This window comes from Euprymna scolopes, chromosome 30 (assembly GCF_053919585.1).
Source record: "Euprymna scolopes isolate OS-2025 chromosome 30, ASM5391958v1, whole genome shotgun sequence".
Taxonomy (NCBI): domain Eukaryota; kingdom Metazoa; phylum Mollusca; class Cephalopoda; order Sepiida; family Sepiolidae; genus Euprymna; species Euprymna scolopes.
In genome coordinates, this window is record NC_136511.1 from 101,691,747 (window position 1) to 101,835,925 (window position 144,179).

Genomic DNA, 144,179 nt, shown 5'->3' on the forward strand with positions numbered 1-144,179 from the left:
TCATGACCAAACCTGGCATGATGATGGTCTCCAACCTAGGGATGCTGCACACCATTTTTCAAGGTCGACGTTTAAGGTTATATTTGGTGCGGCCCTTCATAAACTCCCCCACCTAGGGATGGTGCACACCAAGTTGTGGTTTGCCGCCATCCTGGGGGCTGCGACCATGGGGCCGGCTAACTTCTTTGTGAATTGAATTAGATCATTCTTTTCCACCTCCTCAACCAATCTTGGTCAAATTTGGCATGATAGTGGTCCTTCACATAGGCCAAAAATTATTGCAGTATATCTCTTAACTTTGATTTTCCAAAATAACACTGCCAAAAACAATGTAACGGATCATTAAGATACATTTTTCTTGAGATGCGTATAATTTTTTTGAAAAATTTAAGATAATACTTTCCCCTTTCAGATACGCACTAAAATGCCATCTAAATGAAATAGAAACGAAACTGAGGAAGGAAGATTGGCAAGATTAGAAGCTAATAGACTAAGAGTTGCTGCAATTCGCTCCAACGATAAAAATGTGTTTGCGATACAAAACAAATGCCAACCATTGTGATTCTTTGTAATTATTTCGATTTGTATGTGTGTCAACTTTGATATAACATATTTGCTTTAACGTTTATAGTTGAATTTCAGTCGTTCCAAGAGGTAGTTAAATTTTTTAAACATCTTGAGAAATAGGTGCATTTACAACATCGACTCACTGCAAGGATACCCGCAAAGCAGGTACCCGAGCGTACAGCATAGTCCCACGCGAAGCGCAGGTATCTTCGCTAGTATTAAATAATTTTGGTTACCAAAATAGGATGTTTGTTTTTTGCTGTTGTTGTTTTTTTATTATTATTATTATTATTTTTTTTGTAATGTTTTTAACTTGGAAATGTTGTAAGAATGAAGAATGGAAGTCCTCGACTACAGCTTCTTCCATAACGTAATATCGTTAAGTGTTCTCGCATTTACGTTTTTATATGTTAACTAGCGAGGGGTACCCGGCGCTGCCCGGGTGTTTAGAGGTGTGGGGGGGGGGGAAAGTTAGTATGAGGATCGGACCCGAACCCTTGAGGCAAAGTTGTGAAAAAAAAAAGTGCGACGTTAACCATTGCCCCACCGCGAGAGGCTTACGGAAACACGTTTTAATTTATTTAATTACTTGGATTTAGCAGGTGCTCGTTTTAATGAGTTAATGAGGTCAAGTTTGACTGTGGGATTTCATTTACTGCTGAACGCTCCCCCCCCCCCAAGATGTTTTAGGAAAAAGACTAACCCACATGTGGCGAGCGAGAAATCTTGAATATTTATCTTCCCGAAATCGAGCAAATTAAATAGACAGGCGAGCTTCGTTGTTAACTGTGAGATATTACGATTTATATGTGATATAAAAGTTTTAAAAGGTTGTGAAGTGAGCGACCGCTTCTCTGAAAGAAGCCTTTTGTAGACACACAGAAAAAGCGAACACACATACATACATACATTTTCGCTTTTATATTTATAGATAAGTTTGCGTAAAATTCTGGACCACCGATGACGACGATGACAGTGATGACGACGGTGACGATGTCGATGGTGATGACGACGATGACAATGATGATAAGAAAAACGATGAAATTTTTTTTTGGAATTGTCAGTTTTAATATTCGATTCCTTTATCGGGGCAGAAGTAAGTATTCTAAGGTGGATATTATTGTGTATCGATCATTAAAATTGAAGTTATCATTTTTGTTAACGCCATGTTGTTTAGTTTTCGATAAGCTTTTTTTAACTGTCCAAAATTCCATTAATTTAATATTTTCTTTAATCCGATAAACATATGTGAACAGCCAATCAAATCGACTGGAATTTAATAATGAATTGTGAATGGAGGGGTTTACATAGGTGCTATGTGGCGATAGGTAACCAACCCGTAACATTCTATATAAGGAACCGAGTCATCGGTTTTCACCGGACCCTGGGAAAACAGAGACTTCTCCCTGAACATTAACACGCTGTATTTGTCTCTATATAAATACGTAAATAAACTTCCCTTTCAGTATTCAAACCACAGTGTATATTTATTTATTCCTTTCACGAAATACTTTATCTTTGATTTCCGAATAATAGGCCACCTTAAGACATATCAAATTGGCGACGGATACGAGATGCGAACTCAGTAAAAAAAAAAAAAAAAAAAAAAAAGTGAGCACGTGGTGAGCGCGAAAAAAAAAATCTTAAAGAGTTTATATCCGATTAAGGAAATACTTCTTAGAAGGCGAGAGACAAGTATTCACGCAAGTACAAGGAATTTTTATATTCTTATTGCCGTTTTTCTTTGAACTTTCTGAAAAGTTGACGCCATATCGTCTCGTGTTGAAAAGCAATTTAGAGGTGTTTTGTTTTGGTTAATATGATAAAACGAATTGTACTGTGGAAATTGTTTTTTCTCTCATAAAGAAATTCTTAAAAGAAGTTTACATGTAATTGAAAAAGACGAAAAGGATCTCTGAAAATTTGTAAACTATTGATATTTTGTATGGTGAATTTTTTTTCTCTTCGAACATTTCTCAAGTGCTGACAATTTTCTTTATTTTTTTTCGTGACGAGATCTTGAGGGGAACATCTTATTTTTTGGAACAAAATTTTATATTCGTTGACTTTGTATTTGTGCGTTTAAAAATATGTCTTCGGAACAAATAACAGAGTTAACGAAAATGTTAACTGAACGCTTGCGCTTGATCGCTCAGCAAAAAGCTCAAATTGAATTTCAAAAACGGATGTTGATTCAGCAAGAACGTTTTGAATCACTCGTCATTCAGCAAACTACAGAGAATCGTCTATTATGTGAAACTGTGTTGTCATAAAAATCTGAAGATGGCGCATCTAGATTTTTTTCGGCAGAAGGTGTCGCCAACTCTCCAGCGGAGTTCAAATACGACCCAAAACGAGGTGATACGTTGCCTGTCTATTATCGTAGGTTCGAGACGATTTTTACAAAAAGATCTGAGAAATGGTCGGATGAGGAAAGAATCACACTCCTACTTCAGAAATTGGGTACGGAGGAAAACACAAAATTTACGAATTTGATTTTACCAAAGAAACCGGAAGATATTTCTTTTTCGGAAACTGTTTGAATTTTGTATTCGATATTTGGTGAAAGAGACAGCCTTTTTCATACAAGGTATAAGTGCTTGAACATGCAAAAATAAAAAAAACCTGATGATATTGTCACATATGTGGGTAAAGTCAACGCCCAGTGTGAACTATTTAAATTAAAAGATTTGTCAGTTGATATGTTTAAGTGTTATATATTTGTTCAGAGACTGACAGTACCAAAGGACAAGGATTTAAGGTCAAGGATATTATCAATTATGGAGCAAGATCCAGAAATTAACTTGCAAAAAGTGACAGAAGAATGTCAGAAATTGATAAATGTGAAAAAGGGTACCACTAGGATAGAGAGAAAAACTACATTCCACGTCCAAATGGTAAAACAAAAAACATTTCCCAAGAACAAAGAAAAAAGTTTTGAATGTTGGAACTGTGCGGATTGGCACATAAAAATAATTGCCCTTTTAAAGACCAACCTTGTGCCAAATGTTGTTTAGTCGGACACTGAACCTCCTAGTGCCGAACTAAACAAAATAAACAAAGACAAAAATTTAAGTCCAAAGTAAATGTTGTGTTGTCAAAAGAAGAAGTAAGACAAGGAAGTAAAAGAAAATTTGTCAATAGCAAAATAAATGGTCACTTTTGGATACAGGTAGCGATATTTAATTATCGACGAAGTGACCTGGAAGAGAATTGGGCGTCCAAAACTAGAAAAAACGTTTAAAATTGCCAAAGGAGTATCCGGCAAGAGATTAAAATTCATGGGAGAATTTAATTGCAGTGTATCCCTTGAATCAAAAACTTTTTCTACAAAAGTGTCAGTTGTTCCAGGTATAAATTCTTGCCTTTTCGGAATTGATTGGGTCGTTTTGTTTGATTTATAGGAGCTACCCATAAATTCATTTTGTAACAGTGTGAGTGTAGCTGAAAAGAAAAATTCCAAACAAAATGGGGATTTTCTTACGATGGATTCCCCAGACCGAAGTGAATTTTGAAGTAAAGCAAAATGTGAAACCTGTTTTTAAGCCAAAAAGAAACGTGCCTTTTTCTTCAAAAGAAGATATTGAAATTGAACTGCAGAGACTGCAGGAAAATGGTGTAGTCGAAAAAGTTGACTATTCTGCGTCGGCAAGCCCCACTTTATATGTTAAAAGGGAAAATAAGAGGGTCCGGGTATGTGGCGATTTTTCTACAGGCCTCAATGACTGTCTTATGGGTCATAGTTATCCACTCCCATCCCCTGAAAACATTTTTACAAAGCTGTATTTGTCTCTATGTAAATACGTAAATAAACTTTTCTTTCAGTATTCAAACAACAGTGTATATTCATTTATTTCTTTCACGGAATACTTTATCTTTGATTGTCCAAATAATAGGCCACCTTAGAACATATCAATAGGGTAGCTGAAAGAACGAATGTTAAATATATGGAATAAGAAAGTAAATATGGACAGCACAATTGTGAAAAACTATGGCAAATGTATAAAAATTACTGGTCTGTCGAGGAGAGTGAGAGGAGAAAATAATGAGTAAGTATTCTGCTACCACACCTGTCTAAATGTTATAGATATATATAAATTTTGTCTAAATATAGAGAATATATAGAACTGACCCAAATGAGATAAATTAATAAATACCCAGAAAGTGATATTGTGCTACATAGTTCATAATATTGTGCTACATAGTTCGATGCAAGTAATAATATCACATTGTAAGAGACAATTTTCTCATTCAGTCGGGCATCTCCCCCCTGTTTCTTTCGAATGTTCCCATTTAACATAACATTTCGCAACTTCTTTGTTCAGTGAAAAACTGCTACACATCGAAATTACTATGAGTTTCTTTTTTACACCATTATAATAATAATCATGTGCTATTATTATTATTATTATTAATAATAATAATAATTTTTTTTATTATTATTATATTTGAAAACAAGGCTGCATTGAAGGAAAGTCACTCACATATTCTTGTCCAAGGTTGCGAGATTGTCTTTTTGTAGCCAAATTTCGCGAATTTGGCCCTTTTTTTTTTTTTTTTTTTTTTTTTTTTTGAAGCAGTTTGACATTCAAAAATTGTTTTGGCCTTTTTCAAGGCATAATGTACGGATTAACTAGGAGAAGAATATTATACAGGGTAATAATGTGCATGAAGAATGAAAAAGTAGACTGTGGTTTAGGGACAGTTTTTCGCTTATGAAACTTACATAATCGAAAACTGCCTCAAATCTACACCTCAAATTCTTCTTTCAATTTGGTATCGTGCTTTTACCAGTTTCCGATATATTTATGTTGTCTTTTTAAGAACATGATATTCAATTATGTTTTTTTTTTTTTTTTTTTTTACAAAGGATTCACTACTTATCAATGCCCGGAAGTCACTCAAAGATAAGGGTTAATGAATGTACAGTTAGGTGTATCAGAATCGGCGATTAAAAATGCCGTATATGAACTTGAATAAATCAACTTACTATCTTTCGAATCTTATAGCTACTTGAAAAATGTAATTCAAACCCTAATTTTTTTTTCAATTAAAGGAGCAAAGACCACATTTAAAAGAAATAACAATTTTAATAGCAAATTATGCAATATTTGTTTTTTTAAATCGGTTTTCTTTAAAAAAAAAAGATGTAAAGAAAATCAACGAAATTTTACTTAGTTCGATTATAAAAAATATATATAAATTCCAAAAAATCCTTAAATCCCAAAAAATCACTTACCTATAAAAAGTTTATTTAATGTGTACTTCCATTGTTCATTGTTAAGAATTTATCAATATTTATACTTATATTCCATGTCCTTTTTAAATAAAATACTTTTTTAAACAAGTATTCAAAAAAAAAAAAAAATTGCTAACTCAGATTTATTGACTGTTCAAATAAAGGGAGAGAAATCTCTGATTCTTTTTCGCGATTATCTTACGGTGACTTATAAACGCTAGAATTGATGTATTATTATTGCGTGCTGTTAACCAAAATTAGTATTTTTTGGCCTCCGTAGCGGAAAAAAAGCACACATTTACTTATAAGTTTTTTCCGTTAAGCAAAATATCCAGTCGACCGATTTTTTTTTAATTCTCTTAATGAAATACACAAGCTTTTGATTATTATATCTTATTTCTACTTTATCGAGTGAATTTTTTTTTAATATCTAAAAAAAGAAAATATTCAATGAAATAGAAAAAATTGCCATCAGCGTCCAGTATTTACTTTATGATATAAGCATAACATGAGCTTTCATTAAAAAAAAAAAATCAACGTGGTTTTAAAAAAAAGGTTTTACACTTTGGACTTTACGGGTAAATTTCCAAAAAAAAAAAAACACTTCTTTTTTTTGTTTTGTTTTAAATTAAAATATTTTATTCATTGATCTTTTATCTTCAATTTGTGATATATAAAACTTTGGTACGTAAATTAATTATTTTCATTTTAATAGATATTTCAAAATGGGTGTAGGTGGGTGAATCAAAAAAAAAACTTTTGTCTAAAATATTATATTCGGTTTATTGGAAAGAGCATAAAATTTCACATTGACCCTGAAAATATCGTAAAAATCGGACCAATAGAAAAATTTGGATAGATTTTTAAAATTTAAAAATTGAAAAAATTTCACTCGTAAAATTCAATTAATTTCATACGTAAAAAAAAAAAAAAATGGCTGGTTGAACGCGCACCGGCACTTTGTAAACACTGTTTTTTAAAAAATAATAGAAATATTATTTTTTAAATAACTTTAATAGTTTATTTTGGAAGTATATTCCATACAGAAAATAAACAACCCACTTTAAAAAGAGAAATTACGAGGTTTTTTAATATTTTATTCGCAGTTTTCTGTTAGGGGTGTCAAAAATTCACCCAAAATTCTGATACACCTAGTGTACAATAGTCAAAGGAAACATGTAGTAATCGTTAGTAGTGAAAAGTTGGTAATTTACTTAAGAATTTGTTCACATTGGACTTGAAGACAACCATATTGTAGTTGGTTGAAAAGCAGGAGAACGGAACAGAATTCCACAGACGTGCACGTGCAGTTCTAAGAAAGAAGCGTTGTTTATGGAATCTACGTTTAGGGTTAGGCACAGATAAATAGTGGAGGAAATTATTGATAGTGGTTTCAACTAGACGAGTGCTATAGCATTATGCGTTATAATCAAGATTGTCTGCTATTTTGCTGCCCATTTGGACTGATAATTGATCAAGTGGACATGAACGCCATTCTTAACATGGAAAAAGGGGGGGGGTCCTTCACGTTATTTGAGATGGAGTTTAATCATTAATCAGAAGGGATCATATCTTGCTTGTCAGTGTCGTCCCGTTTGCAGAGCAGAAAACGGAAGTAAAAAAGCAGACAATCTTGACTATTAATGCATTATTATCTCATAGTGTTTAAAATGCCTGAACGCAAAGCTGTTTCAAGGTTCAAGCTTATGCGTAACAACGTATCTGAAAAAATGAACGCGATTAAACTATTGAGTTGACACCGACGTTCAGGGCATTTTACGGGTACACCAACTAGTTTAATGTAATAAAGAATATTTAAAAAATGAAAATAAATAAATAAAAACAATGAGCAGCTGAGGAATGACAACAAAATTAACTCAACTTTGACCCCTTCCTGGCTGTTATTTGTTTATTTGATATTATGTCGGCAAACATGGTAATGGTCACCTCTCGGGTTACACCCCGGCCTCGTTTGAAAAGAACACCGGTTAAAGAGAAATAAACAAACAAAAGTGGTGAGAAAAGTGTTGGTGAGGGAAGGGGTTGCGGTGTTAGGAGGGATGGCGGTGGTGATATGATTGACATGGCGACAAGCTGGGCAAAGATCGATTCGCAGAGTCAGCGGCCATGTTGATTGGCTGACCCAAACATTCCAGGGGTTCGAACCTAAAGTTTTTGTTTTTTCTCTCGGCGCCTGATTGGCTGGCTAATCAGAACGTTGCAAATGTCTGCGACGGGCAAAAAAAAGAGGTGGGGGAAATTACTGAGACCTGTGGAATTAGCCAAGACCAAATTTTTTGAAAAAAAAAAAATGGAAGTTTTTTTCCGCTATTAAAGAATGTTCCGCATAAATAGAAAAGCAAGCATTCCAAAAAAAGCGATCAGTTCATTTTTGGAGTCGACAATCGCACTCACCACCGGAACTGACTCCACCATACTATCACATTTTATAGAACTTTCATCTCAACAATATATAACAAACCAAAATGGATTTCGCCGTCACCATAGAATATGAACCACTGTTTGATAGGTATGTATATCAAACCATCCACCCCTCCTTTGGTTTTTGTTTGCCCGTTTGCAGTTTCATTTGCAGTTTAACGATTCTTGTGAAAAGTCATCATTATTTTCATTTGGGAACACCTTTTAAATAACCGATTCTTTTATACGACAGATGCGAGTACGAAAATGCTTTCTTGCCGTCAGTTTTAATAGCACAACTGAGTTATCATACTGTACTTTTACCGTTCTATAACTTGGGGGGGGGGTCCATTAGCTAAGCAAACGAAAAAGTGTTAAAAAAAAATAAATATGTAACAAACAGATGTTACCAAAGGCAAAATAAGTTACTCTTCTATTTATCTAGATAAGGTTTTTATGTTTTAACTTATTTTAAAGTGTGTCTTTATTTTGAAACACAAGTAGTGGAGTGCCAAGTGTACAGTTAGAACAACAAAAAAAAAATGGCTGACATCAGACGGGCATCTGAGAAGTCTCGATAATTGCTCAAAAATCGAAAATTAAACAATATACTGGTAGAAACCTAATCAGTAAGTGTCGATAATCGTGCGTGCAAAAATGTAATGTTCTATAAATGCTTTGTTTAATTTTTGATCTTTGGGCGATTATCGAGACTCCCCTGATGACCGTCTAACGTTAGCAATTTTTATCCTATTCTAACTTCACACTCGAAAATGCTTGCGTTTAAAAGTAAATAATCGCTTTCAAATAAGATTTTTAAAAAATACCTATGTAGGTAGTAGAGCAATTTATCTTGCCTTTGGTAACTTTGGTATATGTTGTTTGTTTGTTTTTTTACCACTTCTTTATTTTAAATTGTCTACACTGGAAAATGCCCGGCTTTTTTTTTTTTAACTTCGAAAACAAGCAGCAAAAGTTCCCTTCTTTTCTCCAGTTTTTAAAGCTTCGCTTTCAAATTTCGAAAGGCAACGATTGCACGATCGATCGTTTTAATCAGCTTTTTTAATTTATGACGAAACTGCTTAGACCGTCGATTTCAACGTCTGCCCATTCTAAAAAGAACAAAAATAAGTACTCAATATTAACAAACGAAATCAAGCCGATCATATTGATCAATACACATTTATGACGCTTGTGCAGTTTAAAATCCCACAGCAAATTGTTTTCATTTTAGGAGAGTTCCGTCCGTCACAAGAGAAAATTCCATATGTTAAAAATAACTTTCTAAATTTGCAAGTGGGAGTTAAACTGTTCACGTGCTAATTTACTTGACGATATATAGTCTATATAAACTAAACTCAACAGAAAAAAATGATGAAAGCAAATAGTAAACAAATAACTGTTACCAAAGGCAATGAAAGTTACTTTTTTGCCTCCTTAGATTGTTTTAGTGTGTATTTTAAATTATTTTAAAGCGTTTTATTGAAATTTAATATTTCGTTCAAATTGATCGCGTTAAAGTTACATTTTCATAATGACTGGGCTTGAATTAAAGATTAAATACAAAAGTCAAGTATTATAGCTCATTTGTGTTGTGAAATCAAAAGGAAACGCCATTTTTCCCCGCACGTCCCTGGCGTATCAAAGAACCATAATTGCAATAATACTTTGATTTTTCAAATTTTCTTCATACAGTCATCCTTTTTGTTTTATAGGTCTATCCTTATTATTTGTTTTGTTTGTTTATTTTTTATTTTATTTATTTATTTATTTTTGTGTGTTTTGTTTTCGTTTGTCTTTTTGCAAATTAGACAAAAGATGGCGAAATCGAGACATGACTTCTCCATAAAAATATAAAATGTGTAATGTCCATTTGGGGATTTTAAATATTTATTTATATTTATATCTCATACTTATAAACTCGTTATAAAACGAAGTTTTAATTTTACAGTTTCCTGGCACAGGTATTCATACCAGTCGAGGATACGTCCCCGGCAATCAGTACGGTGGAATTTGGGCCATCTCTAGATAATGAATGGTCTTTTTGCATCTGTTGGAATGCCAACGGAGCTGTCCTGCGGCGGGAAGGAATTAAATTGAATACCTACAGAAACTGTAATAATTAAATGTCGGTTGGTTTACTATTCAATTTATGGGTACTATTGGGCATTCTTGACTGGGGTAAATTTGTTTCAGTTATCCGTCTCGTGTTGTCTTATCAACGTTAATTCAATTTTGCACCCGATATTAACTTTTTAAGAATATTCACTCATAGAATATTCACCTATCTTTTAAAATTTTTATAGGTAATATCATTGGTAAATGTATAGTTTTTAGCTGAAAATGGCGACTGGCTGTGACGTTAATTAACCGTCTGCTATTTTTAAGCATTAAAAACAACAACAAAAAACTGACTTTATTTTCACGATAAAATTTTTTAAAAATTCTAATAGCAAGTTGTTTTTTTTTAATTATTATTCCTATACTAGTGAGAGGCATCCGATCTTGCCCGGTCGTTGTGCAGATTTCGTATTTATTATTAACTAGCAGGACTCGTTAACCGTCGTTGCCCAGTGGAAGCATCTCCTCGTAAAAATAAAAATAAACTACGGTTGTTGTTGGTAGCCAATCCCCAACGTCCTAATGTTAAGAACGGGTTTCGGAATAGACACCCCTAACCTCCTCATGTTAAGAACGTCGTATGAAATAAACACGAGCAACCTCGTCATGGTAAGAACGACTTTCGGAATACATACCCCATTTTATGAGGTGGGGGTCTGTCAAAGTATTTGCCCCAAGTTCAACCTTGATACATGTTGTCAGCATACCCACCTGCAAAGACAAAAAAAAAAAAAAAAGTGGGGGTGGGTGACAGTGTCGTGCGGAGAGAAGTACACTTTATTATCGCGCGTGTGTAGAACAATGGATTACAGTGCATAATGAATGTCATTATATCTCGAAAACTACTTGTCTCCACCAAAGTAAAAATAGATTGTCTTATTCAGCAGAGTCTAAAACCTATAGAAGTCGTCAGTTTAAAGGAAATGGTGTAGTTGGTGCTAAAAAAAGTATCCCCCCCCCCCAAAAAAAAGTTAATGTCTGAGCAGTGTGGAAAATGATTCTTGAAAAGAGAACTAAATAAAAACAACTATATTTAAAAAAATAATTTATAACAAATAAGTATATTCATAGGCAATGTAATAAAGGAAAATTTGTACTTTAGTGGCGTAAATTATTTGACATACAAAGAAAGTAAAAAAAAAAAAAAAAAAAAAAAAAAAAAAAAAAAAACTGGCATTAATGTAGTCAAATACAAACCGAATAAAAAGTAATGAAAATGATAATTTATCTGGACGTAATTCAGATTTAGAGTGTAAAAATGTGTTTTATATAAAAAGAAATAGTTTTTATGATTTCGAAAGGGAAAAATAATTTTTTTGTTTGTTGCCTAATAACCTCAATGTAGGCTCGTTGCCACTTAGACGTATGGGGTTACTACAACTCTTTTTTTTTTATTAAGAGAATCGGCGAACGTTTATGAAATTGCACCCCCTCTAAATTCCACAATTTAATTTTTTCTTTTTTCACGTTCATCTCATCGAGTACAAAGTTCAGTTTCAGACTAAAAAAAAAAAAAAAAAAAAAATGATTTATCGTCGGGAATCATTTTTCAATTATAATGTGGACCAAAAATATTGTCGCAATATTTTTCTTGGTGATGGTCACAAAGTACGTGCTCAATGTAGTAGAACGGTATAATTGAAAACTAATCCCCGATGATAAAAGTCATAAGAATTTTTTTTAATCTGAAAGCTAAGTTTGTAATCGATGAGATTAACGTGAATAAAGTGTAAACTGTGGAATTTAGAGGGGGATCAATTTCCTAAACGTCCGCCAGAGATTCGTTCATATTTTTATCTCATAAGTTTCGATCGAAAGATATTTTTTATTAAATCAAATCATTAAAGGAAGAAAGCTGGGACGATTTTTTGTTTTATTTTTTAATGTATAAGACAAATGTTATAGAAACGTTTATATAACATGTAATGTTTTATAAAGAAAAAAATTAAATAGTTGCCACGCATTCGCCGCGTTTTGGGTAAATATTTTCATGTAATGTAAGTATTGGTGGTTCGTTGTTTTTCTGTTAATACTCGGTTACAGAGAATAGTTTCTAATCGTTTACTAAGTGATCAGTTCATTTGATGATAAAAAGAAAGTTGCGACGTAATTTTTTTAGTGTAACAATATGTAAATAACGTTGATCCAAATAATGCGAATTGGCATAATTTACGACGCCACGGTATGTGCAGTAGATGTAAACATCACCTAAATTAGCTGCGCTAACTTGTTTATACGAAAGTTACGAATATTTTTTTTTCTTTTTTTGTGTATGTTAAATGTTATGGTTATTTTTTGTAAATAGTAGTTTTTAAAGTAGAGGAAAAGCGACGATAGCAAAAGTATAAATGATTTAGAACAATATGTGGCGATTGAGCGGCCATATTGATTAAGGGTTGACGTGTTTGTTTGTTTTTTTTGTATGATTGTGTATAATCTAGAATAATAGAATGTCATAGGCGTAGCCAATGAGAATAGGTGGAATATTACTGGGAGAAATCATTATTTTCGTATAGTGGAATGTAATGGGAGTTGTATGAGTATGAATGTTTAATCCAGTTAATAAGGGTGTCAGGTCAATATAGTTATAATGGTTATATATTTACCCGATCTTGATTAGGAGAGTGGGACAAATTTTCAGGTAGAAGGGAAAATACGAATTACTTCGTCTATAGATCTTGGCAATCATGATAATGTTGCTCGTAAGAAATAAGATAGGATTTTATTATAACGAATAAATGTGTCTCTAACGGCGTTTAAAAGTTACATAAAATGGTGGGTAAAAGCTTAGATATAATAAATTTGTATGTGGCATCTGTTATTGCGAACCTCCCAGAATTTGGTCCAGAGGTGAATTTCTCAATCAAAATATTATATACGGGAAAAGCCAGTTCTGAGTTCTCTATTGAATATTATATTATACCTAATATATAGTACTGATTTCAAATGTTGAAAAAAATGACTTGGGTGCTATCAGCTAGAATCAAAACCAAAGATATTTAGCGTTCCAGCCACATTCCCAACCGTTTAAGTTATCGACAGATAGATAAGATAGATTTAAAATTAACCCACTTAAAGCTATGATTGAATCTGCGCACACATAAAATTGGTAGAAATATGCCGGCAAGTTGAAATGAACAGTTTATATTTCAACCAGCCGTTTTGTGACCAATAGTTTACGAGTTTATCGGTTAAATATTTTCACACAGACACACACATACATACATCTACTGTTTTATTTATATAGATTTAGATAGATTATATCATTTTCAGATTGAATGACCGGGTGAGATACAAAGCCGGTGCCATCAAATTTCTGCAAGAAAGTATTTTTCACAAGTAATTATTTTTCAAAACATTCGTTATGGCCTTCTAACGCAATCATAAAATTAACCCTAGCTAGATTTAGGGTTAGTGATACAATAAATAAATAAATAAATATCCTAAAACGTTAGAATGACCTGGAAATGGGGGTGGGGTCATTTTACTTTAAATTTATATATGAAACTCAGCTCTAAATTCTAAAATAATAAAATAATCGTTGTTTTTTTTTTGTTTTTGTTTTTTGCTGTTGTTTTTTTTTTTCTTGTAAAAAGTTTTAATGTACAAAGTACTTCCCATCACACACAAACACAAGCACACTAAAAACACCTTTTTCGTTTTCTTTTTTCTTCTTTTTTTTACGTTAAAGTACTATGATAATAGACTATACAAAAATACAAATTAACCGAAACTTACTTGATCCAGTCAAAAAAAGTTCAAAAGTACCCAATTTAACTCGTTCTTCAGTTAATGTTAAATTTCAATTGTATTTTATTTTAAAAAAATAAAATAAAATAAAAATATTGGTAAATTTGTAGATGAGAACCCACAGCTAAATCCTCACCCCCTTCATAGAAAAAAAATAATAAGATTCTACTTTTCTGCGATTACTGAAACACTTGGGAGGGGGGGGGGCTACAGTTATTTTAGAATTTAGAGTGGGGCATTTTGTTGTATATTTCCCACCCCTCCTCAAAAAAGGAGAGTCCTATTAGGGGGTGGGAGGTCCTCATCTACAAGATTGCCAAAGAATGTTTTTAAATATATTTTATTTTATGATAATTAATTTTTAATTATTATTTTTTCTATTTTTTTCTATCTTTTTACCATTCTAAATTTGACATGTAAGTATTTTTCTTCTTTATTTTCTAATTTTCTTTAATTGGCATTTTTTTTTTGTCTAAATCCAAAAATGAAAAAAAAAAATCGAAAAAGAAAAAGAAAAAAAAAAATGACGAATCAATTGTACTATAGAGACCGATGGAATATCTCGCCACTCCGCTTGATGTTCGCTCAAATGGTGGACAAAATCGATTCTTTGTTTTAAATTGACTTTCTTGCCGTGAAATAAAAATCTCATTTACTTGTTATAGGTATGTGCAAATATGGTCGAAAACACAACTGTGGTTCTTTAAATAATTATTTTAAAATTTTGATTGCGCTTAGAAGATAAAAAACTAACGTTAATCTCTAACAGGAAAAAATGTGTACTTGTTTAAAAAATTGCAGTGAAAAATGTTACGACAATAAAAAAAAAATCGGTAAATGTGATTATCGGAATACCCTAGCCAAATCACTATTAGCCAATCGGGGTTTGTATTACTGTACACATAGATTCGAAAAAGTTGTCAAAAAACAAATATATAACAAATAAATGTTATCAAAGGCAAGATAAGTTACTTTTCTGCCAAACTGGATATATTTTTTGTGTTTTTATTCAATGTAACATATTTATTCAGCTCGAAAAACATACAGAGTTTACCGATGTATTCGAAAATTCAAGATGGCGTCTCACACCCTCTTTAACACCGTAAGTATGGAAAAAGGTGTTATAAATAAAAAACTATACAAAATACTATTAAAAACCCGCCGAATATATGTCAACCTATGTCACGGTAACATATATTGAGCGAGTTTTTAACAGTATTTTATCCGGTTTTTTATTTATAACATCTTTTCCCACACTTACCGTGTTAAAGAGAGAATAAGACGCCATCTTGTATGTTCCAATACATCGGTAAACACTGTATGGTTTTCGAGCTGAATAAACATGTTACATTGAATAAAAACACGAAAAATATATCCAGTTTGGTAGAAAAGTAACTTATCTTGCCTTTGATAACATTTATTTGTTATATATTTGTTTTTTGACAACTTTTTCGAATCTATGTGTACAGTAATACAAAGCCAAAAATCGTCCGCGTCCATCAAACTTAAACATCGAACTGGAACTCGAAAATGAAATGAAACGAAATTTAATTTTATCATTACTAGAAAAGATATATTTCCCCTGTTATTAATTAGTAAGAACGGATTACTATTTCCGAAAAAAATTATTTTCGATAAAATAAATAAGGGTGGACTCGTACAATGCACAACCCTCTTACGTGTATTTTCTTTTCATTTTTATTTAATTTTTTCTACCAGATTACCCAAGAAGAAAATTAATATTTAGAGATTTGAGAAGGGATGCTCATGCTCAGTTTCTACATTTTCGTCCATAGTGATCACAAGAGAATGAATAATATTTTATTTTGCGTATTAGTTACTATATTTCATAATCAGGCCAAGTTCATATTGAATCTCATACATTTTTTTTGTAATTGTATCTTGTGTAGTTTCTGACTTTTAGCCAAGATATGCGCTTACACACTTCTGTTAAGATTTTGTTTTATATAAATAGATTATTTACATAGCATTTTTTTTTAATGTATTTTGCCTTTTCTCATGAAATGTTTTTTATTCTGTATTTATTTTTCATAAAATTCAAATTAACAAAAGTAGTGTCAAGTCTGTTAAGTTAGAACGAAAAGAAAATCGGTCGAAAATGTAATGTCCTACTAGTATTGCCAAATTCCACCTCAGCAAGCAATACTTGTCACGCATTTTAAAATGTTGGTAACTTCTACAGAATTTGAACCGAAGTAATTTTTTATGGGTATTTGAGTTTGGCCTATTATGAAAAAGATATTTACTTCCGTTTTAATCCATTTTAGTAAGATAGATAACGAAATAGTAATTCGTTCTTACTAAAATAGGCACAGGGTAAAGTAGGTACGCGTGGAAAAAATAAAAGAATTAACAATTTTATTTTATTTTATTTTATTTTATTTTAGCAAGAAAGATAAAGAAACATTTTAGTAAAATAGTAATTAATTCTTACTAAAATAATAACAGGGGAAATGCATCTTTTCTGGTAATAAAAATAAATTTCGTTTTCGAGTTCCAGTTCGGTGTTTAAGTTTAATGGACACCGACGATTTTTTTTAGCGGTGATTTGGCCAAGGTATTCCGATAGTCATATTTACCAAAAAAATAATTAAACTTTTATGTTTAAATAAATCAATTTAAAATCTCTGGGGAAAAATTATCAGTTTTCTGGAACTATTTCAACAATGATTAGTGAATAAAAGTCTCTAGATACCGAATAAAAAAAATTACTACTTTAGTTTATTACCGAAAATGGAGACGCCATTTTTTCGGGCATCTGTCGTCAGAATCTGAGGGAGAAATCGGTATTTTAAACTATGACCGAAGCACTTCGGCGAAGCAGGAAATAAAAAAATTAAACTAAATAATGATTGCTTCCGAAAAGAAGAAATTACTACGTGCCTCAGCGTAATATAAACACCCCCAACCTCCCCATGTTAAGAACGGCTTTTGGAATCAACACCCCTAACCTTGAAATGTAAATAAATACAAAATGTCCTTTAATTTTCACAAAAATACGAAGTACATTTACTGTAATAACCTCGTTTAATTAATTTTATTTTGTTGTAATATACCAATTAAAAACTATTTATTTTTATACATTTTTATAATAAATTAATAATAAATTATAATAAATTTTTTATAATTATTTATTTTATTATAAATTTTTGTTTGTCCAATAATTTACGCCGCTAATGTACACATTTACCAAAAAATAAATGCTTATTTAATTAGAAAATTTTTGAACCTACACAATTAATTTATTTTTATCTAAAAATGTTTCATATTTTACTTGGTATAAGTTTTTTTTATTCAATAATATCTAAAATTATTGATGACATCTATTTATCAATGTTTTTATTTTTTTTTTTTTGCTGAGAATTTGAAATAACGTTGCGTGAACGGAACTTTCCTAAAATGAAAACAATTAATTTGCTTGTAGGTTGGAATTTTATTAAAAAATAATACTTCACACGAGGAATCAATGTTTTTAATCTAACATTTTGAACGGATTCATTGTTTCTAACTTCTTTGTATAAATAAATAAATAAATAAATAAAATGCTTTTTAATACAAAAAGGTTATTTAAAGTTTATTTTATTTATAATACAATTTTAAAGCGATAAAAAAATGGGGAACTTTTGTTAACCAATCAAGACGTTAACTTTATTTTAATCACCCAAAGCATAGAATTGTACAATTCAAAAAAAAAATAAATAAATAAAAAAAAAAAGTACTGGGAAGGGGGATACATCTGACTAAAGTTCATGTATCTCCTGATATATTTATTATTAGTCTAATTAATTGTTATATTCAATCGCTTAACAATGTTTTTTTGGGGGGTGGGTGGAAAACCAGATGAAGTCCAGATTAATTTGAATTAGATCCCAGCTAGACTCGTTATCCATCTCAGTCACATCAATCACCATAATATATCTACTACCATAATACCACATTCACTTTAAGAGCTGAACTACTTAAAATATCCATAAATAATTGTTTATAATGTTAGGTAGATATTTTGTGAAAAAGTTCTTAAAAAAGCTATTTTGTTATGTGGAGTTGAAAAAGGTATGATTAGTAGTTCCAAGGCATATTTACTACAATGTTCTATATATAATGATATATATATATATATATATATATATATATATATATATATATATATATATATATATATATATATATATATAAAGTGTGTATCTTCTGTAGTTGTATATATGTATGTATATTTTACATTTGTATTTATGTATATTGTATATATGTATATTATATATTTGTCTATTATATGTACTTTTTATATATGTATATTATATGCATATTAACATGAATATTATATATATATTATATGTGTATATTAATATATATATATATATATAATATATATATATTATATATGTATATTATATATGCATATTATATCTATGTTATATATATATATGTATATTTATGTATATTATATCATATATCTGTATATTATATATATATGTGTATATTATGTGTATTATATGTATATTTTATGTATATTATATATGTACATTATATATGTATACTATATCTATATAATATATATGTATATGCATATATCATATACATGTATATTTATGTATGTTATTTTATATATGTATATTTATGTGCATTATATTACTTATGTGTATTATATATGTGTATATTTTGTTTATGTATATATATATATGTATTTATATTTATGTGTATATGAATATTTGTATGCATTATCTATATATATATGTGTGTGTATGTGTGTGTGTTAATATATGCATATATTTTATGTGTGTGTGTGTGAATATATGCATGTATGTGTGTATGTATGAATATATGCATATATTTTATATGTGTGTAAATGTATATGTTTATGTCTGAATATAGGCATATATTTAACAAGTGTGTATAAATATTTGCATATATTTTAATAATGTGAAAAATATGTCTATTATGTGTGTGCAAATATCTATATTTCATACATCTTAAAATTTACGTGTATATTATGCATAAAGTTTTGTAAATATATTTATGTGTATATTTTATAAGTATAATATATAGGTGTATAGTATGTAAATATATTCATATTATATATGTGTGTGTGTAAATATTGGAGTTTATTACATATATGTGTAAAACTATGGGTATGTGTACAAAATATGAGTACATTATTATATGTCGATATGTTAATATATTATATGTGTAATGTGTTTATATTATTTGTGTGTGAACATGTGTGCACATTTTATATGTGTTTAAATATATGTGTGTATACACACACACACACACACACACACACACACACAGGGGTAATCTGTGTTTACTGGAAGCCTTCTACATAGTGAATTCTAAAGAAGAAATATTGAATAAAAGGCTAGATGCTATACAGAGATGTCTTCACAGGAATAGATTTTTGCTATCATGTCTTAAATGTAGCTGAGAGAAAAAACATTCTGGGAAAAATAAAGTAAGTTAGATGTGATGAATGATTCAAATCTAGCAAGCAAATCTGGAATCTAATATTCTACACTAGAAACACATTTTTAGAAATAAAGACGATGGATTATTAGATAAGAAATTTACATCCATAAAAAGGATTAACAAAGATTAGCAATATTGTTTCAAAACTGTAAACACAATTTTAGTCATATTGATGGTGAAATAGTTGATACCGTTTCTAGATCAATAAAATAGCTTAACAAAAATTAGCAATATGAATTCAGAAAAAAAATATTATTGCCACCTCCATTAGTAGCAGGTCGCTTCCTGCTGAGTTTTAGGTCTTTGGGTTTTGGGCCTTAGGAGTTGCCCCTTGGTCCTCCATCGGTTCTATATTACATAGAGAGTGCTACCGCCTCTCTGATAAAACAGTTAGAGTATTATAAAGTTCTAAAATGTTCATACCTTCACTATTAAATTTTTCTTGGTTCATTCTTTGGCGTTTTGGCAAAGATTTGGCAGTTTTTGATATTTATATTTATAATAGTTTGTGCATGAGGCAGCTTTTTTCCCCTTGGGATCCCTGTTATACCGTGCTTTTGAGTCAGCACGTGAGGCAGCCTTCTTTTTTTCTGGTTCTTTGTTATAAAGAGCACGTGAGGCAGCTTTTTTCTCCTCCGAATCCCTGTTATACCGTGCTTTTGAGTCAGCACGTGAGGCAGCCTTCTTTTTTTCTGGTTCTTTGTTATAAAGAGCACGTGAGGCAGCTTTTTTCCCCTCGGAATCCCTGTTATACCGTGCTTTTGAGTCAGCACGTGAGGCAGCCTTCTTTTTTTCTGGTTCTTTGTTATAAAGAGCACGTGAGGCAGCTTTTTTCCCCTCGGAATCCCTGTTATACCGTGCTTTTGAGTCAGCACGTGAGGCAGCCTTCTTTTTTTCTGGTTCTTTGTTATAAAGAGCACGTGAGGCAGCTTTTTTCCCCTCGGAATCCCTGTTATACCGTGCTTTTGAGTCAGCACGTGAGGCAGCCTTCTTTTTTTCTGGTTCTTTGTTATAAAGAGCACGTGAGGCAGCTTTTTTCCCCTCGGAATCCCTGTTATACCGTGCTTTTGAGTCAGCACGTGAGGCAGCCTTCTTTGCCTTAGGATTTGCATGATACTTAATTTTTATTATTTCAGCATTTTTCTGATAGTATTCTTTTTGCTCAGATAATACCTTGACTTTGTTTTTTTCATAGTCTATATTTCTCTGAGCTTTTTTACTATGTGCTGACTTTGGCATTTTTTATTAAATGTAAACATATAACACTTATGTGTATCTTACTATAATATCACTTATCTTATAGCAAGACAACTCTCGTAGAATTGAGATACTGCCCCGTCACCAATAGTTAAAGTGTGGAACGGTATATACACCAATAGTGTAGTTGTTATCTTTATATGAAGTCCTAATCAGTGACAGTGTGAGGTTACTTGGTTAATTTATTGTAGTTTATTTTAGAAAACTTACTTGTTTTTATTAGTAGATTGTGTATAGTAGCCACAATATCTAGTTATTTTTGTGGCTAGGGCTTGGATTTTGATTCTTTTTGGTCAGCTTCCAGTGAGTTCTTAGAAGATGACTTTCTTGCAGTTTCTTTTACGGTTAATTTAACTTATTTCATTTGGCGTTTGGTGAGTTCTTAGAAGAACTGGTCTGATCTACTTTTCTTAGCGAGCGAAGAGATTCAGCTGCATTTAACAATGGTTGCTATAGTGTATTTTTGCACATGCGTGAGAATTTCAAGTTTCCTCCTTATTTTTCAATAGTTTGACAGTAGTCATGTGTCTTTCTGCCAAGAGCGACAGACGTCAGTGTTAGCCGTGATCGTCTAGAGGTTAGGACCCCACGTTGTGGCCGTGCTAACCTAGGTTCGAATCCTGGTCACAGCATTGACATTTTGTACATATTTTACAGTCCAAAATCTGAAGAATTATTTGTTTTTATAACATTGTTTTTTTGACGTCGTACTTGCTGATAGGTTACTCTTATAACAATTTTGATCAACTGAGATAAAGATTTCGTGGTTTCATTAATGCTGGTGGGTTACTGTTTAAAGAAAAAACCTCAACGTTCACCTCAAATATTTAGCGTCCAAGAAATATAGGCCACTGGCAAACTGGAACGTCTGTGAGCATCCGGTGTATTATTTGGAACTGTCCCTTTTGAGAGAAGTTCCGTGTTCAAAGTGGTCCGTCTACATTGGGTATATAGTGTTTAAAACTTGTTATTACACGTAATCTTATTTAATTATGGAGTTAGCTAAAAAGCGATGGGTCACTGCACTTCTCCGTGTAAAGAGCAGTCGATAGATGCTTGAACTGTTGCCAGAGACCGTTCGTACACCGAGATATATTGTCTCAAAAGAAAGAAGAAAGCAGAAGAAGAAGAAAGAAGAAAGAAGAACAATTGGCCATTTTTGTACCCTTTTTTTTTTTTTTGCTCTCTTTTGACATTTTAACCGACGTTCTGACACTCGCTGGATTCGTAAGACGCTTCTCTGTAAGAATATGTGCTTTTTGAAACTTATAAGTTGATTTTAGTTGAGATTTGGATAGTTTTGTTTTGTAGATGTATATAGGCGTGTACGGGCCATCCCTATATAGAGAGTGCTACCGCCTCTCTGATTTTGAATAGGTTAGCCTAGTTTTAATTGGATCTGTTTAATAAATAAATAAATAAATCATAAATGCATATTAGAAATTTACAAACTTATATTTTGAATAGATTAGCCTAGTTTTAATTGAATTTATTTAATTAATAAATAAATCATAAATGCATATTAAGAATTTTGCAAACCTAGAAACATCGAAGGATTGAGTTACTTCCTTTTCATCGTTATGAATACATATTAGGATTTTGGTAACTTATAATTTCAATTAAACCTGTAAATTTCGAACGTACAGAGTTATCTCCCTTTCTACATCTAAAATATCCAATAATCGTCAATCTTAATAGGAAAGAACGAAAGAAAAAAAATTAAAATTAAAAAATAGATTGGGATTTTTATTTTAAAATGAAGAATGAGAATGAACTAAGTATAAAGTAATGTTAAACTTTCTTTCCTTATTGAATAAGTTTTAAACAAAAACCTTTCTTAAATCATATAATAAGATCAGCCGATATATTTGTAAATAAATAAAGCAAATTCCAGATATCAAACTAACATAGTTTTCGACTTATAGATGAGTAATAATTTAAACAAAGTTCAGCCCATAGACAAGTAATAATTTCAGTAGTCTTTCTCTTATAGAAGAGTAATAATTTCAATAATGTCCAGTTTACTGACGATTTGAAATTCTAGCAAAGTTTAACATATAGAGGAGTCATAATTTCAGTATTTTTTACTTGTATATGCATAATAATTTTAGCAGTATTCGGCTTATAGACGCGTAATAATTTCAGTAGTTTTTTACTTGTATATGCATAATAATTTTAGCAATATTCGGCTTGTAGACTAGTAATAATGTCAGTAGTTTTTTTCTTGTATATGCATAATAATTTTAGCAGTATTCAGTTTATAGATGAGTAATAATGTCGGTAGTTTGTTACTTGTATATGCATAATAATTTTAGCAGTATTCGACTTATAGACGAGTAATAATTTCAGTAGTTTTTTACTTGTATATGCCTAATAATTTTAGCAATATTCGGCTTGTAGACGAGTAATAATTTCAGTAGTTTTTTACTTGTATAGACATGATAATTTTATTAGTATTCGGCTTGTAGGCGAGTAATAATTTCAGTAGTTTTTTACTTGTATATGCATAATAATTTTAGCAGTATCAACTTATAGACGAGTAATAATTTCAGTAGTTTTTTACTTGTATATGCATAATAATTTTAGCAGTATCGACTTATAGACGAGTAATAATGTCAGTAGTTTTTTACTTGTATATGCCTAATAATTTTAGCAATATTCGGCTTGTAGACGAGTAATAATTTCAGTAGTTTTTTACTTGTATAGGCATGATAATTTTATTAGTATTCGGCTTGTAGGCGAGTAATAATTTCAGTAGTTTTTTTACTTGTATATGCATAATAATTTTAGCAGTATTCGACTTATAGACGAGTAATAATGTCAGTAGTTTTTTACTTGTATATGCCTAATAATTTTAGCAGTATTCGGCTTATAGATGAGTAATAATTTCAGTAGTTTTTTACTTGTATATGCATAATAATTTTAGCAGTATTCGGCTTATAGACGAGTAATAATTTCAGTAGTTTTTTACTTATATATGCAGATTAATTTTAGAAGTATTCGGTTTATAGACGAGTAATAATTTCAGTAGTTTTTTACTTGTATATGCATAATAATTTTAGCAGTATCGACTTATAGACGAGTAATAATGTCAGTAGTTTTTAACTTGTATATGCCTAATAATTTTAGCAATATTCGGCTTGTAGACGAGTAATAATTTAAGTAGTTTTTTACTTGTATAGGCATGATAATTTTATTAGTATTCGGCTTGTAGGCGAGTAATAATTTCAGTAGTTTTTTACTTGTATATGAATAATAATTTTAGCAGTATCGACTTATAGACGAGTAATAATGTCAGTAGTTTTTTACTTGTATATGCATAATAATTTCAGCAGTATTCGGCTTATAGATGAGTAATAATGTCAGTAGTTTTTTACTTGTATATGCATAATAATTTTAGAAGTATTCGGCTTATAGATGAGTAATAATTTCAGTAGTTTTTTACTTGTATATGCATAATAATTTTAGCAGTATTCGGCTTATAGACGAGTAATAATTTCAGTAGTTTTTTACTTATATATGCATAATAATTTTAGAAGTATTCGGCTTATAGACGAGTAATAATTTCAGTAGTTTTTTACTTGTATATGCATAATAATTTTAGCAGTATTCGGCTTATAGACGAGTAATAATTTCATTAGTTTTTTACTTATATATGCATAATAATTTTAGCAGTATTCGGCTTGTAGAGGAGTAATAATTTCAGTAGTTTTTTACTTGTATATGCATAATAATCTTAGCAGTATTCGGCTTATAGACGAGTAATAATGTCAGTAGTTTTTTACTTGTATATGCATATAATTTTAGCAGTATCGACTTATAGACGAGTAATAATGTCAGTAGTTTTTTACTTGTATATGCATAATTTTAGCAGTATTCGGCTTGTAGACGAGTAATAATTTCAGTAGTTTTTTACTTGTATATGCATAATAATTTTAGCAGTATTCAGTTTATAGATGAGTAATAATGTCGGTAGTTTTTTACTTGTATATGCATAATAATTTTAGCAGTATTCGACTTATAGACGAGTAATAATTTCAGTAGTTTTTTACTTGTATATGCCTAATAATTTTAGCAATATTCGGCTTGTAGACGAGTAATAATTTCAGTAGTTTTTTACTTGTATAGGCATGATAATTTTATTAGTAGTCGGCTTGTAGGCGAGTAATAATTTCAGTAGTTTTTTACTTGTATATGCATAATAATTTTAGCAGTATCGACTTATAGACGAGTAATAATGTCAGTAGTTTTTTACTTGTATATGCATAATAATTTTAGCAGTATTCGGCTTATAGATGAGTAATAACTCAGTAGTTTTTTACTTGTATATGCATAATAATTTTAGAAGTATTCGGCTTATAGATGAGTAATAATTTCAGTAGTTTTTTACTTGTATATGCATAATAATTTTAGAAGTATTCGGCTTATAGACGAGTAATAATTTCAGTAGTTTTTTTACTTGTATATGCATAATAATTTTAGCAGTATTCGGCTTATAGACGAGTAATAATTTCAGTAGTTTTTTACTTATATATGCATAATAATTTTAGAAGTATTCGGTTTATAGACGAGTAATAATTTCAGTAGTTTTTTACTTGTATATGCATAATAATTTTAGCAGTATTCGGCTTATAGACGAGTAATAATTTCAGTAGTTTTTTACTTATATATGCATAATAATTTTAGCAGTATTCGGCTTGTAGAGGAGTAATAATTTCAGTAGTTTTTTACTTGTATATGCATAATAATCTTAGCAGTATTCGGCTTATAGACGAGTAATAATGTCAGTAGTTTTTTACTTGTATATGCATAATAATTTTAGCAGTATCGACTTATAGACGAGTAATAATGTCAGTAGTTTTTTACTTGTATATGCATAATTTTAGCAGTATTCGGCTTGTAGACGAGTAATAATTTCAGTAGTTTTTTACTTGTATATGCATAATAATTTTAGCAGTATTCAGTTTATAGATGAGTAATAATGTCGGTAGTTTTTTACTTGTATATGCATAATAATTTTAGCAGTATTCGACTTATAGACGAGTAATAATTTCAGTAGTTTTTTACTTGTATATGCCTAATAATTTTAGCAATATTCGGCTTGTAGACGAGTAATAATTTCAGTAGTTTTTTACTTGTATAGGCATGATAATTTTATTAGTAGTCGGCTTGTAGGCGAGTAATAATTTCAGTAGTTTTTTACTTGTATATGCATAATAATTTTAGCAGTATCGACTTATAGACGAGTAATAATGTCAGTAGTTTTTTACTTGTATATGCATAATAATTTTAGCAGTATTCGGCTTATAGATGAGTAATAACTCAGTAGTTTTTTACTTGTATATGCATAATAATTTTAGAAGTATTCGGCTTATAGATGAGTAATAATTTCAGTAGTTTTTTACTTGTATATGCATAATAATTTTAGAAGTATTCGGCTTATAGACGAGTAATAATTTCAGTAGTTTTTTTACTTGTATATGCATAATAATTTTAGCAGTATTCGGCTTATAGACGAGTAATAATTTCAGTAGTTTTTTACTTATATATGCATAATAATTTTAGAAGTATTCGGTTTATAGACGAGTAATAATTTCAGTAGTTTTTTACTTGTATATGCATAATAATTTTAGCAGTATTCGGCTTATAGACGAGTAATAATTTCAGTAGTTTTTTACTTATATATGCATAATAATTTTAGCAGTATTCTGCTTGTAGAGGAGTAATAATTTCAGTAGTTTTTTTACTTGTATATGCATAATAATTTTAGCAGTATTCGGCTTATAGACGAGTAATAATTTCAGTAGTTTTTTACTTGTATATGCATAATAATTTTAGCAGTATTCGACTTATAGACGAGGAATAATTTCAGTAGTTTTTGTCTTGTATATGCCTAATAATTTTAGCAATATTCGGCTTGTAGACGAGTAATAATTTCAGTAGTTTTTTACTTGTATATTCATATTAATTTTAGCAGTATTCGGCTTATAGACGAGTAATTATTTCCGTGGTTTTTTACTTGTATATGCATAATAATTTTAGCAGTATTTGGCTTATAGATGAGTAATAATTTCAGTAGTTTTTTACTTGTATATGCATAATAATTTTAGCAGTATTCGGCTTATAGACGAGTAATAATTTCAGTAGTTTTTTACTTGTATATGCATAATAATTTTAGCAGTATTCGGCTTGTAGGCGAGTAATAATTTCAGTAGTTTTTTACTTGTATATGCATAATAATTTTATCAGTATTCGGCTTATGGACGAGTAATAATTTCAGTAGTTTTTTACTTGTATATGCATAATAATTTTAGCAGAATTCGACTTATAGACGAGTAATCATTTCAGTATTTTTTTACTTGTATATGCATAATAATTTTAGCAGTATTCGGCTTATAGACGAGTAATAATTTCAGTAGTTTTTTACTTGTATATGCATAATAATTTTAGCAATAATCGGCTTATAGACAAGTAATAATTTCAGTAGTTTTTTACTTGTATATGCATAATAATTTTAGCAGTATTCGGCTTGTAGACGAGTAATAATTTCAGTAGTTTTTTACTTGTATATGCATAATAATTTTATCAGTATTCGGCTGATAGATGCGTAATAATTTCAGTAATTTTTTACTTATATATGAATAATAATATTCAGCTTGATGGCAGCAGAGTTCTATTGCTACATTAGTGCAAATTTTGATTTAGCACTGCTTTTATCCTAGTGATAATTTCGGTGAGTATCAACTCATACAGGAGTAATAATTTCGATACTGTTCAGCTTATGAGCAAGTTATAATTTTAAAAGGGTTCGGTTTATTCACAAATAATAATTTTGATACTAGTACTCGTGCTCTAGGTCAGAAAAGAGAAAATTAGAAGTACCCTCCGTAGATGGCTGTGTCATCTGCATACATGTCAACAATCGATTTAGAATGTGATTTGAGAGTCATTGATGATAATCAGGAAAAGTGTTAGGCCCAGAATGGATTCTTGAAACCTACCATTGTTAATGTATACTAAAATAAAATCGGTGTGATATAATTAGTAGGATGTATGCAGTTGGTTTGTGGTGAGGTCACTGGCTTTGGTAGGGCCACTTTGTATGATGTGTATTGTTAAGAACCACACCAACAATTAATATGAATTTAGTATAAAAATTATGTTTTAGTGTAGGATATATGAATACGTGAAATAGGAATCTATGGACTATTAAGAGAACAGAAGTTTCACCCAAAAGAAAATTTTAACTAAAACATAAATAGGGTTTTGTAATAGATGAAAGAATGGAAGGGTCACCAGATAGTAAGTGCAAACTTAAACAGAGTTTTGTAAATGCAAAAATGAAGAAAAACGAAATTTTATAAGAAAACACTTTTATACAAGAGATAAAAAAATATAAAAGTTATTTTCAGTCATTTATGCAAATGCATGTTTGGTGAAAAAAAAAGATTTGATAGTTGCAAGGTTTAGAATTTTGTTAGTATGTAAATAGTGAGCATAATATGCATGTGTAAGTAATATACGTATTTGAGTGTGGCAGTGTGACATTGTGTATGCGTGTGCGTTGGTTTACCTTGTTCTTGTTAATGCGTGTATAGATATGCAGAAGTTAATGAATGCTAATTTGTGAGTCATATTCTTTTGCGATTTGTTTTCTCCCTCCCTGACCCAAAGGAATTGTGGCGCGGGGGGGGGGGGGTGAATGATATCTGGCGCTGTTTGTTTTATAGGAGTTTCTAATTTTGCTTGGCTTATTATTTTGATATAGACTTGTTACTTTTGGAGCTTGAAACGATTTTCATTAGTTGAAAATACTTTGAATTCACACGTTTCTGTCAAATTTATTAACGTGACAAAGAAAGTGTAAAGGTTTATTTCACCTGATCAATGATAATGACGTTTAGAACAGACTTACGCCAACCATTTCAAAAGGTAAAAAAGTTAAATTTTACTGCCAAATTTTATTCCGTCTAATCTTTTAAGAGAAACAGTTAAATACTTAGTTAATCTTGCAATCCATAGAAATGCTGGTTAACATGAGTAGGCTGTTCTGATGTTTGTGTAAGTTTATTTATATAGCTCTACTTGAAAAACTATTAGTTTTAAGTTCATTTTATCAATATATTTTAACTGTATTAATTCGTGTGTGTGTGTGTGTGTGTGTGTGTGTGTGTGTGTGTGAGGGAGACCCAACGTTGTCCAGGATTGAATGAGGATCAATGAATGTTCCACATTCCAATACTTTTATTGTCATCAAAATCGGTAAAATCATCCATTTTCAACCAAATCAATTGATTAATTGATCTAGTTAGGGACACCCCTCCACTGCAGTGTACCGGGAAGAAGCTTCACATGCCTCCCCACAGTGACTTAGTTCACAGAAACATTCATTTCAAACACGCTCCTATCTTATAAAAGAATATACAGATTATTTTATAGGCTAGGACTTTCTACTTGTGCAGTGATAAACATTCCTAAATGCACTTGTGATGTTAGGTTGTATAAAAGTGTTAACTTTGGTCAAAATCGGGCTTTCTTTAATCTGATTTTTTTCAATCATCAATTTTCAATACTTATCAGATACATTCCGATACAAAATCTACATAAGAACACTCTCAGACACATCAAGTACATTCATGTGAAATGTCAGGAAAATCGATTTTGTAGTCGTTTGCAGAGTTCCCAGTGTACTGCTTTCCCCAACATGGTCATGTCTGTTCTTGTAGTCTTTCTGTGCCAGTTTGCTACATTCATTTATGTGGCTTGCCATTTTCTCTCTTTGTCTGCAGAGTCTACATTTACTTTTACTATGTTTTATCTGTTTTAACTTTAATGTGGTTAGTTAAAATTGTGTTGTTCTGTGCAGCTATCAGTAAAGATTGTTTTTTTTTGTTTTTATTTTTGTTTTTTACCAAGGAATGATCACTTATCAAGTCCCAGAGAATTAAAGAGTGTAATCAATGGGACAATATCGTAGTAATCGTTAGTAGTGGAAATTTGATAAATTGGATTACTTAAGGGGACGGTTCATCAAGAACTTGTTTACATTCAACTTGAAGACGACCATATTGTAGTCAGTTGGGAAGCAGGAAAACGGAACAGAGTTCGACATGCATGCAATTCTAAGAAAAAAGCTTTGTTCATGGAATCTACATTTAGGTTTAGACACAGAGAACGAGTGGAGGGAATTATTGATAGTGGTTTCAACTAGACGAGTGTCTTTTTGTGAAGGTCAAGCAAGCGCGGACCATAGATTGAAGCTCAGACGAGCACTTGCCATGAAAATAATGAAAAAGCAGAGACAGGCTCGCAACGTCTTTTCTGTGGGAAAGAGGTTGCAGGGAAGAGAAAAGGACATCCCCCACTAGACTACAAAGTCTATTTTGAACTCTATCAAGGTAGGATAAGTTACTTCTAGCAACTCCTGCCCAGATGTGGCAGCAGTACTCCATACTATGCTCTTATACAGCTAGAGAAATGCATCAGCAGTGAGATATCTACTGGAGTGGTAGAACGATCCCATCATTTTTCCAGCAGCCTTGGCAATGGATTTGATGTATGTGTTTCGTCTCTTTAGAAGTAAAGGTCAAACCCAGAAGCTTGTCAAAACATGAAGCCTCCCCAAGGCGAGAGCCACTCATTTCAATTGATGCCAGATGGGGATCAGAGCGTTGATGATGTAAAGATAGATCAGAGGAAAGAGAATCAGAGAGAACATGCTCATTTACAGCCTTTGAAATGTTGCCATAGATCCTAATGTTGTCAGCATAAATGTCTACGAATGATCTTAGGATGTGATTTGGGAGATCATTGATGCAGATCAGGAAGAGAGTGTAGCCCAGGATGAACTCCTGAGGAACTCGCTGTGAGCCTCTGATTTCTGCCCATCAACCACTACTCTTATGAACTTATCAGAGAGAAATGATTTAATAATTGAAAAGACATTTCCAGCTGTATCGGACCTGAAGATTTTGTGGAGTAGACCTTTATGCCATACCCTATCAAAGGCCTTTGATATGTCAAGAACAATTGCCCTAGAAATGAGGCTCACATCAAGAGATTTACTAATTCTGTGAGATATTACTGTTAGCAGATCTGCTGTAGATCTAGCAGAATGGAAACCATATTGTGTGTCACTGGAGGCTATTTTTGCTGAGGTGATTGACTACTTCTCTATTTAACACAGATTTTAGCAACTTACTCATGATGCACAGTAAACTGATTGGTTTGTATTGAGAGGGAGATAACCGATCACCTGAATTTTAAATATGAAACATATTGATGAGGTTTTCTAGGGTGTTGGTAAGCAGTTCTTTTTAAGACAATGCTTAAACAACTTTGTAAGTATGGGAGCTAATTCTGGTTTAAGTTTCAGCGCTGTAATAGGAATGCCGTTAGGACCAGTTGCTTTATTGGAATAGAGGTTTTTATTAGTTGGCAACATTACACATAGATATTTGTATGTTGCATAGCGTGTTTTCAGACACAGGAGAAAATATGTTTTTACAGTGTTTTATCTTTCATGTGGTTAGTTATCTGTGTAGCTATCAGTAAAGATTTTGTTTCTTTGTTGTTCTTCTTATTTTTATATTAACTGTTGTTCTGTACTAATTTCTAACTTAATTTTAACTGCAAATGATTTGATTTCCTAGAAAATAATTTTATGATGTGGAAAGTAATCATTACCTTTTTTATCAGTAGTTTTTTTCTAGCAAAAAAAATCAAAGATGACCATTTTATAAGTTTTCCTCTCTTTTTTTCATTTCAGTCAATATGCACATCTGTGTATACCAATAAATATCTGCAAAATAACAGCACTAGGCAAATGTTGTTTATCTTTTTTTCCTGTGAATTCAAACATCCAAATGACACGGAGAAAGCATATTTATTAGGTTGTTCACACAATAAGAGTCAATTTGAGAAACAAACCTTTCCTAGATGTCAAGATCGATAACTCATGTTCATAATTTCGATTTAAGAACAGAAAAACATTTTTTAAACGTATTCTTGTATATATTAAAATTTAATAGGGATAAATTATTTCCTTGTTGTCATGAAATTAATTTTCAGCATGTTTTTTTTTTTTTATTAATAATGCCGTAATTCTTACTTTATTATAATTTAATCATGAACATTACTACCCGAAAGATACGGCAACTATTACTAATAATATTATTAGTTTAGAAAATATAACTATATTTACATATTAATAATATTTAATATTATTAATAATGTCTCAATAAAATTGATTAGGATAGGTAACGATATTAACATACATGTAGTTGTTAATGTTTCTAAAATCTATATAGGCATGTGTGTGTGTGTGTGCGTGTGTGTGTGTGTGTGTGAAATTATATATATATATGTATTCACCTAGCTGTTAATAATTCTAAATTATATATATATATATATATATATATATATATATATATATGTCATCCACATGCAGTACTGTTTCGTTGTATCACAACTCATAAGTGCGACTAGACCTACACCTTTTCCCAGTGGTGGATCGAACCTACAAACGTCGAGTTTATATATATATATATATATATATATATATATATATATATATATATATGATATTATATGAAAGATGAAGAATAAAAGATATATGTAACTTTATTATATTATCAGAACAATAAGGAAAAGTTAAGGGGAAATTTAAGAAAAACATCTCTTTTGGGCACAGTGTTTTGAAGCTAAATGCTTCTTATCAGAAAAGGAGAAAGGCGTGTGTGTGTGTGTGTGTGTGTGTGCATATATATATATATATATACATACTAGCAAAAGTACCCGTCGGAATTATGCAAAATGCAAACATAGAAAAAAAACTGGCAAAAAAAATTACATTAAAAAATGAAATGAGATCTAAGGAATATGGTAAATAGTAATTAAAAGTAGGTACACCATATAAGTGTGAATCGGAAGAGTAGTATATATATTACCTACATATATACTACCCTTTTTGCAAAACTTGAAAACCAAAAAAACAAGTTTGATGTTCTAGCTCTGATGATTTCTGCCAAGTGCATTGTAAAACCACCCACTCTGCAAGAGTTAATCGCAACATTTACTGACAGAAAATTGCCGAAAACATGGAACACACCTTATCAGTAAGTAATACAAGAAAGCTGTACACTATTCTCTGATTGAACGTGAAACCATTTAGAGGCAGCAACAAAGTAATCTTCAATCAACAAGGTGAGCCTATCACGAATTTTGATGAGCGCCTCCAATGTTGAAGTGAGCATTCTGCCTTGCTAATTAATCATTCCAGTCAAATTCCATCAGATTCCAAATGTTCTTTCTCTGGTATATGACTGTCACTTTCCCCCCACTACTGATGAAATCCTGGATGCCATCAAAAAACTGAAAAACAATAAAGTGACTGGAGATGATGGTCTTCCATCTGAAATCTTCAAACATTCTTCAGACATATTGGCGCCAACACTCCACCAAATCTTCACTAATATCTGGGAAACTGAAAAACTCCCCTAGGACTGGAGCAATGCCGTCCTGCTTCCATTTCACAAAAAAGTCTTTGCTAATCAAGCCAGAGATGGGTCGTGTTGCCAGGTTCAAATCTGTGTATGAACAAAATTTCTTTCCAAGAAGTGCCTACTAAAGGACTCTGTACCGTGGGTTTGCTTTCCAACTGACTACAAAATTGGGATTTTCAAGTTCAATGTAAGCAAGTTCTTATTGAGTCGTCCCCTTAAATAATCAAATTCTACCCCATTTCCACCACTACTGATCATTGCGTTGTTGTCTCATAACCACCTTATACACAGTAATCCTTATCCTCGAGTGATCTCCAAGCCTTAATATGTGGTGACTTACTTGTTAAAAAAAAAAAAAGAAAGAAAAATTCATCCTGAATTCTAGGCCGTCGTTGAGACTTATCACACTTTTTGGTACTTGTGCAGAATTTGAACCAGGCGTAACTAATTAGCTGCTCAGCTTTGTTCAGAACATGACGTCAATTACCGGGTTTCACCAAGCGTTGTTGATTATCAAAGCGTAACAACACTAATCAAGGAAAATACTGAAGAAAACATAAATCGGCACTTGTACAGTTTAGTCAAGACATTCAAAAATGAAAATATGAAAAAAAAAGGTTATATTGTACGTATCCGTTTTGGACTGAAGATCTCCGAAAAAAAATTTCATTTAATTTGATCGAGTAGTTTTCTTTTTACAGCGGAAAAACATGTTCTTATGAGAGCGCGTTGAAGTATCCCATTGTGAAATTTGTTGAAGCTGAACAACATGCCACGGGGAGATAACTCAATGTAAAGTGCCGACACTCCCTCCCCCTCTTTATTACTAGCTCTTCTTCCTAAAAATCGAACCATTTGCTCGGTATCATACCAAATTGTTTTTTCACTGTAAAAAAAAAAACTAGATGAAATTAAGTGAAATTTTTTTTCGGAGAACTTCGTTTCATAACGGATACGGGAAATATAACCTTTTTTTTTCGATATTTTCATTTTTTAATGTCTTGACTATACTGTACAAGTACCCATAAATCGTATTTCCACGTTTAATTAAAGTTTTATATGTTTTTTTTTATTTAATTATAAGGTTAAGTACAGAATAGGTACAGAACACCCTCCCCATGTTAAGAATGACTTTTTAAATAATAACGTTATTATTTCAGCATGTATCACTCTCTGCATGAGTACCATTTTTTTTTTTGATTTAAAAAAAAAATTGTTTTTTTAAATAGTTGAAAATAAAACACTTGGGTACTTGTACAGTTTAGTCAAGACATTATAAAATGAAAATACCGAAAAAAGTTTAAAATATATGTATCCGTTATAGAATGAAGTTCTCCGAAAAAAAATTTCACTTAATTTCATCAAATAGTTGGGGTTTTTTACAGCGGAAAACACGTTTTTATAAGAACGCGTTGAAGGCACTCATCTTGGATTTAAAAAAGAATTTTGTTTGAATTTTAGAAATGCCAAATGGAGATAACTCCAGTTAAAGCGCTGACACCCCTTCCCATATTTGATATTAGCTTTTCTTCCTAAAAATCGAACATTTTGCTCAGTATCATAACAAATTGTTTTTTCGCTGTGAAAAAAAAAACTACTTCGTTCCATAATGGATATGTAGAGGACTAGGATATATAAATCCTAATCCCGTTACAAAAGAAAAATAATGAAACGAAATTGAATGAAGGAAACAAAAACTCAATTGCTGGAATAGATAAACGTGTCGTTTATTTACTGTTGAAAGAATGAATGTTTTAGATATAACACGTGTTCATGTCCGCGCGGGTGTAACCATCGTTTGTTGCGGGATTGGTAGTATAGAAGGAAAAAGGAAATGTGTGTTCATCTCACATTCGGGTCACTATCGTTTGTTCGCGCGTGGGAAGAGAAGTGAGTGATGTAGTGGAAAATGGGAATGATAGTCCAGCGTGTAGACAAAGAAAAAGATAGAGGGTTGACATCAGTTAGCAGTCAGTTACGCGAAGGTATTCTCAGGGACAAGTTGTATATATAGAGAGAGAAAGAGTGAGAATGTCAATCCAGTTCATGGAGAGAGAAAGCGTATAAAGTGTACATACTGTCTGTTAGCTCTTTGTCCCACATAGTAGCAAGTGGCGTGAGGTACGCGCGTGCGCGTGCCTGCTGAAACGGCGGTGGCTGGTGCGCCAACCACTCACCTCGGAAGGCGAGATGGAAACGGAAGATGCTGCTTATTGCTCTTGCTTTTATACTTGTTTTCGGTGGTCTTTTGCGCATGTGTGGATTTCCTTTGAAAGGGGAAGTGACGTCGTCCATCTGTTTGTGTGTACATGTGCGTACGTTAGCGTGTGTGTATACACGTGAATGTGAGTGTATGTGCGCGAACGTGAATATATGTACGTGTGTGGACGTGGGCGCGTATGTATATGACAAGTAATATAGCTTGAAATGTGAATGCATGTTTTTGTGTGAGACTAGAAAAGGCTCGCGCAGATACATACAATTCAAACTTTTTTCTATATGTTCATTCTTTAATGTCTTGACTAAACTGTACAAGTACCAACACTTGTTTATTTTTTATAAACAGGTTGCATTTTATTTTCAACTATTTTTTTTTTTTTGTCAAACAAAATTGAACAAAATTAATAAGATAACCAATTTTTTGTGTTTTTTTAGATTTTTTTAACCAAAGTTTAAAAAACAACACTTTTTTGTGATTTTCATGTAATTTTCTTTTTTCTTTTTTTTTTTTTGTGCATGTTTTTATTCATTTTTGTAACTAATAAGTAAACTTTTTTTTTTGTTTTGTTTTTCAACCATGTTTTGGTCAAAAGAAATTGCACAAAATTAAAACCAATTTTTTTGTGTTTTTCAATCGACGTTCATTGCCGGCATTAGCTCCAGCTACATTCATTTTTGATGGATCCTTTTAATGATATGCGCATTTTTTATTTTATTTTTTTTTTTTTTTTGCAGTGATTAATTGTTTTGTTTAACAATATGAAATAACATCTTCCGGCGTCTGCAACTGTTGATTCAAGGTGGAGATATTAATCTTGGATAAAGTTGTTAGGAACGGCCGTTTGAGGATGTTTTTTTTTTACTTAATTTATTCATTTGTTTGTTTTTTTTTTCTTTCAATATTTTCCCCAAAGGTTGTTTGCTCCTTTGCCGCACATTGATTGACTGATCGGCGTCTTACGCCAAATCTGAGTGCATGATGTCATGTTCCAAGCAAAGCTGAATAGCCAGTTAGTTACATCTGGTTCAAATTATGCACAAGTACCTACTTTTTTTTTAATTTTTTTTTTTTTTAACTTTTTATACACACAAGTGTTTGAATTACTTACAATCCTTCATTCTTCAGTCTCTCTACACAAAGGTTTGTCAGAATGATATATCTTTCTTTAGATAATCATAACACAGAACATTCACTTAGGGTTAATGCAAAGGTTTATTTACAAGGGGAAACAAGGCGAGAGTCTCTCTCTCTCTTGGTGTCTTAGAACTCTTTGATTCCCGGAGGAGTATATCTTTTTTTTTTTTTTTTTTTACATAGGCGTCACCATTTATCAAGGCCGAGAGGCCACTCAAGGATAAGGGTTAAAGAGTGTACAGTAGTCAAAAGGACAATATAGTAATAATAGTATATCTAAATTGTCTGTATATTATTGTACAGAGGGGTGTTAGGTCATTCCATTATAATACTGGACAACCTGACAAGGATATTTCCACCTACAAATAAACCATAACCAAATATGCAAAATAACATGTCATTAAAAGCTTAAATAAGATCCCTTCCACACAGCTATACCACTGGCTCATACGAGAAATGCGTCACCTTCTCTTAGTGATGTTACCTCAAGTAACATCACTTAGCTAGATATTCTACCAGACTAGATAAATTAATGTCTTTAAATCTGGTAAAACCAAAAGACTACAAGAAAAATTTAAAAAAAAAAGCTGGGAAAGATGAAGCGTAGATATTAATAGTTTTTCCAGAAAAAATTTAAACTTAATCCTTCAAAGGACTATAGATTTATGTGATCCGAATATTCCACGAATAGTCCAGCAAAGGATTTATGGATTTTGCCAATTTTCAACCAACTTCACTGGTTGAATATTGTTACTAAATGCATCTTCATATTTGTGCATCAATTTGAATATCCTTTTTTTCATCTGTATATCTCTATCTCTACTATTATATAATAGGAGCATTGTCTGTGTGTCTGGGAGTTCGTTCCTTATGGACTCGAAAATGGCTGGGTCGATTTTTATGAAATTTCACATAAAGGTACTTTGTATCTGGCAGTGTTCTTAGATAGGTTTTGTGTTAGAATGTCTTCAATAAGAATCGATAATCGAAATAATTCAATGAAAGAAAGAACAGGCGATTTTGAACAAAGTTAACACCTTACACAGCATAACATCAGAAGTGCATTTAAGAAGTTTTATTACCACATAATACAAAAAGGCCCGACATATAAAATCAACAGTAGGTTCTTTGATATAACAGGGGCGTGTTCTGAAATTAATGGTTCTGTTTAAAACACAATTTCACAATGATACTTGACTTTTTCATTTTAAACTTAAATTCAAGCCATTATCACTGCACAACTAGTAATGCCAGGCATATAAAATCAACAGTAGGTTCTTTGAAATGACAAGGGCACCGCAATGGGTTCCCAACTAGAGCAGACAATCAATCGACTCGATTGAAAAATAAAGCAATTTCATCGATTGTGATGACAATAAAAATACAGAAGTGTAAAACATTCTGTTTATCATCATTCAACGCCGGGCAACATCGAGTGCTGTTTTTTAGCATTTACAAATTGTGCAAATTTATTTTATTTACATTTGATGAATTTCACAAAATTAACTTTTCAATTAGTCACCTCGTTCATACAATTTAACCGCATCAGATTATTTTCTTTGGGCTATGTAAATCCTATGTTTATGCTGATAAACCAGACATAATTCACCACTTTGAAGACAACATTCAACACATTATCGCTATATGTTATTTGCTATAATTTTGCTGGTTAGCACAAAAATTGAAAGCTTTAAAGTTTGAAAGAAAGTAATGTTTGAAAGATTATATAGAGATACTAGCAGGGTGACTCAACGTTGCCCAGGATTGAATGATGATCAACGAATGTTTCACACTCCTATATTTTTATTGTCATCGAAATCGATGAAATCGCCCATTTTTCAATCAAATTGATTGATTGCCTTCTTTAGTTAGGGATCCATCGTGGTGCACTGGGAGGAAACTTTACATGCCTCTCCGCAGTCACTTAGTCCACAATACATTGTAGTCTACATTGCACTGTAGAGAGCCTACTGTTTATTTTATAAAATTATTTTTTATATATAATGGCTTGAATTAAAGTTTAAAATGCAAAAGTCAAGTATCATGATTCAATTGTGCTCTAAATGAAACATTCATTTCAAATGCATCCTTGTCATATCAAGAACCTACTGTTGATTTTATATGTCTGGCCTTACTGCTTATGTGATAATAATGGCTTGAAGATAAGTTGAAAATGAAAAAGTCAAGTATCATTATGCAATTGTGCTGTAAATAGAAACATTCATTTTGAACACTCCCCTGTCATATCAAAAAACCTACTGTTGATTTTATATGTGGGGCCTTTTGGATTATGTAGTAATAAAACTTCTCAAATTCACTTGTGATGTTAGGCTGTGTAAGGTGTTAACTTTGATCCAAATCACCTGTTCCTTCTTTCATTGCAATTATTTCGATTATCAATACTTATTGAAGACATTCTGATACAAAACCTGTCTAAGAACACTGTCAGGCATATAAAGTACCTTTATGTCAAATTTCATAAAATTCTACCCAGCCGTTTTTGAGTCCATATATATATATATATATATATACAAGTTAGAAAAGCATTTCATCCACGGCATGAAAATTGTTAAACAAAATGTTTTTATTATAGGCTTTGAAAATAAAGGTACAAGATTCAATTTGAAATGTATTTATCTTAAGTGCACTTTTATAAATTTTACAAAGTAAGGTATAAAAATTTAATTTAAATTGAATCAAAAAATTACCTCATATTTATTTTATGTAATGTACAATCTGTTGCACTTTAAAAAAATCATTGAAAATTTTACATCTATATCATTAATTGCTAGATGAAAGATAATGTTTTTAAAGTGCAGCAAAATGTACATTACATAAAATAAATCCAAGGTAATTTTTTGATTCAATTTAAATTAAATTTTTATACCTAACTTTGTAAAATTTATAAAAATGCACTTTGAAGATAAATAAATATCAAATTGAATCTTGTACCTTTATTTTTAAAGCCTATAGTAAAAACATTTTGTTTAACAATTTTCATGCCTTGGATGAAATGATTTTCTAACTTGTATCTTATCTTTTTAAGATTATATTTTAAAACTCTCCTGCTCTCTATTTCAGTTTGTATTTCTCCTCACACAACAACTCATTTTTGCAACACCCTCTTTGTATTATTACAGGTCTGAATATTCTCTCTGTTTCAGTTTGTATTTCTCCTCACACCACAACTCATTTTTTGCAACCCCCTCTTTGTAATACAGGTCTGAATAATGAGAAAATCTGAATTTTTTTTAACAAAAAAAATATTCAGTACGTAACGAGAAAAATAGAAATGAAAATTTCAAAAGGAGTGTATAACTGGTTACGGTCAATAGTAGTCCTCGCCAGAGAAAGTCTTTGTTATTGTTATTCTATTATTATTTAAAACATTTTGTGTCCTGCTCTTTTGTGCGAGGACTAATATATATATATAAGCGTTTTTTTTATTGATTTAATGATCAAATAAAGTTTATTTAACGTTTTACTGTCATCAATTATTTCTTAGTTTATTTATATATAAAAGGTACTTTATCTCTGAGTTCGTTCCCAATGGACACTGAAACGGCTGTGTCGATTTTTTGGAAATTTTACACAAATGTACTTTATGTGTTTAGAAGTCTTCTTAGATAGGTTTTTTATTGGAATGCCCCCGATAGATATCAAAAAGCAGTAATCGAAAAAAAAAATCAGGTTGATTTTGATTAAAGCCTAACATTATCACTGCATTTGAGAAATTTTATCATTGCACAAACAGAAGGGCCGGCATATAAAATCAACAGTAGGTTCTTTGATAAAACAGGAGCACGTCCCCCCCCCCAAAAAAAGACACTCTGGATTTGGAACAAAAAATAAAACTGCCTCAGTCTAGAAGGATTTCTGATTCAATGTCTGAGAACAGAAAAGTGTAAATATAGCCCAGAGCAGATGCTACATTTTACCCTAGCCAGAAGAGTTGGACAGCAATGAAATAATTTAAATTGAATTAAATTAAATGTCCTCATTGAAAACGTTATAATAATTATTTCACTTAAAAAAAAAAATTTTTTTTAAATAAAAAATAAATTGTCCATACTATATTTTAGGCAAAATATTCAAGTTATATTGAAATTTTTATGATATTTTTCATTTATTGAATTGTTAGGTGAAAGTTTAGAATAATTAAAAGAAAAAAAGGCCATGTTAAGAATGGATTTCTAAATAATTATTTCAGTAATGTCTGTATTCTGCATAAGTATGCTTTTTATTCTTGCATACAATAAGGTATTATTAATACCATATGGTTTGATCGTTGGATATTCATCTGTGTGTAAAATGTTTAATTGGTATCCCGCTGCCCGGAATATTTGTAAATCGGGGAAATTCACGTTTTTATTCCCTCTTAAAATCTCCAAAGAGACGACTGCATTTGGAGAGGGAATTCCTTTTAGAGTTATCTGCCGATTTTCTTATTGCTGTCTTGGTGGAGGAAGCACCGTGTGTCACGTGAGGCGGACGACGCAATCAGAGCGAGATGAGATTAGGAGCGGGAGGGAGGGTTAAGTGCATTGAGAAAGAGAGAGAGGGAATCATAGGACGCTAGAAGGGGAGGTGAACTAACGACAGAGAAAGTGAGAGAGAAGGGGAGAAGCGAGCAAGACAGGGGTATATGAAAAATAATCTATCTAAAGAGAGAAAGAGAGGGTAAAGCGACCACTTGTCCATTATATCATCTTTCTCTCTCTATCTCTCTTCCCAAGTTTTCCATTACTTCTCGACTTTGTGAGTCTTATACCAAATGTGTCCGGCGAGACACGACATTTACTGGTGGTGTCGGTACTCGCCACCCCTGACGACAGCCACGACACAAATAATAACACGAAAAATCCACAATACCAACAACAATCTTATTTTTATTCCTCTCAACTATCACATTGCTATCATAACAATAATAATAATAATTCAACCAGGACTTCTCCATCGTGTCATCGAGTCCAACTTTACAACTAACCAGGTCCAAAAAAAGCCGGGCCTTCTGGACGATACCCGGACTTCTTCCTCCTCGACTTCAACCAGCCCGAAATAACCCGACATGGACTTTAATATAAATAATACAATAAGGTATATATATATGTGTGTTTGTGAAAAGGGCAAACATATTTTCTTTCAACATCTCAATATTTTTTTCTCAAAATGAAAATCTGTGTGCGTTAGGTTCTTTCTGTCGATTAAATTAATTACATATAAGTGCTTATATGGATCAACCCCCATGGCTACTAACATTGACTCGATTAAATCAGGTAACAAGTTACAACAGCCGAAAGACAATCACACAAAATTAATTCTGGTTCTTGAAACGGATAAATGACAGACGGAAAACACTGATTTATTTACGTTTTATTTAATTTTGTAAATACTAAATACATTGTCGCATTGTATTTTTTAAATTGTTGCTTTCAATGCTTTTCATTCATTTTTTTTTCGTAACTAATGTTTATTTAATGCGGCAATTGATAAAAACAAATGAACTACCCATAATTGATAAATAAATGGTGCTAATGTACTTACTGAGTGATCCGCGCTATTTTTTAAATCGTATTTCCAAGTTTAATTAAAGTTTTATGATGTTTTTTTAAAAATTCAATTGTAAGTTTAAAGTACAGAAAAAGTACAAAACACTCTCCCCTCCCCATGTTAAGAATGGCTTTTTAAAATAATAACGTTATTTCAGCATGGATCAATAAGTGCATGATGAGTACCAAATAAATAAAGATAAATTTACAAAAAAAAAAAAAAAAATGTAAATATATCAGTATTTTTCGGTTTCAGTTTCATGAACCCGATTTTCATTTTGTATTGTCTCCTTTCAGCTGTTACCGAATTTTCCTGAGCAATATGGACAGCCATAGGCGCTCTGATCTATATAAACACCTTTTTTAAAGGTAACAAACTAAACGAATACATTGTTTAAATAAACATTAGTTTTAGTTAAATGAATTGATTTAATTAAGCAATAATCACAGAAAAATTTTAGAAATATAAATTAAAATCGAAACGTACATGTTATTCTGAATGAGATAAAATATTGATTAAATATATCCACTTTAAAAAAAAATCCTTTAGTTTGAATTAAATTAATTTTAATGAGTAATTTAAACAAACATTACTTTGATACTTTTTAAGTTAACTTTTTTCTTATATTATTATTTTGAAGTTTTAAAAGAAATCGAAAAAAGAAATACACTAAATTATAGAAATAAGTTAAAACTAAAATCAATATTTTCAATATTTATTGCTCTGGCGGGTTTTGTGTGTGTGTGTGTGTGTGTGTGTGTGTGTGTGTGTGTGTGTGTGTGTGTTTTCAAAGTTTTTCCGAGAAAAATGTTTTGTAGTTTAATTTTTTAAAACATCTTTGTAGTTTGGAATCATCATTTTATGGTATAATATATTTTGTAGTTTTAATTTCTCTGGTTTGTATTACTGTACACATAAATTCGAAAAAGTTGTCAAAAAAAAAAACAAATGTATAACAAATAAGTCCTATCAAAGGCAATGTAAGTTACTTTTCTACCTAACTGGATATGTTTTTAGTGTTTTTATTTAATGTAACATGTTTATTCAGCTCGAAAAACACAGTGTTTACCGATGTATTAGAAAATTAAAAATGTCACCCGACTCTCTCTTTGACACGGTAAGTTTGGAAAAATAAGTTAAAAATAAAAAAATATACAAAATGCTGTTAAAACCCCACTCAATATATGTCAGTCTATGCCAAGGTAACATATATTGAGCGAGTTTCTAATAGTATTTTGTCTAGTTTTTTATTTATAACTCCTTTTCCCAAACTTACCGTGGCAAAGAGAGAATCGGGCGGGCGCTATTTTTAATTTTCCAATACATCGGTAAACACTGCATTTAAAAAAAAATTTTTTTTAGCTGAATAAACATGTTACATTAAATAAAAACATTAGACAATTATTCAGTTAGGTAGAAAAGTAACTTATCTTGCCTTTGATGACATTTATTTGTTATATATTTGTTTTTTGACAACTTTTTCGAATCTGTGAACAGTAATGCAAATCAAATTTCTCATCAACTTAAAATATTTTTTCATAAAGTTTTTATTTATTCATATATTTACTAATCTTTGTGCGTGTACACAATTTGAATCAAACCAACTTTTGCTGAACTAAACTTAAAATTTAGGTTAGGTTATAGTTCGGTTCAAATTCTGTAGAAGAACCTAAATCTTAAATATATTATGCTTCTTTGGGAGGGACCCATAAACAGGAAAACGCAATATAAAAATCTAACACGTAAAAGTTGACGTAACTCTTTGTAAATTGTGTGCAAAAATCTTCCAGATGTTTTGATCTTAATTCTTTTTGAAAATGCTATAACAAAATTCCTAAGCTTAGATTTAAATAGATTTAAAAAAAAAAAAAAAAAAAATGAGCTAGAAATTGAAAAGGTCATTTCGGTACTTCTATAGAAGGGGGAACCCAAACACGACCATCGTGACCCATATTGACCCGAATTGAAATTTACGCAACAGACCACAAATAGTCGAGCCGTCACCGAACAGTAAAGTAGTACAAACTTTTCATTCAATTACTAATTGACCTTAACCATAAAGGCAGCAAAAAAAATGAAAAGTTTGTACTACTTTACTGTTCGGTGACGGCTCGACTATTTGCGGTCTGTTGTGTAAATCTCAATTCGGGTCGATATGGGTCACGACGGTCGTGTTTGGGTTCCCCCTTCTATAGAAGTACCGAAATGACCTTTTCAATTTCTAGCTCATTTTTTTTTTTTTTTTTTTTTTTTAATTTAAATCTAAGCTTAGGAATTTTGTTAGCATTTTCAAAAAGAATTAAAAAAGATCAAAACATCTGGAAGATTTTTGCACACAATTTTCAAAGAGTTACGTCAACTTTTACGTGTTAGATTTTTATATTGCGTTTTCCTGTTTGTGATTCATTTCATTTTTGTCTTATTTTACTTCAGTCGAGGTTCTCAGAAATCAAGGGGCCCACAAGTCACAACCTGGGGCTAACACTTGAAGTCTATATGAGATACATAGATATTCGAATGCTCCATTTAAGTACTTTATCTCTCAAACACCGAGTTAGTAAAGAAATTGAGAACATAATTTTCCTCTCCCAAGTTAACCATTTTCATATGTTGTAGTATATCTTTCATTTTGGTCTCTTGGTCTTACTGGATTCCAGGACAAGAATTTATCTAGTCTCATAAAAGCTAATGTGGGTTAGCCATAGTGAGGAGATCTTATTTGGGCAGCGAATACTATGTGATTTTGAATATTTGGTCAGGGTTTACTTCTAGAAAAAAAGTATCCTCATGCCAGGTTCTGACAAACCCCTGTACAGAGAGACCTTAGACACTCGAGGACAGTGTCTAGTAGCATTCAAGTTTCTCTCCTTTTTTTTTTTTTTTTTTTTTTTTTTTTTTTTAGTTTGAAGAGATCAAGGGGCTCCTTCCTGGGGCTAACACTTGATTCTATTATAGTTTAAATTTATATCCGAGAGCTCTTTTAAGAATAGACACTGTTCCCTTTATGGCTGCTATCTGTATTTCCTTATAGCTTAGTTATCCAGGGATTGCTTCTAAGTATTTATGAAGGTTCTTTTTTATTAGGCCAGTCGCTTCTGTCACAACTGGTATAATGTTTATTTCAGAGACCATGTTGTTTTTAGATGATTTTTTAGGTCCTGATATTTTGTTATCTTTTCCTGTTCTGCTCTATTAAGGCCAAAGTCATTTGGAACTGTGACGTCGATAATGAGTGCAGTTTTTTCGGGCTTGTTCCATATTACTATATCTGGCTTGATGGCCTTGTCTTTTATGTACCTGCCTGCCTGTATGTCTTTGTCATAGAACACTGTCACTTTTCCATTTGATGTTATCGGTGGTGGTTCATGTTCCCAGATGTTCGACGACCTATCTAGTTGCATCTCTCCACAGATCTTCCAATGTAAGTATCTACATACTTTATTGTGGCGGGCAGTGTAATGACCATCGGCTAGAAGGATCTTGCATCCAGACATTAGGTGGCTTGGGCTTTCAACAGCTGAGTGACAGAATCTGCATTGGTCTATTTTTTTGTAGACCAGCCATTTTTTAAAATCCATTTGTGAGTAAGCCTTGGTCTTGTCCAGCTATAATTAATCGTTCTTCATCAAATGGAAATTTGTCACTTTTAAGCCATTGCAGTGAAGCCTCCTTGTCAATGTAGTTTTGGTTCAGTTCTTCCATGAACCTGTCTGCTCTCTTATGTTGTTGCCATCCTTCTAGTCTTGTTTTCAGTTCCCTTTTTGTATACTCCTTTCTCTTCTTTTGGGCGATATAAATAAAAATTTAACTCATAAGATCTGTCTTTATTGAGTTGAATTCTCGTCTCTTACTACTTTTATTAATTGCTCCACTTAACCATGTAGAGCTTGATAGGTTTGTCTGCTAAAAGAGTATTTATATTTTTATCAATTTTATTATTACTATATATATATATATATATATATATATATATATATTATAAATATTAAAGAAGTAATATTTATAATATATTTTAATTTTACCATCTTAGATCATTTTGGTAAATGTAATTGTAATTTTTATTTTATATATATATATATATATATATATATACACACACACACATACTAGCAAGTCGCCCGACATTACCTGGTCGTAAAATAGTAAATACGCTTAAATATGATATTTTGAGTAATGCAGATTTCGTATTTTTTATTATATTGGATCCAATATATTGTAATGATTTAAAAAAAAAAAAATGACTTGTGCGCCACCACCGAGAATCGAAACCAAAACGTTTAGCTTACAATTTAATTTTTCCTTTCACTTTTCACCGCTAATGCCTATTGCCTGAGCTATGAAGACATGTTCGTAAAATTTTACTTTAAGGCCCGTCTCACGTTTGTATAGAAAAATTTTTTTTGTGGATTTCGGTGTGCTAAAAACGAATCTGCTTACCATTTCCGTCGCAGAGAAATAGTTTTCGTGATATGAAGACTTTTTCAAAAAGCGGGTGACATTTTGTAGCCACCTAGTGAGGGAGGGGGCATTTTTTTGTTCGTTTATTGGTAAAAAGGTTTTTGGTGGGTTTTTTTAAATTTTTTTTTTATCCTGCTTTCATCTTTCAATAAATACACGAGGAAATTAAAAAAAACAAAAATAAAGAAAAATCTGTATTCAGATACATGTAATTCCTCATGTTATCAGTGGTAACCATTTCTATACTTGTAAGCGCATGCATATTTTGCAGATATTAAGTAATGCATTTCTATATTTTATCAGTAGTGGCCATTTCTGTACGGAGAGAATTACATTGCTTAATATCTGAAAAACTACTTGTTTTTCATCTACTTTTAAATTGTTTGCCAAAGATTACTGCACTATATGAGAAGGCAGTTTGGTAAGCAAATGTGCGCGCGAATGCACATTTAGCAGTCTTCATTTACATTACTGTGCGCTCACGCATAGCATAAGCAAAGGCTATCAAATGGCGGAAAATAGTCCCAGGGTTCAGTTTGCGATGGAAACTGTTATCATATTCTTTTAAAGCATGCTAAAATCTACAAAAAAATATATTTAACTATACAAACGTGAGATAGGCTTTAAAATAAAATAATACCAATATGTTTGCTGCAAGGCTAAAAATTAAAACATAAACCAATAGCTATTATGTTACGCATGCATATTCGTAATGCCGTTGTTCGATCTTCACCTGGCAAATTCCATTTTTTCTTAATCTTCACTTTTGCACAGATTTTCCCTGGCTAAAACCCAAATATAAAATTTCGCATGGGTTTGAATACTCTATATATTAAGTTTCATGTCTATAGACCAAAAACTGACAGGAGTTTGGTAGACAAAATTTAAAAAAATATAGATAGATAAATATATAGAGAGTTTTGTGTTTACGATAACCTTTTTATGCAAATATTACACAAGTATAAATCATATAGAATATTTGCATGAATATAATTTTTTTTACAAGGCAGTCACCACTTATCAAGGCCTGGAAGCCACTCGGAGATAAGCGTTATTGCGTGCACAGAACATTAGTATTGGAGATTTGATAAAGTGTCTTACTTAAGGAGGTGGTTCATCAGGAATTTGTTTATGTTGGACTTGAAGACATCCAGGTTGTAGTCAGGTGGGAAACAGGCAAATGGAACAGAGTTCCACAGGCGTGCACTTCTAAGAAAGAAGTTTTGTTCATGGAAGCTACGTTTTGGTTTAGGCACAGATAAAGAGTGGGGAAAATTTTTGACAGTGGTTTCAGCTAGACTGGTGTTTATCGTGAAAGATTGACGAGGGGGGACCAGAGATTGGAGCTCAGACGAGCACTTGCCATAGAAGTAACGATAAAACAAAGACAGGCTCGCAACGTCTCTCCTGTGGGAGAGAGGTTGCAGAGAAGAGAAAAGGGCATCCCCCACTAAGCCACGAATCCTATTTTGTACCCTGTCAAGGCAGGATAGGCTGTTTTTAGCAACTCCTGCCCAGATGTGACAGCAGTACTCCATCCTTGGACGTACTTGGCTTTTATATAGATAGAGAATTGCATCAGTAGTGAGATATCTTGTAGAGCAGTAGAAGGATCCTACCATTTTTCCAGCGACCTTGGCAACTGACTTGATGTACGTGTTCCATTTCAGGTCAGGAGTAAAGGTCAAGCCCAGAAGCTTATCAAAACATGGAGCTTCCCCTAGACGAGAGCCATCCATTTCAATTGATGCCAGATGGGGATCAGAGCATTGATGATGTAAAGATAAAAGCTTGGTTTTAGATGCATTAAAAGTAACAAGCCACCTCTTCCCCCACTGTACCACACACTCAAGATCAGAGGAGAGAGAATCAGAAAGAACTTTGTAATTTACAACCTTTGATGTGTTGCCATAGATGGTCGTGTCATCAGCATAGATGTCAACGAATGATTTAAGTATGTGTTTTGGGAGATCATTGATGTAGATCAGGAAGAGAGTTGGACCCAGGATGGACCCCTGAGGGACTCCAGCATTAATACTGAGGACCTCTGATTTCTGCCCATCAACCACTACTCTTATGAGCCTATTAGAGAGAAAAGATTTAATGATTGAGAAAACATTTCTAGTTGTACTGTAGGTGGAAATCTTGTGAAATAGACCCTTATTCCATACCTTATCGGAGGCCTTTGATATGTCGAGCAATAGCTCTAGTAAGGAAACCTTTGTCAAGAGATTCACTAATCCTATGAGATATATCCGTTAGCACATCTGCTGTAGATCTGGCAGAACGGAAACCATATTGCATGTCACCAAGAAGGTTATTTCTGCTGAGGTATTTAGTATGGATTCTAGCAACTTACTCATGACACACAGGAGACTTATTGAGAGGGAGACGACTTATCACCTGAATTCTTAAATGCAGGGCATACTGATGAGGTTTTCCAGGGTGTTGAGAAGCACTTCTCCTTAAGGCAATGCTTAAACAGTTTTGTAAGTATGGGGGCAAGTTCTGGTTGAAGCTTTTTCAACACTATAACTGGAATGCCATCAAGGTTCTTGATTAGCTTGGTGACCTCACGCACAGATATTTGTATGTTGCATAGCGTGTTGTCTGTTATAGGAGGAAATATGGGGAGTTGATGGCCTTCATCGCATAGGGTAGAATTAGCTGCAAAGTTCTTGGCAAATAGTTTGGCTTTGTCTGATACTGACGAGATGACCTCAAGTCCATTGATGATGGTTGAGATAGAATGCACGCTTCTGTTCAGGATCCTGTTTGCTATTTGTCAAAACTGGTGGTAACCAAACCGCTGCTCAGCTACTTTGGATTTAACGGACTGAGCATTTAGCTCTCTTGCATTTTTTATTACTCTTTTACAGTGGTTGCTGGCAGTCCTGAAAGCAGCTTTAGTCTCAGTGCCTCTATTACGTTGGTAGCTATGGAAAAAGTGATTTCTGTGCGCGATGGCAACAGCACATTCTGGGGAGAACCATGGCTGGCTGTTAGGTTTTTGTTGGAATTTTTGGATGGTATGAATCGGTCTATGCCTACAATTAACTATTCGGTCAGGTCTGATACTATAGAGGACACATCCTTTTTAAACATGGAATGCAGAGGTAGATCAGATATAAATATAAATGTACGAAAGCTAAATTACACATAATAGTTAACTAAAGATGATAATCCTGTAAGAAAACAAAAAAAAAACTAAGGAATTAAAATGAATGTTTATAAGAATATGCAAATTTGCAGATTAATGTAATTCCACTACCCATATGTTACAAAGTTATATTTTCTTTTTAAATAAATATAAAAAAGGGGTTTTGATATAAATATCAATACACACACAAAAAAAAGTTATAGAATTATAGATATATTAGATTATATTGTGATAAAGATTTTCAAAGTTTTTAAATTATGCAAACTAGAAATTTTTATTTTATTTTACTGGTTATTTTCTGGCGAGAAGAGCTTACTTCATGAATTGAGGAAAAAAGTTAAGGTTTTTTTTTTTTTGCTATATTCCTTGTTTGAACATGGTTCCAAAAGTTTACTAATTGAATAATTCTGTAAACTCAAAAGAAATATAAATATTAGTATTAATATTTATAGGATACACCTAACCAGATTAAAGAGCTTGATCTTGTATAATATAAGTTAAAACTCTGTAAATTAAGATTTACAAAAATTATATTTACATATTTCTAAATGTGCATTGTCTGTTCCTTGTGGAATAATACATTTTTGGTTAGATGTATCCTATAAATATTAGTACTAATATCTATATTCCTTTTGAGTTTAATTTAAATATTTATATCTATGCTAGCAGGCTGCCCGGTCGTTCAACTCTTGCCCTCGAGTGACTTCTAGTAAATAATGATTATAATTTTCAGGTTATCGAAAGCAAATTGAGTATTGGAAATCTAGGGAGATTTGTTATAATCCAGACTCCAAAGAACACTGATTGTTGTCAGTGATTAATCTCTGTGAGAGAACTCCTAGTGAGTAAAATAATAATAATCTGACCTGATAGTGATCTCTACTAAAATTGTTATGAGTTAGTTTAGCCATAACATTTATATTAATGGTTTGGTCCTGGAGCGTTTATTGCGACAAAATCTTGGCGTGAGTCAAATCACATGTTTTGAATCAAGGTTATATCATTCTGTATTTGTTTGTGTATTTGCAACTATACGCACGTACACGTATATACTAGACACAATCTTGAAATGTCTTTGGTCTCTGTGTACATTACAATGGTATGTATATACAACCTGACATGAGGATACTTCACCCTACAAGTAAACCATGGTGAAATATTCAAAATAAGTCCAAATAAGATCCGACACGGCTATAAACTGACTCCTATGAGAAATGGTGCACCTTCTTTTAGTGATGTTACCTCAAGTAACAGCTCTTAGCTGCACACTGTGCCAGACTAGATGAATTCTTGTCCTGGAATCCAGCAAATTCAGAAAAGACCACTTTCTTTTTTCTTTTTATTTATTTAGCCATGGTCATAAAAACCGTTAGCAATAGACAGCTACCTAGCTGATTAGGAAATGTATAAAACTTAGCAACATCACGATAGTTAGACAATGCAGAACTCTGAAAATGTGACAGTGACACATGTTCACTCATACAGTTTTGAGGCAACGTGTTCAGGATTGCAGAACACAGTGCAAAAGATCACTGGTACATCTTTGAGCAAATACCGATGTGAATATGTAGTGGGTCTAAAATGAATGTATATCGTCGCAGGTTTGGTCTATTCAGCTGCAGCACAGGATGATACTTAAGTATTGCGGTGGGGCAAGAATCCTGAAATAATCTGTGGGCAACAGATGCAACTGTCACGTTCTGGCAAGTAGACAGCAGATCTAATCCAAACAGATCATATACTCTAGATGGAGCCGGGTTGCAAAAGGGAATATCTAGTATATATCTTATAGCTGTAGACCAATGGTTCTCAACCTTTTTTAATCATGACTTTTCTTTTTAATGTATTTTAGTCAACCCTTATAGCTTATTTTATTTTTCAGTAATGTAAAGAAAACCAAAGAACATATATCAACAGTTTATCTTGAAGGAAGACTGAACCGATATTAGTGTTACATGTACCATGGGGGTCCACATGGACCCCGGTTGAGAACCATTGCTGTAGACAGTCAAGAGAATCAAAGAACACCCTGCCAACTCTGAACACTAGGGACCCGTATTCCAAGTGTGGACGAATCATTGTCTTGTAACTAGTCAGCAAATGCTATTCATAAGGAATCATAATATATATATATAAATAACCAAAATTTTCTGATGGCAATGCACACTAAGACAAAACTATTATAAAAGCAATTTAATTTGTTTGCTTGAAAATGATTAACAATATTTCTATTATGTCATTATTGAACAATGATTTTGTTTGTCCAATTAAAAAAAGTTATTTTTAATTAGTTAAATAATTGTGATCACATGATGTCTTGGGGTTTTCTAAGCACTTAAAACTAAAGTGCCATTTTCCGTTAAATTTGAAGTACTGCTTGTACATTTGAAAAGTGTGTGTGTGTGTATGTATATATATATATATATATATATATATATATATATATATATATATAAGAATTACAGTTAAGTTTACCAAAATAATCCAAGATAGCAAAACTGAAGTATATTATAAATATTGAAGAGTTAATATTTATAAAGTAATCTCAACCAGATATAGAAGCTATATTTATATATATATATATATATATATATATATATATATATATATATATATATATATATATATAAGATGTCCAAAAAAGATTTTTTGCCCTCCCCCTCCCCACAAAGGAGAGATTCACTCCCATTCATCCCTTTGCAATTTTCTTGATAACTATGACTTGCTTTTTTAAAAAATCTTACACAAACATTAGTGATGGTGAAGGTAAATTTTTTCCAGAACAGATTTTCTGGGATAATTCTGGTTGCCCCCCCCCCCTATCATACATCCGTTCATTTGTTTGCACTTTTCTCAATAACCATGCCTTGGATTTTTTTTTAATTTTGCACAAACATTAATCATGGTGAAAGTAAATTTTTCACTCATGGAGGAGGACCTTGCATGCTTGGCTTGTTTCCTTTTTAATTGGTTCCCAAACATATTTGTCTTTTAATCCTAACTAAAGAGCACAAACAACCCATAGTACTTAACTTTGTTTTAAAACTTAAGAACTACCTTGATATGTCAGTTGCTCACTTAGCTTCTACCACTGTATGAGTTGTATGAAGAACAAGATTTGTGAAATTTTGGGGTAAGAAACAAATGTTACTTGTATTTGCAAAAGAGAGTAACTATGATGACTATTGTTTTTATTGACAAAAAAAATGTTAGAAATTAGTTTTTCTTTTCTTTTAATATCTGTAAATTCTCATTAATTGCTTAAAAATGATTTTTAAGCAAAACTAATTTGTTCTTGTTCAGAATTCCCCTATATTAAAACAAAAACTTTTAAAAAATCTGTATGATGTACGTACCCGTGACAATACGAAAATATATCTCATAAATTGATAAAGTAGCTTTATTTTTAAATAAGAAAATCAAATTTTAGAATAACTGAAGAATGACTCTCTTGTTGCTATTTGGAAAATAATTGTGAAATAAAGGGAGATAACTCAATGCAACCTATTAGATTTTTATAATACCTGTAAATTCTCATTAATTGCTTAAAAATGATTTTCTTTATAAAAATAAAACTAGTTGATCAATTTACATGATTTTTAATATATGATATTTTCATTTTATCACATGTACGTACATCAGATTTTTCTTTATTTTTGTTTTATTTATATATGGAGAATTCAAGACAAGCACCAAACAATTTGCTTGAAACTAATACCAAATATTTTTTTCTTTTCTTTTTGCTTATATTATTAAAAAAAAAAAAAATAGGTCACTTCAAAGAATATATTTATGTAACTTTTGAATCATGTCGTGGTGGCCATTTTGGATTTTTCACAGTGTAATCATCACAAATGATAATGTCCATCAGAATAATATTTCTCATGATGATAAAGCCTTACCTCCCATTTTTTAAAGGTTTTTTTATGATGCTTCTACTTAAAGTCGTTAAAATGAAACTTAATTATGTTAATTAGTTTAATATATTTGAAAACATTATTCTGATGTGTACAAAATTTCCTTTAATTTGATATGCTACAAGCCATATTTTGTTAATAATTTCTTTGAATCGTGTCATTGTGGCCATCTTGGATTTCCTGGTCGCCATCTTAGATTTTTCATGATGTGATACTGACAAATGATAATGTCCATCAGAATAATACTTCCTATCATGATAAAGCTTTACTTACTATTTTTCTTAACTGTTTTTATGATGTTTCTACTTAAAACTGTTAAAATGAAACTGAAATATGCTAATTAGTCCGTAAGTGACCAAGTGAGATGGTCATAAATAACGTCAACTGAACCTTCATGGTATTATATGTTCAAAATTTCATCATAATATCTTAAAAAATCTGAAGATACAACTTTTTAAAGATGGGTTAGTCTGTAAATTGTGCAAATTTCCTACCATTTTCAGTCACAAGCTTGTTATGCATTTGAATAGGATTGATTTAAGGTAAAAATGTCCAGTGAACCACACATTTTTCGATACTTTCAATGGTTATAACTCCAGTTCTAATGAGCCGATTTAAAAAACTAAAAGATATTATTTCTTTGTTTTTTATGCTCTTTTCAATAATGCTGGATTTGAGTTTATTCGATCTAAGAAAAAATGGTGTGGTACATCTACAGAGAGCATGACAAATGGCTTGATGACCAGGCAGTGTTTCTCTTTGCAAACAAATTACTTATATGGAATGTGATTTGTTGACACATTTGTCCTTGTCACAACAGAAATCATGATAAATTAAAAAAAAAAATAGAAAATGGACCTTGTGTTTACTTTTGGCAGCCGGGTAACTTTTGTTTCCCTTATTTTTTCCTTTAGTTTTCACGTTGAATGAATATTTTTGATGAAGGAGGGGAAGAATTGCTGTTTTTGGTGTCCGAATCTATCCATTTAACACTTATTGGTAGCTGATTTTTTACTTTGAATTAGTAGTATGTTTATTTTTGTTTTTTTTATAACGCCTTACATCAAGTGGTTTCATGCCTTGTCTGGCGTGATTTCTATAGAAAAAAAAAATAATTAAATGGACGTCTCAGAATTTTTCGAGCTGTTGACAGCTTCATCTGAAATTGGATTTGGTCATTTATCACAAACAAACAAAAAAGATTGATTATTTGACGATCACCAGATTGTAGATAACAGTATTAAATCATATTTTTAAAACTTCTAAACAAATGTCATAAACAAATAGATAAGCCAAAGACACTATATATCATGATATGCATATGTAAGTGTTGGTAGATAGAAATCATAGATAATAAATCATGATAAAATGTATTTATGGCTTTATTGCAGCTTCATGGCATAACTTATCATTAGAAGTCTGACAGGATTCTAACATCTGGTATCAAACATATGCTAGCAGGGCTACCTGGTATCGCCAGGAGAAAAAGTGTAAAATATTTTGATTAAAACATAATTTCTCTCTTCCCATCTCCTGTTTTAACCTCCATCTTCTAAGCCCCTAGATCTCTTCTGACCAACCCATTTCTTTGTTTGGGCATACACACACCCACAGCTCTCCTTTACATAGAATCCTAGAGGAATGAGTTGGCATTGTCCTTCCAAATTAGCTTTGAAAATGACTGAAAAACCATCCGTCCCCCCACTCCTCTCATGAAACGAGACCCAATTGATCTTCAAAGAAAGAATAATTTCCCTTTAATTTTAAATATTATTCATCCAAGGCAATGCCAATCAAGAGTATACCAACTTTGTAGGTGTTGGTTTAATAGTTTTTTTGTTTACTTTTAGCTGAACATGGTATGTGCACATATGCACACAGATAACTGCCCGTTATATAATAGACTGGTAGGGTTACTCAATGTTGCCCGGGGCCATATAAAACAGAAGTTAAATGCGTGTAACATCTTTATATTAAAACTTCTATATCGTCCTCTCTTTCTCTCTCCAACTATCCTTTATCTTTCTCTCTTCCCCTCTCCCCCATTTTCCATTCTCTCCAGCCTTTTCTTTTACTTTATCGTCCATTTTTTTCTTTTTAATGTGCTGAAAAATAATAATGTAATTCATGTATTGGAGCTATCCCTTTTAAATGTAATGCTCTAATCTCATATTTATTGCACCCGAACAACGCCAAGTGGAATAAAATGCGATGACAATCTTGGCTCTGAGTAATGTAATCTCTATCTCTACTTATATATAAAAGGCACTTTGTGTGTGTCTGTGAGTTCATTACATCTGAACTTCAAAATGGCTGGGCTGTTTCTATATATTTTTTTTTTTTTTTTCACACAAATGTGTCGAGTAGTGTTCTTAGATAGGTTTTGTATCGAAATCCTTCCAATAAGTATCAAAAATCGATAATAAAAAAAATCAGATTAAAGAAGGAACAGTTCGATTTTGGCCAAAGTTAACGTCTTTATACAACCTAACATCGCAAGTGCATTTGAGAAGTTTTATCACTGCAGAAGCAGAAGAGCTTGATGTATAAAATCAACAGTAGGTTATTTAATAAGACAGGCGTGTTCGAAATGAATGTTTCCATTTAGAGCACAGTTGAACCATGATACTTGACATTTGCATTTTAAGCTTTAATTTAAGCTATTATATAAAAAATAATTTTATAAAATCAGCAGTATGTTCTCCACTGTGCAATGTAAACTGCAATGTATTAATACGGGGAGGTATGCGAAGCTTCTTCTTGATGCATACTGATGGGTCCCTGACTAGAGCATGCAATCAATTGATTTTACTGATTTTGATGGCAATAAAAGTATTGGAATTTTGGAACATCATTCAATCCCAGGCAACGTCAAGTTTCCTAGCTCGCACACACATACATACACACATATATATAAAATGCGAACACACTCTCACAAGAAACCAATTTTTCCTTTTACCCCATTCCATCTGTTTCATTATTCTACGTGTCATTTTCACGCATGATCCTCTTCTTACTTAGTTTCTTTAAATACTTTACAGGCAAAATTTTTATGCATTTTGCTAACTCCTCCCCTCTGACAAGAAGGAAAGTATTTCTTCGAAACTCTGTAGATTAAGGACTTTCACTTCTGTTTGTGTTTCCTTTCCAAATAATGTGTTTAACTCTTGTTAAAGCATTTTTCAACATGCCTTATTAAACCTATATATATATATATATATATATAAAATCGTTACAAATACTGGACAAAAAAGATGTTTGTTTTGTTTTATTTTTATTTTTTTGCTAATATGTTTTCAGTGTTTTCCCAGAGGTTTTGAGACTACAAATCTATCTGTAACACTTTAAAAAAAAAAATTGTTACACCTTGAGTTCCCTACAGAAATAAATCGCAGGTATATTTTGTAAGTTAAATCCCTGGCTTCAAATTTAGACTAATTTGGAAGTGGGCTCCACAATGAGGGCAGGTATTTATTTTGTCAAGTTCAGACTCGAATGGTAGTGGTATTAGTGAAAATACTAGAGCTTACGCCGATAATTTGCAACCTTCTCATCTATTCCACCTGAACTTAGACACGATCGAATAAAGAACTCTTATCTCACGATATAGCCAACTTCCACATTTTGCACTCATGGATCTAATCCTAACTCTGATTAATTTCTATAGAGCACTCTAAGGCAACATAGATTTGTTTTTCTCTAAAAAAATTTGTTTAATTTTTTTAAATTTTCCTTTTTCCTTTTTAAAAAAAATGATTTTTTTTTCTTCTTTTAATGTGCTTATTTTTCGTTTTAGCCAATCAAAATGGATTTTTCTCCTGGCTGATTTTGCCAACGTTCTTAAGGCATTCATTGGTACAAACTATCTTTCCTTGCCGTATGCATTCAGTAAAAGTGGAATTGTGGTAAGTGAGGCTTTTATTTACTTACATAAAGGTTGGACGATGATGCAATTCTTAGTTTCACTGTTAATTTGTATCTATTTCATTTATTTATGTTCTCAATTCTTTATTTAAATTTTTATAGTTTTTAAATTCAATGGAAGTAAAACTTTTACAATTGATTTTTGCAAGGACCCATGGTGCAGTGGTTAGAGTACTGGGAAAAATCAATTGTAAGAGTGATATTCTCCTGAAGGTTGAAGGTTCAATTCTCAGTGTGGGTGACTAAAATATACATTTGCGAATTACTTAGGATCTCTATCCAGTCATGACTGACGGAACAAGAGCACGCTACCCCTGTGAAGGGTTCCGCTCGAAATTTCGTCCAAATTCCTGAGTTCGACAGAAATATTCCTGAGTTCGACAAGATACACCTGAAGAAGATCAGAGGTTATATCAACCAAAAAATTGTGAAAATCACACTCAAGATGAGAACAGTAGTCCGATGAATAATAATACATATTTACTTTATTATTTAGAAAGGATTTTGGTACTTATCCAGTATTCAACCTAATTTAAAAAACAAAAACACAAAAAAATTTTATGATATACGTATTTATAAACAAATGCTGTATTCCACAAATCATAAATTGATTAAGTAGTGATTTGCCATGTTGTTTTTACATAAAGAAAGATAACTCAAACTACCAAGATCAAAATCAGCCTTGTAATGAATACAATTTACTATTAAAATCGCTGAAACCATTAAAAAAAAAAAATAATTTCTATATATTCAGGGTGAGCCAAAAGTAGGTGGACGGCTGTGTCTTATTACATATAGTTGTATGCATACATGATCTCTAAATAAATGTTGAGGCCATGTATAATATACAACTGTGATAAGACAAGGCTGTCAACCTACGTTTGGCTCACACTGTGTGTGTGTGTGTGTGTGTGTGTGTGTGTGTGTGTGTGTGTGTGTGTGTGTGTGTGTAGATATATATATCTACAATTATATAAATGCAACTTTGTTTGTGTGAGTTTGTTCCTTATAGACTCCAAAATGGCTAAACAGATTTTCTTCAAAATTTACAAAACTTTAGTGGATAAGTGATCTCAAGTTTTGTCTCAGAATACCCTCGATAATTACTTATAATCAAAACTGTTATTTTAATTTATCCATCATTGGTAAAGCCATTTTTTCCATGTCATCGCTTAGCAAAAATAATAGAACAACGGGGGCCGTGAAAATTCTACTGTGGGTAAGTCGATAGTGTGTGTGTGTGTGTGTGTGTGTGTGTGTTTTTTTTTTTTTTTTTTTTTTTTTTTTTTTTTTTTTTTTTTAATGACATGGTCTGTAGGTTCAAAACCCGCACATAAATTTCTTAATGTATTTTTTTTCGTTAACTTAAAAGAAATTTATATATATATATATATATATATATATATATATATATATATATATTTTAAGTTTTGGTTTCATTTTTGATTCAAGCTGATGCACCCAAGTCATATGGATATGTTTTTTCTTTTAGTTTTGAAATCACAACTTTATATGTAAGAATCTATAAAAAAAATTGACTCTATAATAATGCAAAGGAAATCTGCATAAATTAAAATATTTAAGCAAAGCATATTTTATGGCTAGGTTACGCTGGGCATCCCTGCTAATATATATATATAAACTACTTGATTAATTTACATGAGTTTTGGAATATGACATTTTTATCCCATAACAGGTATGTACATCATAAAGATTTTTCTGTATTTTTGTTTTTTTAATTAGGTTGAATTCTGAACAACAACCAAAATTTCAAGTTTTACTAAAAATAAAACTCAAAATGTAGGAATGGTAGCAAATTCAAGAAACACAGCGCTCTCAATGATACTGTCAGGACTTTATACATCACTGACTTCCCATCAATGCTGAAACCAGTTGGCCTTAATAGAGAGGATGGCAAATAGCATAATGGCCTGACTTTCTCTTTGCAAACAGTAATTTATTAAGTAGATAACTATTTTTATGTTAAAGGACCTGTGAAAATTCCAAGGAATATGAAATATATTTAATCAACAAATATGTTTTGATAAAACCAATATTTTTCTGGATAGTGCAAAAAATTTCTTTTTTTGGATAGGAAAAACAAATAACACAAAGCAAATATGAGTTTATTGTTTAAAAAGTAGTATAAACCTCACCTTGTACAATATGCTGTCCGTTTAAGGAAAGGGATAAAGAAAAAAAAATGGACGCTCCTACTATTTATGGACTGTTGGTCACATGAGGTAATGAGAGTTGGGGGAAATATGCAAATGAGATGCAGTTGGTTTTTCAAATAAAAAGCCTGCATGTCAGAGAGAGGCTGTGTCTTTGGCAGAAGTAAGTTCTTACAGATGTGCACTGGGGTTTGATAACAATAATTGCGAGAAGGAGAACATAACGGTTGGGAATTCTTTCTTGTACTTTATTTTGTAATAATACCAATATATTTAACCGAGTTTATTAAGATTTCTCAGAAAATAGTGTCCATTGTATTTTAAATCTAGAACTGACTAAAATAAGATAGATTAATACAGGGTGACCAAAAAAAACGGGCCCCAACTCTAATTAGACCCTGTTTCTTAGTGTTTTGTCTGAATGAAATGAAACTTTGGTCATAACTAGTTTATTATATTTAAAAAATCACCTCAAAACACTAGGGTCTTTGGCCTTTTTTTCTCCGTTCTACAGCATATGTTCTAGATGGCCTCCATTTAGCTTTTGTTTTGTTTTTTGTCACCCTGTATGTACTAATAAACACTCATAAAGTAATATCATGCCATATAGTTTAATACAAATAATAAAATCACATAAGAGACAATTTTTAATTTACTCCCTCAGTCCAGCACTCCTTCGCAGACTATGATTTTTTTTAGCCCTATTTCTTTCAAATGTTCACTTTTTATTTTACTGACTTCTTTCTTCGGTGAAGAACTGCTGCCTGTCAGAATTACTACAAATTCATTTCTCAAACAATTATCATCTATATGTTAATGTGATAGCGTGTGTGTTATTTTCTGTGTCACGCTTAAGTCTGGGTCATTTAATTGTTATGTACTTGAATTTCTTGTCATAAATAATTTTACCCAGAATTCTTCATAAATTTTAGTTTCGGTTTCGATTATAGTTGATGACACTTAAGTCATCTATTTGTTTTATAAATAATTTTATCAAGAATTCTTCCAAAGTTTTGGTTTGCCAGGCGTTCATACTAGCTTAGATAAATACTTTTGCAGTTTTAACAAAAAAGCTACAATAATATCAGAGCATCTCCATTTACACTGAATATCTACAGAATGCCAACATCAATTTATTACATATGAGTCCTCTGTGGAATTTCCACAGGTCCCGCGGGTGTATTTTTTAATGATATTCAAAAACAAGGCTACACCAAAGGGAGGTCACTCTCATATTCTTCCAGGTTGCCAGATTGGTCTTTTTAAAGCCAAATTTGGCAAGTTTAGCCTCTTTTGAAGCACAACTTACAGACTAAGGAACGAATAAGTAAAATATTATGTAGATTAATTAATAAAATTCTTTTAAAATTTAAACAAAATTTGCTTTGAGGTTTTAATACTTTGTCATTCCAAATTAAGACAGTTTTAAGTGAAACTGGAAAACTATTCTTTTTTTTTTTGTTTGTTTTATTTAACTGCGCATATCTATGATCTGTTGGTTTTTTTCCTTTCTCATCTTTTGAAATTATCTTTTCCGCAACCTTTTCTTCATTTGCTTTCTTCACCTGATGATTCGGCAAAAAATCAAACATTTGTGATATATATGGAACATACATTAACTATTTAAAAAAAAAAAATTTTAACACAAAATAGATTATTAGAAAAAACAAATTATTAAATAAAAAAAAGTAGGTGTAATAAGCAGAAGAATTCTGTTATTTTTAATAATTTTGCTTAAATAAAAAAAATGCTGACGTATACACACAATTTATTATATATATATATATATATATATATATATATATATGCCAGACGTTAAACCAAACATGATTAGTATCAATTCTGTCAAATTCATGCATCTTTTATTATTCAGAGTATTTTTAAAAAAAGAGGAAAAACAAAACCTATTTAGGCCATGAATTCTGAGAATTTATAACCTAGATATTTTTTCAAAATTACATAATTACAACTACACTCTTTCATATATAACTTGTGTATCACACTTCATTGCAGGTCACATTTTTGCAAATATCTGTATAATAGAGGGAAATGTACATGTGCTCAGCTCACTTCAATAATCATGTATCTAATTTTTATGAAGGAAGCAGGGGAGCCTTTATCTTCATATATATAATAATAAAAAAAATAAGGAAATATTTTTCTGTTTTTTCCCCCTTCTCTGTTTTTTCCCCTTCTCGACTGTTTTTTTTTTTTTCCTTTTCCTCTTTTTTTCCCCCTTCTCTGTGTTTCCCCCCCCCTTTCTCATCTGCTTTTTCTTCCTTTCTCATCTGCTTTTTCTTCCTTTCTCATCTGCTTTTTCTTCCTTTCTCATCTGCTTTTTCTTCCTTTCTCATCTGCTTTTTTCTTCCTTTCTCATCTGTTTTTTTCTTCCTTTCTCGTCTGTTTTTTTTTTTTACTTTCTCGTCTGTTTTTTTTTTTTACTTTCTCGTCTGTTTTTTTTTTTTACTTTCTCGTCTGTTTTTTTTTTTTACTTTCTCGTCTGTTTTTTTTTTACTTTCTCGTCTGTTTTTTTTTTTTTACTTTCTCGTCTTTTTTTTTTTTTTTTTTACTTTCTCGTCTTTTTTTTTTTTTTTTTACTTTCTCGTCTGTTTTTTTTTTTTTTTACTTTCTCGTCTGTTTTTTTTTTACTTTCTCGTCTGTTTTTTTTTTTACTTTCTCGTCTGTTTTTTTTTTACTTTCTCGTCTGTTTTTTTTTTACTTTCTCGTCTGTTTTTTGTTTTTTCCTTTCTCGTCTGGTTTTTTTTTTTTCCCTTTCTCGTCTGGTTTTTTTTTTTCCTTTCTCGTCTGGTTTTTTTTTTTTTTTTCCTTTCTCGTCTGGTTTTTTTTTTTTTTTCCTTTCTCGTCTGGTTTTTTTTTTTTTTTTCCTTTCTCGTCTGGTTTTTTTTTTTTTTTTCCTTTCTCGTCTGGTTTTTTTTTTTTTTTTCCTTTCTCGTCTGGTTTTTTTTTTTTTTTTCCTTTCTCGTTTGGTTTTTTTTTTTTTTTCCTTTCTCGTCTGGTTTTTTTTTTTTTTCCTTTCTTGTCTGTTTTTTTTTTTTTCCTTTCTCGGCTGTTTTTTTTTTTTTCCTTTCTCGGCTGTTTTTTTTTTTTTCCTTTCTCGTCTGGTTTTTTTTTTTCCTTTCTCGTCTGGTTTTTTTTTTTCCTTTCTCGTCTGGTTTTTTTTTTTTTTTTCCTTTCTCGTCTGGTTTTTTTTTTTTTTTCCTTTCTCGTCTGGTTTTTTTTTTTTTTTTCCTTTCTCGTCTGGTTTTTTTTTTTTTTTTCTTTTCTCGTCTGGTTTTTTTTTTTTTTTTCCTTTCTCGTCTGGTTTTTTTTTTTTTTTTCCTTTCTCGTCTGGTTTTTTTTTTTTTTTTCCTTTCTCGTCTGGTTTTTTTTTTTTTTTCCTTTCTCGTCTGGTTTTTTTTTTTTTTTTCCTTTCTCGTCTGGTTTTTTTTTTTTTTTCCTTTCTCGTCTGGTTTTTTTTTTTTTTTTCCTTTCTCGTCTGGTTTTTTTTTTTTCTTTTCTCGTCTGGTTTTTTTTTTCCTTTCTCGTCTGGTTTTTTTTTTTTCCTTCTTACCTGTTTTTTCCCTGTCTTATTTTTTTTTCCTCCTCATCTGGATTTCTTTCCCCCTTTTAGTTTGTTTTTTTCCTTTCTTTTCCTTTCTCGTCTTTTTGTTTTTTCCTTTCTCGTCTTTTTGTTTTTTTCCTTTCTCGTCTTTTTGTTTTTTTCCTTTCTCGTCTTTTTGTTTTTTTCCTTTCTCGTCTTTTTGTTTTTTTCCTTTCTCGTCTTTTTGTTTTTTTCCTTTCTCGTCTTTTTGTTTATTTTCCCCCTTTCTCGTCTTTTTGTTTATTTTCCCCCTTTCTCGTCTTTTTGTTTATTTTCCCCCTTTCTCGTCTTTTTGTTTATTTTCCCCCTTTCTCGTCTTTTTGTTTATTTTCCCCCTTTCTCGTCTTTTTGTTTATTTTCCCCCTTTCTCGTCTTTTTGTTTATTTTCCCCCTTTCTCGTCTTTTTGTTTATTTTCCCCCTTTCTCGTCTTTTTGTTTATTTTCCCCCTTTCTCGTCTTTTTGTTTATTTTCCCCCTTTCTCGTCTTTTTGTTTATTTTCCCCCTTTCTCGTCTTTTTGTTTATTTTCCCCCTTTCTCGTCTTTTTGTTTATTTTCCCCCTTTCTCGTCTTTTTGTTTATTTTCCCCCTTTCTCGTCTTTTTGTTTATTTTCCCCCTTTCTCGTCTTTTTGTTTATTTTCCCCCTTTCTCGTCTTTTTGTTTATTTTCCCCCTTTCTCGTCTTTTTGTTTATTTTCCCCCTTTCTCGTCTTTTTGTTTATTTTCCCCCTTTCTCGTCTTTTTGTTTATTTTCCCCCTTTCTCGTCTTTTTGTTTATTTTCCCCCTTTCTCGTCTTTTTGTTTATTTTCCCCCTTTCTCGTCTTTTTGTTTATTTTCCCCCTTTCTCGTCTTTTTGTTTATTTTCCCCCCTTTCTCGTCTTTTTGTTTATTTTCCCCCCTTTCTCGTCTTTTTGTTTATTTTCCCCCCTTTCTCGTCTTTTTGTTTATTTTCCCCCTTTCTCGTCTTTTTGTTTATTTTCCCCCCTTTCTCGTCTTTTTGTTTATTTTCCCCCCTTTCTCGTCTTTTTGTTTATTTTCCCCCCTTTCTCGTCTTTTTGTTTATTTTCCCCCCTTTCTCGTCTTTTTGTTTATTTTCCCCCCTTTCTCGTCTTTTTGTTTATTTTCCCCCCTTTCTCGTCTTTTTGTTTATTTTCCCCCCTTTCTCGTCTTTTTGTTTATTTTCCCCCCTTTCTCGTCTTTTTGTTTATTTTCCCCCCTTTCTCGTCTTTTTGTTTATTTTCCCCCCTTTCTCGTCTTTTTGTTTATTTTCCCCCCTTTCTCGTCTTTTTGTTTATTTTCCCCCCTTTCTCGTCTTTTTGTTTATTTTCCCCCCTTTCTCGTCTTTTTGTTTATTTTCCCCCCTTTCTCGTCTTTTTGTTTATTTTCCCCCCTTTCTCGTCTTTTTGTTTATTTTCCCCCCTTTCTCGTCTTTTTGTTTATTTTCCCCCCTTTCTCGTCTTTTTGTTTATTTTCCCCCCTTTCTCGTCTTTTTGTTTATTTTCCCCCCTTTCTCGTCTTTTTGTTTATTTTCCCCCCTTTCTCGTCTTTTTGTTTATTTTCCCCCCTTTCTCGTCTTTTTGTTTATTTTCCCCCCTTTCTCGTCTTTTTGTTTATTTTCCCCCCTTTCTCGTCTTTTTGTTTATTTTCCCCCCTTTCTCGTCTTTTTGTTTATTTTCCCCCCTTTCTCGTCTTTTTGTTTATTTTCCCCCCTTTCTCGTCTTTTTGTTTATTTTCGCCCCTTTCTCGGCTTTTTGTTTATTTTCGCCCCTTTCTCGGCTTTTTGTTTATTTTCGCCCCTTTCTCGGCTTTTTGTTTATTTTCGCCCCTTTCTCGGCTTTTTGTTTATTTTCGCCCCTTTCTCGGCTTTTTGTTTATTTTCGCCCCTTTCTCGGCTTTTTGTTTATTTTCGCCCCTTTCTCGGCTTTTTGTTTATTTTCGCCCCTTTCTCGGCTTTTTGTTTATTTTCCCCCCTTTCTCGTCTTTTTGTTTATTTTCCCCCCTTTCTCGGCTTTTTGTTTATTTTCCCCCCTTTCTCGGCTTTTTGTTTATTTTCCCCCCTTTCTCGGCTTTTTGTTTATTTTCGCCCCTTTCTCGGCTTTTTGTTTATTTTCGCCCCTTTCTCGGCTTTTTGTTTATTTTCGCCCCTTTCTCGGCTTTTTGTTTATTTTCGCCCCTTTCTCGGCTTTTTGTTTATTTTCGCCCCTTTCTCGGCTTTTTGTTTATTTTCGCCCCTTTCTCGGCTTTTTGTTTATTTTCGCCCCTTTCTCGGCTTTTTGTTTATTTTCGCCCCTTTCTCGGCTTTTTGTTTATTTTCCCCCCTTTCTCGGCTTTTTGTTTATTTTCCCCCCTTTCTCGGCTTTTTGTTTATTTTCCCCCCTTTCTCGGCTTTTTGTTTATTTTCCCCCCTTTCTCGGCTTTTTGTTTATTTTCCCCCCTTTCTCGGCTTTTTGTTTATTTTCCCCCCTTTCTCGGCTTTTTGTTTATTTTCCCCCCTTTCTCGGCTTTTTGTTTATTTTCCCCCCTTTCTCGGCTTTTTGTTTATTTTCCCCCCTTTCTCGGCTTTTTGTTTATTTTCCCCCCTTTCTCGGCTTTTTGTTTATTTTCCCCCCTTTCTCGGCTTTTTGTTTATTTTCCCCCCTTTCTCGGCTTTTTGTTTATTTTCCCCCCTTTCTCGGCTTTTTGTTTATTTTCCCCCCTTTCTCGGCTTTTTGTTTATTTTCCCCCCTTTCTCGGCTTTTTGTTTATTTTCCCCCCTTTCTCGGCTTTTTGTTTATTTTCCCCCCTTTCTCGTCTTTTTGTTTATTTTCCCCCCTTTCTCGTCTTTTTGTTTATTTTCCCCCCTTTCTCGTCTTTTTGTTTATTTTCCCCCCTTTCTCGTCTTTTTGTTTATTTTCCCCCCTTTCTCGTCTTTTTGTTTATTTTCCCCCCTTTCTCGTCTTTTTGTTTATTTTCCCCCCTTTCTCGTCTTTTTGTTTATTTTCCCCCCTTTCTCGTCTTTTTGTTTATTTTCCCCCCTTTCTCGTCTTTTTGTTTATTTTCCCCCCTTTCTCGTCTTTTTGTTTATTTTCCCCCCTTTCTCGTCTTTTTGTTTATTTTCCCCCCTTTCTCGTCTTTTTGTTTATTTTCCCCCCTTTCTCGTCTTTTTGTTCATTTTCCCCCCTTTCTCGTCTTTTTTTCCCCCCTTTCTTTCTGATCTGTTACCTCTCTCGCCTGTTTTTCCCTTCCTGGGTTTATCCTTTCCCTTTTGTTTTCTCATATTTTATACAAGAAAATCTACTCTGCTTTACCCAGAATAAAAGTGATATGTGGGCATCAAAAAGTTTTTAATATCCTAATACCAGATGTTTTCAATCAAAACTTCTTTTTATATGACTCTGGGCAATGCCAGGTACCTCTTAGTGATTCTCCTCCTTTCTGCATTTTTTTTCTTTTCTTCATTTTCTTCTTTTTTCTTATCCTCGTCCTCCTCCTCCATTCTTATTATCTCTCGTTTTTCTTTCATGTTGTTTCTCCTTTTCATTCTTCATTTGTTTCTCCTTTTCATTCTTCATTTGTTTCTCCTTTTCATTCTTCATTTGTTTCTCCTTTTCATTCTTCATTTGTTTCTCCTTTTCATTCTTTATTTGTTTCTCCTTTTCATTCTTTATTTGTTTCTCCTTTTCATTCTTCATTTGTTTCTCCTTTTCATTCTTCATGTTGTTTCTCCTTTTCATTCTTCATGTTGTTTCTCCTTTTCATTCTTCATTTGTTTCTCCTTTTCATTCTTCATTTGTTTCTCCTTTTCATTCTTCATGTTGTTTCTCCTTTTCATTCTTCATGTTGTTTCTCCTTTTCATTCTTCATGTTGTTTCTCCTTTTCATTCTTCATGTTGTTTCTCCTTTTCATTCTTCATGTTGTTTCTCCTTTTCATTCTTCATGTTGTTTCTCCTTTTCATTCTTCATTTGTTTCTCCTTTTCATTCTTCATTTGTTTCTCCTTTTCATTCTTCATTTGTTTCTCCTTTTCATTCTTCATTTGTTTCTCCTTTTCATTCTTCATTTGTTTCTCCTTTTCATTCTTCATTTGTTTCTCCTTTTCATTCTTCATTTGTTTCTCCTTTTCATTCTTCATTTGTTTCTCCTTTTCATTCTTCATGTTGTTTCTCCTTTTCATTCTTCATGTTGTTTCTCCTTTTCATTCTTCATTTGTTTCTCCTTTTCATTCTTCATGTTGTTTCTCCTTTTCATTCTTCATGTTGTTTCTCCTTTTCATTCTTCATGTTGTTTCTCCTTTTCATTCTTCATGTTGTTTCTCCTTTTCATTCTTCATGTTGTTTCTCCTTTTCATTCTTCATGTTGTTTCTCCTTTTCATTCTTCATTTGTTTCTCCTTTTCATTCTTCATTTGTTTCTCCTTTTCATTCTTCATTTGTTTCTCCTTTTCATTCTTCATGTTGTTTCTCCTTTTCATTCTTCATGTTGTTTCTCCTTTTCATTCTTCATGTTGTTTCTCCTTTTCATTCTTCATGTTGTTTCTCCTTTTCATTCTTCATGTTGTTTCTCCTTTTCATTCTTCATTTGTTTCTCCTTTTCATTCTTCAGTTGTTTCTCCTTTCATTCTTCATGTTGTTTCTCCTTTTCATTCTTCATGTTGTTTCTCCTTTTCATTCTTCATGTTGTTTCTCCTTTTCATTCTTCATGTTGTTTCTCCTTTTCATTCTTCATGTTGTTTCTCCTTTTCATTCTTCATGTTGTTTCTCCTTTTCATTCTTCATGTTGTTTCTCCTTTTCATTCTTCATGTTGTTTTCTCCTTTTCATTCTTCATGTTGTTTCTCCTTTTCATTCTTCATGTTGTTTCTCCTTTTCATTCTTCATGTTGTTTCTCCTTTTCATTCTTCATGTTGTTTCTCCTTTTCATTCTTCATGTTGTTTCTCCTTTTCATTCTTCATGTTGTTTCTCCTTTTCATTCTTCATGTTGTTTCTCCTTTTCATTCTTCATGTTGTTTCTCCTTTTCATTCTTCATGTTGTTTCTCCTTTTCATTCTTCATGTTGTTTCTCCTTTTCATTCTTCATGTTGTTTCTCCTTTTCATTCTTCATGTTGTTTCTCCTTTTCATTCTTCATGTTGTTTCTCCTTTTCATTCTTCATGTTGTTTCTCCTTTTCATTCTTCATGTTGTTTCTCCTTTTCATTCTTCATGTTGTTTCTCCTTTTCATTCTTCATGTTGTTTCTCCTTTTCATTCTTCATGTTTGTTTCTCCTTTTCATTCTTCATGTTGTTTCTCCTTTTCATTCTTCATGTTGTTTCTCCTTTTTCATTCTTCATGTTGTTTCTCCTTTTCATTCTTCATGTTGTTTCTCCTTTTCATTCTTCATGTTGTTTCTCCTTTTCATTCTTCATGTTGTTTCTCCTTTTCATTCTTCATGTTGTTTCTCCTTTTCATTCTTCATGTTGTTTCTCCTTTTCATTCTTCATGTTGTTTTCTCCTTTTCATTCTTCATGTTGTTTCTCCTTTTCATTCTTCATGTTGTTTCTCCTTTTCATTCTTCATGTTTTTTCTCCTTTTCATTCTTCATGTTGTTTCTCCTTTTCATTCTTCATTTTGTTTCTCCTTTTCATTCTTCATGTTGTTTCTCCTTTTCATTCTTCATGTTGTTTCTCCTTTTCATTCTTCATTTGTTTCTCCTTTTCATTCTTCATGTTGTTTCTCCTTTTCATTCTTCATGTTGTTTCTCCTTTTCATTCTTCATGTTGTTTCTCCTTTTCATTCTTCATGTTGTTTCTCCTTTTCATTCTTCATGTTGTTTCTCCTTTTCATTCTTCATGTTGTTTCTCCTTTTCATTCTTCATGTTGTTTCTCCTTTTCATTCTTCATTTGTTTCTCCTTTTCATTCTTCATTTGTTTCTCCTTTTCATTCTTCATTTGTTTCTCCTTTTCATTCTTCATTTGTTTCTCCTTTTCATTCTTCATTTGTTTCTCCTTTTCATTCTTCATGTTGTTTCTCCTTTTCATTCTTCATGTTGTTTCTCCTTTTCATTCTTCATGTTGTTTCTCCTTTTCATTCTTCATGTTGTTTCTCCTTTTCATTCTTCATGTTGTTTCTCCTTTTCATTCTTCATGTTGTTTCTCCTTTTCATTCTTCATGTTGTTTCTCCTTTTCATTCTTCATGTTGTTTCTCCTTTTCATTCTTCATTTGTTTCTCCTTTTCATTCTTCATTTGTTTCTCCTTTTCATTCTTCATTTGTTTTCTCCTTTTCATTCTTCATTTGTTTCTCCTTTTCATTCTTCATGTTGTTTCTCCTTTTCATTCTTCATGTTGTTTCTCCTTTTCATTCTTCATGTTGTTTCTCCTTTTCATTCTTCATGTTGTTTCTCCTTTTCATTCTTCATGTTGTTTTCTCCTTTTCATTCTTCATGTTGTTTCTCCTTTTCATTCTTCATGTTGTTTCTCCTTTTCATTCTTCATGTTGTTTCTCCTTTTCATTCTTCATGTTGTTTCTCCTTTTCATTCTTCATGTTGTTTCTCCTTTTCATTCTTCATGTTGTTTCTCCTTTTCATTCTTCATGTTGTTTCTCCTTTTCATTCTTCATGTTGTTTCTCCTTTTCATTCTTCATGTTGTTTCTCCTTTTCATTCTTCATGTTGTTTCTCCTTTTCATTCTTCATGTTGTTTCTCCTTTTCATTCTTCATGTTGTTTCTCCTTTTCATTCTTCATGTTGTTTCTCCTTTTCATTCTTCATGTTGTTTCTCCTTTTCATTCTTCATGTTGTTTCTCCTTTTCATTCTTCATGTTGTTTCTCCTTTTTCATTCTTCATGTTGTTTCTCCTTTTCATTCTTCATGTTGTTTCTCCTTTTCATTCTTCATGTTGTTTCTCCTTTTCATTCTTCATGTTGTTTCTCCTTTTCATTCTTCATGTTGTTTCTCCTTTTCATTCTTCATGTTGTTTCTCCTTTTCATTCTTCATGTTGTTTCTCCTTTTCATTCTTCATGTTGTTTCTCCTTTTCATTCTTCATGTTGTTTCCTCCTTTTCATTTCTTCATGTTGTTTCTCCTTTTCATTCTTCATGTTGTTTCTCCTTTTCATTCTTCATGTTGTTTCTCCTTTTCATTCTTCATGTTGTTTCTCCTTTTCATTTCTTCATGTTGTTTCTCCTTTTCATTCTTCATGTTGTTTCTCCTTTTCATTCTTCATGTTGTTTCTCCTTTTCATTCTTCATGTTGTTTCTCCTTTTCATTCTTCATGTTGTTTCTCCTTTTCATTCTTCATTTGTTTCTCCTTTTCATTCTTCATTTGTTTCTCCTTTTCATTCTTCATTTGTTTCTCCTTTTCATTCTTCATTTGTTTCTCCTTTTCATTCTTCATTTGTTTCTCCTTTTCATTTCTTCATTTGTTTCTCCTTTTCATTCTTCATGTTGTTTCTCCTTTTCATTCTTCATGTTGTTTCTCCTTTTCATTCTTCATGTTGTTTCTCCTTTTCATTCTTCATGTTGTTTCTCCTTTTCATTCTTTCATTTGTTTCTCCTTTTCATTCTTCATTTGTTTCTCCTTTTCATTCTTCATTTGTTTCTCCTTTTCATTCTTCATGTTGTTTCTCCTTTTCATTCTTCATGTTGTTTCTCCTTTTCATTCTTCATTTGTTTCTCCTTTTCATTCTTCATTTGTTTCTCCTTTTCATTCTTCATTTGTTTCTCCTTTTCATTCTTCATGTTGTTTCTCCTTTTCATTCTTCATGTTGTTTCTCCTTTTCATTCTTCATGTTGTTTCTCCTTTTCATTCTTCATGTTGTTTCTCCTTTTCATTCTTCATGTTGTTTCTCCTTTTCATTCTTCATGTTGTTTCTCCTTTTCATTCTTCATGTTGTTTCTCCTTTTCATTCTTCATGTTGTTTCTCCTTTTCATTCTTCATGTTGTTTCTCCTTTTCATTCTTCATGTTGTTTCTCCTTTTCATTCTTCATGTTGTTTCTCCTTTTCATTCTTCATGTTGTTTCTCCTTTTCATTCTTCATGTTGTTTCTCCTTTTCATTCTTCATGTTGTTTCTCCTTTTCATTCTTCATGTTGTTTCTCCTTTTCATTCTTCATGTTGTTTCTCCTTTTCATTCTTCATGTTGTTTCTCCTTTTCATTCTTCATGTTGTTTCTCCTTTTCATTCTTCATGTTGTTTCTCCTTTTCATTCTTCATGTTGTTTCTCCTTTTCATTCTTCATGTTGTTTCTCCTTTTCATTCTTCATGTTGTTTCTCCTTTTCATTCTTCATGTTGTTTCTCCTTTTCATTCTTCATGTTGTTTCTCCTTTTCATTCTTCATGTTGTTTCTCCTTTTCATTCTTCATGTTGTTTCTCCTTTTCATTCTTCATGTTGTTTCTCCTTTTCATTCTTCATGTTGTTTCTCCTTTTCATTCTTCATGTTGTTTCTCCTTTTCATTCTTCATGTTGTTTCTCCTTTTCATTCTTCATGTTGTTTCTCCTTTTCATTCTTCATGTTGTTTCTCCTTTTCATTCTTCATGTTGTTTCTCCTTTTCATTCTTCATGTTGTTTCTCCTTTTCATTCTTCATGTTGTTTCTCCTTTTCATTCTTCATGTTGTTTCTCCTTTTCATTCTTCATGTTGTTTCTCCTTTTCATTCTTCATGTTGTTTCTCCTTTTCATTCTTCATGTTGTTTCTCCTTTTCATTCTTCATGTTGTTTCTCCTTTTCATTCTTCATGTTGTTTCTCCTTTTCATTCTTCATGTTGTTTCTCCTTTTCATTCTTCATGTTGTTTCTCCTTTTCATTCTTCATGTTGTTTCTCCTTTTCATTCTTCATGTTGTTTCTCCTTTTCATTCTTCATTTGTTTCTCCTTTTCATTCTTCATGTTGTTTCTCCTTTTCATTCTTCATGTTTGTTTCTCCTTTTCATTCTTCATGTTGTTTCTCCTTTTCATTCTTCATGTTGTTTCTCCTTTTCATTCTTCATGTTGTTTCTCCTTTTCATTCTTCATGTTGTTTCTCCTTTTCATTCTTCATGTTGTTTCTCCTTTTCATTCTTCATGTTGTTTCTCCTTTTCATTCTTCATTTGTTTCTCCTTTTCATTCTTCATTTGTTTCTCCTTTTCATTCTTCATTTGTTTCTCCTTTTCATTCTTCATTTTGTTTCTCCTTTTCATTCTTCATGTTGTTTCTCCTTTTCATTCTTCATGTTGTTTCTCCTTTTCATTCTTCATGTTGTTTCTCCTTTTCATTCTTCATGTTGTTTCTCCTTTTCATTCTTCATGTTGTTTCTCCTTTTCATTCTTCATGTTGTTTTCTCCTTTTCATTCTTCATGTTGTTTCTCCTTTTCATTCTTCATTTGTTTCTCCTTTTCATTCTTCATTTGTTTCTCCTTTTCATTCTTCATTTGTTTCTCCTTTTCATTCTTCATTTGTTTCTCCTTTTCATTCTTCATTTGTTTCTCCTTTTCATTCTTCATGTTGTTTCTCCTTTTCATTCTTCATGTTGTTTCTCCTTTTCATTCTTCATGTTGTTTCTCCTTTTCATTCTTCATGTTGTTTCTCCTTTTCATTCTTCATGTTGTTTCTCCTTTTCATTCTTCATGTTGTTTCTCCTTTTCATTCTTCATGTTGTTTCTCCTTTTCATTCTTCATGTTGTTTCTCCTTTTCATTCTTCATGTTGTTTCTCCTTTTCATTCTTCATTTGTTTCTCCTTTTCATTCTTCATTTGTTTCTCCTTTTCATTCTTCATTTGTTTCTCCTTTTCATTCTTCATGTTGTTTCTCCTTTTCATTCTTCATGTTGTTTCTCCTTTTCATTCTTCATGTTGTTTCTCCTTTTCATTCTTCATGTTGTTTCTCCTTTTCATTCTTCATGTTGTTTCTCCTTTTCATTCTTCATGTTGTATCTCCTTTTCATTCTTCATGTTGTTTCTCCTTTTCATTCTTCATGTTGTTTCTCCTTTTCATTCTTCATGTTGTTTCTCCTTTTCATTCTTCATGTTGTTTCTCCTTTTCATTCTTCATGTTGTTTCTCCTTTTCATTCTTCATGTTGTTTCTCCTTTTCATTCTTCATGTTGTTTCTCCTTTTCATTCTTCATGTTGTTTCTCCTTTTCATTCTTCATGTTGTTTCTCCTTTTCATTCTTCATGTTGTTTCTCCTTTTCATTCTTCATGTTGTTTCTCCTTTTCATTCTTCATGTTGTTTCTCCTTTTCATTCTTCATGTTGTTTCTCCTTTTCATTCTTCATGTTGTTTCTCCTTTTCATTCTTCATGTTGTTTCTCCTTTTCATTCTTCATGTTGTTTCTCCTTTTCATTCTTCATGTTGTTTCTCCTTTTCATTCTTCATGTTGTTTCTCCTTTTCATTCTTCATGTTGTTTCTCCTTTTCATTCTTCATGTTGTTTCTCCTTTTCATTCTTCATGTTGTTTCTCCTTTTCATTCTTCATGTTGTTTCTCCTTTTCATTCTTCATGTTGTTTCTCCTTTTCATTCTTCATGTTGTTTCTCCTTTTCATTCTTTATGTTGTTTCTCCTTTTCATTCTTTATGTTGTTTCTCCTTTTCATTCTTCATTTGTTTCTCCTTTTCATTCTTCATGTTGTTTCTCCTTTTCATTCTTCATTTGTTTCTCCTTTTCATTCTTCATGTTGTTTCTCCTTTTCATTCTTCATGTTGTTTCTCCTTTTCATTCTTCATGTTGTTTCTCCTTTTCATTCTTCATGTTGTTTCTCCTTTTCATTCTTCATTTGTTTCTCCTTTTCATTCTTCATGTTGTTTCTCCTTTTCATTCTTCATGTTGTTTCTCCTTTTCATTCTTCATTTGTTTCTCCTTTTCATTCTTCATTTGTTTCTCCTTTTCATTCTTCATTTGTTTCTCCTTTTAATTCTTCATGTTGTTTCTCCTTTTCATTCTTCATGTTGTTTCTCCTTTTCATTCTTCATGTTGTTTCTCCTTTTCATTCTTCATTTGTTTCTCCTTTTCATTCTTCATTTGTTTCTCCTTTTCATTCTTCATGTTGTTTCTCCTTTTCATTCTTCATGTTGTTTCTCCTTTTCATTCTTCATGTTGTTTCTCCTTTTCATTCTTCATGTTGTTTCTCCTTTTCATTCTTCATGTTGTTTCTCCTTTTCATTCTTCATGTTGTTTCTCCTTTTCATTCTTCATGTTGTTTCTCCTTTTCATTCTTCATTTGTTTCTCCTTTTCATTCTTTATTTGTTTCTCCTTTTCATTCTTCATTTGTTTCTCCTTTTCATTCTTCATGTTGTTTCTCCTTTTCATTCTTCATGTTGTTTCTCCTTTTCATTCTTCATGTTGTTTCTCCTTTTCATTCTTCATGTTGTTTCTCCTTTTCATTCTTCATGTTGTTTCTCCTTTTCATTCTTCATGTTGTTTCTCCTTTTCATTCTTCATGTTGTTTCTCCTTTTCATTCTTCATGTTGTTTCTCCTTTTCATTCTTCATGTTGTTTCTCCTTTTCATTCTTCATGTTGTTTCTCCTTTTCATTCTTCATGTTGTTTCTCCTTTTCATTCTTCATGTTGTTTCTCCTTTTCATTCTTCATGTTGTTTCTCCTTTTCATTCTTCATGTTGTTTCTCCTTTTCATTCTTCATGTTGTTTCTCCTTTTCATTCTTCATGTTGTTTCTCCTTTTCATTCTTCATGTTGTTTCTCCTTTTCATTCTTCATGTTGTTTCTCCTTTTCATTCTTCATTTGTTTCTCCTTTTCATTCTTCATTTGTTTCTCCTTTTCATTCTTCATTTGTTTCTCCTTTTCATTCTTCATGTTGTTTCTCCTTTTCATTCTTCATTTGTTTCTCCTTTTCATTCTTCATGTTGTTTCTCCTTTTCATTCTTCATTTGTTTCTCCTTTTCATTCTTCATTTGTTTCTCCTTTTCATTCTTCATTTGTTTCTCCTTTTCATTCTTCATTTGTTTCTCCTTTTCATTCTTCATGTTGTTTCTCCTTTTCATTCTTCATGTTGTTTCTCCTTTTCATTCTTCATGTTGTTTCTCCTTTTCATTCTTCATGTTGTTTCTCCTTTTCATTCTTCATGTTGTTTCTCCTTTTCATTCTTCATGTTGTTTCTCCTTTTCATTCTTCATGTTGTTTCTCCTTTTCATTCTTCATGTTGTTTCTCCTTTTCATTCTTCATGTTGTTTCTCCTTTTCATTCTTCATGTTGTTTCTCCTTTTCATTCTTCATGTTGTTTCTCCTTTTCATTCTTCATGTTGTTTCTCCTTTTCATTCTTCATGTTGTTTCTCCTTTTCATTCTTCATTTGTTTCTCCTTTTCATTCTTCATGTTGTTTCTCCTTTTCATTCTTCATGTTGTTTCTCCTTTTCATTCTTCATGTTGTTTCTCCTTTTCATTCTTCATGTTGTTTCTCCTTTTCATTCTTCATGTTGTTTCTCCTTTTCATTCTTCATGTTGTTTCTCCTTTTCATTCTTCATGTTGTTTCTCCTTTTCATTCTTCATGTTGTTTCTCCTTTTCATTCTTCATGTTGTTTCTCCTTTTCATTCTTCATGTTGTTTCTCCTTTTCATTCTTCATGTTGTTTCTCCTTTTCATTCTTCATGTTGTTTCTCCTTTTCATTCTTCATTTGTTTCTCCTTTTCATTCTTCATTTGTTTCTCCTTTTCATTCTTCATTTGTTTCTCCTTTTCATTCTTCATTTGTTTCTCCTTTTCATTCTTCATTTGTTTCTCCTTTTCATTCTTCATTTGTTTCTCCTTTTCATTCTTCATTTGTTTCTCCTTTTCATTCTTCATTTGTTTCTCCTTTTCATTCTTCATTTGTTTCTCCTTTTCATTCTTCATTTGTTTCTCCTTTTCATTCTTCATTTGTTTCTCCTTTTCATTCTTCATTTGTTTCTCCTTTTCATTCTTCATTTGTTTCTCCTTTTCATTCTTCATGTTGTTTCTCCTGTTCATTCTTTATTTGTTTCTCCTTTTCATTCTTTATTTGTTTCTCCTTTTCATTCTTCATGTTGTTTCTCCTTTTCATTCTTCATGTTGTTTCTCCTTTTCATTCTTCATGTTGTTTCTCCTTTTCATTCTTCATTTGTTTCTCCTTTTCATTCTTCATTTGTTTCTCCTTTTCATTCTTCATGTTGTTTCTCCTTTTCATTCTTCATTTGTTTCTCCTTTTCATTCTTCATGTTGTTTCTCCTTTTCATTCTTCATTTGTTTCTCCTTTTCATTCTTCATTTGTTTCTCCTTTTCATTCTTCATGTTGTTTCTCCTTTTCATTCTTCATTTGTTTCTCCTTTTCATTCTTCATTTGTTTCTCCTTTTCATTCTTCATGTTGTTTCTCCTTTTCATTCTTCATGTTGTTTCTCCTTTTCATTCTTCATGTTGTTTCTCCTTTTCATTCTTCATGTTGTTTCTCCTTTTCATTCTTCATGTTGTTTCTCCTTTTCATTCTTCATTTGTTTCTCCTTTTCATTCTTCATGTTGTTTCTCCTTTTCATTCTTCATGTTGTTTCTCCTTTTCATTCTTCATTTGTTTCTCCTTTTCATTCTTCATTTGTTTCTCCTTTTCATTCTTCATTTGTTTCTCCTTTTCATTCTTCATGTTGTTTCTCCTTTTCATTCTTCATGTTGTTTCTCCTTTTCATTCTTCATGTTGTTTCTCCTTTTCATTCTTCATGTTGTTTCTCCTTTTCATTCTTCATGTTGTTTCTCCTTTTCATTCTTCATGTTGTTTCTCCTTTTCATTCTTCATTTGTTTCTCCTTTTCATTCTTCATTTGTTTCTCCTTTTCATTCTTCATTTGTTTCTCCTTTTCATTCTTCATTTGTTTCTCCTTTTCATTCTTCATTTGTTTCTCCTTTTCATTCTTCATTTGTTTCTCCTTTTCATTCTTCATGTTGTTTCTCCTTTTCATTCTTCATGTTGTTTCTCCTTTTCATTCTTCATGTTGTTTCTCCTTTTCATTCTTCATGTTGTTTCTCCTTTTCATTCTTCATGTTGTTTCTCCTTTTCATTCTTCATGTTGTTTCTCCTTTTCATTCTTCATGTTGTTTCTCCTTTTCATTCTTCATGTTGTTTCTCCTTTTCATTCTTCATGTTGTTTCTCCTTTTCATTCTTCATTTGTTTCTCCTTTTCATTCTTCATTTGTTTCTCCTTTTCATTCTTCATTTGTTTCTCCTTTTCATTCTTCATGTTGTTTCTCCTTTTCATTCTTCATTTGTTTCTCCTTTTCATTCTTCATGTTGTTTCTCCTTTTCATTCTTCATTTGTTTCTCCTTTTCATTCTTCATTTGTTTCTCCTTTTCATTCTTCATGTTGTTTCTCCTTTTCATTCTTCATGTTGTTTCTCCTTTTCATTCTTCATGTTGTTTCTCCTTTTCATTCTTCATGTTGTTTCTCCTTTTCATTCTTCATGTTGTATCTCCTTTTCATTCTTCATGTTGTTTCTCCTTTTCATTCTTCATGTTGTTTCTCCTTTTCATTCTTCATGTTGTTTCTCCTTTTCATTCTTCATTTGTTTCTCCTTTTCATTCTTCATTTGTTTCTCCTTTTCATTCTTCATGTTGTTTCTCCTTTTCATTCTTCATGTTGTTTCTCCTTTTCATTCTTCATGTTGTTTCTCCTTTTCATTCTTCATGTTGTTTCTCCTTTTCATTCTTCATGTTGTTTCTCCTTTTCATTCTTCATGTTGTTTCTCCTTTTCATTCTTCATGTTGTTTCTCCTTTTCATTCTTCATGTTGTTTCTCCTTTTCATTCTTCATGTTGTTTCTCCTTTTCATTCTTCATGTTGTTTCTCCTTTTCATTCTTCATGTTGTTTCTCCTTTTCATTCTTCATTTGTTTCTCCTTTTCATTCTTCATTTGTTTCTCCTTTTCATTCTTCATTTGTTTCTCCTTTTCATTCTTCATTTGTTTCTCCTTTTCATTCTTCATTTGTTTCTCCTTTTCATTCTTCATTTGTTTCTCCTTTTCATTCTTCATTTGTTTCTCCTTTTCATTCTTCATGTTGTTTCTCCTTTTCATTCTTTATTTGTTTCTCCTTTTCATTCTTCATGTTGTTTCTCCTTTTCATTCTTCATTTGTTTCTCCTTTTCATTCTTCATGTTGTTTCTCCTTTTCATTCTTCATTTGTTTCTCCTTTTCATTCTTCATTTGTTTCTCCTTTTCATTCTTCATTTGTTTCTCCTTTTCATTCTTCATGTTGTTTCTCCTTTTCATTCTTCATTTGTTTCTCCTTTTCATTCTTCATGTTGTTTCTCCTTTTCATTCTTCATGTTGTTTCTCCTTTTCATTCTTCATTTGTTTCTCCTTTTCATTCTTCATTTGTTTCTCCTTTTCATTCTTCATGTTGTTTCTCCTTTTCATTCTTCATTTGTTTCTCCTTTTCATTCTTCATTTGTTTCTCCTTTTCATTCTTCATTTGTTTCTCCTTTTCATTCTTCATTTGTTTCTCCTTTTCATTCTTCATTTGTTTCTCCTTTTCATTCTTCATTTGTTTCTCCTTTTCATTCTTCATTTGTTTCTCCTTTTCATTCTTCATTTGTTTCTCCTTTTCATTCTTCATGTTGTTTCTCCTTTTCATTCTTCATGTTGTTTCTCCTTTTCATTCTTCATGTTGTTTCTCCTTTTCATTCTTCATGTTGTTTCTCCTTTTCATTCTTCATGTTGTTTCTCCTTTTCATTCTTCATGTTGTTTCTCCTTTTCATTCTTCATGTTGTTTCTCCTTTTCATTCTTCATGTTGTTTCTCCTTTTCATTCTTCATTTGTTTCTCCTTTTCATTCTTCATGTTGTTTCTCTTTTTCATTCTTCATGTTGTTTCTCCTTTTCATTCTTCATGTTGTTTCTCCTTTTCATTCTTCATGTTGTTTCTCCTTTTCATTCTTCATGTTGTTTCTCCTTTTCATTCTTCATGTTGTTTCTCCTTTTCATTCTTCATGTTGTTTCTCCTTTTCATTCTTCATGTTGTTTCTCCTTTTCATTCTTCATGTTGTTTCTCCTTTTCATTCTTCATGTTGTTTCTCCTTTTCATTCTTCATGTTGTTTCTCCTTTTCATTCTTCATGTTGTTTCTCCTTTTCATTCTTCATTTGTTACTCCTTTTCATTCTTCATTTGTTACTCCTTTTCATTCTTCATTTGTTTCTCCTTTTCATTCTTCATGTTGTTTCTCCTTTTCATTCTTCATTTGTTTCTCCTTTTCATTCTTCATTTGTTTCTCCTTTTCATTCTTCATGTTGTTTCTCCTTTTCATTCTTCATGTTGTTTCTCCTTTTCATTCTTCATGTTGTTTCTCCTTTTCATTCTTCATGTTGTTTCTCCTTTTCATTCTTCATGTTGTTTCTCCTTTTCATTCTTCATGTTGTTTCTCCTTTTCATTCTTCATGTTGTTTCTCCTTTTCATTCTTCATGTTGTTTCTCCTTTTCATTCTTCATGTTGTTTCTCCTTTTCATTCTTCATTTGTTTCTCCTTTTCATTCTTCATTTGTTTCTCCTTTTCATTCTTCATGTTGTTTCTCCTTTTCATTCTTCATGTTGTTTCTCCTTTTCATTCTTCATGTTGTTTCTCCTTTTCATTCTTCATGTTGTTTCTCCTTTTCATTCTTCATGTTGTTTCTCCTTTTCATTCTTCATGTTGTTTCTCCTTTTCATTCTTCATGTTGTTTCTCCTTTTCATTCTTCATTTGTTTCTCCTTTTCATTCTTCATTTGTTTCTCCTTTTCATTCTTCATGTTGTTTCTCCTTTTCATTCTTCATGTTGTTTCTCCTTTTCATTCTTCATGTTGTTTCTCCTTTTCATTCTTCATGTTGTTTCTCCTTTTCATTCTTCATGTTGTTTCTCCTTTTCATTCTTCATGTTGTTTCTCCTTTTCATTCTTCATGTTGTTTCTCCTTTTCATTCTTCATGTTGTTTCTCCTTTTCATTCTTCATGTTTTTTCTCCTTTTCATTCTTCATGTTGTTTCTCCTTTTCATTCTTCATGTTGTTTCTCCTTTTCATTCTTCATGTTGTTTCTCCTTTTCATTCTTCATGTTGTTTCTCCTTTTCATTCTTCATTTGTTTCTCCTTTTCATTCTTCATGTTGTTTCTCCTTTTCATTCTTCATGTTGTTTCTCCTTTTCATTCTTCATGTTGTTTCTCCTTTTCATTCTTCATGTTGTTTCTCCTTTTCATTCTTCATGTTGTTTCTCCTTTTCATTCTTCATTTGTTTCTCCTTTTCATTCTTCATTTGTTTCTCCTTTTCATTCTTCATTTGTTTCTTCTATTACTAGTACTACCACTTGTTATTCTAAAATTTCTTTTGTGTATTTTTTCTTTATATGAGATTCAAGTTCCAGATGTTAAGATTTATTTTTTGCAGGTGGCAACTTTGGGAAATCAATTGTTATTGATATAATATTGATATTGACACATCGGCTACTAACCCACCACCAACACCATATTTATAAACTAGATTATTACATAATTTTTTTTTTTTTCACTGCTCTTCACCGTCATGCTTTATTTTAGGCATGCGAAAAAATCATTAAATTAAGATAATAAAACGTGTACTAAGAAAGGTAATAAAACAAGTGTGTCTGAACAAACGAATGTTTATATATTCATGAGTAGTGGTTATAAGTTCACTAATAATTAACATTTTATTGTACGCTTGCCTGAGTGAAGACCGTGCAAAGCCCAATGCCGGGTAGGGACATAATTTCAGGTGTAAGTTTTACTAGATTTTGTGAACGTGGTTGGATGAACAAGTAAGAGTACATATCAGTTACTGAATGACATCTCCAACTTCCTTGGAGAAAAGTGCAGTATCTTTTTTTTTTTTTTTTTTTTTTTTACATAGGAATCACCACATCAAGGCCCATAGACCACTCGAGGATAAGGGTTAAGAGTGTACAGTAGTCAATTTAACAATATAGTAATTGTTAGTAATGGAAATTCGGTAAATTTGTTAACTTAAGTGGAACGGCTCATCAAGAACTTGTTAACGTTGGACTTGAAGACAACCATATTGTAGTCAGCTGGAAAAGCAGGAAAACGGAAGACAGTTCCACAGGCGTGCAGTTCTAAGAAAGAAGCTTTGTTCATGGAATCTACATTTAGGTTTAGGCGCAGATAAAGAGGGGGGGGTTGTAATTATTGATAGTGTTTTCAGCTAGACGAGTGTTTCTTGTGAAAGTTTGGCTAGGAGGGACCAAAGATTGTGTTCTGATATCTGTTCCGATATCATGCTTCATCTTTTGTTTTTGGTCACTGAAGAAGTTCTTCTAAACTGAGGCTATTCCCCCCCCCCTTTCCAATTTAGATTACTCCTTTTGGAGTAGCTAATTCCCTCCACTCTCTGCTTCCACATATTAACATGTTCTGATTAATTGGCCCAACACTAGTTCAGAACTAAGCTCAATTTTAAGACTTACATTACACCCCCATCTTATTATTCTCACATCATTTCTCTCCATGCAACACGTTCTTTAACTCTCACAGGCCACGTTTCATTTCCATACATCATCATCACACTGCATACTCATACCAGATAAACTCTTCCCTTGATCAACAGTGATAAAACTCTGCTAGTTAGTAATGACAAAAGTTTGCTGACTTTACTTCATCTACTACTAATTCTTGTGATCACACCAACACTAGTTCCTCCTTTCCTGTGCTCCAATGGTATCACCAAGATAGCAAAACTTCTCAACCACCTCCATCCAAGTATACTTTCTCCACATTCAAGTTCTATTTATCTCCATTCTTACATTTCTTGAACATAAACTGACCATCCTCTCTCAAACTACCAATAACTTGACTGCAATTCTTGTGCAGCCAATACTTACAAGCACCACAAAATATTGAATTGCACAGATTCCTTATCCATAAACTGAACAGGGGAACTTTCCTCTTTTTGGGAGCTTTCCAACACTACAACCATTGATCATCACTTTCGCCTTGGTAACATTCACTCCCAAACCATAGCATTCCTCTAACTCTTTAACTTAACAAGTAGGTCTTCCATTGTTTCACAAGCAAGTATTAAACCATCAGCATACAGCATCTTTATTTGGACAATTCATATGGAGCTCTCTGGATAATACTTCCTAAGACACAAATAAAAATAGCAGACTCTGTATAGAAACCTGATGTATTCCCACTGTAACATTAAACTATTCACTAAATATGTTGCTAATTATAACATGATTTCGTGAACGTTTCTGTACATTGCTTGAAAATCAACCACTTATTTGTTTTTAGTTTATGTAAAGCTTACCAGACAAGTTCTCTTGACACTCTGTCAAAAGCTTCTCCAAATCCATAAAAGCAAAATATAGATCTTTCTTCTTAAGATACTTCTCTTGCATTTGTCTTGGGATAAATGTATCAGCAGTGATTTTTTTTTTTTTTTTTTGCTCAGGCATAAAACCAAATTGTATTGCATCTATGCTTATCTGATATTTGCTGCTCAGTTATTTTCTCAATCACTTTCAAGAGCTGATGCATCAACTTTGAGTCTCTATAATTACTCTATAATTACCTCTATCAATTGTTTCCCCTTTATTGTAACAATTCACAATTGTACTAAGTTGCTAGTCTTTCAGGATAATCTTTCTTATGATCTGATTTGTCAAAACCGTGACCATCCCAATGCCTGTTTTATTCACAGCTTTCAGCATCTATGTACAATAATAAAGCAATTTCATGTTTGTGTATATTATTACTACTAATGGGACGATTCCAATATTTTCTGTTCTAAGTTCCCAATTCCAATACAATGGGTGGATTCTGATTCTTTTATGACGTCTAACTATTTAGCTATAGAGTTTGTTTTTTTTTCTTTTTTCTTTTATTCGAATTACAGTAAGAAAGCATGTAATATATGCACATGTAGAGATACACTTATGGAGAGGGGGTGTTCTATAGATTTTAGTTTTCCCAGAAGTTTAAAATTGATCAATATTTATCATTAGTGCCGCAATGGAAAATTTTATTTTGAACAAAATGAATCATTTTTGGTATCAGGAAATAGGTACTTTTTTTTTTTTTTTTTTTTTTTTCTGATAGTCCAAAAAGTTTTTTTTTTTTTTTTGTTTTTTTTTTTTTGATTCCCGATTCTGTTTATCTTTTCCAACAATAGTTATTACTCACTCCCATGCCTTTTTAAAAGATTAGATTATTTAAAATACAATGCAAAACAAATTTTTTTAACTTTATGTGATGTTTTTGGCATGTTAAATATGAGACTAACTAAAATATATCTCCTTGGCACTCTGAGTAGAATCGGTCCTGGATATGATCTTAAACTATATCCAGTGATGAGGCCCCAGTTTGCGGGCTTTGGGGAGTGTGGAGTCACCCTTTAATTGCCATTGCTCACAGGTCCACTACCTGTTAGGGTCTCAACTATGGGTTAAATAGAATCCGACTTGAAAACAACAAATATGTTCTATTAAAAAATTTTTCTTCAAAATCTTTGGATTCGGCATTAAATAACCTGAAAAGGGTTGATATGCTGTAAAACAGTCAACCTGACTAGAATCAAACTTTAGTCTGTGTTTCATCAAAAAATGTCACTATAATATTGTGGGCGCTGCTTTTGCCCCAGACATAGAAATAGGTCATGAACTCCCGCAAGAGTTTTGAAGATAAACTCTCATACTCAAATATATTCTGAAACCACTTTAAGCAGATTACATAGGAGTTTTGGAGTGAGCAGATGTGCTACAATGACTTCATAGCTTTTGTTTTTGTGCCAGATAGAATGAAAATATCTCAAACTCTTGCCAGGATAAAACTGAAATTTCTCTCTCTCTCTCTCTCTCTCTCTCTCTCTCTCTCTCTCTCTCTCTCTCTCTCTGTATGCATTTTTTTTTTTTTTTTTTTTTTTTTTTTTGACAGATTAATTGGATTGCACTCATTTTGGATTTTTAATTCGGATTGCTTTGTCAACATTACAAATCTAACTTCTTCTTATAACCATTACACTTTTTGGAACAACCTAACCATTACATATCCTTCCATTTGGATTCTTATTCTTTTCTCCATTTCATAAAATCTTTACACTAACGTTTTTTTTTTTTTTTTATATATGCCTGGTTTTCATATAATGCAGTTTCAATTTATGCCAGTACCAGCATATAGCTTCGCTATAATTATTTGCTAATATCTTTACTCTGATGAAAAGAACGCATTCTTTGAAACTCTGTAGATTAAGGAAATCTTGATATTTCTTTTTGAGTATCCTGTCGAACAATAAATTCTTGTAAATTATAATTTAGTCTTTGTGTTCTTTTATTTATATATATATATATATATATAACATTGGTCGTTTTAGGAGCAATTGGCCTAATGAAAAATAATCTTAAACACAATCCATGGAAAACTAAACTGTAGCAAAATATAGATAGAAGCTACAAAAGGGACAATGTCTATCCCTAAACGAGCCTTCAGATATAAATTCAAATTATAATCAAATCAAAGAAATACATATATTACTCATATATTTAAACACATGCATACATAAACTCCCTGGCGAATATTCCCTATACTCAGTGAATCATGTACAAGAGAGATTCAAACAATTTCGCTTAAAGAGTTGGTTAGAATTTCAAAAAGATCTCTTGGTTGGAGTGTCCAAAATAGCCAGTGAATGCCTGACGTCCTGTAGGATACACCGTTCCCAACAAAAAAAAAAAGAAAATTAAAACAAAAGGAGATGTAAATAAATATGAGAAGATAAGTAAAATTAATTTTACTCTCTCATAACAGGAACATTTGCACCACTTTTCTATTCTCTTACGAAGATTAAAATCAAGAAATAATGTTTCTAAGCATTGTCTAGAATTCTTACATGATTTTGACATAAAAAATGTCTAAAATGCAAGGCTTAAGCTTAAAGTGTTTTAAGAAGAAATTGAAATTGAGGAAGTATTAATTGCGAATGTAAAATATTTACAATTTGAAATAAGGATTGTGCCAATGTTATAATCTGTAAAATATTAAAAGAAAAAAACCCTGCAATTTTGGGAATATTGATTGATGTCTAATACTTATTGTTAAAATTTCACAAAAATCTGAGATAAATGAATTTTCAAGAAAGGTTTTCACCCGCCTTTTTATGCCCTTTGTTTAAGGTTTGAAACTAAATTAAACTGAATATAGCCAATATTTAGACCCATTACATCTATCAGTTGTCCCAAATTTCATAACAGTTTAGTTTAATTAGTTTATGAATTATTCCTGTGCATACAAAGCTATAAGCCTAGCTAACTTGATTAAATAAATAAATATATATATATATATATATATATATTAACTACTTCATTTAATCATATAAATTAATATATAAATTTATAAACTTTAAGTAAAACTTTAAGTATTTACTTCAACAGTGCTCAATACGTAGGTAGAGCTAGGTAATGTTATAAAATATATATGGCGATTAAGCAACACAGAATATTCCGCGTTTCATCCATGCTAGGATTCATCAGGCTTAAGCGTGGATGAAATGTGGAATATTCTGTGTAGCTTAATCACCATATATATTTTATAACTAACTACTTTATATATATATATATATATATATATATATATATATATCGTGAGTGAATAATTATTTTTGTTTTTTGCTTACATTCTGCTCATTTATAATGTAAAATTTTTTGAATATCTCACATAAAACTGATTGCTTTACAATACATGCCATTGTTTTCCATTTTTGTGCCAAACTGATAATTGCCATAACAAAATATGCTTTTTTATTTGAAAACAAACAATTCTCTTCATTGTCTGAATTTTTTATTTTCGTTAAATAATGAAATACTTTTTTTTTTTTCTTTTCTTTTTTAGATGAAATTCAAATAGTAATAATGAGATTTATTAAAAAAAAAAAAATTAAATATATATAAAAAGAACTTAGTCTGTGTGTTCTGTATAAAAAGACAATTTAGAGAATCTATATAAAATCTAAGAGTGTATTCTTATGTAAAATTTAACGGAAAAAACAAAGGAAGTGTTCCTGATACTCTAACAACACCACTAAGAGGACAATAAAGACAAAACCTTTCTCTCTTTAAAATTTCAAATATATTTTATTTTTATGAAATTGAAATTATAAGATTTTCTGATGGAAATGGTCACAAATTTCTACCTTATCCTCTGTTTGCCAAATATTAACATGGCTTATGAGAACAGAATTCCCTTTAAAACTTAAATACAAATATATATATATCCAATTTTAATGAAATTCAAGCCATATGCAGAAGATACTAATATTAATAGTTCTTCCAACATTTCACCTGTTTCCGATCATATAAGGGGTCGTAAAACCAAAGAAAGTAACATGATGTTTGTGAAAAAATACATAGTCTTTAACCTAATTTAATCCCGAGCAACGTTAGGTCTTCTTGCTATTTGTCAATAAGCTTTGTTATTTAGATTATTTATTATTCTCAAAGTTTTCAACGATGTATCCCCACCTCGCACACACACCAACCTTCTTCAGGTGCATTTGCCATCTCCGAGAAATGTTAACGTTTGCACCACTTCTATATTCTTGTACAAAGATTAAAATCAAGAGATAATGCTTCTAAATCTTGTATCTAGAATTCTTACATGATTTTGCCTTTGTCGGACTCGGAATGATTTCGGAGTTCAGCTAGACTCGGCCAAAGAAGATCAAGGAATACTAACAGTGCTATTCAAGCATTTTTTGTTTACCTTGTGTCTAACTTGCCGCAGGGGAGGTAAATAAACTTACATTGTGTAAGGTTGACTTGTTGAACATGGGTTTATGTGTCATTGGGGTTCCTATCCTAGTGCAGTATCCCTATCTCCCAAGTCCAGGATATCAACTATGGCATAAAGTGGGGAATGCCAATGGGACTGCTCAGGCATTTTCAGTTAAGACCTGATTAATATTATCTGCCTGTTGAGACTATTGTTATCTGTTCAAAACCATCTACTCCTTTCATTATCTGCTCAAACTAGTCTACTTTGTTGTCTCTAATTTTGTCCCGTTTTGATCTATCTCTTAAATATATCTACTTTTGACTGGAAATCCTAAATGTTTAGTCTTTTTCTCAGTTGCCCTCAACTGGCCACCCAGAATCTAACAACTGTTCCTAATGGCTTTATTCAGTCTGTTCCCATATTATCTACTGCCGCAACAATTTTGTATTGTCACCTATTTTCTAACTAACATTTGCTAATAATCCTGACTGTGGAGAGATGGGGAGAGGCACTCCATAGTATCATACTCGTGTGATACTATCAATATTTCCCCTCCCTTAAGTGTTAAGAAATGGGAAAGAAAAAAAAAAATTTACAAAAATAAAGGAAATAGGTTTATCAGTAGAATAATGGAGAGGATGTTCAAAAAGGAACACACAAGAAAGCTAAAATGGGATTGTCAACAATGTCTATCCTTAAACAAGCCTTAGATGCAGTTTTAGAAGTGTCAAGAAATTGATTAGCCGACTACAGATCTGACAGATTTTTTCCATGGTAGTGTCACACGCACTTAGAGTTCAAGTGATATTTACAGAATATGTCACAGTTTGTTTAATTGTATTTTTGTATACTTGTGAGCCTTTTTTCTTTTTCCTTTTCTTTTCTTTTTTCTTTTCATTTTTCCTTTTACTTTTCATTTTTCCCTTTTCTTTTTTTTATTTTTTTTCCTTTTCCTTTTTCTTTTTTTTCCTTTTTCATTGTTACCTTTTTTTCTTTATCTCTCACTTTTTCCCCTCTTCCAAATTTGTTTCTTAGATTCAATCATGCTTTTCTCTATCTCTTTTTCTGTTTTTGCTTAGTTGGCCGAGAAAAGCTTTCAATTTGTTCACCTTACATTGTTAACACTTAGAAAAAGATTTTCTTTTTTCTCTTTAATGCACAAAGAAATATTTTCCCATCAGTTCAATTTACTTTTTTAGAGAATAAAAAATAGATGTGTCCACTTAATCTGCTTTTTTGTTAATTTCAATATTTTTTCTTTCTTTTTCTAGCTTGGTCTTTTGCTGCTGCTGGTCATTGCTGGAACGACTGACCACTGCTGCCAGTTATTGGTCAAGTGCAAATACTATGCAATTGATGTCCTCCTCTGGAAATTTGATTCGTCAACGTCTAAAGTTACTGAAACTTCAAAACAGCAACGGCTGGAACTGAATTCCCATCTCCAGACACAGTTAACCTATGGCGATATAGGAATGGTGGCTTTCGGCCAAGCTGGACGATTCATTGTTAACTTTTGTGTTTTCCTTACGCAATTTGGTTTTTGCATTGGCTATTGTATATTTATCGGCAACACGCTCATGTCTTTCTTCCCTTTAGCAGCGCATTGCGTTCTCCCTCAAGGCAACATTACCCGCCTAAATTTTACATCATCCAGTCTAAAACAAATGATGGGCACGTTGGCCTATTCAGAGCATGCGGTGAAAGTGTCTGACACTCACCTGCCCTGGAACTGTACGTCCCCTCCAGTTACTATGGATGAAGAATCCCAGAAAGTTCCAAAAATGTCTGACACTGCTAAGAAAACAGTTGTGTTCCTTAATAACTCTTATGACCCGAGCACATATTTGACCAGTTTTCGGAATAGTAACTCATCGTATAGCGACGTTGTTTTTAGCAGTAATGCACCCCCACTTTATGTTCTCATCCTTTTACCGCTGCCCATCTTCATCATTTTCTCTTTTATTAAAAATATCCGATTCATGGGAGCAATTAGCATCTGCGCTGATGTTGCCATCGTCATTGGATGGGTGTTCCTATTAGTCTTCCTATTTATGGGTAAGTGGTTTCATTTATTTCATTTTTCTTCATTACACAACTTTAATTAATGTTAATATCAATAAAACAGTTCTTGTCCAGAATTCCACCATATTAAAAAACAAGGTGCAAGTCCAGAATTCAACCTAATTTTAAAAAAAAAAAAAAAAGGCAAAAATGCAAGAAAATCTTTATGATGTACGTTTTCGTTGTGGAATGAAAATATCATATTCCAAAAATTGAGTAAATTGATTAAATAACTTTTTTCTTTTATATAGAAAATTTTTTTTTTTTCCCTTTCAATATTTTTTTTTCTTTTAAACGATTTTAGCAATTAACCCTTTATGACCTGGTTGAACTAATTCATTCAATCATAAATAAATGAATATAACAGCATAAACAAAGTGAGAATTGATTCAAACACACCATACATATTAGTTCAGTATCTGTGTAGATTGTTATAGTGAAAGTCTTAAAATCATAGTATCATTATCCTTTAAACTAACTAAAATTAACAAATATTTTTTAATCATCTGCATTATAATTCAGGCCATAAAGGTTTAATAGCAAATTGTAATCATCATAAGGGTTATTTTGATCTCTATTTCTGGAGAGGTTGTTTAGGGGGTGGTAACTAGTGATGAATTTTAAATAAAACTGTTACAAAAATAGGTCAATTAAATTGCAAATGAATCAACACCAAATATTAATTTATTTTGAACTGCTTAACAGTTATTAGGCATTCAAATAGCAATCTTTGAGTCTTGTCGCTAATGTATATACAGTATATAATACAAAGTATTATGTTGTATTGATTTTAAATAACGGTAACTCATTTTGATGATGTCAACTGGCCACCTCGTTTGTGCAAATTAATCCCATTAGATTATTTTCTTTGGAGTTATGTAAAGTCCCATGTCTATACTGATAAACCAGACACAAAAGATCACTTGAAAGACAATGTTTGATGCATTATTGCTGAAATGCAGCCTAATTTAATGTGTAGAGTTGTAAAAATTGGATCTCTTATATGCGTAAAATTGTATTTAAATTATAAATGCCAAAAATATTTGTATAATAAACATTTTTTTTTTAATTTTAATTTAGAGTTTTCCACCTTTAAAAAAAAAAAAAAAAAAAGCCTTTTTATATTGGTTTTGCTGTTAGTTTAGTTTAAAATTGATAAATATTTATCCGTTTATAATTGGTATCAATGATGGAAAATTAACTTTGGAACAACTAAGAAAAAAATAACAAAAGAATCGTTTTTGGTAAAATATTTGGAAAATGAGGTACAAATTTTTCCAGTACCCCAAAAGTTCCAATTCCTAATTTCAATTAATTGTCACAACACGATTTCTAAAACAATCCCCAAATTTTTTAAAACTTATCTTTCATGAACGATAGAAGATAGATTCCGTATTTATAAAAACTGTTAAAATTTGTTTGTTTGAAAAATGTACATTTTTGTATTTAACTACAGACTAACAGGAATTGTATAAATTCAAACATTTTTCTGATTTTTCTTTTCTTTTTTTCTGCAGATTTTTCAATAAATTCTACTGTGAAGTTGGCCAGCAAAAATGCTGCCGTTTTCTTTGGTTTGGTAACCAGTGCCTTTGAAGGAGTCGGAACGGTATGATTTGAATTTCATTTTCGATCCTCTACTCTCAGACAAGAAATTTATACATATTACACATTTTTTTTATCTACTGGGTCACCATTTATCAAGATCTAAAGGCAATTCGAGGATAAGATTTAAAGAGATTGCTAGTTGAGCAATGATCGCCACCATGAGAAAACCAAAAATAGTAGGTGGGCAGATTACTTAAAAGGATTTAATTATTCAAGAGACTGGCTTAACTAGTATTTATTTACATTAGTGCTAAAGACGACCATGCTGTAGTAGGGAAGCAGACTCATGGTATCGTGTTTCGTAGATGGAATGTTTTAATGGATAGAAAGAAATGGATAGATTTTTATTTGTTGAATTTTATGAATCCTTTTTATTTGAATTTTAAACTCAGAAAATTCAAATTAAGTTTAACTGCTTCAGTTATTATTTTGTTTTTTTTAATTTAAATTCTTAATAATTATGATCACTAATTTATCATTCAATTTATTCTTTAATGTATTTTTTTATAAACTGCTTTGTAATTTCTGGGACTTGTTTCCTTTTTAGTTTGTTAATTTACTTGTTTCCTTTTCGTAAAATGCTTCAGCAATTTTCGGGACTAACTTTTTTTCTTTTTTTTTTTTTTTTTTTTTTCACTTTGTCACTTCACTCCATCCATCCATAGCTATGAGCCCCTGGAGATGCTTATGTAGCGAGGAGTTCTTTTTATCAGGGTGATGGTGCTGGCCTCATGCCCAACCTTCCCAGAAGGTACATACAGCACCTAGCCTTCCCAAATGGTCACCCATCTGGTACTGGCCAGGCTCAACATTGCTTAACTTCAGTGATCTAGCGAGAACCGGTGTGTCAACGTGATTGTGCCGTACTTCGGTCACTTCACTGTGCTACTTGATTCAGCTCAGTTTTGTTTTTCTCTCCAAAATTCTGTTCTGGAGGTTTCCTTCTCTTAAATGAGTTGTCATCCAAGACTGATGAAACCCATTTACCTCAAACCCCATTTTTCATCCACCAGACAACTTGCCTTCAATCTCAAATTTTTCTCTCACTTCATTCAGTCACTTAACAATATTGCTTTGCTTTGTCTTTTTTCTCTCTGATTTCTTCCCTTGTTTTCACCCCTCTCGTCTTTAAGTATAATGCTAGAAGTCGGATTTTTTTTCTAGACAGTAAAATTTTTATTAAAGCTGCATTTAAATTTCTGCATGTTTGTACAGTTTGGAAAACTGCATTTGACATCAATTTTGCTCATCCAGTAGAACTCAAAATCTGCTGATTAAATAGATGTATTTTGTTGGAAATGTATTTAAAAAAATCTCTAAAAGTGTCTTTGCCAGTTGCACTTAGATTTTAAAAATTATTTCTGTTTCTAAACATATTGAATGGAAGCATCTTCAAGTTATCTCTTTTTTTGTTGTTTCTTTGCTAAAGGTGTTTATTTTTATTTTTTATTTATTTTTTTTTTTTTTTAGATAATTCCAATTGAGACAAGTATGGATGGAAACCGACACAATTTTCCGAAATTCCTCCATTTTGCAATTGCTGTTGTCAGCTTTTTATTGGTTGTTCTTGGCTTGACCGGTTATTTGCGTTTTGGTAATGATGTTAACCAGATGATCAACTTGTCTATAATCCATGGAGGAATCTATGCAGATTTGCTCAATGTTTGTCTCTTGATCGCCGTCATTTGTACCTACCCACTAATGGCTCATCCGATTCTAGAAATGCTAGAAAATATTATATTCGCCACAGGTAAGAAATGCTAAAAAGTATCCCTACTTCTCTTCTAGATGAGAAAATATATTTCTTCCTCGGGTAAGAAATGCTTGAAAATATATATTTTTTAAACAAACATTTCTGGAATATTAGATTTGAAAATACAAAAAATGGCACAGGGTACTCATTTGCCAGTTTACCGATGTTGGGTAGACAAATGGATGCTCGATACCATTTAAAATATTTTATCAAAAATTCTTTATATGTAGATGAGTGATAATGGTCACCATAGAAACAAGGCTGTTATACTTATTGCAAACATTTCTGCTCCTTCAACTTTAACAGATTCAATAATTAAAATGAATAATTTATAAAAATTATTTAATATTGGAGAATCAAATGAGTATTTCAGTAGCAATACTAGACCATCTTATTTTGTTTTTACATCCAAGAAACTTAAAGTGAGCATTATTGAAAAGAGCATAAAAAACAAAGAAATATTATCTTTATTTTTTTTAAATCGGTTCATTAGAACTGGAGTTATGACGATTCAAAATATCAAGATATGCATGGTTCACTGGACACTTTGTCTTTAGTCAGTTCTATCCAAATGCGTATAAACTTGTGATGGTAGGAAATTTCTACAATTTCTAGTATTAATCATCTTTAAAAAGTTGTATGCTTAGATCTTTTTAAGATATGATGAAATTCTGAACACATTATCACAACATCATGAAGGTTCAGATGCTGTATTTACGACCATCTCACTTAATAAATTGCAAACAAATTAGCATATTAGTTTTATTTTAACAGCTTTAAAAAAAAAAGCTAACAAATGATAGGTGAGAGATTACCATTTGTTATAATTACACTGAAAAATTTAAGATGACGACTGGAAAATCCAAGGTGGGAACCACGACGCAGTCCATAGAAATTAACAAAATATGGCTTGTAGCATATCAAATTAAAAACATTTTGCACAGATTGCAATTACGTTTTCAAGCATATTAAACTATGCCCCATCATTAAAAATTGCAGTACTGTATTTTCCACTAACCCTAAGTCCCAGTAGCAAACCGTCGATTGTACAAACCATCTTAACACATGATCATCTAAAAACAAATCGCACAAGATTTATTTCCTATAGAAGTAAAATTGGTTAACTATCCTAAAACGTTACAATAATCCTAATATTTAAGATTATTTTACTTTTTTTTTTTCATTTCTGCCAAATTTTTCAGTGTTCATATGTAATTGACTAAAAAAGGGAAGAATCACATATTATAGGGGTGGTTTAGGTGTTAATCTACAAAAATACTAAAAAGAAATCTTGCAATATATTCTATTTCAAACAGTCCTAGTATTATATTTCAGTTTCTTGTACATAAAATACAATTCAACTTTGAGTTGACAATTTTCTGGTTTTCATATCCATCTTTAAGTTATTTCACTGTGCAAAAGTTCCACCAGTTAATATTTGAAGTTCGAAAACTACTCGAATGCAAGATTTCCTCTGCAACAAAATAACAAATATTAATAAAGAAAAACATATTTGAAACGTTATAATTAGATATTGTTTCAATATTTTCAGAGCACATCAGTAGATATCTGAAATAAATTAAAAAATACATATTGGGGAGGAGGGGGGATTATATTAACAAAAATATTTTTCTCAAAAAAATATTTAACAAAATCCATCAAAAAAAAAAAACAACCATAAGTTGATTTAAAAAATTTTTTTTTTTTTTTTTTGCAATTTAAGTTTTCTGATACAGTCCTTGATAAAAAGAAAAATAAAGCACCAGCACTCATTGTTGGTCATTATTTATTTATACAAAGAATTTATTTGTGCATTTATTTGAGGCAGTTACTCAATATCCTGCATCATGGGACCATCAGTGTAATCCCTCTGTGGGCAGGTCATGCACATGGGCAAGAAGATGTGCACCATCCCTAAGTCCCAGTGGTTACATTTTAACTTCGTCTAGTGATGGACCCCTCAGAATGTAACCAGACACTCACTGGTCACTAGAAATTACCACTCTGGTACTCAGAGTGCATAAAATGTGCATGGCTCTAAGTCTGTGTAGCAATACCTTTAACATGTTGACTGGCCGCCTGGTGCTCTGTGATGGCTAATATGTGCTTCTCTCAAATGCAGCAAGGGTACGAAGTTTCAGGGTAGATCTGAAATCAACTGGGTTAATCTCAACTCAACAGAAATCAATAATTAATGAAAACATCGGAAATCATTTTTAACAAAAATAATTATTTGCATAAAATAATTTCAGATACAGTTTGTGCAAAGAAAACGTAAATGATTTGAGTTTTCTCTCGGATTTAAGAATAAACTAATGTATGGGATGCAGAATTTTCAGCATAGTTTGATTTTCACTGCATACTCCATTGTTGTAAACTAGTTTGAATGTACAGACATTTTGTTCTCAATTTTTTTACAAGAAGGCACACAAAAAATCAGATATTATTGGCACTTGCCATTATTTCTATCAATGCTTGCATAAAGTTTTTAATCAATTCTCTTCAAATATTATGAAAAAAGAAATAAATATATTGGCCATTAAATACCATTTGAACAAAGTTTCTATCTTGATTTAATTTTAACTGAAAAGATGCCAGTGTTACTTCAAATTCCATGGTAAAGAAAATTGTTTTTTGATTGGCTAAAAAAAATATGAAACTTCATGGATTGGTAGAATTTCCATATCAAGTGTTTATATGAACAGATGACAACTGTGTAGTTCCAAAAAGTCATCAGGTATGTATTGTTGACATGTTTCATTGTTAATAGTTGGATTTAAACAGCAATTTCTTAGACTATGCAAATCACAACAAAAATATTAAAATACTATTTTAATGAGAAATTTGTGAATTCAGTTATAAGTTTCATTTTGCTGGATGTAGGAGAAATCTACTAATTACTGATTAAAAGATTGTCAGATTAAGTAGCTGTATTTGCCTTGTCCAATGCTGAACAGTATGTTTTCTGGTATTGCTACTTTCAATTTGGGTGTTGTATTTATTTTTATTTGCAGGTAACAAGTCGAATAAAAATATTGATGAGGATCCAGAACAAGATACAACATCGCTTTTAAATTCACTTCCCAATAGCTTTCACCTGCCTATTTCAAAATCACCCACATACAAGGTATGAATATTTGATCTACCATTTGTTTCACCTTAACATTTGCCGCATGCTTCATACATGAAACAATAAATTTAATTTTGGAATCTTTCATCCCAATTTTTATACATAATGTAACAACTGAAGTAAGCTTCCTTATATTTCATCTTGTTTAAAAATTATTGATGAGGATAAGAATTACTTGCAAAAGGTTTTACTCCACTAGCGCTTTGTATCTAATTCATTTAAATCCATGACATTGTTTTATGGTGGACATGAGTATTCTAGCATGCTAGTCTCAGACATGCCAACCACTTTTATTGAATTAATTCTCTTTAAATCCAAATTACCAAAATAACTTATGATTTGTTTACAAAATGAGTATCCAGCTATAAGAAGAAATGTGTGTATTTGTATAATATATACTACATAAGCAGAAATTTCCAAAGTTTTCGAACATGGGGAGGGGGCATGTTACTGTTTTTTTTTGTTTTGTTTTTTTAGAGCTATATAATCCAAAATAAAACAAAATTGACATGGATGTGTTTTATATTAACTTTGCTTTTTAGTCAAATTGATTCTCGAAAACCTCATTCTTTTAATCATTATCTGAACAAAAAGAAAAGCCACTACACTAGTTTCATACATTTTTAATTTTTTTTAATTTTTTCATGAATATTTTTACATTTTCTATAAAGGCTCCACGAGCCAGATTAAAGACTTTTGTGGGCTGGATCTGACCTGCGGGCCACAGTTTGGAAACCTTTGGTCTAAATAATCCTTGCACAAAATATCTATCTCTTGTTTGGTGGATTATCCCCTGTTTTGGTTGATGTCATTTACTGTGCACAGTTATTGCCTCTTATTTTAATGGTCAACATCTTTCATCAAGAGAGAAAAAAAATATATAAGTGGTTCATAACATTTGTATCTTTTTTTTTTTCTTTTTTTTTCTGCACTTGATAAAGCTTGCAAAATAGTGGATTAAACGTTCAATTTTTAAATCTTTCACCTTTCCATTTTCATTTAATAAGCTGTATATAAAAAAATGTTTTTTATAAAGTTGAATTAACTTGAAATAGAATGTTCTGAGTTTTCCATTAATGCAAGAAATGGGTCCAACTATTCATTTAGGTATAAAGTTTATAAAGTTGAATTAAGAAATTAATGTAGTTTGCCTAGCAATGTATGTAAAGGTAATTTCTAGAAGGCATGCATGACGTGTAATGGATCAACATAAACTGAAACAAATGAAGACGTATATTGGTGGAATAAACTATACAGATTCACCTTTTATTAATACAATATGTATATTTCCGCCTCTTTAACTAGTAAGTTTATTAACAGTGGAGCACTGTCTGTTGAAATGATAATGTCAGTCAGGTGGCTTGAATGCAAGATTGCAACATTTAGTTGCTCGATCACTGTAATTTTTTTTTTTTTTTTTTTTTACATAGGCATCACCATTTATCAAGGCCAAGAGGCCACTCGAGGATAAGGGTTAAAAGTGTATAGTAGAAATTGGACAATATAGTAATCATTAGTAATGGAAATTCGGTAAATTTATTAACAAATGGGACGGCTCATTAAGAACTTGTTTACGTTAGACTTGAAGACAACCATATTGTAGTCAGCTGTTTTCGTATAATGTTTATGCCTTTTTAAATGCTTAATTTCAATTGAATATTGTTGTGGTTGATGATGGTTCTTTGAGTTGTTCCTTGCTAATGAAGACAGAGATGGCTTCATTGCGAGGTTTGAATCGCATGACCAGTGGCAATTATAACTTTCTGCACTGATTATTGTGGAAGGATGAAACACTAGTGTTGTAGGTATTAAAAGTGTGTGTGTGTGTGTGTATATATATATATATATATATATATTATACTTTTTACATTGCATTGTATTCTTACTTGAGTCAGTATGGTCAGATTGAAGTTCTGTATTCTGTAATATTTCGGAAAAAATTTCCCTCCTCATATGTGTTCGCCTTTAGTTCAAACATGTATACAGAAGCTAGGATGTTCTGATTTTACCCCTTTTGCATTTATTCATTTATTTATTCATATATTTCAAAAATATATTTATATTTAAAATGATTATTATAGAAGTTAACATTGCATTTGAATCTCTTTCTAAAAATTTTTCTCAGAATAAACATCCAATTGTTCTTGTGCAAGGGAAATAATTCAATATTAATAAACGAGTTATTGTCTCCCTTATAAATTTGAATAATTAGAAACAAGAAAATTGAATATAAATAATTGCCTTTTAATTATTAGAACTCTTAACCACTGGTCATCAAAAAAGAAGCTTTATTTAAAAGGTGTCTGATTTGTTCTAAACTGATTTATGTTTTTGCTGTGTACAATCTAGAAATTATGTCCGTTTTTTTGTTCTCGGAGTACAAATTATTTTTTTAAATTTACTTTTTTATTATTGACGTTTCATCCCAAACAAGGCATAGGGCCACTTAGTCGTGATGGGCTACTATTTTGGACCACATTTTCAGGGATATTATTTATGGAGTTGGGCAGCAACATTTGAATTTCTGCATGTCAGTATATTCAGGGAAGCAGGTGCCCAGGAGAGAATTCCCAAGTGCAGTAGTCCAAGGGAAAAAGCTCCAGAGGAGAAGACTTTATGACATCTAGGAATCTCTACAGTGTAGTCGTGGGATTTTGCTGCTTGTAAGGTTTGTCGGTATTGTTGTCGAGGGGGTACTAGTGCTCAGAGTTCGTCAGAGCACTTGCCATTGAAATACTTGTAAAACAGATGCAAGGATGCCATGCTTCGGTGATGGGACAGAGATTGGAGTTTAGTTGATAATTCAGGACCTATTAGATTGGTGACTCCTTTTTTTTTTTTTCCTTTTTTGTTTTAACTCTGTCCAGGAGCGAGAGGCTAGTGGCATATGCATCAGCCCAGATGTGGCAACAATACTCCATGCATGGGCGAACCATAGCCTTGTAGAGATACCAGATACTCTCAGATGCGAGTAGTCTCCTAGCATGGTAGAGAGCCCACCTTCCTCATAGCAGCCTTGGCAATTGCCTCAACATATTTGTCCGAATTCATGTTGCCTGTGAATGTTAATCCTAGGAGTACTTTATTATTTTAAAAAATGTGCATTAAGTTATATCTTTTTCCTTTCAAAATAAGATTCTTTAAAATTTTCAATGACCAAAAGTAAATTCATGATATCTTCACTTTTAAACATTTTAAATAGAAACTTAGAAGGATTTGAACGTGCAACAGTAGAAATGGTATTAATTTTAAAAATAACAAGATATTTTGAAAGTGTGAAATTTTTTTTAATATAACTGCTTTGAAAATTGGTGCATTCAAACAAGTTTAGTACCGTGAAGTAAAAATTTAAATTCTCTGAAACAATTTCAATGTTCAAATGCTTTCTTTGTATTGTGAGTCCTCGAAAGTTTATTTCGATAATGGAAAATTGAGTGGTAAACAGTTACTACTGTAACATTGCCGTTACAAACAAACATAACATTGCCGTTACAAACAAACACAGGAAAAAAATAAATAAAAATTTGGGTCAGCATTTTTTTCTTTTTTAACAAAAATTTTTTTATTACCCTTACTCTCCCATTTCAGCACCACTTAAAAAGTCTATCACTGCCACAGCCTAGAGCAGGTTTCTTCTTCCTTCAGCCACAGCTGGCCCATTCTCAGCCTCAACGTTACACATCCATTTTCTTTGACCTGCACTTTGACTTCTGACCACGTGGTGCATTTTTCTCCTTTTTTCCTTTTTCTTCTGGCACACATTTCCTAATTTGCATAGGCACGTTTTTTGGCTGCTGCTGTGACTTCACAAACCAGCCATCCTTCACTGCTGCTATTTTTCCACGTGCTCAAATGCACTTTATTATAATACATCTGCCATAGCTGCATTTCATTAAGGAATCTTTCCCATGTATTTCAAATTTCAATAAATTAAAAAAATCAAATTTAGCTCTATACAACGTTCTGACCCAATAAAATAGTGTTTTTTTTTGGGGGGGGGGGTAATTAATCAAAATTGTCCAAAATCAGTTTGACAAAACAAAGACACTAAATTTGTTGACTAGTGATTTAATAAAAATATGAACAACATTCTTGAAAACTTTAACAGTACAGTTTCTCAGCTTATAATGATAGATCATAAGGATTTTAATGATGAAAGGTTTACAAAATAAAATTTATTAAGCCAATATATTACAATTTGTCTATATAATTTGAAACTAATTTTTTTATAGAATTTCTGAGACGTTTTTCACTTGATTTTTGTTTCAAATTTTTGTATGAATAAAAATGTGATTGATCAGAATCAAACAGCTAAACTTTGGAATTTCCTTCCTCTTTCCTTCTTACCAAACTGTACTAACATCCGAAAATTCTATTGTTGGCATTGGTTTTCCCAATATTTTTCTAGTCAGTCTAAGTAAAAAAAAAAAAAAAAAAGGTTTAGTTAATTAATAAAATATATTTTGGCATAGCAATATTCAAATAAGTTAACTTAATGAGTTAATTGAGCTGTGGGTATTTTTGAAGGCTGATAGCAAAATATAGAAAAAATCGGAGTGGTCAAATGAAAAACATAAAAAAAATTTTTGAGGCATTAATCTTTGACACTTGCTGTTAATAGATAATTGTGATTTAATACCTCAAATGTTGTCGGGTTTTTTTTTTTTTTTTTTTTTTTTGCATGGAGATTCCACCATCCTCATACGGTGTTAGTTTGTCTCTCCCATAAGTACCTGATATCTTTCTAAAAAGAATACTAACGAGAAAAGTTTTGGGTAAACAAATGGTAACAATAATTACCTGACTCAATAACATAAAGCGCCTGGTATTCCCAAATGGTCACCCATTTGATATTGGCCATGTTCAACATCACTTAACTTTGGTGATTTAACGAGAACCGGTGTGTCAACATGATTATACAATAATTTGGTTACAAAATTAAAAATAAATTTTTAATCAATTTTTTTTTTTATTTTAATTTGAAAACTTTTTTTTTTTTTTTTTAAATTTTTGTTTTGAATTTTTTTGGACATTTGATCACGTATGCAAAATTTCATTCTTCTTTCCCATTTTTGTGTTTCAGATTGTTCCGTGGAAACAAAACCTTGTCAGACTTTCAGTCGTTTTGAGTTCATTGGGATTCGCCATTTTGTTTCAACATAATTTTGCTCACCTGACGGCAATTTTAGGTAAGCAACATTTTTATTTATTTTTTGGGGTACTTGTACAGATAAAGGTAGATGAAAATCGCATTCTAATAAAAAAACTCTTTGAGAGACAGATCTGATCAAAAGTTTTGTAATGCCATAAAAAATACCAATAGCAAACCACCATTATTTTCCCTGTACTATATTAATTACTATATTAATATATATTTTGAACTATTTTAAAGTAAAAAAATGATTTTAAATTTTTTTTTATTTTTTTTATTTTTTATTTTTGTGTTTGTGTGCATGAGTTTGTTTACTATGAATGCTATAAAATTGACTGAAACGTATGGCAAAGATTAGTTTCACATCCCCTCAATTAGGACAGGCAAATTTAGTCTGATTAAATATAAACCTCTTATTAATAATACTTTATGCATAATACATTATAAATTTAAAAAAATTTTCTCTTTTTAGTTTTGAAACTAAAAAATTTGTAAACACAACTATAATTCTAGGAGATAATGCATGGCACTTTAAATATTGCTATATTCTCTTTAGTTTCGTATGCCCTCAATTAGGAAGATGATCAATGGGCAAATTTAGTCTGATTAAATATAAGCCTCTCATTAATAATACTTTATAAACATATTTGAAAATATTTTTACCAGTTTTCTACCTTTAGTTTTTATTATAGAAGATTAAACATGGCACCTTAAACATTAATGCATTTTTGTGAGACTAAGAACATACTTCAGCCTTCTCTCCTGAAACATCCGAATTATATCTTTTTATGGATCATATAACTTCTCTTTCCATTTATTTTCACCAGCTTTCATCCTCTTTAATCCAGAAAAAAAAATATCTCTGGAACTGTTTGCTTTTTTAAATTTTTTTTTATTAACTGTCTCTGAGTTGATTGGTGTTCGTGCACTATTTATTGAAGTGAGTGTGTGTGTGTGTGTGAGAACACTTCTCAACCTATATACTCAACAAATTTTTAATCTACAGACCTGAAATTTAGTATATAGGTTATTCAGACATGTAGAAAACTTTTGATACTTCTGCAGTTTCAAACCAGTTTTTTCATGAGTTTTGCTCAACAACACCAGATGAACAACTGAAACTGCCGGATTGTACCAAGTGAGCAAAGAGATGCAAGCGAGCGAGCAAACAGTAAAAATTGGAAGAAAGGAAAGGAAAGAGTTTAAAAAGAAAATAAAAAAGGGCAAAGTATTATTGCACTTTTTCAAGCAGCAAGTCTTATGAAAACGATAGAAAATAAATAATTCCAGGCTGGAATGTAGTTGTAACTCTCCAGAAACGGTCCTCACGTTTTGTCAGGAAAATCGGCTGCTGGCAATAAAGAGGTGTAAAACATGTTGTGGAAAATGCATCTTGAAACAACGAAGCGTAACCAACGATTTTGATTGGAAGTGCAATAACGGCCAATGCAGACACTAGACCTTCTTGTGTCATGCCAACTTTTTTCCAGAGGTCCCATCTCTGGCTAACTATAACTTTATATATTTGAGGGCGTACAAAATGGCTACACACAAAAACCTACGGCGAAAGTGCACTCTCGAGTCGGATCACACTTGCACCGACTGGAAAAACATCTTGAGGGATATTTACCAAGACTATTTCCTTAGGAATCCCTGGCAGATCAGTGACTCGGGGCACACAGTCGAAGTTGACGGGTCCATTTTTAATTGATAGAAACATAATGTCAGGAGGGTCGTCGAACTGCTCTGGGTTTTCGGAGAATACGACCCTGCTGAGGAAGGTTTTCTTATCTTAGTCCCAGACTGTAAATCAGAAACTCTCCTTCTCATTAAAAAATTCATACTACCAGGGATCACGATAGTCTCTGATTACTGGAAAGCGAACTGCAAAGTAGTATCCAAAGGGTACGAACATCTTACAGTTAATCACAACCTTAAGTTCGTGAACCCTATGACTAGGACTACCATAAACTATGTGGAGAGGATGTGGAAGGAGGCGGAACAACAAAATAAGAGTGTGGAACCAAGCGCAATCTGCTTAAGTTATTTTAGTGAATTTATGTGGAGGCAAAAATTTGGAAAGAATCCTTTTGTCTCTATCATAAAGCATATATCATAAAGCAGAAAGCTATCCGGTTCAGGAACTTCCTTCTACATTCTCTAACAACCTTTCTTAGCCTACTCTGCTGTCGGCGGCTGCTTTCCTTCAACCAGTAGAAAATACTATCCTTAAAGAAATAGCCTATCCTCAGGAAACCACAAGTTGCCCAAAAAAGCCTAACCCTAACCCACAATAAATGAAAAGCACTTACAACCAAATTTAAAAAAAAAGCATGAAAAAAAAAACTATTTCCAAGAAAAATGCATTAAAAAACTGCCTTCATCGGCTGTTCCAAACTTTTTTTTGATATAAAGAAGAAAAAAAATTTTCAAATGCCAAAAAAAGTACACCTGTTTTATTGAAAAAAAAAAAAAAAAAATTACGAAAAATGTTTATATCCCTCCACTCTCAAAAAATGTGTAAATACTTTTTCATTAATTTAAAGAATACAGTAGCAAAATAACTTACACAAACAAAACAAAAAAATATATTTGTTCACCAATTCAAAGAAATAAAACTATTATTCCCCCCCCCAAAAAAAAACAGTTGCCATAACAAAAATAAATAAAACAATAAAAAAATTTTAAATTATTACGGTAGGTTTTTTTTTTTTTATTGACTTCAGTTCGCTTGGTATAATCTGGCGGTTTCCATCATCTGCCGGGTGTTGCCAAGTGAGACTCATGGAAAAACGTGCTTTGAACTGCAGAAGTACCAAACTTTTTAATGTTTTCATCCAGGAAAAAGGATTTCTAACAAGTCAAAATTGAAAAATTTGTATATGGGAGTCAGCAGATTTTTCTGTTTGCTAACTGTTTCATGATTACGCATACATGAATGGTTCACATTAAAGATTCCTTATGTTAAGTATAAGTTGGTTTGAAAACATTTTTTAAAAAGCATGTCATTATCATACTTGGCTCGCCGTCTTTAAATTTTGGTTTCGATCTCGGCGCAAGTATTTTTTTTTTATTTTTTTTTTTTTTTTGCTTACAAGAAGTGGACTGTTTAGAAAAAATATAATACTCACTTGTATGTCTTAGTTTCTGTGTGAATTAAAATGTAATATTTATGCATATTTTATGACCGGGCAATGCCAGGTGGCCTGATAGTGTGTGTGTGTATCATGATCCTTCTCTTCAAAATTATTGTTTCCCTCAATTGATTTTGTTTAAAAAATATTTCTCATAAAAACCCCTGAACTTTTTTGTTTATCACCAAGGACTGGAATTAAACTGTAACCTTTCGTCTCTCGTTCTGCAGGTTCCATTGGCGGTACATTGTTGCTGTTTATCTTACCGTGCTTATTTCAGCTGAAGTTGTGTTGGAGCCAGATCTCTGCGTGGACAGTTTGCAAAAATATCCTCATAATCATTCTTGGTACAATAGGTAGCATCTCCAGCCTCTACAACATTTTACGTGACATGTCACTTCATAAGATTTGAACACAGTGAGAAGAAACAATTTCTTTTGTGTTTTTTTTCTTTTTCACTACATTTAAGACTAAAAAAATAAAATAATAAAAAAAAACATTGTAAACAACCATCACTCACTCCCCCAGAGCTCTATAATGCTAAAGTCTAGTTTCACAGAAGTGAAGTGTAAGCTGGGTTTTTTTTTGTTGTTTGTTTGTTGTTTTTGTTTTCTTTTATCTTCATTTTACCCATATTAAAACAAAACCTCTCTAATAAAAGGGGGAAGAAAAAGCATATACCATGTACCTCTGTTTAATTTGCCTTACCCAGTTCCCCAAAGGCAAGTTTTAAATTGCGTAGTGCAGCAGTCTCACATGTTTCTAGCATGTGGTGAGACTTCTTGTGTGTTTCTGCATGCAGCAACGTCTCTCGTATGCCGCGTGATGTTTCTCGCACATGTTAGGATGTGACGAAGTGTCTGGAGTAAGTAAGTTTGCAGCAATGTGCCGTGTGTGATCGTGCGCTGAGCAACGTACCTCCCTCTTTTCCAGATATAGAGATACGGTGACATACCTTCTTCTCTTCCAAGTTGTAGAGGTGCGACAAGATGCCTCCCTTTCTTCTGAGATGTTAGGATATGGTATCATGCTTCCCTGCATTCCAGGTGTAGAGGTGCAGCATTATCCCACCCCCCCACCCCCGCTGTTCTAGGTGTAAAGTTACAGCAAGAGGTCTCCCTTCCATATGGTAGTGGGTGTTGGAACCTTTTTCTTAAGCCGTACTCTACATCTCGACTTTGAGCAGTAAAACAAAAATTGATCTAGGTAATAACATGACTATTTCGGCCAAAAATTTTTGGCGAAAGAAAATTCTACATTTAACATAATTATGTTTCCTTTCTTTTATTATTATTAAAAAAATTTTAAAGACATTCTGTTTTCAAAATTGAAGAGCAATAACAACAACAACAACAACAACAGCTAACTTCTTGCGTTTTCTGGGGAAATTTTAGCTCTTTGGGAATTTTGGTTGAGATGTAGAAAATCCTACAATTACAATGGACAAACGCCTTTTTTTTTCTCTTTTCTGTTTAGCTTGTCACAGAGCAATGGAAATAACACATTCCGAACACAAAGGATTTTGTCTAAAGCTGACCAGATAATAATCAGATTATTTTTCTTTTTTCTTAAATTTCATTGTAAGTGCTTATATATATATATATATAATTTCGTTTTTATACATTTTAATCCTTTTTTTTTTTATTCGCAAATAACAAAATATATATATATATATATATATATATGCCACAATTTTTTTAAATATATTTTAACATCTTTTTTTTTTTTTTATTGTTTTAATTTATTATACAAAAACAATTTGTTTTAAATCTGACTATAAAACAATACTTGAAAGAAAGTGTCCTATGCAGAAAAAAACATTCAATAATTTGGTTAGATTTTGTTTTCAATTAGTCCTTCATTTTTTATATATATATATATATATATATATATATATGATCTACTTCAATAAAAAAAAAAAAATGTAAAGATATACAATTTTATTTAAATTCAGAAGAATTATTGTGTGTGTGTATATATATATATATATATATATATATATATATATATATATATATATATACTATCTACCTTTTTTTTTAATCTTTTTTTTTTTTTTAATCATTACTATCGATTTCTTCAGGTGACTTTAACAGAATGTTATTCTTTGTTTACTTCCGATTGAAGTCACCAGATGGATTTTCTCAAGGCTTGAAACCAATGGTCATGCCTCATAACAAAAAAACGTATTTTATTTAATTATTATACACACACACACACAATTTTTCACTGATGTTTGTATTCGTCCTCCAACATAATTTAGGGAATGAAATGCCGATTTTCTAGGTTATCATACATACTATGCCCCCTCCCCACTTATCCACTTCTTTTGTTTTACATGCCCTCATCCTCATTCTGTCTGACCTTGTCAAAACATTTGTTTTAAAAGAATTTCATTTTACACAATGAAATTAACCTGTGCAACCCTCAACCCCCACTTCCTTTTGCTCATTGCAATCGGTCAGCGCTGTGATAAAGCTCTTCAGTCTAGCATCAATTTTTTAGCGTAGCTTGAGATTTTAATCTGCAAATTGCGAATACACTTTGTTTTTGTTTTTTTTAGCTTGTAATCTGCTGGAATTTTATTTTTCTTCAATCATAACTTTTCTATCCATTTGTTTTTTTTTGTTTTTGTCCACTATTTAGCCTATCACTTTCTGTAATGGCTTGTTGCCTGCCATCACTTTTTTATAATGGCTTGCAGCCTGCTGTCACATTTTCGTAATTGTTTGCAGCCTGCCATCACATTTCTGTAATGGCTTGCAACCTTCCGTCAGTATTACATAATACATTTAAGTTTATCTTTTTAAAAAGAAAAGGGGGAAGGAGCAGTTCAGTTAGCAAATATGTTAGCATACAAACGAGGGCTGAATTTTATCGTATTTTTCATAATCATTCTTATGTAGGTGACCATGAGGAAGAGGGTCCTACATGGCCACCTGTAGGCTAGCATTAATATCCTCATCAACTAACTATTTATAAAATCCAAGGTTTAGTATTTATGACTGATCTTCACCTTTCATCACTCTCTAACAGTGAAGTCTTAAAGACTCTTTATGGGAGATTTTCAATCATTAGATCTTTCTTCATCATGCCACCTGTGCATGCATATATATATATATATATATATATATATATATACTAGCAAGCTACCCAGCATTGCCCGGTTGTAAAATATACTTAAATATATTTTAATTTATACTTATTATATTCCTTATAACAGAGCCAACTCTCTATTGATTCTTATATTGTACCCAATATATAGTATTGGCCACTCAGCATGCACTTAAATATATTTTAATTCATGCAGCTTTTGGATATATTATTATAGAGCCAATCCTGTATTGATTATTATATAGTGCCATATATATATATATATATATATATATATATATATATATATATATATATATATATATATAATCAAAAGTTTGTTTAAAAAATAACTTAGGTGGAATTGAAACCAAAACATTTAGCAAACATTTAGCCTTAGTCATTACTGTTTGACCTATTGGTAGATAAGAAAACACTTCAACATATAAATGTATATTTGTGCTTGCATTGTAGTAATTTACTCCTATTAAGTTCATTTTTTTACCTTAGCTGCTATTTTTACCAGTTAAAACCCAAATCGAATTTGTTTCACATGCTCAAATCCCCTATACATCAAGTTTCAAGTTTGTACACTGAAAATTTAAAGAAAAGTTTGGTAAAGACCATTCCACACACAAGGTTACTTAAATATAGACACCCACACATATATGCATGTGTTAGAACTTTTTCATCCTAAATGCTATGCAATTATGCACAATGTAGTAAATATACATAAATAAAACTGAGCTAAATAGTTAAATGAAACCTATCATCCAATAAGAAAACGTAAAAAGTAATTAATTTATGAAAATTCGTTTTTTCAAAGGAATATGCAAATTAGTTAACCTTTTATGAAGTATCTTGCATATCCATGACTGAATATATGAAGAAATTCTTTTTAATAATTTTTTAATAGAAAAAGTAAGCTTTTAATATTAATGTCAGTACAACAAAAAACTTAACTTCAAATATAGATATACATTTCTCTTAGTCTGTTCCACTTTTCCCTGAAACTACTGAGCCGATCTGACTGAAATTTTGTATGGGTTTTTATAAGATGCATCTAGCTATTATGGTCTCCGTTTGATGTACAGTTAGGGATTAGTACTTTATTTATTTTTAAAATCAATTAGAAACTAGAACTAAATAAATTATAAACTTACAAAACGATTTAAAGCTCAATATTTTCTATGATGAAATAGTTATATAATTTGTGTGTATTTATGTATATGCATATTTGTGTATGTATAAATAGTCATTCACATGCAGACTGTATTGTTGTATCACAGCTCATAGGTGTGGCTAAATCAGCACCCATTCCAAACCCAGGATCAAACTAACAACCACAAGATAGTAGCTTTATCCATCAGGCTATTGGGACAAGCACTCTTGACAATGATATAGAACTATGCTTTATACAAACACTGACCGCCACTTTCACCGCTCCATTTGTTTATTTACTAAGAACTTTGCATTACACTAAAGCATTAGCAGGCAATATCAATTACCAAGAGTGCTTGATCTGAGAGAGGGTGGGTGTAGGGGCTTATATAATCATCCACATATATATGGATTAGTTGTTAGCTGATTGGGTATTGTTTGGTTACTAAATTAAAAAGATTTTTCCGCCAATTATTAATGTAGGATTAAAATGGCTGACTTGTTTATGAAGAAGCTGAAACACATTGTAATGGATTTGATTTTTAAGTTATTTTTTGGTATTTTATGCTAATGTTTTTATAGTGAATAATGAAAATGTAAGTCACATAAAATCAAGAAACATATACAGACAAGTGTCGCACACAATTTTCTTAATATAGAAATTAACTGAATGAAGGGTTAAACTGCAACCAAAACTTTAAATTGTCAAGAAAACGATCAGTATTTAATGTTTAATGACTGAAATTCTCCATGACCTAAGAAATTGAATTAAAAGGAAAAACTACTTAATGTTATCAACTGTTTATTGTAATCACAAAGAATTCCTACCGTAAGTGTTAAGTGTTTTTTTTTTAAAGGGGGGGGGGACATAATACTTCAAGATTGAAACTTATAAAAAAAACTATCAACCCTTTTCATTTTTGACATCTGAATGTAAAATTAATATTTAATTCCAGATTTGTCAACTTTAATAACTGCTTGACAGCATCTTTGCTTACTTTCAACAAAATCTGACAATGTGATTATTTTTCCAAAACTCTTTTAGAATGTGAAAGAGTTCTCTCCCTTGTTAGAACAGTCTCCATTTTTCAATTTTGCATCTAATAATTTAAATTCAAATCCATTTTCCCAATTTCCCTGTCAATCTTTATGTGTAACAATCTGATTTCTTTTTTTTTTTTTTTTTTTTTTTTGTCATATCAGAAAAAAAAATTTTCCCCCAAATATTTTTACACACACCCTCACCAAATTTCCAAATTTTTTTCGCCTCCTTTTTCCCCCCCACCAAAAATCTCAGTCGCTAAACAAACTTTATTTTCCACAAGTTTTTTTTTTTTTTGGTCTCCCACAAAATCTATCTTTCTTTTTTGCACAGAATTTGTTTTTAATTTTTTTTTCCACTAGATGAAACAAATCTGTTTTACTAAAAGACACACACACACACACATATATATATGTGTGTGTGTGTGTGTCTTTTGAGAGCTTTATCAGTGCAGGTTTAAAATAACTTATTCAATGGTACACAATGTTTTGAGATAAATATACTTATCAAATATTTTTTTTATTCTCAAAACTACTTAAAATCTACCTCGATGAGACTCTCAAAACAATACTTGATTACTTAAAGCTTCAAATATAAAACACACACACACACACACACACACCTACGCAGGGTGTGTGCATATCAATAAAAATTCTCATTTTCAAAAGATAAAGTGAAAATATATATTGATGTACTCACATATCATATATGTAAAAAAAAAATTTAAAAAAATCAATACAAAAATATGTACTCATTTATATTAATAATTTTACAATTTTTATTTTCTCTGACTTTATCTGCCATCCTCCTTTCCTTCTCTTCCATAAGAGTTTTGTACCATACATTTTAATCACTAAGGATACATTTTAATCACAAAAAATCTCGATATTCTTTAGTTTTGAGATTGACTTGAGTTTAAAAAAAAATTCAATTTCAATTAACTTGACATGTATCTCATCTTTGATTGAGATTGTCGGACTGACTTCCTCATCTTGGTTGTTATTGTCACAACGTTTCGGCCGTTTTGCCCTCCGGCCTTCGTCAGGTGAACGGTTTGTTAGGAGTCTCGAACCCAACCCTTTATTATTATTACGGGGGTACCGTGTTCGGACTCCAGCTAGGCTTTGGGACATAGTTGCTGATTCTCTGTTTTTCAATGTTACTTTTTCACTGCCTTCGTTCAGGATTGAACTCAGCACCTTTGGGTAACTGTAAACTTTGATACAACGTCTAGGACCACTCGGCCATATGTCACTAGGGCCGGAGGGCAAAACGGCCGAAACGTTGTGACAATAACAACCAAGATGAGGAAGTCAGTCCGACAATCTCAATCAATGAAAACAACTCATCTCAAAAAAATACAGACAATTACTATGTATCTCATCTCTTAAAATTTTTGTCTATCACTTTCATCCTCTCACACTCTGTTGTATCCCAAAGATATGCTCTCTTATTTTATACGGTATTTCTATTAAGAATCAAAAGTAATTGATGTTAAAATAAATAAATAGACCACTATAAACAAAAAATGATATCTCTACAGTGATACCATTTAATCTGTAGCTCATATAAAGAGACTAATTTATGAATTTTGTCTTTATTATTTAACAGGCTTTACAAACTCGCTTTTTCCTTATTCAAACAATTTAATCCAAGCTCAACACACACACACACACACACACACACACACACACACACACACACACACACATGTAGAATTAGTGACATGCAAAGGGAAGGAGTTAGCGAGGGGGGGGGGCTGTGTATGCATATTAAGGGTGTATCCAATCTTGTTCAAATTACCTCCCTTTATCGTAATATTTTTTTCTGTACTGGGACTCGAGAGTCTTTAGGGCATGTAATCAAGAAGTTGGCCCCAAGCATCCAAATCTATAAAAATAAAAAAATTTGCTAGGGACCAAATTTAGAGATGATGGATCTGAGTAAATCTGATTAAAATAAATGTCTTTCATAAAACATAACAAAACTTTTCTATCACAATAATATTATTGTCAAAATAAGATGAAAATTTATTCACTTGAATTTTAATGGTTTTTTTCTTTGGTATTTTTCATCAGGTACGTAAAAAAGTTTTGGACGCTAATTTTATGTTATTTATCCACCCAAAAACCATGCGTTATCTCTGTTAATGAATCTAATAAATAAAACTTTTAGTTGGGTTCTTTGACAGAACTTTTAATCTGATAAATCGATATTTATTCTAATTAGCAGTTTCTTTATTCTTACACTGCATGCTTTGCACTAAAAAATGCAATTCATTTAAATTTGTTTTAAAAAATACTTATTCCGACTAGGATTTTTCATCGGCTACATATGAAATTTTTAAAAAGTTCTAAATTGCTGAAGCTGTGTTTGATTTCAGATAAAAACTAATCATTTTTACAATAAATATTAACATATTTATTTCTTAAAGTGACTTTTATGTCATGCTAATAATATATATTATTATACTTATATAAATACAAGGGGAAGTAATTTTATGTTTTAATACTTACCTTCCTTGTGGGATTTTCAGACATTGTGTCTAATTATAATTTCTTTTGAGAGATTTTAATTTTACTGCTGAGGTTTAAACGTGTTATGGTTTTTCAATCGGAGTTATCTCCATTATTTCTTACTCTTTACAAGAGAAGACCTTTTTAACCTTTTCATGGGAAAATGGAAGAAGTTCAGTTTGTCAAATTGAACTGTGTTAATTATTTCATCATAATGCACCATCTTGTAAATAGACACACAAACTTGTATATTTTTCATCATGTTTTAATGCGTTCATTTTATGGTAATCATGCAAAAGGTGTCTTAAATTATTTGCTGCCATTTGCAAAGAAGTTAGAATTGAGCAGTCATAATCAGACAACACAAAAAACTTTTAGATAAAGATTCATTTCGTCTTTCAAAGACTGATTGATTTTTTTTTTAATGCGTACAACATGAAACTGTAAATCCGGTGCCAAGGAGGTTCCTGTTTCAGAGCTTTTGAAGTGTTTAGTTGACTTTTAGTTTTCATTACTCCTACGTCCAATCTTCACCTAGACATGGATACATAAATTCGCTTGCACCATGAATAAATAGAACTTGAAGCATAAAAACTTTTAGTATTCATATAGTATTAGTCACAATTGGAAATTACATTTAAACTAAAACTACTTTGATGCACCATAGTAATATTGTCAAAATAAGATAAAAATGTACATGTCATGCTGAAATAAGAAATACTACCATAAATTAGGAAAGAAAAAAAAAACAATCAAGTAGATGATGGCTTAGAACTTTATATAAAGAAATAAACATTGATCTTATTGTATTTTCTCAATCTGTCACTGATAAAGATGGAAGAACCAGAAGTTGCCATAAAGCAAAGGAGATAAGTCAGTCCTTCATTTCAGAAAGTAAATATGATAAAATTGATTTTTACTTGTAATTTTTATTGATTTTACTTGAAATGCAATTTTTAGTTGTAACTAAGGACCAAACTTTTACCAAAATGGCTTCATTTGGCATGAAATAACCAGAAATATTCCATAAAGCAAAAACATATTTTCTCAAATTGTTGCAGGCCACCTTTTGGTGACTTATTAAAAACACAAAATAAACAATTTTTAATTGTTGAGTAATTTCTTCGTAAGATTGAACTCTTGGTCTCAATTGCACTGTCTCTTGACTCTCCCACCATGAAATACAAGTAAAACTAAGAAGGAAGGTTGTTATTGAAATCAATCCTCAGTCCTGGCCATCAGCTGCATGGGCTGAGATCAAAGTGTAGTTTTTTGTATCCTTTTGATTATTCAGACAGTTTTTGCAACATTTCAATTGAGTTAATATTCTACCATCCTCAGGTGTGTCTTGTTGAAATCGGGAATCTGTACGGAATTTTGAACAGAATCTTGTATTTAATTGCTTTCATTTTGTTTCTGACCATCTTAAGTAATTTTTAAAAAGTATTTTTAGTACTACCTGTGATAAGGATTGAACCTTCAATCGTCAGTAGACTATTACTTAAAACTGATTATTACTTAGCACTTTTATCTGTTATACCAAATTATCAATCCTCATCTCAACAATTCTTAAGCAAAATAGTGATTTTTTTTTTGTTATATATATACACACACACACACACACACATTTAAATTTCTTATATGTATTGGAAATTTAAGTCTGTTCATTTTTTTATTTATTTTCCTTAAAGATGGGGTGAGGTCAAGGGTTCAAGATTTTCATTCTACTGCTGACTTCATTGTTTAATTTTGAACAATTTCCAACTATTTTTTTTTTTTTTTTTTAAGAAGACGTCAGTTATTTTGACTCTGTCTTTCTCGATTCAACCCCTCCCATGCTTTCTTATTCTCTGCTCCTCTCTGTTGCTGTAGTTCAAGTTCTTTCCAAAACCTTCAATAATTTTGTGCTTCTTGAGATTCTAGAAAACAGAAACGATGAAAAAGGTCAAATAAAAGAAAAAGACAAATTCTGAAATTTTCACTAAAGATCAGTATTTTGCAATTTCAATGAATGTTGTTCATTTTGAAAGGAAATTGGAAAATTTATGAAAATTGTAATTCAAAAAAATGAAATCAAAGAATTATAATTTTAAACTGGAATTAATTTTTTTATGCTGATGTAGAATTTGGAAAAAAAAAATTTCTGTTGATTTTTTTTTTTTTAATTTACATTGATTTATTTTAAAATATGGAATCCAATATTTTTTATGTAGAAGCTGTTTTTTTTTAATTGTTTTTGTCTTATTATTTTGTTTTATTTCCTTTTTCTTTCTGTTTTTCTTTTTCTTATCTGTTGCTTTGGTTTCCTGCCTTCCTTTCTCGGTTTATATATATATATATATATATATATATATATATATATATATATATATATATATATTCTATGTTTTTCTTAGTTCCTTTCTGTTTTTTGTTTATTTCCTATTTTTTCGACACAAATCCTGACAAATAAAAATGTGTTTTTTTGTTTTGATTTTTCTTTTTTCTGATCATTTAATCAGAGCGCAAAAGATTTTAAAACATTTAAACAAATTAAAACAAAACTAAAATTGTTTTTCAGAGATTTTTGCCTGTTTTTCTGCAAAACTGAAACAAAAAAATTAATGCTCAATTTCATAAATGTTTAATTTTATTTTTAATTTTTCACATTTTAGTACTTAAATAATTTAAGTTCAAGTATTTTTATTTATTTATTCACTAAAAAAAAGATTGTACAAAATTTTCCAATCACTTATCTGGTGACAAACGCAATTTTCATTTTTCTTTTAACTCATTTTGTATTTTGTTTAATTTGTGATTTTAATTTTATCCTCAAATGGAAGAAGGAAACAAGCAAACGTTTTAAGGATTTAAAAAGATTTTTTTTTTTTTTTTTTTTTTTTTTTTCCTTTTTTAGTACAAAAGTGATACAGAAAAGTTTTTTTTTTTTCTTTTTAAATTCATCTATTAAATGTCTTCTTTGACCAAAATTTTACTATCAAAATGTCGCCAAAATCGCCCCCCTCTTATTTTCTAGTATATTTTGTTTACTTTTAATAATGTTTATGTTCATAAAAATAAGAGTGAAATTTTATTCACTTTGCACACGTTTCTAATGACTGGCAGTTCAAAAAGTGATAAGCTAATGGGGCATCAGTTACATTTGAGGCCAAATAATTAAAGGAAATAACAAACTTGTTTTTTTATTATTCCTAACAAAAAATGTCTAAAAATACATTTTTGATTATTAACATGTTCATTTATTTTTGTTAAATAAACTCTAATCATGTCATAAAAAATAATTGAGAATTTTAGGTTTTGTTTTTATTTTTATGGCTACCTTATGAAACAAAATTGTAAGTTAGTAGTTTATAGAGAAAAGTGCGCAATAATGTCTTTAGAACACAACATTTAGTCATTTTCAGTAGTTATCTCCCTTGCATTAATTTAATGCCTTTGACATGGACTTGTTTTATATTATATACATAGAGAGAGAGAGAATGGGTTTGTCAGGTTGAAGAATTTTCACAAGAATGAAACGCGGAAAATTCTGTGTAGTTTTATATATATCTTCAAAACTTACTACCTAGCTCTTTTTGCATATTGAGCACTGTTGCTAGAAATAGATAAATAAAATTTCATGTAGATACATGGAATTATATATCCTTTGTCCCATTATTGATTGTGATATGAAAAATGCCATTCTTAAACTGCTTTTTTTCTTCTTCCATTTTCTCAAAAATATAAAAAATAATTTACAAAAAACATGTATTCATTATTTCATTTTCTTGTCATTTTTATTTAAAAAAAAAAAATACTAAGAAAAATAATTCTTTTTTTTCTTAAAGAAGAAAAAATGATGGAAAAGGTGAAGATTTTATTTTTATAAACATTAAAGTTTCATAAAAAAAAACAAAAGTGTTTTGTGTTTTTTTTTATTATGGAGGGGGGGGCTCCCCTTCCTCTCCCTTTCTAGTTTCTAAGGATGTAAATGATTATTGAATAATATATTATTACATTAGCCCATATGATATCGTGAATGACTAATCAGTGATAGAATTGGTCGAAGAAATGTCTCCATCCATCCATAGCCTTTGAGCCCCTAGAGGGGGCATAGGCCATCTCCAACATTGTAGATGCTTTTGTAGCGAGGAGTTCTTTTTTTTACGGGGTGAGGGTGCTGGCCCCAACCTTCCCAGAAGGTACATACAGCGCCTAGCCTTCCCAAATGGTCACCCATCTGGTATTGGCCAGGCTCAATGTTTAACTTTGATCTGGCGAGAACCGGTGTGTCAACGTGATTGTGCCATATCGAAGAAATGTCTACTAATGTAATAATGTATGAAAGAGAAATCTGTACAGTGAGGGTTGAGGATATGTGTTGCATGGAGAGAAATTATGCATGTGTAATGCAAGGCTTAAAGACTAGTGTGATGTGTTTCAAACAGGAAACTTTTTTTGTTTGGTCACATTGAAAAAAAATGGATGAGTGCGCTCAAGTTAGATGTAGAACAGTTGAAGGAACAGGATCAGTTGGGAGAAGAAAGCCAAGGAAAACATGAGAGGAAGTGATAAAGTTAAACATGACAGAAAGAGAAATAAAGACCTGACCAGAGGTGAACTGTAAGCCAGTTTCTTGAAGCCATTCAGCACAAGCCAACATGTTTAACCAAAAATGATGAGATTGTGGATGACCAATCAATGATACAATTGGTTGCAGAAATGCAAGTGTAACATTTGGAATGTTGCAGGTAAATGAAGAATTCAAAAACTTCAGAGTTGGAAAAAAAACAAAAAAAAAAACAATGAAAATCCTCTCCCTCCTCCTCCTACTCATCATTAGTTTAACATCCGTTTTGCATATCTTTGACAGCTTTAAGAAAATGATTACCAAACTGAACTATTTCTGCCCAGGTCTATTAATCCCTCTTTCTTTAAAATCCATTCTTATCACTTGCCTGCATGTTTTCTCTCTAGTATGTGTGCAGAACAGGAGACTCTGATAGTTTGGCTACATTGAAAGAATAGAAGAGAGTTCTTTGGACTGTAGAAACAGAATATTCGAGGCAGCAGATTCAGTTATGAATAGGCTTTAGAGAAAAATGGATAAATAAAGACCTGGACAGAGATAGATTAGAATCAATTTCTAAAAGCCGTCCAATTCATGTCAGCATGTAAAACTGTTGTTAAACCGAATATAATCACGATAAAAATATTTCAGGTAAATGAAGAATTTAAAGACATTAAAGTTGAAAAAGTTTTTTAGTAAAATCACAAAATTGTGCTAAAATCAACTCGCTTAGCATATTCTTCAGTAGAATTGCAAATTATTTATTCAAACTGCCTCCATAGTCAGAAATTATATGGATATTACAAAATAAGTTAAAAAGCAACTTTCTTTGCATGTTTGTCAGTAAAATTTTTGAAAATCTCTTAAAAGTCATTACTGCAAGTTTATGGTCCAAAATAAATAACTAAGAAAAAAAAAGAAAAATACAGGTTATGAGAATAAAGATGCTTTATGACGGGTATAAATTTGGAAAAGAGTGTTGTCAGAAAACTGTTACTCATGTTAATTTAAGTTAATTTTTTTTTTTTTTTTTAATTATCTCTATTATAGTAAAGAAAATGTGTGTGAGTTCATTTCCTATAGACTCAACCACGGCTTGGCCGATATTTATGAACTTTCACACACTGATACTTTATGTATCTGGCAGTGTTATTAGATAGGTTTTGTATTGGAATGCTTTCAATAAGTATCAATAATCAAAAAAAATCCAATGAAAGAAGGAACAGGCGATTTTGACCAAAGTTAACATCTTATACAGCCTAACATCACAAGCGTATTTGAGAAGTTTTATTACCACACAAACAGAAAGACCAGGCATGTAAAATCAACAGTGGGTTCTTTGATATGGCAGGGATGCATTCGAACTGAATGTTTCTATTTAGAACACAATTAAACCATGATACTTGACTTTTGCATTGTAAACTTTAATTCAAGCCATTATATATAAAAGTAATTTTATAAAATCAACAGTAGGTTCTCTACAGTGCAATGTAGACTACCATGTATTGTGGACTATGTCACTGCAATAGGAATGTGAAGCTTTCTCTTGGTGCACCACAATGAGTCCCTAACTAGAGCAGGCAATTGATTTGATTGAAAAATGGGCAATTTAACCAATTTCAATGACAATAAAAATATGCGAGTATGAAACATTTGTTGCTCATTCAATCCTGGGCAACGTCACATCTCCCTGCTAAGTTAACACATTAAAAATGAAACTGTTGAATATATTTTTTATTATAAACCTGAATCTATTAGGAATGCACAATATTTAAGCAATTTCATTGATGTGTTGAAACAAAAACATTTTTGGGGATTATTCTCATCTTGTTATTTTCACAAAGTTTCGATTTATGCAAACTTCAGGTGTATCTTGTCAAACTCGTGCATTTGCACAAAATTTCAAACAAAATCGTTTCTATAATACATAGTGGTATCATGCTTTGGTTCTATCAGCCATGACTAGAAAGAAGTATAAAGTAATTCGCAATTGTATTCTTAGTATCGATTGAACCATCAACCTCCAGAAGAGAGTCACTTACAACTAAAATTTACTGTTCCTCTCCGCAATTTCTTCTATATTAAAAAAATAAGTAAAAATCTGTATGAAGTATGTACCCGTGATGAAATGAAAATATATTCTAAAAATCATGTAAATTGATCAAATAGTTTTAATTTTAATAAACAAAATAATTTTAAACCAATTAATGGGAATTTGTAGGTATTACAACAAAAATGTGATAGTTTTGATTATGTTGAGTTTTCTCTTTGTTTTTTGAGATTGTTTTTAAAATGGCAATCAAAGACAACCATTCCTTGGTTATTCATAAAATTTAATTTCTTTTAAAAAAATAAAACTACTGTGTCAATTTTACATAATTGTTGCAATATGATATTTTCATTTCATCATGGATACGTACATCAAAAATTTTGTCTTTATTTTTATTATCTATTATATATATATATATATATATATATATATATATATATATATATATATATCTCACCTGTCTGTTTATGTATGTTTGTATGTCTGCCTAAAAGTTTTGACAGTCAAGAGTTTCACGAGATTGGTATCATTTTGAAGCTTGACTCTTCGGATGACAAATATCGAAAATTATTTAATATGTGGGAAAATTCTGGACAAGAAATAATTTTACTTAGTATTTTATCCATTATGCCATGGCTGCTAAACAAAAAGAATGATGATTGAAAATCGGTTGAGGATCAACTTGCATAGCACGTTCTTCTGTAGAATCTTCATGGAGTTTTCAAACTGAATGGAAATAATTTTCAAAATTAATTACTACATTTAATAAACATGTATTTATCAGAACTACACAAATATTTTAGCAATTTTAACGATTGTAAAGTTCTTTTAAATAACTCATCAAATTTCACATGAAAAATCAGATTTATTCAAAAGAATTTTTTTTTAATAAATTTAACTTAATAAACTTTGCTTTAAAAAAAAAAAAAATTTTGTTCCAGGAGAGTGGTAAGAACTTTGTACAATTATGAAGATGAAACACTAGACATAGGTAATTACTAGGGCTGTGACAACAGCATATTCTTTTCATTCTTTTGACTCTCACGTATATAGTTAGACACAGTTAATCAACCGAGAATCACATCAGTCTATATAAAAACATATAAGCTATTAACGGATATATACTCAAGAGTCAAAACAATGAAAAGAATATTCTTCTGTCACAGCCCTAGTAATTACAGAGGCTTAAATTTAATGGATCATATCCTGAAAATGGTTAGGGATTCTTAAGTAACAAATAAGAAGTTGGGATTATGGTTCTAACACATACCATTTCTGATGCCAACCACCTTAGACAATGTACTTATCCCTCATCCAGCATAACTAATCCATAATCAGATGATCGCACTCTACGGACTAATGCATTACCACCAACCTTGACATCCATGTTATCACAGGATTCCTCATCTGTCAAAGCCTGTAGTCACAGCAGTACATCACGAGATTCATCAGACGTGTTGAATTGGGAAAGCTCATCATCTTCCGTGTCATCGCTCAATCCAAGTAATCAGTGGGAATTGTTACAAAAAAAAAACATTCTACGTCACTGACCACTTTGCAAAAGACTGAACCAGTTTGTAATTGTGAAAAGACCCACTTGACTGACAGAGATATACGGGTTTGTAAAATTAATTGTGACTTGATGCAAGGGGGAAGAAGGAGCTCTGGATAAATGTAATTATAGAAGTTTGTAAGAAATCAAATAAGTATAAATATCATACGCTTTGATTTTATGCCTGGGCAAATTATGACTGGTACTATATTTATCCTGAGATGTACCTTGGTAAGAAGAACCTGTATTTTGCTTTTGTGTATTTGAAGAAACCTTTTGACAGAATGCTAACAGGTTGTGTGGTGGGTTTTACATGAATTAGGGGCTAGCAAGTAGTCAAAGGTTGTTGAAACAATGTACATAAATAGTCATGCTAGAATCAACGGCACATTTATTGAAAGCTTTAATGTTAAAGTGGAAGTACATTGTGGTTCTGTGCTGATTTTGTTGCTTTTCATTGCAGAAGAGATTTTCTCTGCTAATGATTTAGTACTTGGCTGTGAAACAATGGAAGGTCAATTTGTTAAGTTAAAGACACTGGCTTCCTGACCTTCCAAACATTGATGATATTGTTTGTTTTTTCCTTTCCCTTTACAAAACTGAATCATGTTCTGCAAAGCCAAAAAGATATAAAGAACTTGAAACATAAAACCTTTTACCAAGATAGCCAGATTCAGCATTAAATACTCCGAAAAGGGTCGATATGCCGTAAAACAAAACTCTCAAACCAAACACCATGAATAAATATTTGAAGATATAAAGAACTTAAAGCATAAAATCTTTTACCAAAATGACCAGATTCAGCATTAAATAACCTGAATATGGTTGATATGCCGTAAAACAAAACAACTCAACCAAACACCATGAATAAATATTTGAAGATAGGAAGAACTTAAAACCTGAAAAAGTTTAACCAAAATGACAGGATCTGACATTAAATCACCCAAAAAAGGTTGATATACAATTAAACAAAACAGACTTGGAGGGACGTTATGGAAAGTAAAAGTCTGAGAATAAGTGATGATCAGTAAGTGTTGAAAATCCTCAGAAAGAGGAAATTTTTCCTGCTCAGTTTGTGGAAATGAAGTATGGAACAGCTAAATTTTTTATGCTACTTGGGTACACAAGAAATGCAGCAGAATTCGAGCTAGTTTGAGAGATTACCAGTTTGTGTGTAAGACAATAGATATAATGTGTATATATGGTTTGTGTGTAAGACCAATCTTCTATCTTTACATCATCAACGCTCTGATCTCCATCTGCCATCGATTGAAATGAATAGTTCTTGTCTTGAGGAGGCTCCATATTTTAACTTTACTCCCGATCTGAAATGGAAAGCATACATCAAATCCATTGCCAAGGTCGGTGGAAAAATGGTGGGATCATTCTATCGCTCCAGTAGATATCTCACTACTGATGCAATTTTCTACCTGTATAAGAGCCAGCTACATCTAAGGATGGAGTACTGTTGCCACATCTGGGCAGGTGCTGCTAGAAGCATCTTATCCTGCCTTGACAGTGTTTAAAATAGATTTTGTAGCCTAGTGGAGGATGCCTTTTTCACTTTCCTGCAACCTCTTTTCCACAAAAGAGATGTTGCAAGCCTGTCTCTACTTTATCGTTATTTTCATGGCAAGTGCTTGTCTGAACTCCAATCCTCCCTCGCCAAAATTTCATAAAAAACACTTGTCTAGTTGAAACAGCTATCAATAATTTCCCCCACTCTTTATCTGTGTCTAAACCTAAATGTAGATTCCATTAACAAAGCTTCTTTCTTAGAACTGCACACCTGTGGAGCTCTCTTTTGTTTCCCTGCTTTCCAGCTGACTACAATATGGTCATCTTCAAGTCCAACATAAACAAGTTCTTAATGAGCTTTCCTCTTAAGTAATCCAATTTACCAAATTTCCACTACTAATGATTACTACGATATTGTCCCATTGACTATTGTATACTTGTTAACCCTTATTCTCGAGTAGCTTCCGGGCCTTGATACAGTCATGATCATATTTATTGGCATGATCCAATAAAAACCTCATTTTGTCTTAAAAATCCTTCAGAAAAGGGTTAAATCAAAGGAAATCACAAACAATAATATATATTTTGAACTGCTCTTTCTAACTCAACAATCAAATGGAAAAAAAAAATGAATAATAAAGAAATTACAAACGATATTTCAAAATTCCCTTGTTCAAATTTATTGGCACCGAAATTCTAATGATCGATTGTATGGCCTTTAGCCTTAATTACTTGCTATAGTTTATTATAGTTTTCCACTAACTTGTAGCATTCTTCAGCAATAAATTTAGCTCATTCCTCCTGACAATAATCCTCTAACTGAACGAGATTCTTAGGCTTCCTCTCCATTACACTCAAATTTAAAATCCTCCACAAATTTTCAATGGGATTGAGGTCCGGGCTCTGGGATGGCCACTCCAAAACATTGATATTGTTGTCCTCAAGCCATTTCTTGGTCAGATTAGCCGAATGCTTTGCGTCATTATCTTGTATGAAGCACCAACGGCGACTAAGTGACAGCTCTAGCAGAGTCCTTCAGGTTTTCATTCAGGATTTTAACATAATCCTCCTTTTTCATGATGCCTGTGACTTAAACAAGTCATCCTGGTCCATTGGCAGCAAAGCATCCCCAAAAGATCAAACTGCCTCTGCTGTGCTTCACAGTTAGTATGGTGTTCTTAGGCAGGAAAGCTTCGCCAGATTTCCTGTAAACAGAAGAAACACTATTATGGGCGATTAACTCAAATTTCATTTCGTCGGACCATGTAACATGTTTCCAGAAGGCAGCATCTTTCTCAATATTGTGCTTTGCGAACTCTAACCTTGCTTTCAGATGCACAGGTTTCAACAAGGGAGTCTTCCTCGGGCGATATGCTTTCAAACCAGCTCTCTTCAACTTCCAACTGTGTGTCGAGACACGTTCTCTCCAGAGCTTCTCTGTTCCTCTACAATCTCCCCAGCAGTGATCCTTGGGTTTTGGTCGGCATGTCGAACTATTTTTCGCTCTGCTCTTACAGACAGTAGCCGTTTTCTCTCCCGACCTTCCAAATTCATAACGTGACCTTGTGATTTGAACTTCTGTACGATGGCTCGAATGGTGGATTTGGGAAGGTTTAGCTTCTTAGAAATCTTATCATAGCCCTCCCTTTTGGAATGATACGCTATCACACGCTTCCTGAGGTCTTTGCTGTGCTCCTTAGTCTTAACCATAACGAAAATTCCTTGATTTAAATTAATTCAAAGCAAACGCTGTCTAAAAATTATCTGAAAAAGAAAATTTTTCAAATTAACATTAAATAAGCATAATAAGGCTACAAAAAGGTAACAAAACCATGTTAAACATGAAATTGGTTGTAATTATACTGATAATACATGAAAATAATAAGCCGTACCAATAATTTTGAACACGGTAATTTAGAAATTTCGTTTGTAATTTCTTTAGTATTCAATGTTTTTGAAATCCAATTGTTGCATCGAAAAGAGCAGTTCAAAATACATATGATACTACATAATAACCGTTGATTCTGACCATTTTTATGAGATTTTATTAACAAAATATGATTTTTATTTGACCGTGTCAATAAATATGATCATGACTGTAAGTGGTGACTCCTTTGTAAAAAAAAAAATTACGATAGATCTAGTGTGTGTGTGTGTGTGTGTGTAGTTTGTGTGTTAGACAATAAACATGGATAAGAATTCAGATGTGGAAATGTAAGTTTGGATGATCATCAAAGTGTTACCATTGTTGACTGAGACGTGTGCATAGTGTAATAATGTATGGAAGAAGAATTTGGACAGTGAGGGTTGAGGATATGTGTTGCATGGAGAAAAATGATTTAATATGATGCATGTGTAATGTGAATCTTAAAGACTAGGTCGGTGTGTTTAAAACAGGAGACTTTGTTTAGTCACATTGGAAAACTCAATGAGCATGTTTGAGTTAGTAGAAATAGAACAGTTGAGGAAACATGGTCAGTTAGAAGGGGGGGATCCTAAGGAAAACATGAAAAGTGATGAAGTGAATGACCAATTGTTGATAGAATTGCTCGAAGAATTGCAAATGTCACATTTGGAAATTTTCAGGTAACTGAAGAAATCAAAGACATCTGAGTTGAAAAAAAAAATCATCATCATCATCATCATCATTGGTTTAACATACATTTTACATGCTGGCATGTGTCGGATGACATTTAAAATTTGATTTTCAAACTAACCTATCTGTGATCAGGTTTTATTTATTCTCCGTTCTCTAAAATTCATTTTTATCACTTGCTTGCATATGTTCCTTCTAGTATAGGAAGATGTGTGCAGAACAGGAGACTTTGTTGGCTTGGCTCTAGAAAGTATAGAAGGGAGTTCTTGGGATTGTAGATGCACAATATTTGAGGTAGTAAATTCAGTTATGAATAGACTTAAGCGAAAGAGGGATAAATAAAAACCTGACCAGAGATAGGCTTGAAAGTCAATTTCTAAATGTCATAAATAAAGACCTGGCCAGAGATAAATTAGATTGGAATAAATTTCTAGAAGCGATCCAATTCATGCCAGCATGTAAAACAGTTGTTAAACCGAATATGATGATGATGATAAAAATATTTTTCCTTTTCAAAAATACTATTGAACTCAAAGTAGAAAACGTTTTTTTACTTTACAAGTTTTTAAAGAATTTAACAAATTTAATGGCAAAAAGCCAATTGCTAAAAGATGTCCAATGCATGTCAACATGTAAAATAAACGATAAACCAAAGATGATGATAATTAATTTGTTTGTAATTGATTACAGATTAAACAAATAAGATATCACATAAGTTCTTGGTCTAAATTTGTTTTTTTATTACATTTTCACCCCAAACAAGGCACATTGCTACTTTATTGTAGGGGGCTACTATCAGGGGCATAAGCATCAGGGGTACTGTGTAGGGAGTTGGGCAGCAAGATGTTGGTTCACGTTACACTTGAACTTCTGCATGTCAGTACAGTTGGGGAAGCAGGGACCCGGAAGGGAATTCCAAAGTCTAGCTGTTCTGGGGAAGAAACTACTGGAGTAGAAAGATCTTTTACATCTAGGGATCTCTACTGTGAAGGGGTGGGATTTAGCTGCTTGTCGGGGGTATTTTCGTTGAGGGAGCACAAGTGCTTGCAGTTAGAGCATTCACCGTTAAAGTACTTGTAGAACAGGCAAAGGGATGCAACATTTCTTCGATGGGACAGAAGCTGAAGTTTAGATGACAGTTCAGGATCTATCAGATTGGTGACTCTCTTTTGAACCTTGTCTAGGAACGAGAGACTAGTGGCAGATGCACCAGCCCAAATATGACAACAATACTCCATACATGGGCGAATGGTGGCCTTATAGAGGTATAGGATACTTTTGGGCGTTAGTAGCTTTCTAGCACGGTAGAGAGAACCTACCTTCTTTGCAGCAGTTTTGGCAATACTCTCAATGTAATTATTCCAACTCATGTTTCCTGTGAACGTTAGGCGGAGGAGTTTAAAAAATGTACTTTCAGATAAAGAGTCATTGGCCATTGCTATTGGTGGTAGAGAATTATACAAAAACTTCTTTTAGACAATATTTATCAACCTTCACAGGTAATACACTGATTCTAACAATTCAATGTCTTTTTGTAAAACAATTTATTTTTGGCCTCAAGATATGCTTCAATTTTTTATATTACTTTTTCATTTCAAACAGCCAGTAGTCATTGGGAGTCAGATTTGAAGAATAGGGTGGACATGCAAAAGAAATTGACACGGTGCAATATCTTAGTGAAGGAGTACTTTTTCTTCTTAATTTATGACCATTTTTTTTTTTTGGTGGTGAAGATTTCCTCATTCAAACACATTGATGGTTCTTTCATTCTTAAGATAATCAATGAACAAAGTACCTAGTGAATCCAAAACTACAGAGGCTTGCTTATGTTTGCATCTTTGGTTGCTTTAGACAGAGGCCACTCGAGGATAAGGATTAAAGTGTGTACAGTAGTCAAAGGGACTTCGCTGGTAAATTGGATTACTCAAGGGGAACAGCTCATCAAGGATCTGCTCACGTTGCGCCTAAAGAAGACCATACTGTAGTCAACCGGAAAGCAGGCAAACGGAAGAAAGCTCCACAGATGTGCATCTCCAAGAAAGAGGCCCTGTTCATGGAATCAATGTCTAAGTCTAGGCATGAACTTTGAACACAAGATTCTCATTGAGAAATGTCCATGCAAAATGGTGAATGCATTGCCTTCTGATGTCTGTGATTCTTCTGTTATCTCACACAATTTCAATTTCCGGTAGGTTAGTATCTTTTATTTTCTCGGTAAGAATGTCAGTGGATGTTTTGCTCCACTTTTCGAACTTCGAGTAGTGGTAGCAAAACAGTAGCACCTTCTTTTCTGCAACAGACCACGGCTGAGCTTTTAAGCCTCTTGTATTTTTCTTTCTTCTTGTTGCTGAATTTGATGTTTGGGGGCCAGGACCTCTGTTATCAAGGCCTGATGGCTGACCCTGGTTATCCTCTGTCATGGTTGGAGAGCCACTTCCAGAGTTCGGAAGGTTTACACCATTGTTTGCATCTTCCCGCCTGGCGTATGAACGGGTTGAAGGGCCCTTTTTATCCTGGGTGCCGACCTGCCAGTATGTGTTTTTATTTTGTTTCATATATTGTTTTGATTTCCCCATTGTCCATGGCTTTTTATTTCTTATTCAAAGCTGCCCTTTATTGCTAAAGGGGGTGCCCCCGTCTGCAAACTGGGGGACGTGCTGGATGGCTTGAGGAGATAGCACACCATTTCTTTGAATATTTAGTCAGGGTTTACTTCCAATGAAATGTCCTCATATCAGAATTTCTGACAAACCCCTGTACAGAGACCTTAGGCACTCGAGGATAGTGTCTAGTAGACATTCAGTTTCTCTCCAGTAGGCATTCAGTTTCTCTCTAGTAGGCATTCAGTTTCTTTCCAGTAGGCATTCAGTTTCTCTCCAGTAGGCATTCAGTTTCTCTCCAGTAGGCATTCAGTTTCTCTCCGAGTTTGACTTTTTGTATGCCTTTTCAGACTACTGCTGAATTTGAGCAACCAAACATTCACTTGGATTTGTATGGCCGCACTTAAAGACTGCATACAACGTATCCATCATTGTTTCAGACAAAAAAGATTTTGAATATTGCTTATCAAGCCTTTGCTTTGCTTAAACAGTATATTTTCCCATCAGAAAACAAAGCTTTATCAACACACGAAATTCAGATGATTCCATTGTTTTGAAAACTTGCAACAGTTATTTCACTTCATTAGCCATAATTTTTAAACTAAAATAGGCTCAAGAGAAAGAGTGACAAATAAATTGGACTTGGAAATTTTTGCAAGTGCTATTTGAAGGTTAGTACTTTATAAAAATCATATAGTTTTTCTTTATTATTATTAGATGTCATCACCCAGAATTATTAAGTGATATGTTACATTTCCAAAACAAGTTTATGGATTTTTTTTAATGTTTTCCAGAACTACTGCAAAATTTGAACAACCTGAACAATCAGTGTAACTGGTGTCTGTACAACAGTGTTTGAAATTTGAATTTTACTTATCAAGCTCTTGTTTTGATTGAATAGTATTTTTCCTATCAGAAAGCATACAAAATTCAGATTTTTCCACAGTTTTGCTTCACTTAAATAGCTATAATTTTTAAACTAATAATCCGATTGGACTCAAATTTTGACACATGCTATTAAAAAGTTAATAATTTTAACTTTTTAATATTTTTTTTATTAATGGTACAATCTATATGTCAGGCCCGGGACTTATTGAGTACTTTGTTATATTGATGGAGTATAAAACTTACCACATTTAGTGACATCATTTGTAAGTATGGAGGAAGATGGATATATCTTTGAGTGTGCAATGTATTTACATCTTTGATGTCATGATTGCCTTTTTTTTTCTTACTGCCTTGCCATTTAATGATAGGCCAATAATTAAAGGGACACAACTCTGATCTCTCTGTTGATAGGGTTCTATGAAAATAGTTCTGGACATTGCAAAATTTATTAGGCTATTGGGTCTAACAGGAACATTTTGAAAGATCCTAGTGCACCGATATCTGTAATTAATTCTATTTAAAAATCAGGAATGTGAGTGCTCTACTTTTTAGTGATATTCTGCCTCTATGCAATTCAGAAAAAGCGAAATTTTGGTGTTGCTTTTTATTGTCTATTTATATAAAGAGCAGTTGTCTGTTTGTATGTGTGTTTGTATGTCCAGCTAAAAAGCAAAAACTACAAAACAACTGATCACAAATTGATATATTCTTACATTTCTGAATTTTTTAGACAAGGATTGGTTATTTGTATTGTTTGGATTTTTCGGACGACTGTTCTCATCTTGAGTGCCATTTTCACAACATTTCGGTTAATGTAACCCTCGACCTTCTTCAGGTGTATCTTGTCATACTCAGAAATGTTTCTGTCGAGCTTGGGAATTTTGAATGGAACTCTTTATTTACTTCACAGGAGTATTAACTTTTCCAGGTACTTTAACCTCTCCGCCACAGATCTTCTGCAAGTGGTTAGAGTGCTTGGAAAAATCAATTAATAAAGTGATATTCTTCTGAAAGTTGCAGGTTCGATTCTCAGTGTGGGTGACTAAAAAATACAATTGCAAATAACTTAGGACCTCTATCCAGTCATCACTGATGACAGCATGCTTCCACCGTTAAGTAAATAAAAGGTTCCATTTGAAATTCGGTTCAAATTCCTGAGTTCGACAGAAACATTCCCGAGTTCGACAAGATACACATGAAGAAGGTCGGAGGTTACATCGACCGAAACGTTGTAAAAATAACACTCAAGATGAGAACAGTAGTTGGAGAATCCAAATAATATTAGAAAATGAAAATCCTAATTTAAACTTAAGCGTGGTAGACCAACAAAAATGTTTTTTCAAACTTAAGCATATTTTTGTTGATGTGTTAAGCTTATGTTTTAAATAACGTTTGGTGCTTGTTCAGCTCCCCACTCCATGAAAAAACAAAAATAAAGAAAAATCTGTATGATGTATGTACCTATACACCAAAAATTATGTAAATTATTGATTTTTATAAAGAAAATCAAATTTTATGGCTAAACAACAATTGATGATCTCTCGATGCCATTTTGCAGAATAAGGAAGATAACTCCAAATAATTTAAAATTTTGTGGGATTTTAGAAAGCCATTCTTAACATAGAGAGGGGCATTGAAAAACTCAAATTCGCTTTAAATTGATTTACTTTATAAATATGAACGTGCTTGATTAATTTACATGAATTTTGTTGTATGATGTTTTTCTTTCTGTCACAAATGCGTGCATCATACAGATTTTTCTTCATTTTTGTTTTTTCAGGGGGGGGATCAGTTCTGGACAAACGTATTTCATTGTTAAATGCACATGGCTGCATCATAAAAATGGCGCTGTGCTTGTTCTTTTCAACTGTTTAAATTTTCCATTTTATTTTTTTAATTTGGAAGAGAAAATTTTTCTGACTTTATTTACATTCAACAGACGACATTTCAGATATTGTTTAGACTTACTCAATTTCTATGGCCGACCGTTGACAAAACATGCCAGAAAACTTGTTTTCATTAAGTGTGACATTTTATGACCTTATTTTAACATATAATGATAACAGTAATAATAAAAAAACATTTAACATATAATAATAACAGTAATAATAAAAAAAAATAATAAAAATAATAAAAAAATCATAAAAATAAAAATAATAAAAAATCATAAAAATAAAAATAATAAAAAATAATAAAAAATAAAAATAATAATAATAATAATAATAATAATAATAATAATAATAATAAAAAGTAATAATAAAAAAATAATAAAAATAAAGCACCCATATAACTGTTAGAAGAATTTCATTATTGCAAACTCATGTGACAAGTTAAAAAAGTGAATTGTGATTCAAGAATTTCTTAAATCTGTCAGGCATGTGTACGCAGTGTGATGATGTATGAAAGTGAAACCTGGCTGGCAAGGGTGAGGACATGCGTTGCATGGAGGGAAATGATATGAAAATGATATGATGGATGTGTAATGTGAGTCTTAAAAACAGGCTTAGTTCTGATAAGCTCAGAGGAAGATTAAATCTGGACAGTATAGATAGAGGTGTGTGGAACAGGAGACTTTGATGGTATGGTCGCATTTAAAGAATGGATGAGAGTTCTTGGGTCAGTAGATGTAGAACAGCTAAAATGGAAGGTCTACTTCAGAGAGAAAGATCGAGGAAAGCGCGAGAGAAAGTGATAAGGATGGAGAAATGCAAAACTGACATTAAACTGATGATGATGATGATGATGGTGGTGGTGGTGGTGGTGGTGGTTTAACTTGATGAGTTGTTCCCCTTTACCTGTTCCCAATTTACCAAATTTACACTACTAACGATTACTGTATTGTCCCATTGACTACTGTACACTCTTTAACCCTTATCCTCGAATGGCCTTTGGGCCTTGATAAGTGGTGAATTCTTTGTAAAAAAAAAACAAAAAAAACTATGGAGATGTATTTATGCTACATTTCAGTTCATCAACCATTACCACCCAGTGGTGTGTTGGGTAACAACAAATCACATCCGCCTATCTTGAGCCAGCCTAGCCAGTGAACCTCAAGAAAGTTGCATAGGAGATATATATAAAACAGGAGATTGTTCCAAAGTTTGTTTTTTTTTAATCGTATTATTTGGAATCTATTGACACCGTTGAAATTTTCCTTTTGGTTCCATATAGGGTCAATAGGAACAATTATTAATTAGATCCATGAAATAACTGAAATATATTAGAATATAAAGAAATAATATTCATTTTTCTTAAACAAATTTTGTTTGTTGTGTAAAATGAGCCTAAAATTAATCAAAGAATATTTCTAAAGAATGTATTTATAAAGTTTAAAACATTTGATTGGTACTTTTAAGATTTAAAATTAAAAAAAGGTACTTGTACAGTTTAATCAAGACATTAAAAAATGAAAATATCGAAAAAAGGTTATATTGTACGTATCCGTTTTGGACTGGAGATCTCCGAAAAAAAATTTCACTTAATTTGATCGAGTAGTTTTTATGTTACAGCGGAAAAACGCATTTTTATGACAGCATGTTGAAGGCAGGCATCTTGGATTTAAAAAAAAAAAAATTGTTTGGATTTTAGAAACGCCACGGGGAGATAACTCAGTTTAAAGCGCCGACACTCCCTTCCCATCTTTAATTCTAGCTTTTCTTCCTAAAAATCGAACCTTTTGCTCGGTATCATAACAAATTGTTTTTTCGCTGTAAAACAAAAACTACTTAAAATTAAGTGAAATTTTTTTTCGAAGAACTTCATTCAATAACGGATACATACAATTTAAATTTTTTTTTATGTTTTCATTTTTTAATATCTCGATTAAACTGTACAAGTACCAAAAAAAAAAATGGATTAGTTTTGATTTGTTCAAATTATTTGCCGTTTGGCAACTGTCTTCAGACTACTGTTCTCACTTTGAGTATTATTTTCTCAACGTTTCGGTTGATAAAACCTCTGACCTTCTTCAGGTGTATCTTGTCAAACTCGGGAATCTTTCTGTTGAACCCGGAAATCCGCACAGAAATTCAAACAGAACCCTTTATTTAATCCGCGGGGGTAACATGCTCTTTTTCTGTCAGCCATGATTGGATAGAAGTCCTAAGTACTGTAATGTTGTTATTACTTTTAAAATGGACCAAACGTTGTATGCATAGACTCAAACAAAAAAAAAAAGAAAGAAAGAAAACTTTGACGCAAACTTTTTAGGTGAAAGAAAATGTTATTTTTTTGTTCGGTTTCACATGCAAGTCGCTGACACATATTTTCAACACGACGCAATATGTTCTTTCTTTCTTTCTCTTTTCTGTCAGATAGCAGTCCTTTGTTTTCTGCTGTTGTGTTGCAGTAATTCTCTCGAGGACTCACAGGTCAGCCAACTCATTTTTGAAGAGGTAGTCTCCAACCATGGTTATGGTTTTCAGTATGGTTTCAAGTGAGGGCCACATCATGCCACCTCACATCTTTTAAGTTGGCTTGAAAATCAACACCAAAGTGTTCCTGGATGTGCTGAAGAGTGTGGTGATCCCCTGGTGCAATCCAATTGTTTGAAAACAATTAGAAGTTAAAATTTTATCAAAATTTCTACATTGACCTAACTTTTCAAGGTCAAGGTCAAAAGTCATATAAGATGTGGGACTTCATAATCTAGTAGCATGTCTCTATGATAAACTGAACTGGTTATTAACAAAAATGTGACTTTCATCTTTTTTGTAAACTTGAAATTTGACCTAAATATCCGCAAATTAAATCAGTTGTTAGACCATGATCAATATTTTGGCCAATTTTGGTGATGATTGATCAAATGGATGCTAGGCTGTACACAAACATAAATGAAAAACTAATAAAAAAAAAACTAAACTGAAAGTATAACTTCCTTGGCAAAGTTATAAATATCGCCAGTAAAAGTTGGACGCTAGTAATAAAAAGAACTTGGAATAAAAGTTCAAATTTATTGACTTTAAAAAGTAAATTGCAATTTTATTTCAAGACTAAAAATACAATTTAAGACTCACAATCGATTTTATGTGAACTTGATTAGTGTTCATTAACAGACTTGGATCTACAATTAAGCAAAGTATTATTTAATCTAATGTCTTTTTTAGGTAAAGGATAGTCATAATTACAGGTTGTTTGAGAAAAATGGGGCACTTTTTTAATAAAGAAAAACGTTATATGTTTCTGCAGTTTTTAGATGAGGATTGATAATTTGTATTATTTGGATTATTTGGACTGCTGTTCTTATCTTGAGCGTTATTTTCGAGTTGCAGCCAATCAATCTCCTTCAGGTGTATCTTATTGAACCCAGGAATCTGCATGCAATTTCAACTGGAATAATTAATTCACAAGAGTAGCATGCTCTTGTTCCATCAGTCATGACTGGATAGTAATTTGCAATTGTATTCTGAGTATTGCTTGAAATGTTATGAAAATTACATTCAAGATGAGGACAGTAGTGTGAAGAATCCAAATAATATGAATTAGCCAATCATTGCATTCTCAATATACAAAGTGTATCTGACCTAACACAACATATCAGGTGAGAGGATTTGCTGAAAATACATTTTTGTTTTTTACACAGGAATCATCACTTATCAAGGCCCGGAGGCCACTCAAGGATAAGAAATAATGGGTATACATTAGTCAATGTGATTATAGCGTAGTAAACATAAGTAGTGGGAATTTTGTAAATTGGATTACTTAGGGGGATGGTTCATCAAGAACTTGTTTACGTTGGACTTGAAGACAATCAGATTGTAGTCAGCTGGAAAGCAGGCAATCGGAAGACAGTTCCTCAAGCATGCAGTTCTAAGAAAGAAACTTTGTTCATGGAATCTGCATTTAGGTTTAGGCACAGATAAAGAGTGTGGGAAATTATTGATAGTGGTTTTGGCTAGACGAGTGTTTTTCGTGAAAATTTGGTGAGGGGTGGCATTTAGATTGAAGCTCAGCTGAACATTTGCCATGAAAATAATGATAAAGCAGAGACAGGCTTGCAATGTTTTGCCTAACATGAATGATTACATGCCCGGCCTTTCAATGCACACATTCATCTTCCTAGATAAACCATCATAGAGGCATACATACCTTAAATTGCAGGAAGGTTGGTCGGCCAAGGAAAACTTAAAAACAAGTGTTGAGTCAAAGCTTCACAAAGTGGAATCAGGAGATAGTTGACTTTGCAGAAACATGAGAATCAGTGAGACGCTTGCATAATATCAGAAGATGTCTGATCCTTAAACAAGGAAAAAGAGACGGATCTTTTATCCAATGGAGCTTAATTGAGGAAACTATCCTGAGCATCCATCATGATTTCCAGGCAAAACCTGAATCTGGAGAACAGGGCTTTCTTTTATGTCTTGATGATGCATGTTATTGGTCCAATATATATATATATATATATTTTTCCCCTTTATTTGCTGTTGCTCGAATGTTTGGAAGTGTGTGTTAAACAAAGGAAAAGGCGGTAGTAGGCAGGCAGGCTCGAACCCATGATGCGAAGGTGAAAGAAAATCTGACGTTTTACCGCTACTCCATGACATGACCAGAAGTCTAAAGCGTTCAAATTTAACATAGTCAATCTTTCAAGAGATGTCTGAATACCAGTTTGATCATGGCACTCAGCTCATACATGATACTGCAGATGATATGGTTAGTGTTTTTCTCAACTATGCCTCACACATGCAATTACAATGAAGCGAGTTGGGGGAGGGCTGCAGATGATGAAATTATAAAGCAACCACTTCTGGGTTTCTGGAGGTGTGACACTGGATTAAATCCTGATACATATATGGCCTTCTTACAGCCAGCCTTTCTTTTTACTGGTAGAGAAAGTTCTTGCTGAGAATGTGACAGTGTCGGATGTAACAATAAGGATGCTGCTGCTGCTGCTGCTGCTGCTGCTGCTGATGATGATGATGATGATGATGATGATGATGATGATGATGGAAAGAAAGAGCATTGTTAAGAAAGGTTGTTTGTACACACACACACACACACACACACACACACACACACACACACACACACACTTATTTGCGGGTATAATGAACTGATAAAGAAGAAATGTTTTCTTCCATGATAATTTGCATTGACACCAACAACCATTAAAAGCCCACTAGCTGAAAAAGTTGACGTTTTGGATTATAAACATATCTCGAAAAATATCAGAAATGGTGCCTTTTGGCAATTTGACAAGTTCCATCTCAAGGCCACCCTTGCTAAGAAAAACAGTTAAACTAATTCTTGGGTGGTCAAATTTATTTGTGGGTCACCCGAAATATCAGTTAGATATTATGATTTTCTTTGGATAAGAAAAAACAAGATGGTGGCTATGAATTCAAGTGTCCATTAATTGTTGTTTAGGAATTCGGTCGGTTATCCCCCAAAAGATAACCAATTTATTTATTTGTTTTACTCATACAAAATGACATTTGGAAACAACATTTAATTATACAAATGAAGCAAGAAGAGGAGGGACCCGTCCCCCTCACGTGAGTGATGGCGAAAGGTAGAGACCTAATGGTGGGTAAAAACAATGGACCCTCCTGTTGAGAGTGGCAGTCAGAGATACAAATTTGAGGAAGAAGAAGAAGAAAAGGAAAACTATTTTTAAACCTTAAGGATTTCAAAAACTATCTGAGATTGGTTTACTGAGAATTGTGAAATGAAATTCTGTGGATTGGGAGGCAGGATTAAGCCCACCTGATTCTCAATATAATGAAAGGCAAATATAGTCTCAAGGACACACTCTACCTGACCGCCGGTGAACCAACACCATTCAGAGAAAAGAAAAAATCTTGACTTAAGTCTCACTCGGTTCCCAGCCACTGAATCCACACTGTGAAGAGATAAGTCCCCAGATTTAAGGTTGACAATTCCAACTTTACTAATAGAAGCCACCAGTTCCCTAGCATCTGAATTTGAGTCAGGAACTTATGAATAATCAGAGTTTTGTAAATTTCAGTGAATGATTATCCTGTTATTTTTATACAATAAGCTCAGTTACAATGATGTCGACTTTAGAGATTAGGGCTCAAGAAACGTGGGGAGAGTGGCAGCCTGTCCAACCAGCAGATCCTCTCATCAACCAGCGACCAAGCAAGACCAAGAGAGAACTAATCTGGTGACATCACTTACTGGACGTTGTTTGGAGATAAAGGGGTACATTTTAGTGGTGCCATCATTTCCAGGATATCACAATCTTCTGATAGATTCAACCAGGATACAACGGATAATTTTTTTTCTTCATCAGTTTTTTATTTTTTTCAAAAGAAAAGGAAAAATAGAGAGAAAAAGAGAGTGAAAATAAAAAGATAATTCGTTTTTTGTTTGTAAGAGACTTTGAGACCATAGCTGGACCACAGACTTTAGTCAATTGACTATAAGGTACAAGCCCACTCATTTGGCCCCAACAATCTGTACTAAGTGTGGACAGTTCGGCTATGAGGGTTGATGGTGCAGGTTAACAGGCGATCAAGAACAGGAGATGGGTCACCAGAGGTTAATGAGCCACCCCGACAGAAGGGGACAGTCAGAGTGGGAATGATAAGGGCCAGACCGAATGCATGTCAGACACATGGCAAAAATGGCCACTTCTCCAACAATCGCCAGTTCCGAAAGTGTTGGCATTGTGGAGAGATTGGTCACATTAGAAAAGACTGTCCTGACTGGAGGAAACACCACTCAAGGGCAAGATATCCTCTGAGGAGAAGTTCGAACCAAATCTACCCCCTTAGTAAACCTTTGGAAAAAGAGAGTGCTAATGTCCCATCCTAGTTACCCGGCCCAAGGACAGACTGATGATCTCCCTTTGTATTGGAGGAGGGCCGCTAGGGGTCGGAGGGAAAACAGATTGTTCCCGACTTCTCTTCGAGACAAGTCGCACACATCGGTACTCTGAATAAACATCTTTTCCATTTACCACATCATCGTCTGGATATTATTTATTTCACTTTATCATCTGGTAGCAGAGCGAAACGAAATGAGTTCCAGAATATTTGAACCACCAAAATTAAACTCAGAATTTTACGATTCATGGAAAAGAGAAATCCAACTATGGCAGTTAGCTACAAATATTCTGCCCTCTCGTCAGGCACCAGGACAAGCTTGGGCAGCTAAATTAGAAATGGACATCTCATTACTAAATGCCGAGGAAGGAATGGACAATCTCGTTGAAAAACTGGATACACTTTTTATGGAAGACAAAAACCAATCTGCATTTATTCATTACGAGAATTTCGGAAATTACCATCATGAACCCGACACTTCCATAAATGACTATTTGATTAAATTCGACCGATACGTGGCGAAACTCAAAGAATTTCAAATACTTTTACCTGAACCAGTCCTGGCTTATCGCGTCCTTAAATCTGCCAATCTCAGCGCCGAAAATGAGAGATTAATTAGAGCAACAATAAATAACCTCACCCTAAACGATATGGCGACGCAATTAAAAAAAAATCACTCGTGAAAATGTAACCCCTACCAAACCCTCTTATCAGCGATCCATGTGTGTCAAAAAAGAAATAAACAATGTTGCTTACAGCGTGTCTGCTGATGGTGGCGGTGGCCTCACTTACAGTCAGGTGGACACATACACAGAACGACAAAATCCTATAAGCACGACGTTATCACAAGCCTTCCCCTTTACCCGCCGGCGATAGCAACAGTAATAAGAAAAAGTGGTCTCACGGTAATTTTAACCGACGTTCAAATCGAAAAATCTCGAATAATTGTTACATTTGTGATTGCAAATTTCACTTTGCCAACAAGTGTCCCTATTCCAAAAGTAATTACCACACACAAGAAATCATGGTATTTTTAAATGAGTATAAAAACGACCGCCATGATCTAAACGAGAACTGTGAAGAAATCGCCAATATAGTGTTGCTCAACTAAGAGAAAGTTGACAATACGCTTCTTGGTCAGACAATAAACTCTGCCATCTTGGATTCAGGAGCGAGTGCCACCGTATGCGGAAAGAAATGGCTAGAGTGTTTTCTTGAAACTTTGCCTGAGGATTCAAAAAACGAAATTCTCTACGAAGAAGGCACAAAGTCCTTCAAATTCGGTGATGATATTAAAATAAAATCACTCAAAAGTGTAACTCTACCATGTATCGTTGCTAAAATGAACGTTAAAATAACAAGTGATGTTGTTGATGCTGATATTCCTCTGTTATTAAGCAAAACCGCAATGAAAAGGATGCAAACGACCCTTAACTTTAATGATGATACAGCAGAAATGTTTAGCAAAAGAATAAAATTAATGTGCACCGCTTCTGGCCACTACTACATCTCTATATCAAGACCTCTACCAGACCGGGGTAAGTTACGATATATTTTATTTCTAAACAATATAAATAAAAAAGGCAAAGAAGAAAAATTAAAAATTGCCACCAAATTACATCGACAATTCAGCCACCCCAGTGCACAAAAACTATGTGATCTTGTCAGAAGTGCGAGTTTAAAAGATGCTGAATTTATGGACATCTTAAGGAAACTTCCTCGCACCTGTCAAACCTGCATCAGGTATAAAAAGCCTGCACCTCGACCTGTTGTAGGATTTCCCTTGGGAACTTATTTCAACCAGACTGTAGCCATGGACATAAAGGAAATTAATGGACATAAAGTACTACACCTGGTTGACCATGCAACAAGATATAGTGTTGCTGTCCGGCTTACAGGTAAGGAAAGTTCTGATATCCTTAATGCCATCTTCAAACACTGGATTGCATATTTTGGTGCCCCAGGAGCCTTTCTTACTGATAATGGCAAAGAATTTGACAATCAATTCTTCTGAGACATGGCTCAAAACCTGAATATTGTAGTCCGTACCACTGTCGCACAATCTCCTTGGAATAATGGATTAAATGAAAGGCACAATGGTGTTCTGGGAGAAATGGTCAAGAAGACATTAGAAGACGTTCAGTGTAATTTTGAAGTTGCATTATCATGGGCTGTCAATGCCAAGAATGCAGTTCACAATTCATATGGTTATAGTCCTAACCAGCTGGTTTTTGGTAAAAATCCTAACCTGGCTTCCCTTTTGAATGATCAACTTCCTGCACTAGAAGGTGTAAGTACTAGCCAAATTGTTGCCGACAACCTCAATGCAATGCATGCAGCAAGAAAAGGTTTCATAAAGTGTGAAGCCTCTGAGAAATTGAGACGAGCCCTTTGTCATCAGGTGAGGACCACCATAACTGATCAATGCAAAAATGGTGACCTTGTCCTTTTTAAAAGAAATGAATCTGATAGATGGCTTGGTCCTGGTGCTGTCATAGGCTGGGAACATAAACAAGTACTGGTAAAACATGGAGCCACATATGTTAGAGTGCATCCCTCTTGCTTAATTTTATATCCTGACACACACCATAACACCTCTGAGCACCATGACACCAGTGGACAAATAAAACCTCAGAACCAAAATAATGACACAACAAGTGGTTATATGCCAGTAGATGACGGGAGTGAAACTGCTGATAATCCTGAACAGAATGGATCTAATATATGTAATACCCCACCAAAAATGATCATCAAGTCTGTGCCACTGTCTGACAGGAATGAAACTGCTGATAATCCTGAACAGAATGGAGCCAATGTATGTGACACACTACCAAAAATGATCACCAAATCTGTGCAACTGCCTAAACCAGGCCAAACTATAATATGCAAATTCACCAATGCTGAAGACCAAGAATGGAAGAAACTGAATGTGATCAGTAGAGCTGGTAAAGCCACTGGCAAAAACAAATATTTAATGAACGTTGTTATGGGGGAAGGTGATCCATTCTGGCTGGATTTTGAGAATGGAGTCTTAGAATGGGAAACCAATAATGACGATCAAACCCTCACTGAACAAGCCCGGGAAATAACTCTAATTACCGACCCCTCTAATGACGAATATGATAAAGCCAGGAAGAGAGAACTCCAAAGTTGGGCTGAACATAAAGTCTACACACAAGTGCTAGATCAGGGCCAATCAAAGATAAGCACAAGATGGGTCTACACTAACAAAGAATCCGATGGCAAACGAACCTTTAAGGCCAGACTTGTTGCCAAAGGCTTCCAAGATAAAGATGCCTGCAATGTTAGAAATGATTCCCCAACATGTTCCAAAGAAAGTTTAAGGACAATCTTGGGAGTTATGTCAGCAAGTGGTTGGATATGCAAATCCATGGACATTAAAACTGCCTTTCTACAGAGTAAACAGTTAGATTGACCCGTTTACCTTCTTCCACCAAAAGAAGCCAATGTACCTCCTAGTTGCATTTGGAAATTATCCAAATGCGTATATGGTCTAACTGATGCATCTCGATCCTGGTACCTAACACTTAGAGAAGAACTGGTAAAGCTAGGGGCCACACCATCGAAATATGACCAGGCTATTTTCACTTGGCATTTTAAAAATAAGTTACAAGGCATAATTGCCACTCATGTTGATGATTTCTGCTTTGCTGGGTCAGACACTTTTGAGAACAAAGTCATTAATGAGCTTCGTAAACTTTTCAAAGTAAAATCTGAAGAAGTTGCTAAGTTTCAATATATTGGATTAGAAATTAAAAAATTAGGAAATTCCCCTCTATGTAGTCGCAGTGTGTGTATTAAGATAATACTGGGGAAGACTGGTTCCAAGCAGAGGGAGATGAATTGAGTTTTGACCCAACTACACTGACGGTAGGAGAAGTAAAAATTCCCCTGGAGGGCACAAAGAGTGACCCTCTTCCTGTGACGGCCAAAAGGAATGTGAAGCTTCCCCCAAAGACGGCTGTGTCCTGTGAGGGCAAGCTGGATAGTGCAAAAGGACCAGGGAGGAAACTTTTTCGGATCGACCATGTGGAAAAACACTGATAATGAGGAGTGACCCCAAGTGAATTGGTGGTTCGGGACTCGGAGACGATCCCTATGGTGATGACCAACACATCGAATAAGATGATACAAATAAAAAAAAGGGAAGAGTTAGCCAACCTGATGAATAAGATGGGTTGATCAAGTGCGAATAGAAGAGGCTGTTAATAAGACAATAGATCCCAGGTGTGGTGAGCTGTGAGATGAGGACATTAGGGTTCTTGACAGATATAGGGGCAAGACTAAGCGACTATTGAGGGCAGGGAAAACACCGCTTGTAGAGCCTGAAAATATGGAGACAGGCAACGAGTTGGAATGGGATTATGAGGGGCTTAGATTTTGCTTTCCCAGCTGTGTAAATCCACAAGGAGTAGTAGCAACTCCTGCAGAGAAGGAAGTTGAACTGCACTCAACTGTAGAGTCAGCTGTGGAAACTAGCAAGTGGGAAGAAGGGGATTCAATCCTGGCTTCAGAAAATATGGAAAAGTGAACAATGGATGGGGAAACAAGAGAGTTGCTTCCAAGGCTGCGGTTGGAAGGAGCAGGACGCACTTCAACCTAAGAGCAAGAGGGACAGGTAGTCTAGGTTACTGAATTGGGCAGCACTATGATGTTGGGCTGGATTGCACCTGTTGGTGCTGATCGAGTGCATGTGGTGCTGGAAGACTGTAGCATAGGCCGTCCTCTCAGATGTTGCTAGAAGATAGAAAATTAAACGAGGATGAATAGAGAAGAGACTAAAGCGTGTATCTTACAGAATTGAACATTAAGTCTTATACAATAAAACGCATTTTATAAAAAAGAGAAAATAATAAATTAATTGAGAATAAATTTGGAGTATTGAAACTGCCAATTAGAATGTAATTTCTAACGTTCCTTCGGTCTCGATATGAATATGATACTGTTGTGATACCAAAGCTTTATAAAACAGCATTTTATAGAAGAAGGAATTAGTGGATTACTCAAGAGTGATTTTAAAGTGTTTAAACTGTCGAGTAGAACGTTTTTTTATATCAGAATCTTATGGAAAAAAGATGTAATAATTATTTATTTGTGAGTAGTTTTTAAGCATTTAAACTTTCAAATAAAAGTTCATTTGGTCGGAGAATTTTATAGAAAAAGCAAAATGAAATAATAATACTCTATGTAAGAGTAGTGTTGAAGCATTTAAACTGTTGAGGGGAAAGTCATAGAGAATCCGACAGTACTGACGTTGTTCTGATTTTTATAATGCATATCGGTCAAGATATTGTGTTCTTAATTTTTAAATATTTTTGTAATTGAGTCCTCGGCTGGAGTTGTAGCTAATAGCGTTGATGTGCTCAGCACATAGTTTGGATTTGAAACCGACGGTACTGATGGTACCCGTATCCTGATTTTTTTTTTCAAAAAATAAAGAAAAAGGCCGTTGCTGAGATAACTTTAAAGATAGTTGTAAAAAGAGAAAGTACATAAGGATGCAGAGAGGTATATGATTTATATCAATCCTTAGAAAAAAAGAAACCGATGGTATTGATGTCGTTCAGATTTTGTAACAAAAGAGAAAAACTATCGCTGAAATAATTTAAATAACTCAAGTATTTAAAATGTGCAAATTATTTGACGACGACTTTAAAGTATTTAAACTGTCAAATAAGAATGTTAATTCTGGTGTTGTGTTGGTGAGCAGTTGTGATGTTGCATTTGATTCATATGAAATGAATATATGATGTTTAGTAACAGAAGCTGCTTCAAGACTTGTCATAATTTCTTCTATAAAAACTAATTCCTCCTCAAATGCAGGAGGGAAGATCTAAGAGGGTGGACCTCTTAAGACTACTCAAAATTAATACTTCAACCCAATAGATAAAAGGCCACTGAAAGGGCTCAATTTCTGCCAAACTGATTGTTGAGGATGATTTCCCGACTAGTATCTTTCAGCCAATGGTCTCTGAGCAACAGAAGCCGGGAGGTGACAGTAGCTAAGTAGTTAACAGCACGGACTGACAATCTGGGGCACCAAGTTCGAATCCATTTCTTTCAACAGAGACATTTTCATTTAGGGATGTTGGTAACCTTTATATGGTCTCTCTTGTAAGTACTCAATGTCCTTCTAGAAAGAATTCTAACTAGGAAGATGCTGCTGACACTAATGTCAACAATAGAATCATCTGATTTGTATGAGATAAATGAATGAGTTTCTTGGCTGTCATAAAGCGGTTCTCTTACGCTTTGGTGGTAAATAGTTGGTTTTTGTGACTCTTATATAAGGGCTATGAAAAGTCCTCATTTAGGACTATCTTCATAGATATCATCTCATTCACTAAGGTACGTATTGCCTTGCTCAGATCTTGCTGCACTATTTTTTGCAGTTTTTTTTTTTATGAATTTCGCTGTGCAGACACAATATTATGATCCTTCCTGCTAGCCACTGATTCCACATCTCCATTGCAATTCTCTAACTTACATCTTACAACTGTCAAAGTATTCAACAAGCACTGAGCTGCAGCTTGATTTTCAGATTTTTTAATTTGACAAAGTCTGGCATAATGAGCTGTTAATGAAAATTAAATCATGTGGTATAACTGGACATATACTAAATATAAATAGATCCTTCTTAGACAATAGGACCATCCAGGTTGTCATTGATGGACGTACATCCAAGCAGCATAATATTAATGCAGGAGTGCCTCAGGGGTCGATCCTTAGACCATTATTATTCCTAATATTTATAAACGACCTCCCTGATAATATTGTGTCCGAGATGGGTATATTTGCTGATTATACAATGCTCTATAATATGCATGAGGGAAGAACAGATGTACATAAATCTAAGACAATAGCAGAATCGTTAGAAAATAACCTCCAAACTATAGTGGAATGGGGCCGCAAATGGATGGTAACATTTAATGCTAGTAAAACTAAGCTGCCCTCCTTTAACAATTACAAGACACCTCTCCAACCACCTATATCCATGACAAATAGCACCCTACCTGAGAATTCTACCTTCAAACTCCTCGACCTAACATTTACGGGCAATATGAACCGGAACAAATATATAGAGGACATTGCAATGGCTGCTGCAAAGAAGGTGGGTTCCCCCTATCGAGCTAGAAGACTACTCATACCTGAGAGTATCCTGTACCTTTACAAGGTCAGCATTCTCCCATGCATGGAGTATTGTTGCCACATCTGGGCTGGTGCATCTACCACTGGTCTCTTCCTCTTAGATAAGGTCTAAAAAAGAGTTGTCAATCTAATCGGTCCCACTATCAACTAAGCTCCATCCCTTATCCCATCGCCACAATGCTGCATCACTCTGCCTGTTTTACAAATATTTTAATGGAATGTGTTCTGATGAACTCGTTTCACTTGTACCCCCTCGACGTACATATCCCCGACAAACCTGCTTAGCAATAAGATCTCACCCCTTCACTGTTGATGTCCCTAAATGCCAGAAAGCTTTCTATTCTAATAGTTTCTTCTCTCGAGCAGCTAGAATTTGGAATTCCCTTCCTGCTGCCTGCTTCCCTGGCTGTACTGATATGCAGAAGTTTCCTAGACATGGCCCCAAGTAGTAGCCCCTTACATCCAAGTGGCGATATGCTTTGTAAGGGGTGAACATGAGTAAAAAGAAAAGAAAAACTTGGCATAAATCATGATGATGTAGGACACTGTCTTCCAATGTTCCATTTCTTTCCAGTCGTTCATGTAGACAGAATGAATGTTGAAGTTGTTTCTTAATCCTCACATTTCAAGACTGACGTTTCTGACAGAAATGAAAAAAAATTCTATCACTTGGGTCAGTTTTAGTG

General features: G+C 32.4%; 1 protein-coding gene across 2 annotated transcripts; it reads left to right on the top strand.

The window, feature by feature from the left end:
- Nucleotides 1-8,191: 8,191 nt before the first annotated feature.
- LOC145254916 (uncharacterized) lies at nucleotides 8,192-104,615 on the top strand. 2 transcript variants are annotated; one of them, XM_080113878.1, is made up of 8 exons: nucleotides 8,192-8,336; nucleotides 57,579-57,687; nucleotides 88,403-89,186; nucleotides 90,710-90,801; nucleotides 92,271-92,550; nucleotides 95,568-95,680; nucleotides 100,767-100,872; nucleotides 104,200-104,615. In XM_080113878.1, exons 1-8 carry the CDS (start codon nucleotides 8,293-8,295, stop codon nucleotides 104,379-104,381), a joined length of 1,710 nt encoding a protein of 569 aa, XP_079970004.1. In that variant the 5' UTR covers nucleotides 8,192-8,292; the 3' UTR covers nucleotides 104,382-104,615. The 2 variants fall into 2 exon arrangements, with proteins under 2 accessions (XP_079970004.1, XP_079970005.1); XM_080113879.1 differs by lacking the exon at nucleotides 8,192-8,336 and adding an exon at nucleotides 41,175-41,794.
- The last annotated feature ends 39,564 nt before the right edge of the window (nucleotides 104,616-144,179 follow it).

What these genes read in the sequence shown, in the direction of transcription:
- LOC145254916 (XM_080113878.1), top strand. Translation starts at nt 8,293, where the DNA reads ATGGATTTCGCCGTCACCATAGAATATGAACCACTGTTTGATAG. An exon ending in TCAGTAAAAGTGGAATTGTG is followed by an intron (nt 57,688 to 88,402) that starts GTAAGTGAGGCT and finishes TTCTTTTTCTAG; the next exon opens with CTTGGTCTTTTGCTGCTGCT. An exon ending in AAATATTATATTCGCCACAG is followed by an intron (nt 92,551 to 95,567) that starts GTAAGAAATGCT and finishes TTTTATTTGCAG; the next exon opens with GTAACAAGTCGAATAAAAAT.